The sequence below is a fragment of the Spinacia oleracea genome, chromosome 2, assembly GCF_020520425.1.
Source record: "Spinacia oleracea cultivar Varoflay chromosome 2, BTI_SOV_V1, whole genome shotgun sequence".
NCBI classification, from domain to species: Eukaryota; Viridiplantae; Streptophyta; class Magnoliopsida; order Caryophyllales; family Amaranthaceae; genus Spinacia; species Spinacia oleracea.
Window position 1 is genome coordinate 104,145,682 of NC_079488.1, and position 143,654 is coordinate 104,289,335.

The following is a 143,654-nucleotide window of genomic DNA, read 5'->3' on the forward strand; positions in this document are numbered from 1 at the left end:
CCACCAAAAACAAATCAAATTTAAGTAAAATTACCTGTTATTTAAGAGGTTTTTGACAGCAATTTGAGTATTATCCTGCAATATACCATGATAAACAATACCATAACCACCTTCACCAATAACATTTTCATCCGCCAAGCAATTCGTAGCCAATTCTAATTCTCTCAAAGTATACCATCTTCCCCAACCCAAGTGTGAAACCTCTGGACCTCCATACGACGTCGTATTATGCTGATTCCCACTGTTATTATTATCACTCCCATAATTATAATGATTAACATTATTAGACCTTAAGCTTTCCCCACTTGAGGGAGCCTTGTCGGAGAACACAACACGGTGTTCGGATTTTCCGATGTCGATCTGGATCTCAGGGGCGGCGTTAATTGGACGGTGGTGGTGATGGTTGTGATGAGCGGCCGGGATTATTTCCTGGATTTCCTTTGAAATTGGTGGAGTGACATCAGCAGCAACGGCATTATTACTGTGATGATTATTAGAGGAGTGAGAAAGCTTGCCGTTGTTGGTGTTGTTGTGAGAGCGGCGGGAAGTGATGCATAGTGAGAGAAGGAAGAGGAGGAGGACGATGGTGGACCCCACGAAGATTCCGATGACAACCCATAATCGAAGGCCGAAGATTGAAGTGGGTTTTGAGAGCTCTGAGTTCACAAACGCGGCGTCGTATATTGACATTAAAATTAAAGTTGCTGGCCAAGCCAATCAGAAGAGGAGATAGAAAAAGAGAAAGGATGGTTGATTAACAGGGAATAGACGGCATATTGGAGTTTAACCGAAAATTCGCCGGGAAATGGAGGTTATTACGGCGGAGGAGAATGGCGGTGGGAAAGAGGGAGGTGAGTGGTGAGCTGGATAGAGAGAGAGAAAGTAGACAAGGGGAATCGGGGGTTGAAAAGATATTTGGTTGTATAACTATGAGAGTTATGAATGAGTGCCTCGAATAATGAACCTTTTATTAAAAAAAGTAAAAAAAAAAAAAAAAAAAAAAAAAAAGGTGTAGTTGTACTCCAAAGTCAGTAAAGAATTAAAAATACAGTGAACAGTCCAAGGAGATAGAGTGGACTACAGATTATGGAGGTGTAATTGTAATTTTATGTATGAATGTGATATTTTTTTCATGGGTGGTGCCTAAAAGTCTACCATACCGTTTTTTTTTTAATTGGTGCGGATGAGCCACAAATGCGGGGATGAGAATTGATCTCAGGATCACCTGGATCCGTGATGAAAGTTTTAACCAACTGAGCTATCCACCACTCTCTACCATACCGTTATAAACGTATAGGATAATTCGAAGATTATCAACATTGTCAATTTGTCATACCTTCAGTCCTTCACCACGATTTCTCCTCATTCTTGATATGAACTACGGATTATAACGTTTGTATGTGTAGAGACTTTTCAGAGTATTCATATTTTGTAAGTTTATATTGTTTCTTTTCAAATTAAGATAGTTTATCGTTTATTGGTATTGAAAGAATGGGAATATTGTCTAATTAGACAATAATCTCATAAAAATGATTAGAGAACAATTATAAGTCATTATAGTATCAACTACTTCATAAAAGATACTTTCGTTTCTTTTTAGTTGCAACAATTAATAATTAATCTATAATTACCGTTAAGTAAAAATCATTAAAAAAAAAAAAAAAGATTTTTCGCAAAATATATTTTAAGACGAATATAACAAGATCTTACACGAATATGTTTTTCCTAAAGTATAGATCATCAAAAATAAACAAAGTAGATTAAGTGAATAGTACAAAAAGTAAAGTGTTGCAACTATTTTGAAACGGATTGAGTATTTAGAAAGATAAAACTGAGGTTCGTTTTACTTCATACGAAGTACTTCGTACTACATATGTATTTACCAATTACCATTGCTTTAGTGCGTTATTATTTTAAAACCGAAAAAATATTTGTGTGTGTTTGTCTTTGAAGATAATGTCTAGAAATGAACATGGAGTGCCGAGCTCCAAGTCTCCAAACAAGTCATGTTATGTTGATGTGACAAAGTTGTAGTGTTACAAGCTAGTATTCCATGCCATTAAACCCTTTAATTTGCTCTATCTCAAAAACAAACAAACAAAAAAACCCAAAAAAAGAAGTCAACTGGCCTTTATCATCAATAGCAAGTGGAGTTATATTGTAAAATGCAATCCAATGTTATCATAACTGAATGTGAATAATTTCTTTATTTTCTTCTTTTTGTTAACTTAGTCATGGTATTGAAAGAAGATGTGATTAATTTTATTATTTTTTAAAAAAAAGCCTAAATTAGAGTAAATTCTTTTGGTGCAAATCTAAATATAAATGTAATTTGGACAAGAACAAAGTTTTTTAAAAAAGACAAAGTTAGTAATGATGGGAGTATATCAAAGATGATACAAAGGCAATAATGCCATCTTTTGTTTTTGACTACCAATCTTCAAAAAGAAGCTACCACCACTATCTGAATTATTGCCGCTATTAAACAAAACCCCTCTTAATTAATCTTTGCTTTATGTATTGAATAGTGCATTAATCAGTGATCACTCTCCCCCCTCTTTTCTCCCCTTAATGCATGTTGATAATTCCCCCCTATTTTGAAGTTTTTATTTTTTTATATATATTTTTTTTAAAGATAAGATAAAGTGCCCTATCGGGTTAGAACTCTATATGGGTCAACATGTTCGGGTTAACAAGCTAGACACTTTGAGAAGTGAGGGGATTGGTAAGGAGAACTCTCCCTTAAAGTGCCCCGAGTGGGGATTGAACCCCGGCACCTTTTGGTTGGAAGGTGGAATCATTTCCACTAGGCCAAGGCATTTCTTGGCTATTTTAACTCCGTATATTACTAATGCTCCATATTTTGTATCTTATAATAGTTTTCAAGTATTTTTCTGGCATTTGATTAACCGTGATAATCAGACTCGCCATTTTCTCCTCCATTTTGAATCGTCTAACAATATTTACAACATTTATTGTTACCGGAAATTCGAGTTATACTAAATAATACCGTACTTAGGTTAGAAAAATATTTTAGACGGATAGTTTTTGTAGCCCAAGACATCTATAAAAGCTAATTAACAGTATTTTCCTCTCTTCCTCCTTCAAACCCCTAATTTTATGGGGTTACCACCAACCATTAGGTTAATGGTAAACCTCATTTTCTTACTTTTTACTAACTTTTGATTTCATGTTCGGATTAACAACTCCACTCTCTCCTTATTGGAGAGTTTCTCTACCCAATTATCGGGTTATATCTACCCATTTATTGGGTTTTATCTCTCTTCTTGTGAGAGTTTGAAAAAAGTTGATTTATTGATTGAGCTTTGTGCGATGTTACAACAGATGTCAGATCAACGTATATAATCAATTGTATTAGTTTAATTCAATCTCAAAACCACAATAGATCGAAAAACCCCCTCATAGAAAGATGCATCAAACAACAATGTGAAAAGAGAGTATTCATCACAATTTGATTGATCCAAATTGTTTTGTATTTTTTAGTTTTGATTTTTATTATAGATGTCATATGACTATTTTATTAATGAATAAATTTTACTTTCTAAAAAAAAATTATTTAGACGGATACATCTTAGATCATCATAGAATCAGCTTCCAATAACAATCCGAAAGCATTTCTAAAAACAAACTTAGTGATTAAGGTAACTTAACAAAGAATACAGAAGGTTTCTCCACTTTGGTTTCTTTTGATTTGTAGAAAATAAAATGAACTTTTGTATTTGATATTAGTTAGATACAATTAAGCATCTAATAATGTGATATGTTATCACATGAGAAAGAAAATTTACGATCTAAGCAAATGTTACTTTCTATCTAAATCCAAATATGGAGACGGAAGAAAAAGGCAGCAATGAACTATGAGCATTAAATTGAAAACTATGACAAAATTCATACATGTAATTCCGAAAACCACCCCATTTTTTTCCCGATCAACCCTATAAATAGCAACTCTCTGGAGCGTAGAGCCGTAGATACAAGTCTAAGTTAGTGGTAGTCTGGTAAACAGACTAACAGTGCAAATATTGTGGTAAAAGGTGTGCTACATGATAAATACACCCGAGTACATCTCCGGCCGAATCACTCCTCTTTCTTGTCAGTTACATCAAGTGCTGCCAATCTTTCAACTAAGGGCGGGTGAGAATAGTGATATGCCGAGTACCATGGATCTGTATTCATAGCTGACAAGTTCTCCTCCTGTTATACCAGCAAATATTCATTCATCAAACCCAGGCTTCTCTCAAACAACACATGAACATATAAATGGAGGATATAATATAAACTGACATGAACTCAAAGCAAGAATATCATTCAATACATTACCTGCAATTTCACAAGACCGGCCTTGAGCTCATTTGAATATCCTAGGTTCTTCGCAAAAGCATCAGCCTGTGAAAGAGCAAACAATTTAATCAGAAGACGAACTAGTGATTCTAGTAGAAGAGAGACATTATGGAGTCTAAGATATCACCTGAAATTCAAAAGATCGGCTCACAAGATTCAGGGCAAAGTTTACAAGGTGTTGGAGAGGTATCACGGTATGCTGAATTCAAGAGAGGAAATTAAAGTGTTACTAAATGCCCTGGAAGCAAACATTTTATTTAAAAGGGAGCAAAAAAAAAATTTGAAAAATACAGTTTCTTGCCAGTTGCCACATCTAAATCTATGTATCCTTTGTGAAAGCACAAAGGTATATCTTGTGGCAGAGCAGAGCATTAGTTATGCTCAACTTGTGAAAGGCGATTCCCACTTAGATTAACGTGTTTAGCTCCAACTTGTGCCATACTATGTTCACAATTTATTTATACATAGCTTGATATTGCGGTCATGGTGTGAAGTGTATAAAGGGAAGGAAGGGGATTTCCCATATCATAGCAAATCATGCATTATTCTCTATCTATCAAGATAAGCTATAGTCATTTTTTTTTTTAACTTGACATTAACCCACCATTTAGAAAAGAAAAAACACCTTCCAGTATAAATCTCACCAAACGTAGGATTTGGAGAGTCAAACAATATGCAGTGTCAACAGTGCACTAAAAGATTTGTAGAATAACTTGTCTTTGGAAATAGGTGACTATGCAATGCAAAAAAACTCATTAATCATTATTCAACCCATCCCAGAATAAAGTTCCAATCCCCTTTAGAGTAGGCATTTCTCCGCTTGTTAAATTGAAATTGGACCCACACATTAACAATTTTCTCTATCTTTAAAAATCTGTGCCAAAGGTGAATCAGGGTTAATATTGGGACGGAAGGAGTTGAACATATTGTAAACGATAATCAATCAAAATACCCAAAAAGAGCAATCTCACAATTGTAGGGGAAGTAGTAGCAGTTGTACTAGTAACAAATTAGTGGAAATCGTGGCAATGAAACTAGTAATGAAATAGGAGATGCAGTAAACGTAGCAATCAAAAACAATAAATAGAAAATGACGATTAATCATTTAATCCCACTGTAGGGAAAAAGAGGAAGGGGAAGTTCATTTAGGTACTAAATTCTGAAGGGCGAGAAGGGGCAAAGAGTGGGGAAGTCACGCCAAGTCTAAAACCTAGAGTGGAGGAGTAAAAGAACTTGGTAAAAGGAACTCTATTACGGGAGGAAATTTATTTCAGCAATAGTGAAGAAAGGCTCAAGAAGCATTGACAGTTGAGTTTCCTCAACACATCCATGGAAAAAGATGCATGGCTCATTGGAATTGACCCAAACCTGAAAGATGATGAGACCGATGAGCACAGGTTGTACGTCATGAAATCCAAAACTCTCAAACAGGTCCGTTGAATTTCTCACAAGAGTATATCCTCCAAATTGCAATAAAGTAAGAATCTGCAGAAGTTCAAATACACGGAAGTATCAAAAAACCATTACCAGACTGTTAAGGAGAAGCTCAATCAGAAGAACATATATTTGGCCGAGTAACACAAGAAAACATCAATTTAAGGTATCTATCAACCACAAAAAAAACATCAATTTAACGAGGTCACTGTTTATCCACAAAGAAATTCTAGAACAAATCCCAATAAATATTGGCAATTCCATTTCAATTCTAAAGCTCACAAAATTCTAATAAAAACTTAAAGAAGAATTTATCAGATATTTACAGCTTCCAGTCACACTTTTATACAGCCCACAACACATCAGATTTTAGAACATATCAATACACTAGTCACTAAGCTAAGTTGCACTCAGACGGATAACTTCATTACACTCACATTACTCCTATAAGGGCGTGTTCAGCGTAGCGTTTGAGGTAGCGGGTAGCGTTTTGACCTAGTCAAGACTTTACTTGTAAAATTTGTAAGTGTTTGGTAAGGTAGCGGTTTAGGTTGCGGTAGAGGTTAGGTAGCTTTTATCAAACGTTAAAATTAGTAGCATTTAAGGTAGCGGGAAGCTTTTGACAAATTTATCGTAAAGTTTTAAAAACTATTCTAGCTTTTATTTTATTTTAGAATATCAACCGTTACTTTGACAGCTAACTGTTACCCGCTAATATTCACCGCTACCTACTATCGCTAATTTTGCCGACCAGGGCATAAGCCCTATTAGGTTGGAAAGTTGTATCAATTAAGAAACAGCATGATAATATGTTGTACGAAGACACTTCTACAATAAGAGGCTCAGCTGCCAGCCAAATTTTATTACATGATAGTTTAGTCTGCAACAACAATGTCTAATTCCAGTTTCTAAAATAATGCGAGTGGCTAGAGTAATAAAACCTGGTAATACGAAAAATCAAACATATCAATCTCCATATATTGGTCCTTTATTCACTAGTAATTTCATTTCTCTTCAAGTGAAACAAATCTTTAAGGACATCATGCATGACGCAGTAGCATCTAAAGGTCCAGATAATATTTTCCAATTATGCAGCTAGACAAGGAGACAGACAAGACAGGCATGCGGCCTGTCTAGGACAAATAAACCAAAGAGAAATTGGGCAAAGGAACTTAAGTTATACCTGCACAGCAATGAAAGAATACATGGTATGGTTGAGTTTCCAGTGCCCTAGTTCATGTGCGATAACCGCGACAACCTCCTTATCATCCTTGCACTGCAAAACCATCAATAACCCAACATCAATTCCTAAAACTGTGATAGTGGAGCTGCATTCTTTTACATTTTAAAAGAAAATTTCCAAGAGTAAAAATGATATTATAAAATCATACGGTAACAAGCAACCTTCAAGGACACTCCCAGAAGATAAAAACACAGTTGAGCATTTTGAGCTAGTCTTTAGCAACTGTATATGCATCTTTCAATGCAAAAAATACATGAAAATGGACAATATTGTAAAATCCTTTGTCCAGATTTAATACCTATAATCCCCGTCAAAAAAAAAAAAAAAAACCCTATAATCAAGCATCTTCTCGATGAGCAGTAAAGAACAAAAAACGAAAGCATGCAGAAATACGAAGTGGATACTTTTGGTTGCATCAACTATTACAGAAGCAGATGAAGTTCAGGTGACCATAACATTAGCTTCCACAGGATACAAGAGAAGAATAGAATACCTTAAGGCCAAAAATCATAAACATTATCCCATCTATAAAAAGCCAACAGCATAATTATAAAGTAGAAAAGAATACTGGGAACCTAGTCAAAGAAGATGATGCAGGAGTTACAAAAGAAAACAGACAGACGCGGAAGCAAATATCGAGGTGAGTTTGAATGCAACCTTCATGATTATGAACAATTTCCTTTATGAAGCTTTCAGGCCTAAAGAAATACACTCACCTCCCCGTTATACCCAAGATATTATATAACATCGTGATTTCAACCAACAACCAGTCAACCACATACACGTCATATCACAATTCACAGTGATGTATATGAAGAAAAGGCAGAAGGAGGAATCCTAACAAAACCTAGTAAAACATACAATGAACAACTCAATGGGATGGGCTTACATTCAGGGACAAAGGGAGTATTATTTTAGACCATATACGGAGTGTATATTAGAACAAAATACAAATTGCACAAGAACTTTGTTAAAGCAGTCCGTGGAAAAAACTTGGCGCAATTACTAATAAGAATATTGTGTTCATCTGAGAGATAAGACGAGTACTAAGCATACAAAAAAGGTAAAATATAAGTCTAGTACTGAGCCTACCTGCTGAATCAGAGTGTCGTAGAGGACTATACGCTTGTTATTGAAGAAACCATACATGTAAGCCTGCAGATTATTAGGCAAACAAATAAATTACTACGAAAAATTTCACGGCATATCAAGAAGATAAATACATTTTTCCCAATCATATATTCCAATGACTGAGATCTCACATTGCTATGGCTTGACCTAGTCGATCCATCCACCACAAAGAGTTTCTTTAACGGGAATTTCAGTGAAGAGGCGAGGTCCTCGATTTTTGTCCTTAGCTCTCCATCAGGGAGCTATATTTCACCACATCCACACAAAATAAAAAATAAATAAGACTACAAACAAATTATAATGGTAAAAAATAAAGAAAGAGTGACATTAAACATACCGGGGTGAACTTGTTAAATAGAGGAGCAATCAGAACAGGATAGAGGGTCATCATCACAATAGACAGAATAAACATGAATCCCCATAGGTAGATAGCTAAGTATGGGCCACCTTTCTGAAACCATGCATTGAGTAAATTAGTACCCTCATTACAGAAAATAGGTTGATATGCTTATTTTTGCAATAAGAAGAAGGAAACGAAACCTTCATAGAATTGGAGGCAAACAATAATAAAAGGATACCAGCCATGCAAAAACAAAGTAAGCAGCCGTAAGTACCTGTACAATGACAATCATTGCAGACACAATAGGAGGTCCAATCACAACTGCAAGAACAATACTCTTCACCATATCTTTAAAAAATAGCCACATAGTTTGCTGCACAGCAACATTAATAACAGTCAAGAAAATAAAATTAATAAGACGAAATGTTAATGAAATATCAAAGAAAATTTGAGTTATAGATAATAAATAAAACACAGACGATAAATAAAATAGAAAGAAACATATGAGAGCTGATCTACCTTATTAAACCCATGACGAGCTTCGATCACAAAAGTTGAGTAAAGAGAAAATGGCAAATCAGTGATCTGCATCAGAACATGCCTTAAATTGTAAGCTTCAAACGAGACATGAGTGTTATATTATTCTAAAAGCAACAATACATTTTTGACATCAAAATATCCTTCAGTATTAGTGTATTACACAAGTGGACATAGACGGACATGTAGAGAGAGAGTTTTATGAACATTTATACATCACACAACAACAAAAATTTATTTTCCATAAAAAAAATTATCTGCAACATATATCTCCGAAAAGAAGGCCTTTTAGTTCATCACCAAAATTTGGTAAATGGCTTAGGTATGTAGTTGTGTTAGTAGTTTATCTATTTTTTCCTCAATAAGTAAAAGAATGTATCAATAATATACTCTTTCAAACCAACTTATCAAGCATGTGTCTCTATATCAGTTTCAGGTTGTTCCCAAAGAATCTAGCCTCCAGTCCTCCACTAAGATATTTACAATCTTCTACAACCTTCCCATACTATCCTTGATTGAATATTCACACATAACTACACTCCAAAAGAAAGCAATAATTTAAATGCAGGAGTTTTACAAAATAAAGCACAAGTTCTGCATAACTAGCTTTTGGGAGAGACTTGCACTATATGTAACTTTACAAAAAATATAATAATAAACTGAGAGAAATATTGAGTTGAACTCCATTGTAGAAAAAATTCTGACATCTATAACTGCACTCTCTTCCACTCTTTCCTAATCCACAAAGAAACTTAATGAAAATGACTTATTAATGTTCCCATAAAAAACAGAAGTATCATCAACAGTAAATTGAGGGGGGGGGGGGGGGGATAACCAATGAAAAGACCAAAACGCATAATCAGGGCCAACCGACCAACAGCTCCTGTGTGTGTGCGCGCGCTCAGTCACTTAACTAATTGATAGACCTAACTGTTTGGAATACTATATATTACGGATAATGTTTTTCAGTCAAGCAGTGGAAAAGCTAAATTGAACACATGTTGACGAGTCCAAGAACAAAGTATCTTCGGTTTCTTAACACCAAGCATAAATCTAACTGTTTGAGATAAAATAGATTAGGGATAAGTTCTTCAGTAAAACAGTGGAGAAGCTACATTGAGCAAGCGTTATAGAGTCCAAGAACAAAGTATATTCAGTTTCTAGACACCAAGCGTAAATTTGATTTGGCAAAGAGATTCCCATCAGAAAACAGAAGGGGGGGAGGAGGGTTATGTCAGAAGTGAACTTCAAAGTACATAGGCAAGTTCTAGAAAATACCTGTGACCAAATCATAACACCAGCTAGGAAAGCCAAGGTGTGCAGTATTTCATTTTCAGCATTAAGGCCTGCATACACTAAAAAGTCTCCTGCTTTCTGTATCCAAGAAAGAGGAAAGACCGCAGTCAAAGAAAAAGGCTCTGTCAGCAAAAAAAACATTTCACTGCAGGATCACTAATAAACAACAGTACAGGATTCAGCCACTCACATTCCAGAACCATGGGAGTATCCCAAAGTATAAAATTCCAGAATCTAACACTATAGTTACAAACTCATGAACAAAATGGAAGGCGCTGCATTAAATAAAAAAGAAGTCATTATCTGCAGTTGGGAAAGAAAAAGAAGAAAGAATGATAACTCATCGTAACACAATCAGAAGATTTGAACAGCAAAAACTAGCAGAGAACCTTTTATCAAGACTGTAAGCCCGGGATTTTTCAAATTTCTCTTGACTAATCACTTCTACCAAAGGTTTTGGGAGTGTTGGTAACTTGTGGGCAGCATGTTGACGCAAATCCAGATAGGTTTCAAAGAAGTACATCAGTATCATGAAACCTGAAGTTGGATTGTAACAAGGAAATGTTATCAAGAGAGTAGTTAAGCAAATGGCCCCACAAGCCACTACTAAACTATTAGACAAGACAAAACAAGACAGGTGACCAAGAAACAAAAACAAGCAGATGCAGTTGCACAATTAACCTCAATTCCTTTTCACAGTGGTTGCTGAAAAATTAGAAAGATTTACCATTGTTTAAAACATGAATAACATTGATCGACACAGTTTTGTCAAAATTCCTAAAAGAAAAATAATTCAGAAAATATATTTAATGCTTATAGTTAGCCACTTAGCCCTAAGGGTAGCTTATGTCAAAACCGATAAATTTTTTAATATAGGATAGATATTCAGCTTAGGCTTTCAGACATTCCTCTATTCCCTTTCCTCAATCTAATATTGCATTTTCTATTTTTCTTTTTTGCAAAGGATTGTATGGCGTCCAGATGAACCACTTTTTGAGTCCTTGTCTATTGTTGGCAGAAACAACACTTTTTAGAAAGTCGTTATATTTCATGCTTTCAAAGTGGATACTTCGAGCATGGATGGTCTAATAAATGCAATACAATTCTCTCTGCTTTCCCCACATTTTTCCACATGCTTCTATCCTTAGCTTCATGAGTGATTGGATAACCTTTAATAAAGTCTTGAAATGAGGAACTGAAATGTAAAATCTATAAGAGAAAACTGAGCAAGGGATAAACTCCATCCTCATTATATGCTCAAACTCATCCCAACTCTTGTGCTTAACATCAAGTTTAACAAGCCTTGCAGGGATAAACTCTATGTTCCAATTCCAAATCTTTCCTAATCCCTATTCTAAAGTTTCCTGAAATAAGTAAAAATAAGGAAAACAAAACAGGCTCTTGTGCTTAACATCAACAGTAACCAGTCTTACAGTGGTAAATTACCTCAAATTACAATAAAACCTTACAGATTAAACTTTTCTTTACCTTCAGTACTACTTTTCCTAATTTAGATTATAAACATCTGAACTATTTTTTAAATCCCTCTCTATTCAGTTTTGCAGCTACCTCCACTTAGAAAGATCAACCCTCACAATCTTACCATTTTTCTAACAAAGTTCGCCCATTTATCATCACAGATTTCTTAATTCACCGGAACCACCAAATATTAACAACCGTACACCCTAAAAACAGCAATTGATAACAAACCGAATGCACGAAATAAAAAATGGTAATTTCGGCACACAATTGAATGCATGCAGCACATCAATCAAACCCCAGCGCACAATAAAATGAACTTTAACACACAAACACAAAAATCAATCCTAGAAAATAGGAATCAAGGGCTTAAACCCAAAAACCACATTAAAATTTGGATTGTAATTTACAGTAAATTGCATCAAAAGCAAATTAAAACAAACAGATACAAAACTGGGTAATGAAGAAAAACAAGAAACAAAGTACACAACTTTAAGATATGAAGAAAAAAATGCAAAAAATAAAACGATGAGAGATAATAAAATTGAAAACGCAACAGAATGTAATCACTGAATTGGATAGATAAGAAACAGGGAAACATACCGACGACGGCTTCCAGATAAGGAAACGTCATGGCTGAATCGAACAAGATTTGGGGGAGAGAGAAAGAGGAAGAGGAAGACGAAGAAGAGAGTGTTAAGAGAACCCGGATGAAGAATGAGCGGGTATTCCTATTCATACGAGTACTTGTTTGTGAATTGTGGAAATGACCCGGGCACCCGGCTAATGTTGTTTTGGTGGGTCAAACCGTAGGCTTGGATTTTGGGACTTGAGAAAAATCACAAGTCTGGAACGATTTTCTGAAACAACGCTATAACTAGTTTGTGGACATGCTAAGGTAGGGGACTAGGGATAACTATTTTTTTGGGTAGAGGGACACAAAGTGCAAGGCGATAATTAGTGTATATAGAATTTGATCCTATGTTTTGGGTATAACCCTCAAGACTTTACCAACTAAGCTAATTGATATATACAATATACGGGATAACTATAAAAGTATAGCTATATAGTTTGGTTAGGGTTTTCGTCCTAAATTGTGTTCACCCTAAAAAAAAGATGCATTTTGGACTCACCTTTCATTCTTTCATCATTTAGGAACTCACCTTTTACCTTTTCATCATTTAGGTTATGTTCTATCAATAAATGATATACTTAAAATCAGGGTGCAAACGAGCAGTACTACCATGTTCATGTTCATTTAACTTATACGAGCACAGGCTCTTTCATCCGAACTCAAAAATCTCTTCAAGCTTGGTTCGTTTAAGAGATTTGTGTTTGCGAATTGTTCGTGAACGACTCATTTATTAATCGAGTCGAGTTTATAAACGAGCTTTAGAGTTTAAACTTTAATCACTTGGAAATCTCACAAGTTATATATATATATATATATATATATATATATATATATATATATATATATATATATATATATATATATATATATATATATATATATATATATATATATATATATATATATATGAGAACACCTCCTTTATGTGAGAACACATCCTATGTGAGAATAGATCTTAACCCTTGAATCATCTCTAATCTAACAGCCTGAAATGAAGGATTATTAATGGCAATTTGGTAAATTCTTTTAAGTATAATCAGCCCATAAAATTCAGTTTTCACGTAATTAATTTCTCTCTCTAATCTCTGCTTTCTCTCTCTGTTTTCTCGCCTTTCTCTTTGATGTTGCTGCCGCCATTAGAGCACCTTAATCAAGGTCCAATTCGTCTCCAAATTCGCTTCAGAATTCAATTCAATTCTCGAATACATTCATCTACTTGATTATTTCAAGGTATTTTTTTATCAATTTTCGCAATTTTGATTTGTGTATTTTGCTTGATAATTTTCCAATTTCTGACCTAGTTTTGATTATCGATTCCAATTCTATTAGTATTGAATTGAAATTATTAATTGTTGATTATCGAATTGTTTATTTGCTGAATTTCGTGAGCTTCTTTTATAATTTGAATTGCCGAATTGCACTCATATTTGGTGAGTTGTTTTTGTTTTGTTTTTTATTTTCTGATTTGTTTTTTATTTTGATTTTTGATTTGTATTTGTTATATATTTTAGATTTTTGATTATCTATTTGTTCCTTTGAATTTTGTTTTTAATTTATGTGTTCAAATTTGTATTCAATCATGTATGTGTTTCATGTTTTTGATTTATAGATCAGTATTCTTTCGAGCAATGGCATCAGAATTTCATCATAGTTCGTCCTCATCATTGACGGAATCAAGTGAGTTTTCTTATTATTGTGTCTAATTTGTTAACGTTCTGAATAATCGCTATAAATGTTCTGAATTTGTAACCCAATGTTCTATGTACATATTATACACGTTCTGAATTGTTTTTAAATTCGTTTTTTGATCATGTTGTGAATAATGATCACCTCTAATGAACTCCAAGTTGTAAATTATTTTTGATGATGTGAATGATTGCATTATATCTTCGGCATAGTCGTTTAAAATGTTTTGAGTAATACTTGCTTCTAGGATTTTGTATAGTTCTCTATTTTCCTGTCTCATTCTTTCTGATGTTCTGAATTATTCTTACATTGTTCTCCACTTTTAACCCAATGTTCTATGTAAACTTTATACATGTTCTGAATTATTTTTTTGTTATTTTTTTCTAGATTCTGTTGTGGATAATGAACAATATGCAAGTTGTTCTAATTCAAATGTGGCTGTTACTCCTGAAGTAATTCCTATATTAAGTCCAGGGGGAACGAGAGAATGGATTCCATGTTGTTCTGATGAGTTAAAACCTGTTGTAGGGATGAAATTTATGAGTGTCGAAGAGGGTATTTCATTTTATAAAGCATATTCAAAAGCTGCTGGTTTTGTGATGAGGAAATCTACTGCTACAAAAAGGAAGGCACTAGACGTTATTGCTTTTCAGTATTGTTTATGCAACAAGGCTGGTTTCAAAGAAAAAGCAATAGTTAAGGTTGGAGGCATGCCAAATGTTAAAAAAGGGGAAGGTAATGAAGATAAAGTACCTATACCTCGAAGAAGGCTAGTTACTCGTGTTGGTTGCAAGGCTCGGATGGTTATGAAGTATAAAAATGAAGGTTTTTATGTGGTGACTGAATTCCGAGAGCCACATGTTCATGCTCTTTACACCCCGGGTTGTCTAAAATTTTAGAAAGCGGGTAGGAAAATGAATATTCTTCATAAGAAGATGATTATTGATAATTCGAAGGTGAACATTGGTCCGGTTAAGACTTTTAGATTGATGAAGGAGTTAGTTGGATCGTATGATAACGTTGGTGCATCCAAGCAAGATTTCAAAAATTTTCATAGAGATTTGAAGGCTTACATTGAAGGATCGGATGCCCAAATGTTTGTGAATAACTTTCAGAACAAGAAGTTGTTATGGAGTGCATTTTTCTTTGACTATGAGGTGGATGAAGACGAGCAACTTTGTAAAGCTTTTTGGGCAGATCCAATATGTAGAAAGAATTATGCACTCTTTGGTGATATGGTTTCTTTTGACACCACATTTCAAACAAATAGGTAATTTCTTGTCATGTTCTGAATTCATCTAAATTTTGTTCTACATAATATTCATGATGTTCTAAGTTAAAATCTGCATGTTTTAAACATTACTCATCAAGTTCTGAATGCATGGTTATCTTGTTCTAATAACTGTACATATGTTCTAAATATTATTCAGCATGTTCTATATAACTATTCATATGTTCTGAACATTATACTGAATGTTCTGAAATTTGTTTTTAGGTATAATATGATATTTGGCCCATTTACTGGAGTTGATCACCACAAGAAGTGTGTTACTTTTGGTGCTGCTTTAATAGCCCATGAGGACATCGTGTCTTTTGAGTGGGTTTTTAGAACTTTCCTCAAGGCAATGGGAGGTAATGAGCCAGCTTGTTTGATTACGGATGAAGATCCGGCAATGAAAATAGCTATTCCTAAAGTGTTTCAGACCGCTGAGCATAGGTTTTGTATGTGGCATATAATGAAAAAAATGCCTGAGAAAGTCGGCCGTCAGATTACGCAAGATACCCTGTTTCTTAATAAAATTTGCAAATGTGTTTGGAGTGAAGAGATTGAGCCAACAGAATTTGAAGAGAAATGGGGAAAGGTTCTTGCTGAGTTCAAGCTTCAAGACCATGAGTGGTTGAAGCAGTTGTATGAGAAGCGTCAAATGTGGATCCCAGCATACTTTAGAGATTCGTTTCTATGTGGTATCATGAGGACTACATCAAGGTCAGAGAGTGAGAACAATTTTTATACAAAGTTTACCAATCCCCATCTCACTCTAGTAGAGTTTTACATGAGATTTGAGAGTGCATTGGATGCTCAAAGACATACTCAAGGTCAATTTGACAATGATTCTAAACACAAGCATCCAGAATGTAAGACTTCCTTTGCATTAGAGAAACATGCTTCTAAAATCTACACTGTTTCAGTCTTTTATGATTTTCAAGAGGAGCTCGAGATTGGTTGCTTTCACTGTGGACTTGAGGAGTACAAGAAAGAAAATGGGTTTGAAATCTTTACCATTAGAGAAGGATGTAGAATAAGAAAGTTCGATGTTAGTTTTAACCCGGCTAACCTAGATAGTAAGTGTATGTGCAAGATGTTTGAGAGGTTAGGGATTCCTTGTAGGCACATGGTTTGGGTGTGGAAGGCAAAGATGATTGAGTATATTCCTGATGCTTATGTGCTAAATAGGTGGACTAGTTTGGCAACTAAAACATTAACGAAAAACGTCAAATGGTAGTGTTATTCAAACAACCCAAAGTTATAAGGTAGTAAAATATAATTTTCTTTTTAAAAGGTAGCAATTCACAAAACCACCAAACTTAAAGGTAGTGTTTCACCAAATTTTCTACTTTTTATTATTATTCCAGATTGTTATTTCTGTTGATTTTGGTTAAGATATTTATTATTACATTTTTTTCATTTCATTTTTTCATTTTTTTTATGAGGAAAGAAACCAGGTTAGGCCCTTGGGGAGGGCTAATTTCATTTCTTTGTTAACATAATTACTTTCCTTGTTTTTATCTAGTTTATTCATGAAATGCCTTTGAGGTTTAACGAAATGCACGAAATACCCTCAACTTTTCAAAAATGCACTAAATGCCCCACGAGGTTTATAAAAATACACATTATACCCTCAATGACTATTTTCCGTCACATTAACTTTTCCCTTAAATCAACTCTAATTTTTTTTTTCACTTTTATTTTCTCTTTCCCTTTTAGTTTTTTCTTTTTCTTTTCTTTTGACCCTGAGATTACAAAACCTGGAATCCTTTCATATCCTCCCCTCCGAGGAACTCTAAATCTCAACGGGTTTGTGTCCATATGGACACAAGTGGTCTCGTATTAGTGCTCATTAATTTAGTCTTAGTACTGAGACTAGTATGATATTAACATACCAATATATTGCTACGAAGTATCCCCTCCGTATTTAATTAAAAGATACACTTCCCATAATCAACTGTATTTAATTAAAAGATTGCATGTCATTAAACCCAAAATCGTTTCTAAACAAGATCCAAGTTTAAATCCAAATTATCATACACGGGTCGGATTAGATCCGAATAATAGTTAGGGTATCCACAAAAAAGAAATCGTTTGCACTCTTTCTTCTATTCAAACTCACAATTAAAAATCCACAAAAGTGTCCAGTAAATAAAATTAATTATCACAAATGTGGGAAGAGAAATAGGAATGTAAGTGGATTGAGAAAAGTCCAAAGTTTAATCCAATCCAGTCCAAATTTGTCAGACTGGATTCGACTTGTAATATTTCAGATTGGACTCGAACTCAACATTTTCAAGTCCAATTAATTTTGGACTGGACTTGGTCCCAACCTTTTGTAGTCCGAAACTCCAATTGAAGTCCTATTTAGCAGTAGCGTTTTAAATAGCGGGTAGCGTGTTGACTAGATCAAAACACCAAAGTTGTGAAAATTAGGAGAGTGGGTTAGGCAGAGGGTAGTGGTACAAGTAACGTTTGACAAACTTTTGCCAAATGTTAGAAAGTTTAGCATTTGAAATCATGAATAGCGGTGGAAAGCCAAAACATTTTTCAATTAATTTCTACACTTAAAAAATTAAAAAAAAAAATTTCATAAAAATAAATCAGATCGAATTGGACCGAATTCGAACTTAAGAAAATTTATATGTTTCGGATAGGATCGGACTCGGGAAAAAATTGAATCGAACTCGGACTCAAATATCCATGTGCAAAATTTTTGCATTCGTTGGGTTAACTTCGCAAAGTCCAGTTAATGCATTTTCTTGTATTCACAAAATTACAATGCCTTCTCTGTACCTACTAGACTAGCATCAATCGCATAATCCTTCTACCAAAGGAGAGGATAAAGAGACATAAGCATCACGATTTACAAAACTCTCATTCCTGTGGTTTATAATTTCAAAACTAATGCTCCTCGAACACCGCCTATTGATTAACCTGCCGGCTAGGCTTCAAAATTTGCTTCAACAGAGCTATTTTTGGGACATTCCAGTGCTCCACATGCCTGCCATACACAACAAGAGGGTAATTGAATTCAAACAGGAACTTTTCCTGAAGTACAAGAGACTATATTGTACTTTAGTTGTTTGCAACTTACCGGCAAACTTTACCAGATTCTGGATCAAAATAGTACTCTGTATAACCTGTAGCTACAACATACGAGTAGATACTTAATTGTTAGCACCCTCGTAATGATTCTACTAGCGTTTGAACCTTCACCACAACGACCAAATTTTTTAAATGGTAGTAAGTATTAGAAGAAACCCTTTCGGTAAAGGGTTGTACACACATGAAATTCAAAACTCTTTACTACTGAGCAGAATCAGTGATGTATTCAGGATATGCAAGTACATAGAGTATATAGTACTACCTAGTTATTGAATTCATAGGGACTAATGGATGGTTGTACATAAATCAAATTAGTTTGTGGATTAAATTTCAGTTGATATTCTATTTTTCTCTATTTTCCTAGGCATTGCAAGAAAAATAAGATTCACGTATGAACAAACACCTACCAGAAAGGATAGGCTTCCAAGGGAAAGACAAGATACAATTAAAACGCCAATGTCCAATACCCTTGTCCTGCAGTTGCACCAAATTTATCAGGAAAAACATGAAAAACCAAATACTAGTACTGAGTAGGAGTAGGAGTTAAAGGTACCTAAATGAAGTTACCTCAAAGTCTTCCCATTTCATGAGTTTCATGTCAGACTTTTTGATAAGGGAACCAAAGTTGGTACAATTCCTCTTAAATCGTCTAAGCCCTTTAAAAGACCCTGCCGGATCAGCAAATTCACAGTCGTCTTCATACGCACCAAGTGTCACATTTCCTGAATTTAACCACCAGTTACACCATCCAACCTATGACATATATACTGAAAGTATGATTCTAAAGCATAAGAAATTTTGGACAATTCATTTTTTCTGTAGATATTGAACTAAAGTCTCAACTGGTCAGCTAGTTTTGATATCCACACTTTGGACAAGAATTTAAGTAATTTTGTGACAAACTTATTTACATATTTATACTCCTTCAGTCCCTAAATACTACGTAAGTAATACGGAGTACTTGGTACTTCAATACGGAGTACTTCATAGTTCATACATCACATTCTAATTTAGATAGTCCAAAAATAGATGGGTAACTTTCAGATTTTAGCAAGTTAAATCGTAACCTTTCAAGTATCATTTACCCCTATGACATCTTTGACTATAAATTCTAAAGGAACTACATCGGTGTGGTGGATATGCAAAACTTTAAACAGTAAATCCTTAAAGGATAATTATGATGCTTTAAGCTTTTAACCCTCATAAGTAAAATCATTTTCAAATAACCAACCATAACCAGAGAATTGTTGCTGAATCATGACTGCATACCTGTAACAAAGTAAGATCTTTGGAAGTCTTGTTTGATTGTCTCCACAACATCAGCTCGATCAACGGCTCCTGACTCGTCACAAGGAAGCTCGGTGGTATATTCGCCGATCGCATCGGAGGGCGGTGGTCGAAAAGCAGAAGCAGCTATGCCAAGCAGTTCAGAAGCATACCATGCTACTTTAAGCACCACATTTTCAGGTTCTCCCCCATCTTTTTTCTGAGCTGTAACTGAAGAATTGTTGCTCCTTGTTGCTGGGTTCTCCTTATTAAGTCCACAGCATTTGAGCCTGTCAAATTTCGGGAAAACATGATGAAGCTTAAAGCAAGTCGCATACCTGTAATCTTTGTTCAAGTGAGGAGCTGCGAAAGCATGTGAAAGAAAAGCAGCCATCTTGTTTTGGGGTCTCTTACCATACACAGATATTTGTTTCTCTCTCTGTCTACGTGGACAGGAAATAAGATTGTGGCCAACAAAATTTAGAAATTATAGACCAGTAATTTTCTACTCCGTAATACCGTGCCCAACATGGAGTATAAGGCCTCATATATGCTGATTTTGAAGCGTTAAAAATTAAATATGAAGAGAAACTCCTATTGCAAAGTAAATTTCAAGATTCATACAGCCAAAATATTTTCAAATACTTATCAATATTTCACCGGGTTAAAAGAGAGAGAAAAAAGGTATTCAAATCAGAATGGAAAAAAACAACAGGAGTTGAAAAAATAGGGTTAAAAAAAACAATTAAAGAAGTAAACCCGTCAAGGAACTTGTTACATGTGAGATGATATGAATCAAATAAACAGGCTACAAGGAACTCCCGAGAGTCCAAGATGACATATATTGACTAGTATTGAATTATTTTGTTCGGCGAACAACAGAAACATCTAATCTGAACAGCTGCAGTTACCAGCAACTGATATCAAACAACTCCGACAGTGTCTCCAGCCTTTTTTTAATTATTATCCAACTACTCAACACCATCAGCTAAGTAAGGAACTGCCGCGTGCTCTTACGCGCATGCTTGCATCAGGTCATCAACCATCCAATTAAAAAGCAGGCGGCTTTGAAATGCTTAAGAAGTTCTAAACTTCCAATTACTGTCAAAATAGACTGGTGAGATGGGAGCCACGGGTTCAGAAAAACGCACAAACGGACATGCCTATCCGAGCAATCCCTAGTGGTAAATCATCACAGTTGTACAGTGAAACGGCATACAGAAGTTCATAGGAATATTATGTCAGCATCTCGATAGCACCAGGTATGATGCGTAGTTTCCTGGGAAGGAAGCCTAAATGTTCTCCATCCGACTGGATGTAAATGGCGTCACCTTCATCAATTTGCTCCACTTCAATGGAACGTACACTGCAAATAAGTAAAAGGAGGTTTATTCAAACAATCACACTAGATGGAACTCTTATCACCCAAAATTCGGAAAGCACAACATGATCTAGTGAGACGGTTGATTAAGAAAACAAAAGTGAAAAATACGATCAACGTTCAAGAAAAAAGCATATAATTTGGCAGAGAAGTCAGAAGATCTCCCTCGGTACCTGGATGCCAAAGGTCATACTCCGTAAACCCAGTTAAGGCATGAATGCGTGATACACAAGTGTCTTGAGATGTCAAACCAACAAGATTTTAATTTTTTAACGGCTAAAGCCACCAATTCTTACACTGTAAAGAAAATTGTCATGAGAACTGATTTTACATAACATGGTGGGCAGGGCAGGGCAGACCAGGCAGCTAATTCCATTTACATTAACAAACGAGCATATTGGTCGATATTGTGTTAAAATTCCAGATTATCAATTTATAAACTTGACTTTTCTGAACTAGTTGTCAAATGAGTTCAAGGACCTTATATTGATTAGGGGTGAGCATAACAGGTACCCTATTAAAATTCGCGGAACCAAACCTGTTGCAACAGGTTCCTTAAAATGGGAACCGGAACCGGTTGCAGGTTCCTAAAAATGAGAACCATAACCATAACCTGTTGCAACATGTTCCGATTCAATTTACAAATTTATATAAATTATTTATATTTTATTGAAAAACTATCTACTTTATGGTTTGGGCTTTGATTGTTTTATAGTTTGGGGTTAAGTTGTAATTCTATATTCATATTTTCCAAAAATTAACTTGGATTGTTTTTATATTTTGAGCATATGAAGCATTTTTATATGGTCCGATTCCTTATGTTGGGTACTCCATGTTAGAACATTGTTACCTAATTCTCTAATCACCCTACGAACTGCGAACCGGAAAAGCGAAATATAACATGAAAATGGTACAATTTTGGTCTAATTTAGCACGTTGCGTAGCGAATTGAAAACCCGTACCCAATCTCATACTAGCGAAACAGGTAACATTGTGTTAGAATTACCCAACAGGGTACCCGTTCCAAAAAATTGAGAACGGGAACCGGAACCTTTTGTAACAGGTTCCCAAATTTGTTACCCGTAACCTGCACAACAGTGATCCGGAACCGCAGGTTCCTAACGGGTTCCGGTTCCGATTCAAAGTACCATGACTTTTTGCTCACCCTTTTGCTCACCCTAATCAATATGGAAGATGAGGTACAATGAGACTTGAACAATCACAATCAAGTTTTTGAGTGCTTCCTGCATATTTGGCATGCTAATGGTTTGGGCTAAAATTGATCTTTTGTAGACAAACGAAAAACTCCATCAGAATGGGAGCTAGTTATTGCAGAACACTCCAAGTCATCAAGATACAGAAAAAAAAGGAATAAATGAGCATTGTGCAGGATGCATCAAGCAAAGCAGATTTTAATAAATAGGTGGGTCGTTTTGACCTTACATCAAGAATATACCTTTTTGATGATACATTCCTTACTGATAGATGTGTCCCATTATACAGCTTGTGCAATTTCAAAATGAAGTCATACCACTTGAAATCCTGAAGGACCACAACCTGCACAGAGAGATTGTCATGAAGCCGCAGCGCAAGTGCACAACGAATCATTCTAGAACACAAGGTATTCCTAATTTCCTATTCATAAAAGGTTTCTGTAACTACGAAGGATGGACTCATTCTCTGGCTTGCACAGTTGCACCCTTTCCTTGATAGAATAACAGAACTGCATTCGGTTTTCTTACTGTATATATTCATTGGTTGACTGAAACAGCAACAGGAGAATACTGTTGAAAAAATGGCACGCAAGAAAAATTAACATTTTTGGTACTGAACTTCCGAGAAGCAAAAGTTGTGTTTTTTTCTTGTTCTTGCAAACTAGAAACCCATTACTTACGAAAATACTTTTAGAGGAACACAGGACTCAGAACATGCGGGAGGGGGGTTTTGCACCGTTTGGATCCAGAAAACTGAAAGTTAGGTTACCTCAAGGTTTCCATTAGAAGGATAAGCATTGGGGGTGATCTTCATGCCACCACCAAAGTATTTAGCATTTCCGATGCAGAGAGCTGTAACTTGAGAGTAATTCATCCAGTCACTGTCATCAATCTAAAGCATAAAACAAATCAATTTTAATAACAATACCAATTAGAGCTTTACCTGAGATGGTAAAGCTGTAATTAACAAAACCTGACAGGAGTTGCGAGTCCATGCAACTCACCTTTACCCTGAGATCTACATTTTTGTGTCCCATGAAAGCTTGCAAAGCCCCAATTACATAGCATAACTTTCCAAACTTTTTATATCTCGCAGCATAGTAACCTGCCTTTGCACTCCTAACACCCCCCACATAAACAAAAGAATCACGAACTGTGCTTTATGAAAATGCAAATACCAGAAGCTTTTAAAGAAGTTAAATTTATAAATTAGGGGTAGGGGGGGGGGGGGGGAATAAAGCTACACTCACAAATGAATATCAGCAACATTTATGAAATAATGAGGTTCTTTATCCTCCGCAGTTATGAGACCAACATCCACACGCGATCTCAGCCCTTCAAAGCAACTTTATTAGCAAAAATATGAATGAGACGTGAAAATTACACACGAAGGGAAACTACATTTTGTCCTGGCTGTTCACCTTTAACTATGCGCTCAACAGCTTCATAGGGGTCATTTTTCCTGAAAAAACAATAGGTCTCAGATATACGATTTCTTCTCTAGGCATATATTGGCAATTGGTAATTCTAGCAAGAGATGCCAAACAACTAACCAGCCAAATGTTCTGGAAAAATCAGAACCTGTGCCTAAAGGAATAAGCTGCAGACAGAAACAGCAAGTGACTCAGCATTGAGCTGCAAAAATTCAAACACAATACACTCTGAAAATTGCAACAACTACAAGAGATTTGTAACTCGTTCTGGGGTCAGTAATTCCTTACTCCAAGTGCGGTTGTATGAGCGGACTTTTCACTTTGGCTAGAGACAGGTTCCCCTTGCCAAAAGAAGCCATTCACGACCTATTGCAAGTCAAAACCCCTAAATAATGTTAACAATGAAGAAGTACTAAGAGTCTAAGACTACTAACATATACTCTATTATATACAAGAATACAAGAGTGACATCAATGCCCTTACAGGCTCTACTCAGAAGGACAAAAAAAAATCCTCTGTCCTTTGGGGTTTATGTGTTTAATTAAACAAAAATAAAAAATTCAATACAAGTGTTGTTCTACAATCCAGTATAAACCTTTAATCAAACCATCTAATATCCTTTCCATATTTAATGTATCAATTAGGTTTTGTTCCAATCTTCCCAGGATATTTATCTTTTCAAATCACATTTATCGTTCCAATAACATTTAATGATTCAAATAGGGGTGATTTGTTACTAATCTCATTTCTGCCAGTCACCTTTCACATGGTTTTCTTACAAAATTTCCCCTTACCGTTATCCCTTTTCAGTTAAAAGGCACTTGGAAAGGAATGGAACGAATGCACAAGTAAACACGTCAAAGCCTAGCAGTCTACTCATTCATAGGGTGTTTTTTTAATTATTATTTTGAAGATGCAATAGAATTAGAAGTTCAATGTTCCCTCAGTGTCCTGAACTCCTAAAACTATAAAAGCAGTTATCTGATATGTGGATCATTCAGCTCCCATATCTTAGCCAACAAGCCTCAGTAGGCTAAGGCCCTGTTCGGCAAAACTAGCGGTAGCGGGTAGCTTTTAGCGGTTCAGTAGCGGGTAGCGGTCAGAGTAGCGGGTAGTGGTCAGAGTAGCGGGTAGCGGTCGGCTAGTAGAGGGTAGAGGTTAGGTGTAAAGGTAGCGGTTGATAGTATGAGTGTTTGGTAAAAGTAGTTGTTCAAATTACATGACATAATAAAAAATAATATATTTAGTTAGAAAATTAATTAAATTGATTTTTTTTTAACCATGCTTAAATATTAAAGAGATGTATGGAATTAATAACTTCATGCACATAAAAGTAAAAGTACGTGGATCCTCCTAGTATATCAATAATGTCAAAATGATCGTGTCAAATGTAGTTTATTATAATTAAAAGTTTCTTCTAGCTTTTCATAAATCATCAGCAATACGGTCACGTATAACCTTCATTTCAGTACGACTTTCAATTCCATTTTCCCAATGTGAAACAACATGAACATCAGGAGTCTCAAATGAGCGTATAAAATTTGACCTTTAACACCCGAAAAAGGGATCATCTAGAGAATTTAAAAAAAAAAAATTCAAAGAAAAACATACTCTCTCTCATTAATATGCGGCGGTTTATAATTCATACATCATAAATATGGTATTCTAACTAAACTCCATATTACGTAATCTTATTTCTATTCATATTAGGATATTAGTACTAGTAGACTAGTAGTATAGTATAACTCTAACTACTCTGATTCTATCTTAACACCTCCTCTGGCGAGTCCATCTGATGGTTTATTCGACTCTTCATCATCGTCTTTCCCATCTCAAAAACTCGAACTTACGTTTGATGTATTTTGCGGAAAAAAAATACAAATCTTTAATCGGCTCTTGATACCATGTTACATAAAACTCAAAAACATACTCTTTCTCATTGATATGCATGCGGGTGTTCATATATACACCATAATCTCCTAATTAACTCAACTCTATATTACATAATATTAGTACTACTGGTATATAGTACTTCCTCCGTCTTTTAATACTCGCAACGTTTGTTAGTTTCACGCATGCCAATGCACAACTTTGATCATTTATATTTTAAATTCTCTTTATGCAAAAATTATAAAAAGTTGATATTTTGAAAATACACATTGAGACAAATCTAACAAGATCCCACATGACTATGTTTTATCTTATATAAAGAACACTACGAATAGTCAAAGTAGATTATATGACTAGTGGCAAAAGTCCAAACGTTGCGAGTATTAAAAGACGGAGGAAGTATAACTCTTACTACTCTAATTTTATCTTTCCAAGATCAAATCTATAAATCCTAAAACAAAGTAATACGTATGAATTTATGAAATAATTAAAATCAAGTTAAATATATATGGACAAAGAAAAAAAAAAGAGAACACATATCTTAAGAGGAGATTAGAGAGATTGATAGACTGTGGAACAATTTTAATGGAGATGATGGGGGAATTTTAGAGGAGGTGGAGAGACGTGCATGGGATGACAGAAATTTGCAACGCTACTGATCAAATGAAACGTTAATATTTCTAACGTTTTTCAAAAGCTCCTCAAACTCTACCTCTACCTCTAACCTCTACCTAAAACACTACCTCGCCAAACACTCTTTTTTTTTAACTAGCATTTTGATTAGGTCAAAACACTACCCGCTACTCAAAAAGCTACAGCCGAACAGGGCCTAACATGTTTTTGTTCATTGTTGTGCCAGCATACTCAAACCCTCGCATGTAATTCTTATAACTAGATCAGAGAGCTCAATATTGCCACGATCTAGACACTAAAATCAAACTTCCACCCTAGGTAATTAGGGAGTGATCAAAATATTGAGTCGTTAACCCCCTTGACTATATTTGGATCAAGAAATGCAAAAGCGAAAAATTTAGATCACAAATCATAACTACGAAATCACTCTCTCCTTTATCCCTTCTTTTACTACACGAAATGGGGGCGCAGTTATGAATTTCATTACATTTGCATCAATACAACTGTAACCCAAGAGGCCAAGAGTGCAAATAGTTCCATTCAGTAAAAATGTAACTGGTCTAGATAGAGTTAGGGAGCAGGATGGAGAGGAAAAGCCCCCTCTTATGTACTTCGTATGTTTCTTTTATTGAGTATAAGGAAGCACACCTCATGAAGCGTTCCATCACCACCAACAGCAATTACAGCATTTGCCCCCTCCCTGATAGCCTATTCAAACAAGACCGGTAAAATGAAAGAATAAAAAATCACAGCAGCCAAAGAGAAACATCGCAAATTTAAAAAAAATGTAACAAAAAAAAACTATACCTCTCTCGTTATATCAGTTGCATGGCATGGACCTGATGTAAAAGATTCACATATCTGGTAAAAATGCAAGTAACTTTCATAACCAGCAACAGTAGAATAAACTATAAAGCAGTAATATGAATGATATACCCAATAATGATAGAAATCTTAGATTGACAAATGAAGCAATCCAAACTATAAAGTCAGTAACTCAGTAAACTGCACAATCCAATAACAAATGGCCGATTTCAATAGCAATTTAGTGTAAAGCATTTTTCTTCTAGCAAAAACAGCAAGCACTATTTTCTAAATTGTTAGAAAAGAGAGCAAGGCAAGCAAGACATCTCAACTGCAATCATTCCAGCTCCTCGGCATTGGAAGAAGGTTTATGAAACAACTTTGAATCTCATAAGCAATCAAGAAATACTCCCTCCATCCTGAAGTAATTGTCTCATTGATAGTATGATATGAATTACAATAGAGATAACTAAAAGCAAAATGATACAATCTAGAATCCTCTAAAAAGAATAGTAGTTCTCGTTTAAGCAATAATACATCAAAATTACATAATAGTGATAATACTCCAAGTCGAACTTGCTAACATCTACTTAAAAAATTCACTTCATTCATTTCAATTCCATAAAGAATTTGGATAAAGTGACGATACATTATGCAAGAAAACTAATACAAACACAAATAAGCGAACATTCATGCAACTCTCGCCAGCAAAACGAATAAAAACAAAAAATTAAGGAAAAACTTACATTGCAATCAGAAGAAAGGCGAGACCTCAAAAACGGCAAAAGTTTCTTCCACTCCTTTCCTGTTGTACCATTTGCTCCTGCCGACAAACAATTTTACAACAAAATCAGCATCTCATAACATATTCGATTACCTAAACAAATTGAGAGAAAAACACATACATAGATAGAGAGAGAACCTCGGGGATTGACGACGAAGACGAGATCGGAGCGGCGGGATTGAAGGTTAGTGGAGGAGAGAGAAAAATCGAGCGCCATTGATGGAGGGAGATTTTGAGCTGTAATAAACCCCATCCGTACTGCTATTCCATAAACCATTTCAGCTCTTTTTCCCACCGCTTCCACTAGGCGGTTGATTTCTAGATCACACTAATGTCCGCTTAATTTCTAATGAGAAATTGCAATCTTCTTACAAAAAAATTAGAAGTGTAACAAAATGGTCAACATTTCTTCCGCATCCCGTAACTCAATTTGCCTCCATGACAAACATTTTAATGTCCTATATTTTAAAGCATGTGATTAATATCGTAATTATTGATTTATGACAAGAACGTAATTGAAATATAGAATTGAAAATATTATGGGCAGAAGTAATAAACTATTATTTTAATCTTGTTGTTTTGAGCTTTACTTGACTGAATCAAACTAAACTGAATAAAGTTGAATTGATTTTGTTGGGACCTAAGCTGAACTAAATAATAATAATAATAATAATAATAATAATAATAATAATAATAATAATAATAATAACAACAACGATGATTAATATTATAATATAGTAATGATTTTTATAATAATAAACAAAATATGTAAATAAAAATGAACATAACCCTGTTCTTTCTGGATTGAATGAAACGAAACTGAATCGACTGGAAGTGTGGAAGTGAGCTGAACTAATTACTAAACTGAAGTTGAATGAAACTAAAATAAAGTCTACAAGCACAGGGTCTTAATGAAGCTTTCGAATTCCCAAATCTAGAGCCAAAAGACTTTCGTTTGGTAAATCAATGGTTGAAGAGACAACTCTCATTTTACGGAGGACAGTAATAGCCTGATAGGTGGAGCTGAATGTGAGTTGAACAGAATCATCAAAGAAAGTAAGAAACCTGTCAATGTTACTCTGAAACAACAAGAAACACTCAGAACCATTGATACTACAACTATTTTGTGTATATGGATTGTTAATTTTATGCCGTAATATATGAAATCACACTAGAATGATCAATTCATCATCAGTACTATTTGCTTGTCAAACTATGTAATGAACTACTCAAGGACTTGTACCAAAAGAGAACAGGCTCTGTAGAAAATTGATTGATTAGCACAAGCTATTACATATATTGTTCATACAACATCAGTGTTTTGTTACACGGAATGCCAGAAAAGTAGATACATAAGAAATACTCACAAAAAAGAATGTTCAAGAGTGACCCTAGCTTAGTATCTCCTCCCCTTTTTGGCATCAAAGTGGTGAGACTTCAACTTCTTCTTGCGCACGAGAGTAGACGGTCCACTGCCCTCTCTAAACGGCATTCCCATAAGGGACAGTAGCTTGTAGGCTTCCTTATCAGTTTTTGCTGTTGTTGTTATGCAAACATCCATTCCCCTAGCCTTGCCAACAATCTCAGGTTTAATTTCTGGAAAAACACTTTGTTCACGGAAACCAACGCTGTAGTTCCCATGCCCATCAAAGCTATTTGGGTTTACACCTTGGAAATCCCTTGTTCGAGGAAGTGCCAAGTTGATAAGACGGTCCAAAAATGAATACATAAGCTGGAGCACATCAATAAGCATAAAAATCAGAACATTTTGAAGTATATCTTGGGGAGGTACTTCATTGCTATATGCCAAAAAGTGAAATAAATTACAGAATCAAACGTATATGACAGTATATATGTATGAAAATCCAAGAAGTGGCCAAAAGTTCTTCTCATCTAACTACAATCAACACAAGAAAACAGAAAAAAGATAGTATGACACTAAAGAACCATGCACAAACAGGTCTTTTACGAATCTGACCAGAAACCTGTTATGTCAATATCACTGTTTCATTTTCCACCATCAGTCCAGTGAAATGCCCTTGGCTGAGCCATAGAGTAGAATAGTCAACTTCTAGCCCTAAACACATACCAATTTCAATGAGTTTGAACAAAACCAGAAAGAAAGAAGTTCGACATTCGCACAATCACACTTCCCTTATCACCTGTTATTTCTAATCAAGTCCTTGAACAGCATGCTATTTAAACGAACCAAAATGCATCAATATCACATAAGAACATGGTTACACCTTAGGTGAGACAAAAAAGGGATGCAGCATCAAACTTATCAAACATTTGACTGATGAAAAACACGAATCAAGTCAAAAACCAAAATCAAAACCAGGAATTACAAGAAACAATGTAGACTTACATTTCCTCGTAGTGTGACTGCAATCCCAAGCGTCATACCTTCTCTGACCTTAAACCCTGCAATGGATGTTTTGGCTTTTGTCTTTACTGGCCTTTGCCCAGTAATCAGTGCCAACTCATTGATTGCAGCATCCAAACCCTTGGCATTCTGTGAAGCATCCCCAATCCCGCAATTCACCACAATCTTCACCACTTTGGGAACCTGTCCACATCATACCAAGAAATCTGAATTCAGAAAATCCTGCTACAATTTCAAGAAACACAATCTCTTTATCAAAACCCACTCCCTATGACTCCCCTTAAGATAATGAATCGTAACATGAAAACAATGTTGCTATCACTGTACCAGAAAGTATTTCTGTTATCTTTGCTGATTTTACCAATACATTTGAAAGAAATCCCATCAGACAATTAAGTAACTAAACTCATCCATTGAAATTGAGTACTTCTATACTAGAACTAAACTTAAATCCATAAAGAAATTCCATAGAATGCTCTAAAACTTCCCTTAAAACAGAACTCCAATTTCTACTAATACTTTAGGCCAGCTCTTTGTGAAAGGGAAAATACCTTATAAACAACCCCAGGCCGAGCTGAATAGATTACTGGCAGAGTTGGTAAAGTTCCTAATCTTCCCTCGTCTATAATTTCCACATTTACACTTATGATCATTAGTATTTCATTCCTTCCGAAAAGCGGAAAAAAAAGGCTTAATTGGACCAAATTAACAGATGAACTGCAGGATTTAAGTTCCAGGTTCGTTTTTCTATGTTTCAAATTAAACAGATACACTGCAGGATTCAACTTCCAGGCACATATATAATACTCTTATACTCCCTTCCCTAATTATATGCTCTCACAAAAATTAGTCAAACAGAGCAAGTAAAATGAGATGGAGGGAGTACTAACAAATTAAAAAGATAAACTGCAGGATTCAAGTTCATAAGTTCATATATGGAGTAACAAATTGCAACAAATTTAAACTGCAGGATTCAAGTTCATAAGTATGGAGTAACAAATTGCAACAACCACATACATTTATCTTCAATACAAAATGTAAAAGAAAAACCAATCTTTTTCGCTACAAGACTACAACTTCAAAAGATAAACCTAAACATGAAATTCAACTCAACAATCTCATCCAATAAACTCCGCAAAAATTGAAAATACATTTCGCAAATTCAGGACAATTTTGCTGAATCAATTCATAGAAAACATGAAAAACCTATGAATTATAATATTAAACACAAAAATGCCAAAGTTTCACTCCAATTTTTTGTGATGAAATTATGAAACAGGAGAGAGAGAAAGAGACCTCGAGAATGTTGGAGTAGGAGAACTCTTCCTTCAGAAGAGGAACCATTTTCTCGATATAGTTGGTCTTTAGACGATTAATCGTCTCCGCTTCGGCCTTGTCGACGAAAACCGCCGTACCTGCAGCCGCTTTGACTGTAAACGACGATAACCCGACACGAGGAGCGGCGGAGGTCCGGCAATGAAGTCTAACGCCGGCGAAAGAAGAGGAAGTTGATTGCAGTAGCGAAGTAGAAGCCATGACTGAGCAAGAACGAGATAGAGATTGAGGAGAGAGAACTAAAAATAGCTAAGATTACTGTTGGGTGCAGAGCTTCAAGCCTTCAATTGTTTCGAGGATTAGCCTTAGCCATTTATTTGCAGAGCTGGAAATGAAATATCATATTTATTATTTGAAGTGACGAAATTGACAAAACCGTCTGGGTGGTGTAGTCGGTTATCACGCTAGTCTCACACACTAGAGGTCCCCGGTTCGAACCCGGGCTCAGACACATTCTTTTGCAAATTTTTTGGTTAATTTTTTCCCCTTATCAACCATGACTTAGGCCCTGTTTAGTTCACCTTATTTCTCCTGGTCTAATTTGATCTGAACTTATTTTTTCTGGTCTGATCTGATTCTTCATAATTAAGTTTAAACAAAAATCTACATTTATTAATATTAAACGATTTACGTGTAAAATAAATGTTACACAAATTTATAATATTGTTATTATTTATTTGACTTTGTTCATGATTTAACTATTCCTTATATTAGATAGACCTATACATGATCTAGATGGATCGGTTACGATCTAGACATATAGTATATAATCTGTACAGATCGGTTCTGATCTAGACATGATTTGTACATATCAGTTCTGATCTAGACATGATTTGTACATATCAGTTCTGATCTGGACATGATCTGTACAGTTCAGTTCTGATCTGGACATAATCTGGACATGATCTGTACAGTTCTGTTCTGATCTGGACATGATCTGGACATGATATGTACAGGTCAGTTCTGATCTGGACATGATCTGGACAGATCAGTTCTGATCTGGACATGATCTGTACAGATCAGTTCTGATCTGGTCATGATATGTACAGATCAATTCTGATCCGAACATAATCTGTATAGAGTCGATATCTAGACTAGTTATGATTTGGACATATCGATTCTGATCTGGACATGATCTGTACAAATCGATTTTGATATGAACATATTGGTTCTGTAAAGATCGGTTCTGATGTAGACAAGATCATTGCATATTTGAACATGATCTGGACATGATCTGTACAGATCAATTGTGATCTGGATATTATCTGATCCTATCAGTTCTGGTCTAGATATATAACGGTTCTGGTCTATAAAAATCAGTTCTAATATGGACATATCGTTTCTATGGTTTTAAGTTGGACATGATGAATTTGAATGTTTTGTAAATGTTCTTTTATGCCTTAAATAATAGATTTTAATTGCACCGACAACAACATTATTTTTTATTAAAGCAATAATAGTAATAAAATATTAAATATAGTAACAATGATATAAACATATACCAAAAATAATAATAATAATAAAAATAAAATAAAAATAATAATAATAATAATAATAATAATAATAATAATAATAATAATAATAATAATAATAATAATAATAATAATAATAATAATAATAATCTTATCTGATCTGGTCTGGTCTGGTCTGATCTGAACTTATTTTTTCTGATCTATCTGATCTGAACTTATTTTTTCTGATCTGATCTGATCTGGTCTGGTCTGATCTGATCTGATTAAATCTGAAATAAGTAATAAGGTCCTGAAATAAGGTGAACTAAACAGGGCCTTATTTTTTAATATAAAATCACCTTCGTAAATTCTCCAAGACACTTGTCAAATTCTCCACTACACTTGTCAAAACATTGGCTAGATTATCCCATTTTCAATAATGCTAGCTTCAATCCTTTAAGAATTTATAATAAAGCTTCAGCAGCGTTCCACGAATGACAGGTAAAACTGCTGCTTGACTCGCACCAACTCAAGGGTTCACCTTTCACTTCACACACCCCTACTATTTCAACTGATACCTCCCCCCCTATCCAGGTTCGTTGGTTCCTGATGAATCATATTTATATAGGGTATTCTAGGCTCATTTAGGTTGCATTTCTAGGCATTCGTCTCATTTTAGTTGCATTTAGAGTCATAATTGCATAAGTCGTCGTTATTGTACTCTATTACGCTCCGTTTGTGTTTTCTTTGATATTTCAGGTGATTTTACAATCATTTGGGTGCTTTCGGAGTGTTTGGAGGTGGAACGAATGATCACCGGATGGTTTGAGTCGGAGACGAAGTGTTTGATCGGAGAATTGAGTTTTCCGGGGATGATTAACTCGATGTATCGCTTGTGCATAGCTCGCAAGATCCCTCGTTGGCTCGCAAGATCCCTCGTTGGCTCGCAAGACATTTATCGTAGGCTCGCTACATCTATCGTCGTGCCTCATCGCTTCATAGTTGCTTGCTTCACTAGGCCAGCGAGGGATGGCTCGCTAGCTCCCTCGCTGCCTCGTTGCTCGTCGCCTTGGCCTGCTATGCATCTCACTAGGCCAGCGAGGGATGGCTCGCTAGCTCCCTCGCTGCCTCGTTGCTCGTCGCCTTGGCCTGCTATGCATCTCACTAGGCCAGCGAGGGATGGCTCGCTAGCTCCCTCGCTGCCTCGTTGCTCGTCGTCTTTTCTTGCTGCACTTCACTAGGCCAGCGAGGGATGGCTCGCTAGCTCCCTCGCTGCCTATAGCTTCGTCGCTTAGCTTGCTACACACACGCGCAGGGCAGCGAGGGATGGCTCGCTAGCTCCCTCGCTGCCTATAGCTTCGTCGCTTAGCTTGCTACACACACGCGCAGGGCAGCGAGGGATGGCTCGCTAGCTCCCTCGCTGCTCTACCTTCTTGCTAGTCGCTCATCATGATGCCAGCGAGGGATGGTGCGCGAGATCCCTCGCTGCCCATGCCTCGCCATCTATCTTCCCGTGTGCGCGGCTCGTGCTCGGGTTTGGCTGCCACATCATCGCTCCATCGACCAATCATCGACGACTTTTATTTTTTATTTTCACATTTATTTATTTATTTTATTTTAGAAAAGAGAAACTATAAATACTTAAGGGAATTAATTTATTTCCCTCATGCTTTATTTTTCCTTTAGGTTTCAATTCTCCTAGATTTCTAATTCACGTTCTTTTTTCTCTCTTTTCTTTTTCATGAACTATAGTTTTTCTACAAACTCCATTAATGTAATTCTTTGAGGTATTATTGATTTTCCTTTTTATTTTATTTATTGCTTTTAATTATGTTTTCATTCTTAGATTTGATTTTCATTGTTCGTTTCATGATTGAGTAGTTTGCTTTCTAGGGTTTGGGAATCCATGTTTATATTATGAATCCTTATTATTATTGTTGATGGTTTGATTATTCGTTGATATTTCTAGTTGATTAGGTTTATATTGTTAATCTTTGCAATCTGATCAATTGTTTGATTAAATCATGCTAATAGAATTTAGAATCGAAAGATCGAATTTTAGAGGCTTACCTACAAGTAGCAATTCTGATTATGTTAGCGATCGTACTGCATATGTTGAATTGAGAGTGTTAAGACCCGACCGTAGGATTAACTTGTGCTCTAGATAATTTGAATATTTGAGTTGTTGATGATGTTTTGATTGATTTTGAACTATGAACATGGTGAACCGTTGCCCTAGATCTTTTAGTTTATTTTTCTATTTATTTTAGTTTAAACATTCAATCCTAAATTTCGTGACATTGTTAGTTTCGCCATACCTTGAAAGCTAGATTTAAATAGCCATCTCTTTGTGGATTCGACCCTGCTTACCCTACTGCATTGTTAGGAGGTTTCGCTAGGATTTTATTTTTGACGGGTGTACGACAGCCTATCAGTTCCCACCCCCTTTGGATACCTACAAACTCAACTTCGACGGATCTTGTAACACTAGTAGAAAATTATTAATTTGCTGCCATGACTTAGCGGCGTTAATTTGAGAACGCCTCTAACTAAATGACAAAATAGATGAATTAGGTGAAAAAAGCTTCCTTTGCGGCGTTATCTTGAATTATGACGCCTCAAACCATTTTAGTTTGCCGCGTCATCACGTTTAACGCCGCAAAGTGTTGTCCCAACAAACTTATTCACCAACCGTTTAGCTTCTTTCTTTTGCTTCTCGTCCTTTCACAAAACCACATTCTTCTTCCTTCAACCTCATCTCCACCATCGTCGTCTGTCCTTCGCCTCATCTCCACCACCGAATTCACCGGGAAAGTGAAGCTTCAGATTCATCTACACCATCACTGTCCTTCGACCTCATCTCCACCCCTACCGTTCTTCCTTAAGGTAAATTATGCTTCCTCTGACTCCTCCTCATCCTTGCCGTTTTTTCGGTTCAATTACTCTATTCCCCTCGTTTCAGTCTCTCAATTAACATGAATTGTGTATGAGTTATCGAATCTCTCTTGCTCTCTCCTCTCCTATCCTCTCTCCACCGAAAATGTAAACCCTAATTATCAAATTAAATTTTTGGCTTAGAAGAACCTTAAAATTGCTTCAAATTTGAGGTAAGGTAATTTCGTATGTCTAATTTCTTTTGCAAATTTGATGTTTAGTTGAGGTGCTTCGAAGAAAGAAGATCACAAATTTGAGAAAAACACAAGTTTTATTCAAGTAAGACATAATTTTTCTTGCTGAAATTCTACTAATTTTGTTAATTTTACTTTAATTGTTGAATTGTTTATTTATATTTTCTGGGTTTGATTTGAAATTAGTGCAGAAATGATGGAGGCTGTTGCAACCTCAAGTGCTAGAAGATAATTCAGGAGGTGAATTTTTGAATTAAATTTATTGATTTGTTGTGGTCTAAAAAAACATGGAGGTTGTTGCAACCTCATATTCTTTCTGTTTGATATGTTCTGCTATCTTTAGTCTCATTTTCAGAAACAATATTACTGCCTGAAATTAAATTCGTGTCATTCTAGGTCAGTTTAGGGTTGAATTAGATGCGTGTCATGCTAGGTAGTGTGTCCACATGGACTGAATTTGTTCTTGGGTTACATTTGGCTATGACTTAGTTTTAGACTTCACTATAAATGCAGTGGTTATTGAGAGCAAAATAGAACATTAACTGTACCTTCTAATTAACTGGGCAAATGGATGGAAGCAAACAAAGAACCAAATAAGGTGGTAAATAAGTTAAACATTTCTTCTAAAATTCAAACAACAAAACAAATACTCTGCCTATTACTCTATATAAACTACCATTAAGCAATAAAAGACTGAAAGAATCAGGTTAGAATAAATTGAAGAGTATCAGTGCAGCTGGTCTTTCCAACTAATTAATGGATATGGTGAAAATCGTATATGTATAATCCAGACATACCATATTTTTTTACCTATATCTCATTGTACAGCAAAATATCACAGTTCTGTACTGTTCTAAATTTATAACAGTATTTGCGTCGTCTTGATGTGTATGAGTAGATGTCTGATGCTGCTGCCCTTCTCAGAGTTATCTGTTGAGCTGGTTTTTCTGGTTTATTTTCAACATGGATGTCGTTGGAGAAGGCTTGTGTTTCTTTTTCGAGGTTTCGTTTATTTTTCTTCTCCAATCGCTTAATTTAGGAGATTGGTAACACCTCTATGGAACAAACAAATCTTTTATATACGTATTAGGTAACCCGAAATTAGCTACTGGTTAACTTTAACAGATGGGATGATCCTCTGTGGTAGAAAAAATTGGGATGGAACTGGTGGCAACAACCATGCTGTCGAGCATTACAATGAGACAAAATAGCCACTTCCTGTGAAGCTTGGAACATTAACTGCTGATCTAGAAGCTGCAGGTAGTGTTCCTGTTAGTTATTAAGTGTCTCATACAACAGCATGATATTTTATTTTATTTATTTTCTGCACTTATGTTTCAAAATTGTCATCTACTTTTGTCCTTTGTCTGTCCTTTCTTCGTGTGAGTAGTATCATCTTCCAGAATAAAGAACTAAGGATGCCATATTTATGATTCATTGCCTTTTCTGATTGCCATTTGTTTTTTCATTTGATTGCATAGTGTATGATGGTTGGTGTGCACTACAACTTATATATGTCAGGGAATGTTTCTCAAGTGCAAACTTGAGTTTGAAGCTGAAAGTCTTATTCATATTGATTGCTAATAATACTACAATTACATTTAAGAACATTGAAGTTATATTTCCGGAAGTCCGGAACCATGATCAACTCCATAATGAATCCCAACTTTAGAATTAGATACCAATTATTTTGGATCAGCATTAGATACCATTTTTCTTCGTCTTCATTGTTATGCAACTCCATTTGGAAAAATCCGTTTCATCATTCTTAATTTTCTGCTGTGTATTTGTATATGTCGTAAACCTGTTTCTTTAGAAAACTTGTAAAGTGAGGTAAATTGGTTGGTTGCTGATTAAATTTGACACAAGGCCTAGAAATGAAGGAATTTACTTGCTCATAGTTTGTAAGATGCCATTTTGACTCTTGCTCACTTTCAAGTCTTTTAACCCCCTCATTTCCAAGCTATCTTTAATTTTATCTCGCATGTGTTTCAAGCATGGTATTTGGAGCTTTCTTATTCCAAGGAGGGAAGAATTTGGTGCAGTGTTGGGACTAGAAACATGTTAGCATGAACCTTGGAATTTTGATACAGAGCAAGTAGAATAATCTTGGAAGTTGTGGATTGATATCCTAAAGGAGCAATTCAGTTTAAAAAGAATTTATGCCTTTGTAGAAGCTGAGCTAAAGGAATTCAGACTGCTTTTTTTTTTTTTTTGATTTCAAATACTGAAGCTATTGGCACTGCTGAGGTAGTGTATGATAACGTTTGATCTCTCATGTGGGCAAATTTTTCTATCACAAATCTGTTTAAACTGATATTCACACCATGTTATATGTGTATGCATATGCATGCAATCGTACTCTAGATCTCCTATCTGCTACCTAAGTGTTTTGGTGATCTTTACTCATCCCCCCCCCTGCTGGAAACAAGTGACAAACTACAGTATAGCTTATTGACTATTGCCACTTTTGTTTCTTTTAATGACCAACAGTCCAACATCCAATATGACAACTTCATATGTTAACTTTTATCCGGCTGGTCATGGTCTAATTGCTCTTATTTTGTGAAACTTTCATGTTGTTAATAATATATGGCTTGAGCCCTTACTTGGGAGGTTAGTTATTTTGTAACCTTATTTTCTTTTGCTGATATATTTTCCACTTTTTACGGGAAAGCTTGCAAAGTTGCAATTTTTTAAAGAATATGATTTAACAATGACGATAGTTAGAACTCAGACGTTAATTTCCAAAAAAAAAAGACACATTTGTCTCTTTGAATAAAAACTCATCTATAGCTTGTGAGTTTCTATCGGTGCAAATCAACTTATCTTATCTACTACGAAGTCTTTTCTTACAAACTTGTCCTGCTATTTATACAACTGTAATTACTTTTGAAATTTGTCAATTCATGGTGGGTGTCCCGGAGCCATGTAAGTTTGAACGGACAATATTATAAGGAATTAGTTGTTTAATATCTAAATTTAATTTGGAACTCTCGACTCTTTTTGGTTACACCATTCATCAATTTTGATTCTTAGTTTTAATATTTTTACAGAGAAGCATCAATCTGGTGAAAATTCATGGTTATGGTTAGTATTGTCATATACTGGAGTTCACATTATTATGCATCAATAATTCTTTGATTTCCAATGAACCTAAGAGAAAAGGTCTTGCATAAAATTAAAAATAGTTGTCTGTTTAAGCATGAAACGGAAAATTTGAATCTCAAATGTTAAAGATAAGAAGGAATGACAAAGTTTCCTGGGAGAATATTCATATCGGCGCAGTTGAAAGAAACAAAACACAAGCTTTGTTCTGATCAGACTTTCAGTTCTGATCAGTTTCAGACTTTCAGTTCTGATCAGTTCAAGCTTTGTTCTGATCAGACTTTCAGTTCTGATCAGTTTCAGACTTTCAGTTCTGATCAACTCAAGCTTTGTTCTGATTAGACTTTCAGTTCTGATCAGTTTTAGACTTTTAGTTCTGATCAGATGCAAGCTTCTATTTTTGTTTTGAGCTATGTGTATGTTTATCTGACACAACACAGCAGAACACACACACACACACCTGAAATACACACAACACACTCAAACACACAGCACAGGTAACACAGACAGCAGAACACACACACAACAGAACACACGCAGCCATTCTATTGCATGTTAGTTCTGGTCAAAGTTGTACAACAGAGGAAGGAGACATTCCTTTTGGAATTTAGGACTTGCTATATTATGTAAAAAAGGCTGAAGAAGATAAGTTCCATCTAGATTTTGGAGCCCTTAAAGAGTATTTTCCTCTTGTCTTTGATTTGAGCTCTTCTGAACTTATGGGCTATGCGTACTTCGATCTCTACTCCAGGTTCTGCAACTATCTCTCTTTCTGCTGACCTTATCCTAATTGTACTTAACAAACTGTCTGACAACAATGTCATTAATCCAGGAAAGGAAAATATGGCCAGACTTGTGTTTCGCCTCTCCAAAATGGTTCATTATCAGCAAATGTTGCTAGACAGGTGATATGCATAGGTCTTCTCATTTAAAAATTTGATATATGCGTGTTATCCGAATTCCACATTCTTTACTGGATTTTCACCGTGCATCATCATTCTATACTCAGGTTCCAGTTGTTCTACTGATGTCTGATATTTTAAAGGGGGATGTTAACTGTCCTGCATTACTGCGATTCTCTGAAGTTGTTAGTCTTTTCCATGAATTTGGCCATGTGGTAAGTTCTAAATGTTTTTTTAGCCCAAAGGTACGACTTGTTGAGTTTTTCTTTGTAATATCATCTTCTTGTGTTGTATAGTCATTGGCTCGCATGAACAAGAAGGACTCGTGGCTGTTTTGGTGGAGCCTTTATCTTACCGTGAGTGAAGTTACTTTTTTTTCCTTTTCCGTCTCCTTTAAAAACCATGTACTCCCTCCTTGCACATAAGTAACACTTATACTTTAGGGCATTGTAAATTAACTGTCACGTGGTACTTTCTTAAATATAACTTCCGGTTCCTGAATTTCTGTGAGGTCTTGTTTTGGTACTATATATTATGTTACAAGCTGGATGAAGATGACAACCGCACTTTTATCTTCTATAATTTGTGATTCTTGTTTTGGTACGTTTCTATTTTCCTAGCTGTTTTTAGATCATCTAACAGAAGATAACTTATTTTATGATATATATATTATTTTGTTAGGTTTTCCCGTCACTAAGTGGAGATCCTTTCACCAATGAGCAAATTGATGAAATACGAGACAAATGGGCATCATACTTCACCGAACATTTTTTGTAGATAATTAACAATTCATCGATCGGTCTCTTTTTTTGGATGTTTCCTGCTATTGAAATTATATATAATTGTTTTATTATATTTTTGGTGTGAATTTGTAACGTACGAAGTGTAAAAGATATAGTTATGATCAACTTGAAACTATTTAGGTGGTTTATTTTTGTAAACATATGATGGTGGTATTATATGTAAAAATCAAAGTTTCTTGGAAGTTATTGGTGGTTGATGATACTTTTGGACATTGTATAAATGTGGCGTGAGTACAGGTTCTACATTTTGGGTTTGTTGAATACAGAAAAGAAATTATTTATAAAAAAATATTACACATTATTCGCGGCGTTTTATCTCCAGCCATTTTACAATGTTTGAGGCGTTTAGGTAGAAAACGCCGCTTAACAATACTATTAATTTGAGGCGTTTTTCTACATATACGCCGCAAATCAATTATTCATTTGAGGCGTTTTTAAACGCCGCAAATCAATCCTATTCATTTGCTGCCACTCTATTTGCTGCTACGCCAAAAACGCCGCTAATGAATATAAAAGTGACGCCTCAAATGAATGTTTTTCTACTAGTGTAAGCACTCTTCAGCAACAGCATGCATTATCATAAGGGACAGTCAAGGAGAAGCAATTTATGTTTGCACCTACAATTTGGGTCACTCTCAAGCCTTTATGGCAAGCATGTGCTCTACACAAAGGTCTTCAAGAGGCTAGAAACAAGAATATTAGACAACTTCTCATAGAAGGCGACAATCTACTAGTCATCAACGCCACTAAAGGATCTTGGTCAATTCCTTGGAAGCTCCATAATGTAATCAAAGACATCAAAGCTCTCTTGCAGCAGTTCGATCATTGGGAAATCAAGAACATATACCGGGAAGCTAACGGAGCGGCAAATTGGATTGCAAATGTTGGTCACTTAATTAGCGATACCATGTATATTGAACCTTGTGATAGTCCTCAATTACTATCTTTTCTTCATGATGATTACGTAGGAGTATCCCTCGAGCGGAAGGGCTCCTAATGTAAATTCTTCTTACTTTAAAAAAAAAAAAAAAAACAAAAAAAAAAATTTGTAGAATGTATATACGCTGATGTGGTTATTGGAATTTCTATTGGATCGTGACTTCGTGAGCAAAACAATACACCAAATCACCAATAATGAGTAAAGCACTAAAGCTTGCTTAGTTGCTCCTCCTCAAAGAAGTTCCTACACGTTGAGAGCTATATAGCAATAAACTTGACTTTTCTGAACTAGTTGTGGTTGTCAAATGAGTTCAAGGACCTTATATTGATCATGAACTTAAATTCACTTACTTTATTGGACTTGAACTTTTTAGAAAAATTAATAGCCCTAAACTTATCTAAGATTCTTTTCTTGAATGTCAAGTAAGGCAACGAGAGCAAAGCCTTATAGATCATACAGGAAAAAAGATAGTGTTGACGGCTCTTTGCCACTTAACAGAAGAAGATGTAAGCCTGTAACAAGCCAACGATCATCTGCAAATGGAAAGCACAGCCCAACTAGTAACAATCTCAAAGAGTTGAAACAAATTCAAGTTTCATTTCACCCTTTTTAAAGCCAATTCCCCCGTGTAGAAAACAAAGAGCACGTAAAATAACCTCTATGCTAGACTTTGGAAGTTGGAACAAGAAAGGGAAAAAACACTACACTATTAACAGTTTACAGTGAGCACATACAACCCATCCTGCAAAAGTCGTCTGGGATGAAGATGATCATATGTTTTCCTTTCAGAATACATCCACAATCACAATACACTACCTATACCTAAAACCCGTGTCAAGCTCATGCCCGTACATTCCTCGGCTAGGACTTCCAGCTGCAAAAGGGGGCATTGGTTTTTGATTTGCCCGAAGTTCCATCTCCATGAGTCTTTGAAATGCCTCGGGGGGGTTGTTAGCAGCACCAAGCTCCGGACCTAAATTGCAAAACCAATGTAACCACAATCTAAGTTATCCGATGCTCAAAAACCAACAATAAACAAACAAACAAAAATATTAACAGCTGGTGAGCCAAAAGGAATTCCCTCAGTTCTGCACTTCTGCGTATTAACACCCAACCATGCCCATACCCATACCCATACCCAAATAGAAATGGAAATTCAATCATTGCTTAAACTAACACCCCACCCCCAAGGCCCCAACGACCAACCCCCCCTAATTTATACATTTTGGTTCTTCTTAATTCCGAGACTAGGTCAATTGCCTATTTATTATGCCAAGGGCTGCAAACTTCTGGTGAAGGTGCCCTACTTAGAGACACTAATTGACATTGATCCGTGCATTACATTCATCATTATCATTACCCCATTGCCTCAAAGAGGCTCCCGCAAGAAGCGGGGTAAGGGGGGGTCGGACGTACGCAACCTTACCCCTGCAATTGCTGAGAGGTTGTTTCCAATTGACCCAAAAGCGATAACGGGACAACAACGGGACGACCATCTTCTACTTCATGGAAAGGAAGCGAAGAGGTATTAAGAGTCATTTTGATTTAGTCCATCACATCCCACAGCCAAAAGAACAAATGAATCTTTGGCTCCATCGGAAATGGACAATGATCTGTGCATTACCTTTTCTAAAAATCTCTCCCTTCCACCAGCAGCTGTATTGGTCTTTTGCTGAAAAGGCAAAGTCCACTTGCAGTTTGCACTATGTTTGTTAGGTGGGAGGTAATACATTTTGCACTATGTTAGCTTATGTAGGAGAGGTGATGGTCAAGTAGGAATGAAAACACTTTGTATGTCATGTTGTACTTTGTATATATTAGCTTAATACGGAGTAGTGTTTTTATTAAGAACGGACACCAGTAAAGTCTTCCATTGGTTATCAAACTGGGATCAGATATAGCTACAGGCCTACAGCCTTTCGCTGGCTGATTGGTTCATTGGTTCTGATGGGTATTGGCAAGTTGAAACAGATTACGAACTACAAGCCTACAACTCCAACTCCCACTCTTTATTACAGTCTTACCAGATATGCCTCAAGATTAAAGAATAATAACTCTGACCCCGCCAAAAAGCTATAAACAATGCATGGCATTACGAACTGTAAAGCGAGAGTAAAAAACCAAAGGCTTGAGGTGAAGCTTTACGCCTTTACCTGTTGCGCCCATTCCAGGACCACCGAAATGTGATTGCCGTTGACCAAATGGGAAATTTTGCATTGGGTTAGGCTCCTGAATGTAACCAGCAGAACTGTGACTGGGATGAGGAGGCATAGGTGCAGCACTGGAAAATCCCCTAGCCAATTGAGGCGGAGGAAGATTGCCGGCCATGTGCATCTGCTGCAAGATAGCCGAAGGAATGGGATTATCAAACCCTGATCGACCAGCACCGGGATGTTGGAAAGAGGGGTGGCCCATGTTTGCAGGAAACTGATGATGTGTTGGAGCATCACGATGAATATTAGCCTCGGGAGGCATGAAGTTTAACTGTGGATCCAAATGTGGATGAGAGTCTAAACCATGAAACAACGGTCTATTGTGGTTCATTTGAGAGGTATGGAGCTGTTGAGAAGATGTATGTGGATACAAATTTTGATATGGGGGTTCAGGCTTCGGCATATCACGAGGACCATGCAATAAACGTGGGTCATGGCCCCGAACCATGTATCTTTCATCATTAGGAGCCCCACCTAGTGCTGCTAGTTTCTCAAAAACATCAACTGGCATACGTGATGAAGGGGGCAGGAAGTCTGAGTTAAATGATCCTGAATTGCGCATCAGCATGGAGTTCTCGGCGTTGATAGGATCAATGAGATTAATTAAGCTATCTTCTTCAGGAAGTGTAACTTCAATTCCCCCATCAAAGTAACCAAATTTGGAACCACCTTCAGCTGGTTGCTTAGAGTGTTCCATTTCCTTTAGAGCATCATTAAACCCTAACCACTCCCCTACTTTATCCATCTTGGAAATTCTATCATCTGGTGCAAAATGATTAATTCCATTTTCGTTCATTGCAGAAGGAAAGAGCAACCCATCTGGAACATCATTTCTTGCAGAACTAGTTCCACTTCTTTGGGCAGAGTGCAATTCTTTCATGAAAGCTGTCCCAAAAAGTGACTCAAGGGTCAATGACGACTTGCCTGGACTGTTTAGTCCATCAGCATCATTTTCATTGACAAGAACTCTTTCTTCAACAACTGGAAATGATGCCGCATCTTGTGATCCTACTCCTTTCTGCAGCAAAGAAAGAAGATGATGTGACGCTTGATTGTTAATATCAGGTCCAACTTTCATTCCTAAAGCAGGATGTTCATTCCCAGAAAACTGAGAATTTGAACTATCTCCGCCAATCTCTGAAAGAATTGACTGTTCAAGATCTTCACAGGTCAGCACAGCAGGCTTTGCTTCTGCAACATAATTATTAGAGAACTGCTCTGATATCTCAGCTGGAGAAGATGATGTATTAGACGTTTTGCACCCCAGCAGAGTCTCAGGTGTAAAAATTGATCCCGTAGCTGAAACGTCCGGAACATTAGATTCACTTTTTTCACCACCAACAATTAGTGACAGCAAATTATTTGGCTTCTGAGACGACAGATCTCCTGCAGGTTTTCAGAAGAGCGAATAAGTATGCTTCCAAATTGTTATCAATTACTAGACATTTGAATAGAGCTTACCTTCTTCGGGAAACCAATGAGAAAACTTGGATTGCAACGTGTTAGAGCTCCAAATATCATCTGTTTTAGCAGCATCCTAATAACATCATGCACAAAACGTCACAGTTAAATATCATCCAAAACAAAGATAGAATTCAATGTTGGGAGTAGCTAAATAAAGACCACAATTTTTTTCCTCAAAACTTTTCAAAATAAAGACATATATCATCACATTATGTCAAATCTCAAACTTATCCAGCATAAGCAGAATCATTAATGAAAAGTAACAAATCTATTTTGTGCGCACCAGGAAAATATTTCACCTCCACCCCAGCCATATATATTAGGTACAAGTATAGAAAACAAGGTATGACTTGCCCAGGGAGGGGAGGGGGTAAGAATCGAAAACCATTGGGTTCAAACGAAAATATGAAGAATCCTCAGACAAAAGTTTTAGGCCTCCGCAATTACAAGCAAGTATATCAAAATATCACACAGGAGTACGATCATATAAAAAGAAAAGGCATAACGAAAAATGCAAGTAAGAGGAATTGCTACCTCCACAAATTTGGATGTGCTTCCATTGCCGACCATCAACGGATCGCTTTCCGTTGAAGCATTGCCAAATAGCTTGTCTAAAATGGATGTTGAACGAGCAGGTTCACCCAGTAACTTAGGCCCAGTGACCTCAAAATCGAGCCCCATAATTTCACCATTCGCAAGGACCTCGCTAGCATCAGGAAGTCTTGGAGCCTTTGCATGATCAGCACCTTGAACAAGTGTAGGTACGTCAGGCGCTTTCTCAGCCTTAATATCTGATGTGCTACTCGTCTGACTGTGAAGGTCATTAGAATATCTTCCTTGAGCTTTGTTTTTCACATCTTGATGACCGTCTTCTGGTTCTAATTTTCCTATCTACAACAGGAAAAGATGTATGCATAAGCATTGAGAAGGAAGGAAAAAAAATCTCAGCCAAGAGTTAAACCCGGGAATATTAATTTACTGAATTTCTCACAATATTAAACCCGGGACCTGAGAATTATTTGCATGTAATTATCAAAAAATTCCTGCACAAAGTTTCCACCTATGTCATCACCAAAAGGCACAAAATTCTACTACTTATTACCCCAACGGTGTGGATTGTGGTTGGGGTAGGGGTAGGGGTAGTAAGGAGAATAATGGAAAGACAGAAAAGGGAGCAAAACAAAGCTCGAGCCAAGCTGCAAAAAAAGGTGAAACTCCAAAAACGGTTTGGGGGATTGGTGGCATAGAGATGCACAATCATTTTCTTATCATCATACAGAGAATAAAAGGGTCAAGTGTAAAGAATAAAAAAATGTAGGGCTAGCTAAGGAGGTTCTTTACACCAAAGTAACCAAACAAAGCAAAAAAACCACGGTAATTGGAAGGAAATATATAGGCTTGTGACAGCTTTTTCGCAATTAACACATTTTTGACAAGCTCGTTCTCCAGTCTCCGTGCTTTTCTTACAGAAATCGAATCTCCCAGCAAGTATCAAAATTTATTAACTTTTTAAGCCTAGGTGCAAGACTTTTGCATATAAAATATGTATAAGCTCCTTCTCCTTGCAGGTCTTGAACAAATGGACTGTCCTAGAAAGTACCAAACTTGCTTCTTTTTTTTGTATAGCCTACGGTCCAAATCAGCTAGAGGGAACAAAAAATCTGACTTAACCATCATAATTCATACACAAGGCAGGGAATGGAAGCATCGACCAGTTACCAGTATGATTTTACATTAGTTTCATAAGAAAACCTACTACTCCATATTTGGTTTAATCCCAAAGCCGGAAAAATTAACTATACCTCCATTGGTTCAGCATGCACAAGAGACTTGGCCATGGAGCTCTTTTCAACAACACTGCTTACAAAACCTGGGGGAACAAGTGGTCTAGATGGAGGTACTTGTGAGGAAACAGAAAGCTTGCTCGAATCATCTTGTGGAGTTTGTTTCAATACTTTTTCCAAGTCACTGGACGTTTTACCAGCACTGGTATTGTCAAGCAATGCCTTCTCTGAAAAGGAGTCCCCAGTCTTGCCTTGATTCGATTTCTGTTTCTCTTGAAGAGTCTTCTGCTGCTCCTTCCTCATGAGTTCAAACTCAACTGGAAAAGGGTAATTCTGTTAAGCTTAAGTTTGATGCAGACGAAAACTTGAATCACATCGATTATACTTCCTCCGTTTTTATTTACTTGCGTCATTTGCAATTTTACACTATTCATACACTCTCTTTTATCAAAAAATTTGTGATATATACATCATGAATTATAGTCATGTGGGATCTTGTAGATTAGTCTCGGTATAAATTTTCAAAATATCAACTTTTTATAATTTTAGCTAATGTATAATTAGAAACATTAATGGCTAAAGATTTGCATAACGCGTGAAACATCAAATGGTGCAAGTAAAGAAAACAAAGGAAGTATTGGAACATCAAGAAAGTGAAGAAAATTTAGATAAACCAACCAAACATCCAAAACTGGAAGTGAAGAAGAGTGAGAAGATACCTCTACGTTTTTTCTCTTCTTCAACTCTATCTTCATTGGTATCATCAGCTGAACCAAATGTCTCATCATTAAAAGAGTCATTAGCTTCTCTCCGAGTATGAGGTCCTGCCTGGAGGGAAGGGGAAAAAGTTGGTCAACAATACACGTGGAACATGCCCATAGCTTTAGCACTCAGTTGCAAGAAGATAAAAGAGCTAATATTTATATTCAAGATCTACTGATGAACAAATAAACTAAGCACTCACATCCTTCAGTTCTTTTTTCTCTTTATGAAGTACTCCGTATACACACACTCGGAATTCATACTAACATCAAAAAGAGAGTACCAAGACACATATAAAAATTCTCAACTAGTGATAATTCAAAATACAATGACATAGCATAAAATAAATTCTTAACCTTATATGGACGAGGAGGTTGATATGGTTCGTTACTCCTGTTAAGATGGGTGTTCTCATTAGGAGGACGAAACCTTGGAACTGGTGAACCTGCTGCATATCCAGTAGGTCTTGGAAATGAACCACTTCCAAGAAGACCATCATGTTCAGGGGGGCTCTGCCATGACCTCCTTGCCTGGCTTCCATAACGCCTTCCTGACTCTACACGTCATATGGTTTGTCAAGTATTATTCCAGAACTGAATACTGATAAATAGTCAATATGTAGCTCGGATTCACTAAGGTACTTCAACAAAATCCAAATTAAAAAACACTCAACCCCACTCCTGTAACAATTCCATAGCATCTTAAACTGACCATTGAAATCATCAGAAAGAATGAAAATCTTTTGACAACATTAACAGCCCCACTTACTCAAATTGCTGAGCTATGAAAATTGACAGTTAGATATAGTTCTGTAACAGAAAACAACTAAAATGGATATTCCATATATTATCCTCCACAAAGGAATTGACAGACCAAGTTAACATAAAAAAAACTGTCTTCTTTTGAAGCAATTGGAAAAGTTCTAGGATTACCTTCTCTTTCAAGACCAAGATAGATAGTAACTAAATTATATGGCAAGCCAGTTTATCAGCATTCAAGGACAGGCTTTGTTTTCAATTTCTTATCATTTAAACCCCAGTGTATCTGACCAGAGTGATCACACATGTTTTTGATTTCCTACAACATACAGTCATCCGTCCATCCTTCCCTCAAAAAAAAAAAAAACATCTGTCCATCCCTGTATTGCAGGGAACAAAATCATCCACTTATCTAACCATCATGTTTTTTATCCTCAACCTATTTGCTATTTTCCTCTAAAACTAGAACCTGTTGCAGAAGACTAGGTTTGGGAAAAGGGGGGGGGGGGGGGGGGGGGGGGGGGGGGGGGGGGGGGTTGTTCTCCTTAGCATCAAACTATTCTTCTATATCTCGCAGTATAGGCATCATTCATTATACATCAGATCACTACCACGACTAAGTGACTAACACAAAAGATATGAATAGAACTATTCAGGGAAGAAAATGTCCTATGTACACTACACAAGAACGAGTTACGAAGGTAGAGTAACAAAAACTTCAATTTATCAAGGAACACATGTTTAAAGGAAAAACAGAAACCAAACTGATCGGCAAAAATAACAAGTAAACTTAAAAAAACTGATAGCAACAAAAATGAGTCTAAAAAAAGATACCTGAATCCGAATCTGTATCGTTTCGCACACTTGAACGACTATCCCACCTGTTCGGTCCTCTAGGAAAATTACCCGAATCCCCTTTCGCTGGCACGGATGATCCATACTCAGTTCGCTTGAAACCTTGCAATAATGAACTTCCTGGGAATCGCTGACGGTCATGGATGCCATTGGAAGCATCATCAAAATCACTGATCAATTATCATCCCCATTATTAATGCCACAAGGATGAAAACCTACTCGACAGCGGAAAGATGTCTAAGAAATAGTGTTTGCAAGTCTTAAAAAGAACCTAATACCTCAGAAGTGATTCATCAAAACCCCTGGGTAGCTTTTTACAAACTTCCAACTCACTCAATGACAAAAGGAACTCCCTCGTATATGACATGCTCGGTTTCCTGTGGTAGTAAAACAAACTCATCACCAGATTAACACCAACAAAAGACAGAAAATTGACTATGATAATCAATAAGTAATAACTGAGGTGATCATGTACTTTGAGGATGTTGCGCTTGAGTCCTCCAGCTGCACCACCGAGAGTCGTTCCTCGACTTCAGAACTCGCGTCCGACATGACAGACATAAACAAGAATACACTTCCACGCAATCACAACCAAATGCACCACTCTTCAGACTAAAGTATTTCAGGATATCAGCAATCAAAATCTAATATACCATCATCCGCACCGAGACCCTTGATTCTCTTGAGAAATAAACATTCCAGCCAAAAGCAATCAATTATAACCAATCAACAAACCCTATAGAGGTCAAATTAAGCTCATCCCACTTCGTGATCTAGTCAAATTAATATACAATCAATCAATATTACTTGAGAAGATATTCTTTAAATTAAAATCACAATCCACAATCTCCGAAATTCAAGCTCAAAATAAACACATATACACAGTTGTACTCATCTCTTTGACATCAAAGCCATTTCAAAATTGAAATTCAACATCTAAATCGAGAAATTCCTACCTTAAAACCGCATTGAATTCCAATAATAGCAACCTCAGATAAGCATTTCGATTACTTTTGCCCCTTTTTATGCTCCTCTTGCCTTCGATAGAAATCAAACAGTGTGCTCTTTGCAACAAATTAGGGTTTTTTTTTAAAAAAAAATGCCTAATTTCTAGGTTGACTATTACGATTGTAAGATTACAAAGGGGGAAGAACCACCTGAGATAGGATTCATAGGAGAGAGAAATTCAATCAAACTTTATGAATTTGATGGGTTTTTCCTCCTAATTTTCTTACCTTTGTAAAAATGGATCGTTTTTTAAGAGAGAGAAAAGAAGAAGGGTTCTCAGAAGAAGAAAGGAGGGAAGAAAAGATATTGACGTTAGCCCACTCGCGCTTAACTTGTCGTGCAGAATACGCTCTTGAGTGTAGAACAAGTGTGTTCAGATCCGACCAAGTGAACACGATGGGTATGTCCGACCGTTTAGAATCCAAACCGTTTAGAACCCGTGAGCTAAAATCTGAAATCTGTTATGGTCCGATTATATTCAACTCAAATCCGACCCAACCCGTTAATATTGATCTGATCAATACCTAGTATTTAAAAGCATAACCATCATCATTTCAATGACACATAAGCAATACTATTTTGATGACACGTGTCTCAATCTTAGTAATCTTTCTATTTACTTTTTGTTATAAAATAATAATAATGGTCATTCATTATTCTACTTTATCGTCATAAGTTATTACGTAGTTATTAAGATCTGAATCCGATAACAGCCCGATCCGTGACAATCCGAATCCGTTTAATCCGAACCGAAGTGATCCGAAACTCGTTTATGATCCGATCCGTTTGAACTCGAATTTGTTCCAACCAGAGGAAAATTCGTATAAGTCAATCCGTTTGTAATCCGTGACCCTTTTAATCTGAATCGTTTCAACCATGACTCGTTTAATCCGAACCGTTTCAACTCATGACCAGTTTAATCCCAAACCAGTTTCGATCAGAACCCGTTTAACCCAAACTGTATCACGACCCATAAGAGAACATTAATTATGTTGCACTACCAATTAAGCGTATGACTATTAGTTATACAGTGTACTTGTACTTCATGTCTCTCTTTATATACTCTACTCAAATGAAACTTGTAATTGAGGTGATTAAGGGGTAAATGAATCTGCTTTAGTTCAACTACTTAAGAGTTTACTTGTAAAATTAATCATAAGTTGTAAATATTTTGACTCATGGATATGCCATTTCATCATAAGTTGTAAATATTTTGACTCATGGTTATCATCATCAATCCATAAGTTATTATTAGTTTGTTAAAGTAATAACATGTGGACGTATACTTTTTATTTAGTTACAATTTATACTCGTTAACTATAACTTTGTTAGTTAATTAATAAATGTTTCGTTAATACGAAGTAATAAATTTTACTCCGTATTAGTTATTAGTTCATCGTTGTCGATTGCTACCTCCGTTCCCTAAAGTTATTTTCGCTCACTATTTTGCACAGAATCTAATGCAATATTTAACCACTAAGACATCAATTTCCGTATATGAAAAAATTATAAAAAGTTAATATTCTGAAAATACATATCGAGACCAATCTAACAAGATCTTACATGATAACATTTTCATGTATATAATATTGAGAATCTACGGTCAAAGTTTTCATACTTTTGACACATATTCCAAGGCGTAAAGAACTTTCAGGAACGGAGGTAGTATACTAAGTTATATACTATATACTCAATAACTTATATTATTGATCTTAAATTCTTATTACTTTTAAAATTTGGTTATCGTCTTTGTCCCCTAATTAAGTCATCGATATTATTAACTATATAATTTGGAACCAAATGGACCCTGATTCGGATTCCAACCCGCTACCGAATAATCTGATCTGATAATAACCCAAACCGATATAAAACTGAATCTGATTTAATCCGGCTAAATCCGTTTCAATCTGACCTGTGTTAGTTTGTTACTCGGTTAATCCGATCCGATATGAATCCGACCCAGTATGAACCCGAACTCATTATACTCCGGTTAAACCCGTTAAAAATCCGTCATGTCCAAATCCGATTCGATCCGACCCAACCCGACTACAATCTGACCCGTTTACAACCCGATCCGATATGAACCCGTGCATAAAAAAATCAGACCCGATAAGATCCGTTAAGTTTTCAATCCGATCTGACCCGTTAGCCAAATTAATCTGTTTCAACCCAAATCCGATGAGTCCGATCCAAACCCGATCCGTTGATCCGATGTGACACCCCTAGTTACATTACATCTACATATTTTACTCTTTGTCAAATACTGTTGGAAGTTAAAAATGGAAAAGTGTACGGAAAACCTCGAGTGCAAGTGAAAATCGGTTTGAAAAGGCCTTGTGAAGTGCACCGAAAACTTGTCGGGTTTTCAAAACCCAACTGGTTTTGAAATCGAAGTTGGAAAGGCTTTGTGTAATGCACCGAATACTTGTCGGGTTTTGAAAACCCGACCGGTTTTGAAGTCGTCGTAATTCATGAATGTTTATGAATTCACTCGCGCTCGATCGGTTTTGAAAAACCGGTCTGACCGGTTTTGAAAATATTGTTTCGATTTTTTCGGTTTTTTATTATCTCTTTGAATTCCTCTTTTATAACGGCCTTTTAATTATGGTTTATGAATAATTATAATTATGATTATGGTAATTAAGTTGGTCCAATATTTCTCTTGGTTATGTGAGTTATTAACCATTCATTATATTATCATGGGTTAAATTGGTTGGTTAATAACATTGGATTCCTTTCAGTCTTTTGATTTATTTGGGTTATTTTGTCTCCTCCACAAATCATATATATACTCTTCATTTTCTGAGTTTGTGATACACAATATATTATCTCTTCCTCTCCTCCTTGTTTTCTCTTGGTTTGGATGAATAACTTTTAGTTCATGATTATTCATATCTCACCTTTTTCCTTCTTATTCATCTTTTGAGCATAAGCTTATGTGGCTCTATCTCATCACCCAAAAATGTCTTTGTGTGTTGAGAGTTGTGCATACCTTATGGAACGAATCGTTGAATACAAGTTTGCACCCCGGTAACACCGAATCTCATTTTCAAGGCAGTGGTTTGGTTACCACGCGCAACGATTTCCTAAACACGTTTTTATTCTTACTAGTTGTTGGCCCGTGCGCTAGCACGCACGGTCCCCCAAGATATAAAAATATCTTATATAAATAGCTTTACGTAAAAAATTGTTGTGTTAATAACTTTACGGTGAATGCAAACAAATCATCAATGATGCTGAAGAACTTACTTTTGGACATCGATTCTAACAATCCCCAAGTTACAAAAATTTGTTTCGTGCTAAATAGAAGAGATGCGATAAATGTTTAAAAGCACCATAATTGTTGGAAACACTATGTTAATGTTAGATTTTGCACATGATATGTAAGACGAAACCATTTAGAACTACATAATGAAGGTGTCACAGACGAATCGGGAACACATTAACAAGCCAAAAGGTATATACATGTTGAGCATGCTGGACAAAACACGGGAGATGTATGAAATCACTCATTCTTCGACGACATCAGCTGCAAGAAATTGCACTCGGAGAGAGATCTTGTCCAAGCTTGATAAGAACATGTTTGGTGCGGAGAATGCTTTTCCCTGGAGGAGTTTTGAGACTTTCCATCCTTCCTTCACGTCCGTGTTAATGTTGGAAATCTTAGTAGTGGTACACAATAATGCGCATTAAAAAATAATAAAAATAATAATCAAGGACACATTATATTGAGAAGAAGCCAAGAATGACCAAAATATGCTAACAATAGTAAGAACTTCAATAATCAATGACCAACAAAAGATATTTAAACAATCACAACACATTCAATCATAAAGATATATACCAATTTATCAAACTTTCAACTCCAATAAAAATCAGGCTTGGGATCTTTTGCCTTCACTAACAACTGTTTAAGAGACGCTTGGTATATAATAATTATCAAAACTGCCATAACTCAAACCAAAATGGAAACAACGATCATAGCACAAACCTACAACATAATTAACAACCAAAAGCAACAAATTTAAATAATGAAATTGCACTATCCTTCATCCCTCCCCACGTCCTCGCCACCTCTCTCCTCTACTTCCCCATCTCGCTCCATCATCCTCTTTCAACATGTACCCCCCAACACATCAAAAGTGGAAAAGAGATTTAACCAGTTCAACATGTACAATTTTTTTGAGAGACGGTTGAACATGTACATACATAAATTGGAGGGAATTTGACAAAAAATGGAATAAGAAATATAGGATGTGGTTCTACTTCTAAGAGATTTAATGAAGAATGATACTGTATGATACAAAATTGGCGTACATATTTTAAGATGCCTCTTGACCTGCCTACTTCTTATTTAATCCGTCTAAACACATTGCCTTACACAATTTTGTTTTAGCAAAATTAACAATAAGATATTCATGAAAGTTATGAAAAGCATTTAATTTTATGTTAATTAAATCCTCAGTTGAAGCATCCCGACCTCAAACATGTCGAAAGCTTGAAACAATAGGAGAGAATGAACTCTGGAAGAACCTTTAAATATAGTACAGACCTCTGCTAGTCTGTTAAGAAAAAACTACAAAAATCATAAACAAATTAAAACCCTAGATAGCATCTTGCAATCTTTAACTAAACACTAAATAATATCTAGAATAAAAAAAAGCCACAGTGCATATGCACTTCAACTCATATATACCTCACCTAATTCAAATCCTTCCATATTATATGGTGTACTTTTCAAGATTTCAATATTCCCTCTCATTTTCCATGATTAATTCACAAAAAAGGCATTATATCAAGATTAACAGACACGAACACGGACTCACTAATACAATATCCTATTCCTAAAAAAAATGGTTTATTGATAGAGGAAAATGGAATACCTTGAATTGGAAAACTCAACGAGCTTGCCAATAGAAGAGAAGACAATAGGGCCAATTACAACATCACATAGAGTTGAAAGTTCCTGAGCTTTCTTGATTAACCCTCTCCTTCTCTTTGAGAAAGACACTTGTCATGCAGTTACATAAGCAATCTTCTTGAGTCGGATTCTTTATCTCACATTTTCCATCCCCCGTTCTTCAACCAGGAATTACATAAATTAGCACTTGACTCAAAACTCGCATAAAATAATAAAAATCACCCAAACTTTTGTACTCAATTTAAATCACCCAATTTAATACCAGAAGAAGACAACATAGCAACTGAAGAAGCTAATCACACATTTATTTGTAAATTTGTAATTGATTATGTACGTAATTATCTTATATGTAATAATACTAATAGCATAACCAAGATGTCCAATATTGCCAATGCATCGAAGGCAAGTTTTTTCTTTCCGTTTTTGTTTTTTAAAAAAAATCTCAATCTATCCAAGGCAAGTATTTCAAAATAGAGGGGTTAAAAGGAAGACCCTTCTAAATTTGGCTGCTTGAGCGGTTGCACGGTTGCACCACATTGAGAGCAGCCGCCAAAACCCCCACCCATGGCCACCTCAACCTAGCTCCTAAGATGCCCACTATCTTATCCGCTACCTTATTTAAGGACTCTCAATCTCCTTCATACCCGTCGTCTTGAGACTCTTGAGTCTTGACCTCCTTGATAGCCACCATCTTCCACATATATCTTAATACCACTGAGAATTATCTAGACGTACGGAATATGCACTATTAAGTAGTATCCAGCCACATTTAACAATATATGCATGTAAGGAGGCAAATATTTCACTCCTCGAGGTAAATTAAACAAACTATATATAAATCAACAATTACTTTTGTCAATCAAAAATAGATGACAGACCTGAATAAAGAAAAACTCAACCAAAAGTAGATGATTGCCTGAATATCATAAAAATTTTCAATAAAAAAATCTGCTAAATTATGAACTGCACCAACACAATCACATACAAAATTTATTAAAGCACCCAAAATCAATAATTAAAAGAAGAGGACATGAAGTTTAAGGGAAACAAAAGCTCCTTTCGGAAAATGACACTAACGTTCCTCGTACTTTTGTTAAGTTATTTCTAATCTATTACTTTTTGGCTACGCAAATTTTTGGATTTGTCATTTTACAACTACACTTAATAAAGTTAACCTAAGAGAAAGTAATACTAAAATAAGGACAAAGTATTAACGAATAAAATTACAACATATCTAAGTATTAACGAAGTATATAAGTATTCATTCTACAACATATCTTCCTGTTTCAATTTAGAGTGGCTCTAGTTTATTAAAAACCGTGGTAGAGCAACTATACCATGTAATACATAATACATTAACACCACCTTCTCAGATTTCGGCAGCTTCAACTTCATCAATATTTTTTGTGATAGTGAGTTTCACAAATTATCATAGGAGAAAGTTGAGTTATGTGATACCTTACACTACAAAATAATCATTTTATAGAGACGAGGAATTTCGTCTCTATATAGTCCAAATCCGTCTCAAAATGATGCTTAGAGACGGATTTGAGACGAAAATAGGGCGTCACTATAGAGGGCGTCTCAAAAAAATTTGAGACGGAATTCTCCCAAATCCGTTACATATTTGAGACGGAATTTTTGAAACTCCATGTAAAATTCCATCTCAATTTTAATTTAGAGACGAAAATTTAGTAACCCGTCTCAAGTTTGAGACGTTTATTGTATCCGTCTCAAAATCCGTCTCTAATTGATGCATAATTTTGTAGTGTTATTAGCTAAATATGAATGCATCATTTTATGTGTGATCACTACCAATTTTACCGAGGACGCAAATCAATGTTTTAGATAAGTCATACCTTATATGACTGAAGTCCAGAGAAATAAAAGTCCCCATCAATTATTGCCTTTACTGAAAGATTCTGAAAACTAATTATTGAATATATCTGGTCCATTCCTTACCTCCTACATTGCAGGGGACAACTAATCAAGAAAATAGATATTTCATGGTATACTTGCCACTGAAATCTCAGAAACAACCTCGATGTGGTAACTACAACTTCCATACACTCACAAACAATAATATCTAAACTATCGTTGAACCCTTACAACAATGAAAGACAAAAAGTAGCCTCAAGCAATTCTTCAGAACACATCCCTCAAATTCGAAAACATCAATAATGAAGGAGACAACCAATCAATGTTCTCCGTAATTCATACCTTTATCAGACAAAATTCCAGAAAGATAAAATTCTGGCAATTATCCAACAATACTAAGAAATTGGGTACCCTCCTAAACCTCTAGGAATGAAATTAAGTACAAGCGTGGGGAAGGGAGGACAGGTTCATCTACCACTGAAGCTTCAAAACCGAATTCGATACTATATGAACAACTTCCAAAACAAAACAAAATAAAAAAAAAATCACTAAACACTTCCAACAACCAAAACAAAATCAAATAGCAGCAACACATCATACAATCAAATAAAAATCAAGAACAATAGCCGGCCTCAAGCAACTCAACATAGAACAATCCACATATTCAAAATCTAAATACCAATAAACTAAAAATTCAGACCCATAAAAAAGAGGGGAGTACGTAATAAACCTCAGGGATAGATAGAGTTTTCTTCTGAGTCATATCAGCCTACACTTCTCCAAAGTAATAGCACCAAAAGATCTAAAATTCCCCTTCATAGATGGAAAGTACCTGCATATGCCTTTATCAGCTACTACAAGAAGAAAAATAGGCCTAATAGTTCCTGTATTCCAAAGATTTCAATGTTGTTCATCTTGAAGCTCGTGCATCTTCCAAAATTCGAAATTTACAGGCTTAGAAATTTGAAAATAGTTCAGGGATTGAGGGGAGAAAGGAAGAAAAGTACCTGAAATTCCTTTGAACTCAAACGAATGAGATAGCTTGGATAGGATAAGATGATCGAAATTGTAAACTCTAATCTAAACACCAAAAAAACCCAAAAATCGAAATTTAATAGACATAGAAAATTCCAAAAAATCTAAAATTGAGGGAAGATAAGAAATAAATACCTGAAATTTCTTTCAAGTCGAAGGAATGAGATGACTTAGATAGGATCCAATGTCGAAATTGTTGAAGAGAAAATCAATATGATTTGATCTCATCACCAAATTAATAAACTCGTACAAAAAAAATACCATATCAATTAAAACAACCCTAATTCACCAAAATCAACAATTAAAAGCGAAAAAAATCCTAATTTACCAGAGAAAAGAGGACGAATTGGAAGTAAGGAGATATGGAAGGAGTGTAGTGACAAACAAGCAAACATTCGTGAGAGGTGGTGAAAAATCCCGCCATGGAAGATCGGTGGAAAGATCTTGGAAAACAGAAGTAAAAGAAAAAATAAAAGAGAAAAGTGAAAGGCAAAGAAAGGATTGGTGAAGAAATCCTGAAAAACAGAAGTAAAAGAAAAAAAGGAAAGGGAAGACGTGAAAGTGATCAGAAGGAAACAGCTAGGTTGTGATGAACACGTGGCAGCATCAAGAAGAGAGGGTAAAAATGTAATTACACTGTCTGTAAGCAAAATGACAAAAAAATTTGTGAAGGAAAGTGGGGGTATTTAGGTAATTCCACTATTATGGGAATAGTAATCCTAACTCCTTGCTTTTATAAGTGTTAGGATTCTAAGTAGTTTGCCTTGAACACCCAATAAATACAACAAGTACTCCGTATAAAATTGTTTCTTTCGCATCCTTCTCCTTCTTCCATCTCATTTTGCACAATGAATTTAATTAGTTAAAATCATCATTTGACACAAATTTTGATAGAATATAAAAGCACTTATACTAATATAAAAGGAAATGTAAAGAACATTTTGAGACACCCAAAAAGGAAAACGTAAAGAACAAAAAGAAACGGAGGGAGTAACTTTTAAATTTTTTGTCCAACAAAGTTGTATTAAATTTTGGACCCCTATTTTATAATTTATGGGTCAGCCCCTGACATCATCATCCAATCTATTTTCCTACATAATAGTTCCAAAAAAATGTTGTCCTATTTATGCAAAAAAATGTACATTAAAAAGCCCCGAGACATAAAAAATCCACAGATGTTATATTACAAGTGTAATCCTTAACTATTTTATGTGGTGCAAAGGAATTGTTCAACAACAAAATCAACAACACCAGGAGCAACAAAGCAACATGTGGTATGAGGGAATATCGGAAGACAACAACAATATTAGTGACGAACTCAAGAAACTGAAGAAGATAGTGAAAGAGCTGAAAAAATCTCAAGCTGCAACAATTAAAATAGGAATTGTAATGTTTTTGTTTCTAATGTTTGTAATTAAGAAGTAATGAAGACAAACAATGATGGTTGTAATGGCACGAGCACATAATTTTCATTTATCAGTAAAATGCAAGTCTTTGAACTCGTAGAGTAAATGAAAGAGTTTGTTTCCAAAATAAACCAAACATCAAGTTGTCGGTAGTTTTACAAAAAAGGCCAAAATGTGCCGCAACCTAAGCTTGTTTCCAAAATAAAACGAACATTAAAAACAGAAATACTAAACTAAAACCTAAGCATACTGACAGTTATGCAACTTTGGACTTCTTCCCTTTCGATGCAGTAGATGTTGGACCCTTCCTCTTTCTAGCACCAAATGTTGATGCACCAGCAGACCCAACAGCTAGGGGTGTGCAGAATTTGACCGGGTCAAGAATACGGTCCGGATCCAAACCGGAATTATCCGGTCCGGTCCGGACTGGTGGATTCAGGACCGGACACCGGTCCTAAAGAATTTACGATTCCGGATTTATGACCGGACCGGATAAAAACCGGAAAAATCCGATCTGGACCCGGAATCCGGATTTTTGACAAAAAATGATATGAAATAGGTTTGAGAAGTAAAAACCCTAACAAATAGTTAGCCGCCACCCATCCATTATCACCTAGGTACTCCTCTTTTCTCTCTCCTCCCCTATTCTCTTACCCAGTAATTCATCTTACTTCTCTTTTCTCTCTCTTTCTCCAGCGTCCACCGTCCACCACCAGTCACTACCTTCACAGAGACCCATAAGATCGTCGATCTACTTCTACTCCCTCTTTGAAGCTTCACGCATTGATGCTAATTGTTTGGTAAATTGAGAGAAAGTATTAAGTTTTGAGTTTTAAACTTCATAAATCATGCTTCTTGAGTTCTTGTTATACTCTTTTTTAGTATTGATCTTGTTATAGGTAATATGAAAATATGAAATTATGGTTTTGAAGTTTTGGATCTCGGTTAGATCTTTGGTTTGGTGTTCTAGATCTTTTACAAATTATATTTTTTGAAAAAGTTTCACAACTGTTGTGAAGTATTAATGGAATTCATTTAACTTGTGATTTTGGATCTTGTTATACTCAGTACGGAATATGATTGTTTGATCTCTATATTGTTTAGTGCAAGGTGAGATTATTGATTAACTCATCTTAATTTTCCGGATTTGAAGTTTGCATTAGTCTACTTTTGAAGTGGTTTTTTTCACTAAAAAATAAATTTGTAATACGCAGTTGAATATTTTCCGATCCACCGGACTAAAACCCGGATCGAACCGGAATTACCAGGTACGGACCGAACATGACCGGGATTATTCCGGTCCGGTCTCCGCACGCAGAAAATTCGACATTCTGGATCCGGACCATTCGGGTTCCGGTCCGGACCGTCCCGGTTCTAGACCGGTGCACAGTCCTACCAGCACCAGCAACAACAACTTCGATTCCTTCCTCTGTTTTACAGTGGAACCTCCTTTACAAGTTCTTGAGTTCTGGCCAACTTGCTTACACTTCACAATGGTGTTTCTTCCCCCCCTTTTCTTCTCATGAGCACCCATTCTTCTCTGCTTGGCTGGTCTGCCAGCTGCTCTTCTCATTAGTGGGGGGAGAATCATAGGTAGGTCAAATGTGGGCCACTGTGTTGAGTCAGGCATGGGGTGAATATGTTCTGAGTATGTGAGCTTATAGGTTGCCCCTTTGAAGTATGGAGAAACAAAGTCAGTAGGCTTGAGTCTTTGATGGTATATGACCTTAAGAGCATGCTTGCAAGGTATATCACACCCTTGCCATTTACCACAACCACACACTCCAACATCTAGTTGATATGTTCATATTTTGTAGTGTTTTTACCCCCGTCCCTTAGTACTTTTTGATCTCAAATGAGCTCTTCGGAGCGATTTTTAGTACTAATGTGCTCCTTGTAGTGTGTTTGTAGTTTCAGGTTCATCATTGTAGGAATTAGCATATTTTTGTGCATTTCCTACTCATTGGAATCAATACAAGAGATTATGTACTTTCGAGAGCACAAACATTAAGTTGGAAGAGTTTTGAAGCAAAGCGAATAACGAAAGAAGTAGAAAAATGACTATAGTCCACTATTATAATCATAACTCAAGTTCTACAACTCCAAATGAAGTAATTCCAATTGGGTTGGATTCTAGACTTCAATAGCTTTCCAAAAAGTGGTTACTCGCCTAATTCCGACGAATAACGAAGGAGATATGGCGTTTTGAAGATTGAGGATCGTGCAGTTTCGACACGCGCCCGATCGGGCGGTCATTCTGGGCGCTGTTCTGGGCATTTCGCAACCGCCCGATCGGGCGAAATTTCGCCCGATCTGGCCGACTATCGAGCAGTTTGCCCTATCGGGCGAAGCGCCGCCCGATCGGGTGACGCCAACCCTGATGCTTTTTCGCGTTTTTTCTTTCCGGTTTTTGGCTTGTATTTTGGGCAAACTATAAATACTAGCCCTTTATTTTTAGTAGACACTTTATATTCTAGTATTGAACCTTAGTATTATTTTCCTTAGCCTAGTTTTCTCTCTAATTTATGCAAAAACACTTAGTTTAATTCTCAATAAAAATTCAAGCTTTCAATTCCCTTTGTTCTTCAAATAGGTATTATTTCTTATTTCAATTCATTGTCTTGCTTTAATAATGCTTTCAATTATGATTATTGCTTTGTTTATTGTCAACATGCTTGAGTAGTTTAATTTCTAGGGTTGGGGATCCATGAATAATATGAAGGGATGATTGAATGATTATGATTGTTGGCATTGTAATTGATTCCTATTGATTGGTTTATTCCACTATACAATTAGATTTGCGCAGATTTAATTGTGGTAGTTATGCAATATCAAATTAAGATTCGAGAGATGCAATTTGATGTTTAGGCTTGTGTCAATAGGTGGAATTGGAGTTAATACGTAGCGAGAGCCCGTTAATTCTAAGTCTATGATTAGTATCGACTTGAGAAAGCATGCTAGTCTAATTAATTACTTTGTTGATTATCGTGATTGTTCAATGTCCTGAATTATTATTTGTTGGCGAACCTATACCCTAGATTCCTTAACATATTGATTCATTCTTGTTTAATTATCGTTCGTAGTCTTAGCATACAAACCATCAACCAACTTTTGTTCACAATAGTCTAGATTAATTAATTGATAGTAGAAAGAACGTCTATTTCCCTGTGGATTCGATCCTGACTTCCCTTGCTACCTAGCTAGTGGACCTTAGGTTATTTTTTATTAGGTGATACGACTTAAGCCTGTCACTAGCCTAATTGGAAACTTCACATGACCATCCAAAACCCCAAATTCACCCCCGCGGCATTAGTTGCATAACAGAACTTTGAGTCAGCACTCCTCTCTTCTAGTTCCTTAATAGCATATGGTGTCAATTGATCGGGTCCAATGTCAACAGCTTTATCAAATATGACCCCTATTTTTGCCATGCACCAAAACCTTATTTCTAACATTTAAAATAGAACAACTGACATCAGACACTTGAATGCAAAACAAAACCGTACTCGGACACTTGTACACAAACCCGACTCGGACACTTAACACAAACTCGACTCGAACACTTGAACACAAACCCAAGTAAATAAGTTCCAGTGACACTAAATAAGGATAAAATGAACAGGATCACCTTCAAGAAGTGACATAATAGGAAAATCCCTAAAGGGTTTGGTACAAGCGTTGAAGGATCCCACAAAGTTGGGGGTGTTGTGATCACAACGTGTGTCCTCAACATCAAACTTGTGTCTAGACCAATGCTCAAGCACTTTGTCAAGATATCCCAATGCTTATGTCATGATTTTGGAAATCTTTTCCATGGATTTGTTGTACACATACGAATTGTATGCATCAGCAGCAACTCAGAACAAGTCATGGAAGGTTGTGCCACTGTATCCAGTTTGTCTGCAGTTAATATACAGATGTTGAGCACAGACCCTCCTGGCTACTCTGGGGAAAACATCATACAAAGCAGCTTCAACACCCTGCAAAACACAATTGTGTTTCAGTGACTAGGGAATTAAATCAGGAAACTGAATTTTTTTTGCAAAAAAACCAAAAAAGGGAGGAGTAATTACCCTCAGTCTGTCACTAATAAAAGTCCAGTCATCCCTCTGGCATCCATGTTGAACAAATAAAGCCCTCAAATTTATGAGAAAATAGGACCATGTGTCCATACTATCCGTACTCACAATGATATACACACATGGAAAAATCTCATTATTTCCATCAATAGCAACTGCGGTGAGAATAATCCCCTTATAGTATCCAGTCAAATGTGCACCATCAATGCATATGATAGGCCTACAACCTCTTAGGAAACCCCTAACTTGTGCATCAAAGGAGAAAAAACAAGTCTTGAAAAGGGGTGTCGCATTACCAGAATCTGTAGTCCAAGTGACCAAGGCATAGCTCCCGGGATTGGTAGACTTGCACAAATAGGACAACATTTGTTTGGAACTATTACGTAGGAAAATAGATTGGATGATGATGTATTGGATGAAGAACTCGTGCTTAATGTGTGTCTGTGGGAGGGGGGGGGGAGTGTTGTTGTTTGGTGTGTGGTTGTTGTTGTTGCTGCTATTTGGTTGTTGTTGTTGCTGCTGTCTGGTTGTTGTTGTCTGGTTGTTGGTTGTTGTTTGTGCAGGGGGGGGGGATGGGGTGTACTGTTTATGCAGTTAGGGGATGAGGATTTAGGGTTGTGTGGTGGATGTTGTTGCTGTTGTGCAAGGGGGGAATGGGTTATGGGTGGTATGGGAGGTATATGTAAGAGAAATCAGGAATTGCAACGCCTATATTATTCAAATACAACGGCTAGTTTTGTGAAAAAATTAAAGTAAAAAATAGGGTATTTCGTGCATTATATCAATCCTAAGAGGTATCAAGCGCAATATATTTTAACTAATTAACTGACTAACAGAGGTTTAACATCCGTTAGGAGTGTTTGGTGCGTTATGGAAAGTTTAGGGGTAGTTGGTGCATTAAGCAAAACCCAAGGTCATTTCATGAAAAATCCAAAAATAATAAAATAATAAAATAATTTATAATAATACTAATAAATAATAAACAACAAATAATAAATAATAATACAACAATAGTAACAATAATACTAATAGTAATAATAATAATAATAATAATAATAATAATAATAATATAATAATAATAGTAAATGAAGATGAACATTACAATATACGGAGTAATTAATAATAATATTTAACACTATAAATAATAAATAAGAGCATTAAAGAATAAGATAAACACAATGCCGTTCTTTTGAACTGAACTGAATGAAGATGAGTTGAGCTGTAAGTGGAACTGAACTGAACTGAATAGAACTGAACTAAATAGAACTGAACTAAATAGAACTGCAATTAAGTCCAAAATAATAGGGCCTGTATCTGCAGTTTAACTCGTAGTTTGGTGAACATTGCATTTGAGCTTGATAATGACATATGCGGAGTACTTGTATAAGCGTCATTGTATGTGCGTGTGACCTCAAACCATACCAACTTTCATTACAATGATGAACGCGTTACATGCGAGCCGAAAAAAATGAGACTCTGCCAAGTCTAACTTTGCAAAGAGCTTGGAGCAATCAGAGAAGGCTTTCCCCCAAACAAATATGGATATAACAAGTTGCAAACGCATTCAAGTAATTGTAGATGCAGCTAGTAAAGCTACTCTCAAGAGCACAGGACTTTATGTACACAACATTCTTTCTCAATTTCTTTTTCGTTTTGGTAATTTCATAACATTCTCAGGTTCAATATATACAAACTGTTCTCATTCGCAGATACCGAAAAGTTACAAAAAAAACTACTTCCCAGCAACAGCAGCATCAACATTGTGACTAGTAGATATTACAAGAAGATCAGTAGAGGATCAAAAAACACTTTAAAGCCAACACTTTCGGACATCTTTAACACTACAAAGATTATATTACAAACCCAGACTAATGTCTCAAGCAACCTACTTGGCTGCAGTAGAACATAACTCCAGTAAAGAAGGCAGGAAGCAAGGTACGAGGAGGTATACCACTTTGTTACCCCACAAAGCTCCACTCTGCTAACCAAACTCTCGGAGAACATGCACATCACACACAGAAAGACAACTATAAGGAACATCTAGTTTGCCAAATTTGTATTCAGCTAATTTCCCTGTAAATATCATAGTCTCAGTGATAATGAAAAAAAGGAAAGGGAAAATAAAGAAAGAGAAGAAAAATATGTTAACCGATTGAATACCTTCTTATTAGTAAACAGCAGGAATCACAGTCTTTGAGTTATTTGGAGCTGGTAAGAGATGACTACATGACCTGGTTTTACCAGACTCCACATCGTATGATGAAAATAACTTCCTCTGCGACCATAGAATATACGTAACATCAAGACCAGACCAAGCAATAAAAAATCAGCTGAAGTTTAAGAACAGTCATTTAAGATCTTAATAGTAAAGGATCAGTTTCATGCAAATACTAGATAATTCATGTGAAATGCAGGCCTGACAACAGCACCAGAACTGAATATCTCAAATACCATACAGGCGATACAGTACCACAATAAACAGTAACTAACGTTTGACAAAATACACTTACATATTCCTCAAATTCAGGGCTAAGCAAATTGACCGAAAGGTTTTTCATCAACAGCAATACCTGGTCATTTCAAAGGAAACATCATTAAATTACACAAGAAAGTGTGGATCATAGACATATGAAAAGCTCTGAGGAAATGCTGAAACTATCCAACACATCTGGATCATGCAAGATGTTTCAAGAACAGCAACAAGAATACACAGAGCTCAAAGAATTCAAACAACAGTTTGGTCTGATTTCCCAGATAATTATAGAGAAGGCAACGTACTGTCTCAACATTAATTGGGTCCATCATCTTTAACCTCTGCAGGTGATCACGCGCATTGGGGTCGAAGACGCTTCCAATGAAACTGTAAACCTGAGCAAAATCTGGCACTGCTGCAAGCAGAAAAGAAATCAGCATGTTAGTACAAATTCAGGGCTATGCCTACAGTAAGCAGATTCCAGTTTCTAAGTTAACATCGTGGTAATTTTCAAAAAAGAAAAAAAGCCGTTATCATCTTGGTATACCCATAGTTGGGGAAGTGTTTAACTGGATAGACTAGATTGGACTTTGCCAAGTCTAAAACCAATCCACATTTTTTTGTAACAGATATTTGAGTCCAAGTCTGGTCCATACCAGACCCAAAAAAATGACGACATTAATTAGTTTTTACCCCAATAAATCTTACTTCTATTAAGAAAATAAAACCCGTATGGTCCAGACCACCAACATTGTCACTGTCTTACACATCAAAGTACTTAAGTTTTTAAAAGTTAGTAGTGGCCACTAAGAAAGAAAATGAGGGCAACTGTCGAGACTCGAGAGAGAGGGAAAGAGAAAGAGGGTCTTTAGGAAAGGGCTTAGAGGTTTTATATGAGAAATAACATCCTGTGACTTAGAGACCATTATGAGTGAAATCCCAACCTTTAGTGTGTTTCTGGTCCATAGTACCAACTGTAGGCCAAGTGCTTCCACTCTCATTGCTGCTGCTGCTACAACCAGTGGGAGTCATCGACATTGCTAATGCTGCATCATCTGCGGAAAAGACACACCAGAATACAGTTTCATTTCAGGTAAAATTTCCAACAAAATCCTAATTTTTCATGATGTACAAGAACACGGGCCAGCATTTACGATAATTTACAAGATCAATAATACTCATCTATCCTAGATTCTTACTACATTATGTCCATTTCTTAATGAAGTCCAGTCACAACCAATTTTCTTTGCTAGATACTCGTGTTCTTAAATAGCTAGTCCCTATGTTCTTTTTCCTATACAAGGGGTTCGGTTCTAGAAAACTACCTCTTCTCATAGAACCAAAGGTCCAGGGCGATGTTGAACCACTGCCACTTTGATTAGTGAGTACTGATGATGGGTCATGGTGGTAAACATACCCCGGTTCCAAAGCACAAACAGGTGACTCCTGATACTGTCCTGTAGATTGACTAGTCGTTGAAGCTGCAACAAAAAATTCAGGTGTATAAGAATTACAATTTCTCAAATAAGGTCACCAGTAAGAAGTAGACGCAAGAAAGTGGCATCCCAACCAATCTTGGAAGCTTTTTGCGGGTATGGATGAGCTGCTTTCCTCTTCGGTCGAGGAGGCGGCACACGTTCATTAGACCCATTCTTCTGAACCTTAAGAAAGTACTTTTGAGCATGACTACGAATCTGCAAGAATCACAAATTCATGATCCACCAGCTCACATCAGAGAAATAGAAGGCCTAGATTAAGCACATTAGCTAGAGTAATACTGGCTCACCAACATCATAGACAATTCAATCCAAGCTGCTCCAATGAGCAGCAATGTAATTGCTTATTGCTTTTCAACTCCAAAATCTAACAAGTTGTTACTTAATCATTAGTCATAAACAGTGAAAAAATAAAGTCCACGAGCAGGACGGTTCCAATTTGCATTACTAAGAAAATTCATTATGAATTTATGATGACCATCTATAATCCATAACAACCAAATCTTCAAACTCAGAGTGAGTGGGAATAAAAGTTGAACCACGCATGCTGAGAAATGAACACCAAACTTACAGAGTGGATCGAGAACTAGTAAAGCTGAAAACTATTTATCCTTTTCCCACCCCATAAAGAACTAGAGCAGAATATAAAATAGTCATATATGTTACATTGGACCACGATACATCGATACTCACAAGCTTGCTACTGATGGTGGTTGTAGGTACAACTAAATATATAAATCCGAGACAAAGCGTATTGTCAAGTTATTATTGCAGAAAACATAAGATGTGCCACAACGATACCATTCAATACAAATGGTAATAGCAGATACGGCCTTCACATTGGCTACTGTAAACACAACTACAGGAGTTCATCAAATCATTCACTTAGCCGCTAATCCTACATCAGATTATGAGCTGTGAAACAACAGAATAAAATACAAAGTAATGCAAGTCGCCAGATGGTCCTTTAATCTCAGGTATATATCTTAGATTCTAGAACAAAACAACCTATAACCACCACCACGCAGGTCGGTTATTAAACTAAAATTAAACTAGCCCACAATTGTGTACACACAGACGTATTGAACTTAAAACACCTTATTGTGAACCTTAACTTATGTCCAGAAGGTTAATCATAGATGTCAAACAGCACATGGCAATAATTTCTGACAAGTTCCAGACCCATCATCAGAATATCTGAAAATAGAAGATCTCAAATCGGTACCTGAATAACAGTCTTGGAGCCAATAAATGCTTCGATTTTCTTCCAGTCACGATCGAATCTGAGGCATAAAAAGAATTTAACAAATTAGGACACGTTCAATTGACTTGTCACAAACACTCTTATAACTTGCCAATTACAAATTGCAAAATAATTAAAAAATCCTAAGGACCCCGCTTCCAACCTGCTCCATTAGACAACTGCAAGATGAAGATGAAGAAACAGGCCTATATGCTATGTTACTTCGACACCTTGGTTGGCCGGGGTGTCGGGTGTCGACCCGACACTTTACAAGTGTCCGAGGAAGTGTCAACACCCGTGTCGGCAAAGGATTTGAAATCAAGTGTTGAGATTGGAGAACATAAAAAGAGAACAATAATGTCCAATTTTTGGCATCCAAGATGAAGATGAAGCATCATCGGTGACTAAATTAGTCGTATCACAGGTTACCTAGTGCCCTCCTCCTCCTCCTCCTCCTCCTCTTTTTCTTTTTACATACTAAAATAATATGGAGAGGGAGCTTCTCTGACAATTTATATGATAGCCATGTCTAAAGAACTAGTCAGGACACTCCATTGACCGTGTCGCCATGTCTGCAAAATTTTGGTCGGAGTGTCGGATCCTCCCACACGGTATCGGACATGACACTTAAATCCGTGTTTGAGCAACATAGCCTATATACCAATGAAAACAGGGTAATATTCTTGAAGTAATCTACAGTTAACTGTTTAAGGAAAAAATCAATCCGCTACATTGAAATCCTTAGTTGCTCCCAATAATGTTACTGATCTCCCGTATTTAAAAAATGAGAAAGCCATCCATCAATCTTCAAGTCCAATTCCCAATCCCAATTTAGCATTTCAACTTCCAAGTACCACCTTTTAGCATTTCAACTTCCAAGTACCACCTTTTAGATCCCACGTCAGTCTTCTACATACGAATGGTCTAAAATTTGACAGTGACAGCTCCAACTACCACCATAAGTAACACAGGAAGATTGCCACACAGAACTGAAGATTGCGTAACCAAGACTCTTATTACTAGATAAGAAACAAACATAAAATCTAGGTCATGTGTAAGAGTAAAATCTCTAAAGTTCTAATGAGAATTGAGAACTCCCACAATTTAGCAATACAGTGTTTATTGAACACTATGACCATTAACAGATTGTGATTATAACTACAACTCTTACACTTCGGTTGGCAAGATCCAAAAGTAAGATGACTCATTGTCCTAACTTCCACCAACCCTTCAAATATCAAAACAAGGCCAAGCGATACTCATGCAACACAGCCTTTCTGGTTCTTGATTTACATATCTATTTTCATCATACAATCTTCCACAAATATAAAACATCAAAAGCACAGTGAAGATACTAATAGCCTTTCCAGATTCTAGTTCTTGGCTTACATTTTTATTTCATAAAACCACACATGTATAAACAAGGATTTCATTTCATGAAAGCAACCACATCCACCATCACACGATTCACACCTTCCTATTCATCAAGGACCAACTCTTACAGGAGCATCCGATCCTCACATTCGAGCTTTTCCTCTTCATCTAAAAGAATGGCAAAGATCAATAACATCCGCATAAATCGCCATCTACTACCACCCCAAATTCACCGAGACGTTGATATCGACTACATACATCCCCAAGTTCACATAACAACTTGTCTAGGTTTTACATCATGTAACTCTAGGTTTTCACATAACAATTCATTCATTCATTGTTCCGAATCACCAAAACTTATCATCACAATTTAACAACAAACAACACCAATACCATGTTTAACTAGCCTGATTGCAATTTTAACCAATTTAACTACAATATCAATAAAATAAATTCAAAACTTATAACAATTAAACATGGTGTAATTAAGAACACAGCTCAAACAACAAAATTAAGAGCATAGTCATAACCAAATTACTCAAATACAATGAATTGACAAAAAGAGAACTCACAATTGAAGAGCTTCGAGAAACTTGTCGTGCTCCTGTTCAGTCCAGTTCTCTCTGGACTTGGTGATTGTATACGGCTTCCTCACTTTCTTACAGTGATCCTCTGTCGCCGGAACAACATAACCACTGGAAACCGGCGAATTTACCGGCGGAAGAGAGTTGACTCCGGTAAGAGGCATGTCGGAATTAAATTCTAAGTTATATCCTTGCGGTTGCAGGGGATTTGGATTTACTGACACCATTTGCAAACCTTCAAAATCAATTAATTGAAAAATCGATTGATTGAAAGATAATTGAATTGTTCGTGTTGTATGTTGATGAATTTTCTGGAAAACGAGAAGTCAGCTAAAGTAAAGAACAATTTCTTGTGGTTTAAATAGGGAAAGATGGGTAACCGGTTAAGCAATTAACCGCTTCTATTTTTGTTTTTTTGTTTTTATTTTTAAAAAGGGAAATTTATGTCTGTGGTGGAGGGAAAAAGGATAGAGGGTAAAATTGTCATTTAATGATAGGTAGTAATTAAAAAAAAGTAGCAACGTGGCAGTAGCATGGGGTGCTGGTGTAAAGTGTAAGGAATGTGTTGTCGAGTGCGTAGTTGGGATTGGGGATTGGGATTGGGATTGGGATGGTTCTGTATCTTCTCATGCATTGGGAATTTGGGATTGGGCACATGGGTGGTCTTTGCTGATAGTTTTGGTCCTATTGGCTGGTGTTATGGCCAAAAAAATTGGCGCCGACATAAAATTTTAACCAGCTACGGTCTACGGAGTAAGTTTATTAAGATCTAGAGGATATTGACCAATATAGATTTGGTAAGAATTTATTTTGATTTTAGCAATATCTAAAGAAATTATTAGGAGATTATATAATTAACTGGCCACCCCTCATTTCAAATTACAAATACAAGATTATCAATAGAATGACATAAAACTCAAAAAACAAACTAGACATTTGAGCTTAGACTTTAAACTCGCCATTTTCAAACATATTCAAACAAAATAAAAAGGCATTCTCAAGTTTTCCTTAAACAAAAGTACCGCTGAGACTAGAGGTAAAGAAGCATTAACATTGACAACAAAAATGCGTTAAAAGTTAAATCCAAGATTCAAACGTGTGACCAACAAATATTGAATAATAAGTATTATCAACTTAGCCAAGTGTTTGTTACGGAGTATGATTTATTATTCCATACAAATGTACTTATATACTTAACTTAAAATATGAGTGATTAATTTTACTTTTCTTATCACAATGCAATAATTACACGAGAGACTTGTTAAAGGAATAACTTAGCAACTTTAATTTTGTTAAAATTTTTCCATTTGCGACATATAAAAATAAACGGATTTTTCATGAAATACCCCTCAATTTTCACGAAATTCACCAAATGCCCCTCAACTTTCAGAAATTCACCAAATGCCCCTCACCTTTAATATAATACCCAAACTACCCTTACTAATGACGCGCCGTTAGTCCGCCGTTAGTCCGCCGTTAGCCTACTTTTCTAATTCACCAAATGCCCCTACAATGTAACTTATTTCACCAAATACCCCTATTTTAAAATATAATTTACCAAATGCCCAAATGTAAAAATTACCTTTTTAAAGCCCAATGGCTAGTTTTTTGGGATTGAAAAATAGCCGTAGCTTATTGTTTTAGTCACCAAAACTTTCCAGTCATTTGAGAGTTGAGACTATGGAAGATATAAGGCAGTGTGATGATAGATACTGTGGCAATGGTATGTTATATTTTAGAACTATTCGGCCCGAGTTAATAAGTAAGCCCCTTGAGTATAAGAGGATACTCAAGGGAAGGGAATCCTCACCCCCAAAATACAACTTTGAGGTTGTAAGATACAATCTCAACAACTAGGTTAGGCCAAGTACTACTTGGTACTTTGTATATGCAAGCAATACACTTGATACAAATATATAATGCCTCAATTTACTTATTTACATTTCTTATAGAGTGGCATATGAAAAGAGCGATACAATTAAGAGAATGTCTCTAAAATAAAAGACCAACCAAATGAAACTCTACTCAAAAGACTAACACCACTTAATGAGTTTGATGCGTGTTTGGTTCACGGTTATTTGAGGCCACGAAACGAAATTAAGAACATGACTTTCTTCCCACTTATGTGCTTGGATAACAGGAATATGATACTCCATTACTAGAGGTAATAGAGTGTAATATCAATTGGTTATCTGCAATATGGAGGCCCTTTTTTCCTTTCCTTTCCTTTCCTTTCCTTGAGTAGTGATTTTAACTTATATTCATGCAAAACAAGAGGTAATAGACTCATTATGTGTGGATGATGATTTTGAATGATAATTCATGACACAAAACTGAGATGAAACTACAACAAAACAATTTGGTGACTAAATAAACACTCAGAACAGGGTTATTTATACTAAAACAATAAGCTACGGCTATTTTTCAATCCCAAAAAACTAGCCGTTGGGCTTTAAAAAGGTAATTTTTACATTTGGGAATTTGGTGAATTATATTTTAAAATAGGGGTATTTGGTGAAATAAGTTACATTGTAGGGGCATTTGGTGAATTAGAAAAGTAGGCTAACGGCGGACTAACGGCGTGTCATTAGTAAGGGTAGTTTGGGTATTATATTAAAGGTGAGGGGTATTTGGTGAATTTCTGAAAGTTGAGGGGCATTTGGTGAATTTCGTGAAAATTGAGGGGTATTTCATGAAAAATCCGAAAAATAAAATTTTTTAGGCAAGTCTTTTTTAAAGGTCGAACACACTTATATTATTCAAAGTAGCAACCCGATACATCGTTCGGGCAACAAACTAGTATCAACGTCCTTCTCCATCTCAACGGTACAACTAAAAATCATCGTTGACCACCATCCATTTAAGTATCCATGTTTCATGCCTGCGCTAATATCCGCGTAATTTTTTATTTAACAAATACATTACAACTAAAATTAACAATACTACGTATAATGGGTTGTTAACGCCTATATAAACAAGCTTGATTTTTTCAAGTACAAATTAATACACTTTGCACATATTATTCCAAAGGATAAAACATAAGTAGGTGGGGTAAAAATCAATATATTTCGTACATTATTATTCCGGGAATCAAACATAAGTGGGTGGGATAAACGAGTGCAATGCATGGCGGGTTCAACATAAAATCAACACCCGCCCCGTCAACCATGACCTATACAAATTTTATACCCATCTACATCACAAAATCCGCCAAACCTTTCCCTATCTCACCTACGTGGGCGGGTATGGGATGGGTCTCCAACAAAACCACCCACATACATCCGTAGGTTATGCTTTTTGCTTAAACCAAATTGTTCCAACTGACATAACGTATAAGATGATTCAGCCACAACAGACTACTACAGAGTACCAAGTATTGTTTTTTCATACAAAACCTCATCTTACATTGCCTCAACACCTCTTACAAACTGATTCAATTGGATAAACATAATTAGAAAATGGAAGATATATTCCAAGACAAAATTGGATCAACCCAACGTCGGCGGTATACTGACCAGAGCGAATGTTCAACATAAACTCAACAAATTTCTCCAAGACACGACACTAACAACGGATTACATGGTACTGAAAGATTTACAAAGTTACAAGCCGTGGTGAAATGTAAGCAACCTAAGAAATGAGGGGGTTTGACAAACAAGTATTTCACCAGCTCTGCAATCTAATCATGCCAGCGTAAAACTCCATCTTCTCCTACAGAAGCCAGAACTTCAATCCGTACATCCAGAACAGCCTGCAAACACCAAATGATGAAATTGAGACTGACAGACCACGACTAAGCAGCAAGGGTAAAGTCGAGCTTTGTTGCTCGGATCATTCACCTACATTGTCCTACTCGCATCATACCCGTATCAGACATGGGTGTGAATACTATTTTTTTTTCTTAAGGTAAGATGAAGTGCCCTACCGGGTCGGAATCTGGCACGGGCCAACCTGCCCGGGTTAGTAGGCTAGACACTTTGAGAGTGGGGGGGCAGGTAAGGGGAACCCTCCCTCAAAGTGTTCCTAATGGGGATTAAACCCCCAACCTTTTGGTTGGAAGGTGGAATCCTTTCCACTAGGCCAAGGCATTACTTGGTCATGGGTGTGAATATGTGAACCCTCAAAATAGAAAGAAAAAAATCCAAAGGGAAACCATAGGTGTCCAACTATCCAAGTCTAACGTGAGTAACATAGGAGACGGCTCAGAGGAGTAGCAGTAAATCACTGTGCTAAGAATTCCATGTTACAATTATCACCAGTTCACCACTGTAGATGAAGACAATCCCGGTATTCCGATATGGTAGTATTACTAAATAGCACTGTACAATGCATTTAGCTTTGATGTTCATGGCTAAGCAGTTGCACATTAACCAACGTATGACCTGTAAGCACGTACAGCAAGATCAAGAAGCAAGGCTTCTGGCTTCACTACTGGGTGGCAGAGACCTCTACAAATAACATCTACCCTGTGTAATTACGTTACAAATCTAGCAGTTTGCAAAGCAATGTCTCTACAAGTTTTAGACCTCAGCTTAACAAGGAAAACAAATATACATATATCACAGAAGACCAAAGTATGTAACCAATATGTGAAGTTAAAAAAAGTTACCTGTGTATTTCTACAATTAACCAGTCTACACTCTTCCAAGGGGCCTTCTAGTGACCAACTCTCCCATACATCGAAGCTGTGACTGGCAAATACAAATTCCATCTTTCTATTTATCTGCACCATCAAAATTTCTGGATGAATTATAACTTTGTAAAGAAGTGAACCTCAATCAAAATACCAACAATTCATCATCACTAAACCCCAAACCCTTGATACCAAGAGTGAGCTATAAGAAAGGGTTTATATCAATTCATTTAATTAGAAGAGAAATTATGGATCGTCTGATATAGGACATTTGCAAGTGAAAAGGGGATAACAATGAGCAACAAATCAGAGGCTGACGCGGGGGATCAAATGAAGAAACAAAAGAAAAATCATAAGAGATGCAAAGTGAGGCACTGATAAGCCTAGCAGACACCAAGATGAACTTTAACTAATAACAAGTACTGCAATTAGACATTGATATCTACTATCTAGTGCCATGAATCTCTTAAAGAAAAATGAATTTACAATCAGTAGTATGTTCAAATACTTTCAAATACTGATAGTCAATATTTTCTTTTATATTTGTCTGATCCGTCTCATAATGACAGATACACTTCTTCTCATAATAGCATGGCCAATGGAATAAGAAAGCAAGTAATGTAGCACTTAGTGACAAAGAACCTAAAGGTCTTTCAGAAATGAGGATACCTGCAACAATTTCCCACCAGCTGCAAGAGATCGCAATCCAATTGTGTCCTACAATACACAACATGCAATCTCGTCAGTCAAAAAAACAATAAAAAATCGGAATCTCTTTTCAGGATAAATCAATCCAACGATATCCAAGCACAAATGTCCACAACTGAACTGACCTTGCTTCCAAAAACAACAAGGAACTGAGCTCCAGGGTCTCTTTTGGTAACACTGTGCATTATATCAAGGAACCAACCACCCCCCTTCACCCTTTGTCTTGAGACATGCAGCACAGAGCGCTCCCTTGCATGTAAAGCTATAACACAACCATCTTTAAGTAATTCCCCAGATTTCCTACTAGTGCTCTTGCCTGGTTTCTGAAACAAGTCGGAAGATGATTCTTGCACCAATTCTATCGATGTTTTCCTACTTCTTGAGTCTTCAGGTGAAGCACAACGGGAACCAGAACTTTGCACCTGCTCAGTACCACTCATAGCAGTCTCATCTTCCTGCTGCGAATTACTTTCTTTCTCTAAGATATCCCCGGATTTAAGTTGGGACTTTTGGCGAGCATGTCTCTTTTTAGCCTTTTTACTTGATCTACTACGTTTTGTTTCAGATCGGGCGGAACTATTTGGAGACAAACCTGAAACCTGATGCTGATTAGGAGAATCTAATTGTATAGACGATTTCCTATTGGAGCTTTCGGGAGCCGTTGAGTTATCAATTGACAGGTGCCCAGGAACTGGACTCTGTGGCACTCTTTCTCTATCTTGTTTATCAGAATGCTCATTTTCAAAGGTTATTTCACTTTCCTCTTCCTCATCATCAGAGACAGCACTACTCGGAACAACACCTTCAATGAAGTAAGATTGCAATAAAGAAATTGCCTTTTCTCTTATCTCCATCCATACTTCTTCGCTGTAATCTGCACTTCGTGGAAGTACCAACACATTAGGCATCTCCCTGATCTGAAAAACATCATGAACCAACTATATTAGAGGAAAAAGGCACAAGTGGTTATGTCAAATACAAATGCACTTCCCCTGACTCAAAACATCACCACCAAATAAATAATAACACTACTAGTTATTTCAAAGCAAAAAGGTTACTGGCTAGAATACAAAAAACACACTCTCCTCTCATGGTCACTGATAATAAGGTGTTACACATGACTGATTTCACATCAGCATTATACGAAATATATAAAAGAAAAGATATCTCAAGATTTTGCTAAAGATGTATACACATACAGAGAGAAATGTTTTCACAAAACTAGCTAAAAGACAGTAGCATATGTACATGAAATATACAACGGCCATGCAGTCCTTTACGAGTTTCATAACCGGGAGTGCAAGCTGTGTGTGGATGCACCGATGCATAATTATACATGTAATTTCTATTTCATACTAGTGAACTTACCCATGCTTCCATCCACTGTGGCCCTTCTGCACCATCCAGAGCACAGCCAGCAAGGGTCCCATCAATCAATAGCTGCTTCACAGCACAATCATCCAAAAGCTGACTGCTTCCAGTGTTCACCAGATATGCCCCTGAATAGAAAGTACATATTCACATCAAAAAGGGAAACCAGGTGAAAGGCAATTGCTTTTAGCATGCAATAATTAAGATTACCAGGCTTGATATGCTGCAAGCATTCAGCATTTATAATCTGGACAGTCTCATCTGTCAAAGCGCAATGGAGAGAGATCACATCACTTGCAGCCAGTAAATCGTTAAGTGTCTCCATTTTCCTGGCAGCAGGGGGGAATATTATCGACCTGCTTACTTGTGCCTGAAAAAAATGTAAGGGGTAACTCAGAGATACAAATTCCCAAAGAGCTTCCAACACAAAGCTGAGAATTCAGATATATTAAGAGCTTCAAGTCACTCAAACTCTTTCGCATGCATTCATCATACTGGTCATCAAAGCACCTAAAACGAATTCGGGAATTATATACTCCACTAACCTCTTACATGTTGCTACAAGAGCAGATAGCCAGATACTATCTAGAATCACAACATGTTCATATTAATATGTGACTCTTACCCACTTACCCTTTATGGAGAGAACGAGTAGGTGGAAGCTGAGATTGGCAAACTAAACGGATTTCCAACAGAAGTTGAGTACTCCTCCTCGTGTCAAAATGTATCTCAAAATTCAGCAATAAATGCAACAAAACTAAGAATCATCAACTCCCCAAGCATTTCATTCCCAAAAGAAAAGATCAAAAATTGTACGCAAGCCAGCCAACCAATATTTCTGGCAATGATTGTGACTTTAGTTGTCATTTTGGCACTATAAAGATCTGATTACAAAGCTAAAACAGAAGTGAATATGTTTAAACGGACTGCCTCTGTTTCACACGTCTGCACACTCCTTTGAGCTTCCTTTTGGACAATTCTACTCTCTTCATAAGCTAAAATAGACCAGAAATAATCAAGATCACTACTTTTTCCTCGATAACCAGGCATACACAGATACAGAATTAACCTAGATTCAATGTCAAACTAACTATAGAAATCATTCCCCCAAACTCTCCTCCCCCACCTAAAAAGTAGTATGGACAAATCGCTCTCTTCGTTATCTAAAAACCAGAGCTCAAACAATCAAAATTATTTTATTCATCACAAAACCCAGCTTTTTGCAAGAACCATTCCTCAATTACTTACAATTAACCACAACATTCTAACAACCCAACTCGCCACGGTAAAGATCAAAATTTTCGTTCTCAAGAGTCGATCTTTCGCAAGTAACATTCATCATTTCCATACAATTGAACCAAATTTTCGTAATTAAACAAAAGTGTGAAACAATCAAAACCTTACAATTACCTGGGAGACATCAAAGTAGAGCACGTTCATCTTAAATGACAAACTCCTGGTAGCCAAAGACCTAGCAGACGCAGATCTCCCAACAATTCCAAGCACTAACCCCCGACACCGTCGCATCCCCCTACAAAGCGGTTGCACAGACCCTAACCACCCAGAAGAAGAGAGAGAATGCCGCGACAACAGATGCGTCCGTCGCAGTAGACCGAGAATAAGAGCCATCACGGTGTCCGCGATCTCCTCGGAACGAGAGACGTCCACGTGAACAAGCCGGAGTCCTAGATCGGCGGCTAAAGCGGAGTCTACGGCGCGGTCGGATGAGCCGAGACAAAGGACAAGCTGCCATGGGCGAAGACGGCGTTGGGCAGCTCGCGGGAGGAAAGCGAGCGAGTGGAGGAGAACAGCGGCGGCTGACTCAATTCTTCCGTCGGCTAATCGATTCAAGCCGACGTGTTCGATGGCGGCGATTCCGGAAAGGGAGTCCTGTTCCAAAACATTGTCTTCGATGCAGTTTAGGGTTACGACTAAGGGTATGGGTGACGTGGGCTTGTTGTGGTTACCCATTGATTTCTGCCCTTTTCCACTACTCGTGGTGGTGGTGATCGACATTTAATGAGCAACACCGGTTTCGGTGGGCGGTGGCGGTTGTGGTGGTGAATTGAGAGCTGTTTTTAGGGGTTCATTTCATTTGGAATTCAGCAACTGTAATTTCAAAATGCAGGGACTACTTTCTCTCTCCTCTGTCGGATAGTAAATTTGAGAAGCGATAGAGGGCGAAAGCGGGAGAAAGGAGAGAGAGAGAAAAAAGAAAAATGAAAAAAGGGGGGAAGAGCCGAAGAGGAACTGAGCTCAAACTAAAATTGAGATGTCGGAATCCTGTTTTCAAATTTCAGATGTATCAAATTGAAACCATGTTCACTTTTTCCTTTGAATTTGTTTTTGGAGTTTTATGTCATTTTATTCATAATCTTGTGATTGTAATTTGAAATGAGGGATGACCGGTTAATTATATAATCTCCTTAATTCCGAACAATTTCTCTAGATATTGCTAAAATTAAAATAAATTTTCCTTTTGCATTGGTTTAAAAATCAGTAGTATGGTTCATATAGAATTGAATAAAATCGTATAAGGTCATTTGTTTAATTTTGGTCCACCATAGAACATTTAACGACAATAACGGTCTTATTTATAATATCGCTAACACCATTAGCGGTTTTACAGGGTTGGAAATTCTCTAGTACCTTATGAATTATGATGTTTTATTCCTTCTAAATAAAAATCGCTAATACGATAGCATAAATCCGCTATGGGTGATACCGGTTTTACTATTCAAACCTCAAATTATGATAACGGTTTATTGCTCTAAAAGATGAATGGAGTTATTAGATGATCCTATCCATGAGAATTAGTTTTTAAATCTATGTAAATGGGGAAATCATTTGGTTTTAATAATATCTCGGAAAATCGTTCATTAATTCCTTATGGAGAAACGAACATGTCAACTTGTCAAGTGACTTTATAATACTCCCTTTGTCCCATAATAGTTTTGCAGTTATTGGGCACACATTTTTAGGAGATAAGTTGTTGTTTTGTCATCAAATAATCCCCTTTGTTTTGACATAATACAGTTGTTGTTTTGTCATCAAATAATCCCCTTTGTTTTGACATAATACGGACATTTTGACTTTTGACACTATTCATAAATTTTAATTTTACTATCATTTGTGATTTATGGGTAAGGAAAAAATATAGTCGCGTGGAGTCTTGTTTGATTCGACGTGATATATACCTTCGGAATATCAACTTTTTATAATTTTACGAATACAAAATTAGAGATAATAATGGTCAAACATTTACATTGGCAAGCGTGAAAAAATAAACAATAGTGAGGAAAATAGAAGTGTGAAAGCTAATCTACGACAGATGAAAATGGAAAGTTAACAAAAACGCAATGCAAATTAATAATGAGTAGGTCTCGTCTGAGACCTCATACGCGTAAGACCAGTGATGTCAGTATTATAAAGTATAACTATTTGATTGAAGAGTACAATTAATAATTGTACAATATAACTATTCAATCAATTGGGTAACTTTTTTTTTGACGGGAATTTGGGTAACTGTTTAATTAAAAATTACTCTGTATAATTATTTGCTAAAAACTTTGTATGATATATAAGACCGTCATATATAAGATTTTGTATTTAACAGTACACTTGTAAGTAATTATTATGTGAAATTGCAATGATAAATCGATCCAATGCAACAGGAAATGTTATGGAAATTAACGTTCTTCTCAAATTATTGGCATCGTACTGCCTTCTTTTTTTCCCAGAGGTAAACATTTTATACTAATATAAACTATGGAGTATGACTAGAATTGTCATATTACAAATGTTCGATACTATAAATCTATCTCTAAGGGAAACTGGTTGCAACATATACGTATGCTCTTGGAGACACTAAAAGTGGTGTTACCGAAATGTCCCTCTCCTCTTGGCTTATATAATAGAGATTACATAATGTCCTTTTACGAACAATTTCATAATCATACACAATATCCGTCAACCTTTATAATTGTCATCCCCATGGTGTGATGAGAAATTAGTTTTGTGGATAAGAATAACAAACCATTTGCGTTCATGGCATGTATCTAATGTAAGAGATAGAGTTTATTTCTCAGAGTTTGTATTTATGGGCAAATGTACTAATTTTGTGTTAATTGTCATGTTATGCGTAATGAGAAATAGTTTTGTTGGTAGGTTATTTTTCCTTGTTGGAGAGTTATTCCTACAAGGGAAAGGAATTGTGATCAAATGGTCTCATAGAAACAATTTCTATTAATACTATGCTTGATCAACATAACATTATTGTCTTTTCTTTTTATTGAAGGAGTAAGGCCCTGTTTAGTTTACCTTATTTTTCTTGATCTGATTTGATCTGATTTGGTCTGGTCTGGTCTGGTCTGATCTGATCTGAACTTATTTTTTCTGATCTGATCTGAACTTATTTTTTCTGATATGGTCTGTTCTGATCTGATTTGGTCTGATATGATCTGATCTGATTCTTCATAATTAAGTTTAAACAAAAATCTACATTTATTAATATTAAACGACTTACGTGTAAAATAAATGTTACACAAATTTATAATATTGATATTATTTATTTGACTTTGCTCATGATTTAACTATTCCTTATGTTAGATAGACCTACACATGATCTAGATAGATCGGTTATGATCTAGACATATAAGTTCAGTTCTGGATATGATCTGTACAGATCGATTCTGATCTGGACATGATCTGTACAGATCGATTCTGATCTGGACATGATTTGTACAGATCGATTCTGATCTGGACATGATTTGTACAGATCTGTTATGTTTGGACATGATCAGTTCTGATCTGGACATGATCTGTACAATTCAGTTCAAGTTCTGATCTGAAATTGATCTGTTCAGTTCAATTCTGATCTGAACATGATCTGTACATATCAGTTCATATCAGTTCTGATCTGGACATGATCTGTACAGATCAGGTTTGATCTGGATAGATCAGTTCTGCTCTGGACATGATCTTTACAGATCATTTCTGATCTAGACATCATCCGTACATATCAGTTCTGATATGTACAGACCAGTTCTGATCAGGTCATGATCAGTATAAATCAATTCTGATATGGACATGATCTTTGCCGATCAATTCTGATCTGAACATAATCTGTACAGAGTCGATATCTAGACCAGTTATAATCTGGACATATCGATTCTGATCTGGATAATGGATATGATCTGTACAAATCGGTTTTGATCTGAACATATTGGTTATATAAGGATTGGTTCTGGTGTAGAAAAGATCTTTGCAGATTTGAACATGATCTGTATTGATCAGTTATGATCTAGATATTATCTGATTCTATCAGTTCTGGTCTAGATATATAATGGTTTTGATTTATAAAAATCGGTTTTGATATGAACATGACTTGATCATATCTTTTCTGATCTGGACTTAATGGTTTTAATTTGGACATGATGAATTTGAATGTTTCGTTAATGTATTTTTATGCCTTAAGTAATAGATTTTAATTGCACCGACAACAACATTCTTTTTTATTAAAGCAATAATAGTAATAAATATTAAATATTATAACAATGATATAAATATATAATAATAATCATCATCGTAATAATCTGGTATGATCTGAGCTTATTTTTTCTGATCTGATCTGATCTGAACTTATTTTTTCTGATATGATCTGATCTGGTCTGATCTGATCTGATCTAATCTGAAATAAGTAATAAGGTCCTGAAATAAGGTGAACTAAACAGGGCCTAACATAATTTTTCAATGAATAAACAAATTTATTTTTGCAAATATTTTAAAGATAGTCGTCCTCGAACAATATTTACTACGTTAAACTGAGTTCAGAATTTTAGTAAGTTAATATGTATCATAAATTCGCAAATACCAGAAGCATCCCCAACAACCGGACCAAACCTTGCTTGATATGGAGTAAATCAAGCCCTTCTTTCTTGAAATGGGGTCGAAGGTAGTCGTAGAGGCCATACCATTTCAATATTTCACATGGGGCTTGGGGCCGTGGGGGGTAGAGGCCATGCTAAGTCATGTGACATTGCTGATTCTAATTACCAAGTAATCCGCATCTAACAATCTTAACAATTGGTAAAAGTCTCATCAATTTGGTAAAACTCGTTCAAGTGGGTCATTTCACAAGGATTCTGGTTACCAATTCCCGATAATTAACTAATTTAATTGCTCAAATTAGCTTATCAACCACCATCATAAACATCACCACCCAACTACATTAACATCAACATCATCAGATAAGGCCACCATGAACAAAACAACATTGTGACCAAGTCTAACGTTGGCCTACAACGTGTATCGGCTTGTATAACAACCTCTCATTTCCCTAAGAAATCAGCCTCTCATTTCTTTATGAAATCAATTTCCAAACGAACAAACAACTACGGAAATCAGTATCACATAATCAAGAAAATTTCAGTGCAACAAATCCTGATCACAGAAATCATCCACAACACAAGGAGTCGCCAAAATGGAACATATATATCCAAGCTAAATATTCTGGTGAAAATAGGTCACTCACATTACATTTTAACCAACAGAGATGTTAACTTAACAAATTCAGTGAGAAAGAATATACACTCAACAACGGGCATGCCAAAATTGCTTCTCTACAAAATGAAACAATATATGCAGAAAGCTAACACACTTGCTTAGATACATTAACGCAATTTCTACACCACCTTTCCTGGATAATGCTTTAACATCATCTCATGGTCCCAATATTTAGGTTACATACTGCAAAGTGCAAACCACTCTAACGACTATCTAACACTAATGTGAAATGCAACTTCCGAATTTCACTCAAACCAATCATACCTTTGCTACATGGGAAATTCTGAAAGTACTCCATGGCTGCCTTGATTGCTTCATATTATTAGCTATACACTGACTGCAGTTTTGTACAGATTCTAGCCTTTACCGAGGAGAAAACACGGTTATTAGTGTTGTGAGTTTCTAATCCACCATCATGGAATCTTGCAGCAGTTGCAATATAATTCCTTTTTTTCCCCATAAGAGTCCTTTCTTATAGATCAAGGAAGTGTTCGTTGTAGAATTAGAAGAATCTCCTCCTGAAGTTCCTGGTGGTGGTTTGATATGATCGCATAAGTAATCCAACACCAATACCAACTCCTAGACACATACCAAGACCAATACCAACACCAACTCTAACTCCAGCATTGAACCAAGTGAGCTGCCCATCCTCTCCTTCATAAACCTCATCTGGATACCAATTGTGCATTAACTTTCCTTCTGCTTCATACTCATCTTCAGCCTCAGTAATCTGCATTAAACAAAAATTGAATTTCAAAAATTGTATAAAAAGAAAATCATGCACTGGAGTATCTGTTAAGAACAAACAAGTGGAAAGCACTAGAAGGTTTGGTACAGATGGAGTGGCATCGAAATTGCAATATTTTTTATTTACTTTTATTAAAGAAAAACACAGGACAGAGTGAAGCAGCTGCCATATATCGACATATACCTTGGCCGGATGCAAGCAAGGAAAATGCAAACCCCACACCAGGTCTCCACTCAGCTTGAGGAAACTAAATCCCCCTAGGAATTATTATAGGTATTGGTTCTCGTTCTTCTCAACCATTAAATTTGGGCAGTGGCTGAGAATGGAGGCCTTGGAGAAACAGGCTTTGTTAGCTGAAGGGAATTGAGACTTTGTGAGGGGCCATTTACTCATTTTTACAGATTGCTTCAACAAAATAGCTTTCGTTATAAGGAGTAAGGTGGATACAGTTGCTAATGCTTGGTAAAATATGTGAGAAAGTGAATGAAGGCTCCGTTTGGTTTGGTGTAAAACGTTTTCATTGTAAAATGATTTTCCATGGAAAACATTTTTCAAGGGAAAACACAATTCCAAACTAGTTTTTCTTTGTTTGGTTCTTTAAAAGAAAATGGGAGAAGTTGGTGATGATTGAGGGGAAGAAAGGGAGGGAGGAAATGAGGAAAAGTAGTTTCCCTGCCTTTTAAATGGAAAAGATTTTTCCACCTTCGAGTGAGTTATGGAAAATAGTTCTTCATCCCTTGCTCAACCAAACAACGTAAAATGATTGAAAAGGGAAAAATCGTACGTTTTACACCTTACCAAACGGAGCCGAAGTGTATGAAAATGTTTGCACTCCTAGCCAATGTGGCAAATGTGAGCCGGTAGACCCTCTATATTTCCTATTCTAAAGTCCTCCGAAAAAACATCTGAGAACCTTAAGCTTATAATCAAATCTACAATATGAGTCCAGTTGGACAAAGTATCTAAAAATATCCGGGGATGTCTGGCGTTGGTTATATCCTACTAGAAGTTACCAAGCACTCAGCACACTGAGTATTTACCTCAAAATAATCTAAAATAAAGAACCCAAAAGCCTCCATATAAACCATAGGTAAAAAAGCTATTCATGCTGGTATACCTGATGTCGTGCAAATGTAACTATTGATTCAATACCCAGATACAGAAAATTAATTAGAATAGCACACACGATCAGCTCACTAAAATGATTTAATTTCAACTGTTAGGTATATGAAGCATGGATGCCTTCTTAAAGCTTAAAGGAGCATTCACTCATCTAAGAAGATCTCATTAGATATGTTTCCATGTTCCTGCTAGGCTGCTATTAGCAGGCATCTCCATGATAAGTTTATTCCCCAGATAATAGTTTGTTTGTTTGTTTGTTTCGCTTCAACTTGTGAGAGCTCTGTTCTCTACGTCACACCTCCCGCAGCTAACTTCTTAGGGGTAAAGAAGATAAGAAGGACTAGACTAAGCTTGAGATGAGAAATTATGGCATGGTCTAGGACCACCAGGTCATTCACGGTCCCGGTCCAGTTCAAATGTAAAGAGTCGCTTTAGATCATTCCAAGCATCCTCAAAACAGTACTTGTTTAGAATATCAGCGCCCTTTGCCATTAGTCGGAACCATAAATAACTTGGTGGCCCTCGAACATCTAATTTTTCTCATACAGCGTGATATTACGTAATCCCTCTGTTCTTTTAATATTCCTCATCACATATTCAATATGCTCAACTAAGCGTTCAATATGCTCAACTAAGCGTCTAAGCATGTGTGGCGGTGCCAGGTGTTTCGACTTTCTAATTTATGTAGCAGTGGTGGTGTTGGTATATCACAAATTATCAGTCTTTTTGTTAATACTAGTATCATTGCCAATTCCAAAATCTACCTTTACAATAACATAATTACTAAATTACTAAGACATCTCCTTACATTAAGGATCACCAAAATTCTAACAGTTCATGAAGATCAAAACAATATTAACAAAAAATATAAATCAGAAGTAAAATTTGAAAAATTATGAATTGAATTAGTTACCTGTAATTTCCGGTGAATCAAACCGTTGGCACCAACAACCTTTTGATCTTTCTCAGACTCGTCGGAAACCTCGGGAATCGCATCCAAATTACTATACCTTGGTGATTTCCTCCGAGGACTAACATTAATCATCTTCGTTAATATAACTGGTGTATCCGACCATCTTCCGGCGACGTAAACCTCAATGGAAGGCGACGAAATCCCTAATTTCGGCTGAAAAAACGCTGACGATGACGTTGACGACGAACCGCCGGCGTAACAATCCATACTCCAATCGTTTTCATACCTCCCAAGGGACCCACACAGAAGCAAATTATCCTTCTCACAAACCTCGAATTCCACACCACCGGAAATCTTAACGCTGTCGGTGCTAACATAGGTAACCTCGGAGGAATCTCTGTCAACGCGATCCCTGCGAAGCGTAGACGACGCCGTTTCGGAAGCAGGGATACGAGTGCCATTAATTTCAAGCGAAACGCCGAGTTCCTCCCGGATGTGTCGGAGGGTGAGGTGATCTGGCGCAGCGTCAATAGCGCAAGGTGCTATGCGGACGTAGAATAGCCGGATTTCGAACCAGATTGATGGAGGTGATTTCGGGGGCCCGCCACCTCCTCCGCCGTTCATCATGCGGTAGACTTTCGGTTTCGAGATTACTGAAAGGGTTGTTGATCCGGTGTTTGATTGATAATCCATTGCGAATAATAGGGGAGAAGAGGAAGAAATTATGATTTTTTCGGAAAAAATGATGAATTGGTGAGAGGATTTAGGGGCATAATTAGGGTTTTGTCGGGAGTTAATAGGAAATTTGTTGAGGTAAATAAGGGAAAAGTCGGAAGTGGGAAGAAGAGGATAGAAAGAGAGGGGAGAAAAGGGTGGAAAGGAAGAAGACGGAAGATTGTTGGAGTGAGAGTTTTTGTAGGAAAAGATTACTGTATTGCATTGGAGTTGACGATATTTATTTTAATTTTATTCTTATGTTAAGTTGGATGCAGGTTGTCTATCTTACACACGGATGCACCTAGTATTAGAGTTGACGAGACCAGATAGGAATTATCGTGTTATTAGGTGTTTTTTTTTATTTACTAATATTACTTCGTATTATTTATTAGCTTTACATTCATCATTCCCTACTTATCCTCATTACATGACAAATAAAGTATCAATATTTCATCCAATTTCTTTAGCTATACCAACTTTGACTTTGATACTATTAATATGATCAAATTTGACATATGTTAGCATGATTTTTATGGTAATTCCTTGAATCGTTATATACGGAGTACGTATTTCGAAGATTTTACAATGTACTTGTAATTTATAACTCTTTTAAGGGTCATTATTCTGTTCAGTTGACTTGCTTGTGGTTAATTTTGCATCCTTGTGGATAGACATGTACTATATCTAGTTCAAATTAAATCAGGTTCACATTTTGACTTTAAAATTATTGATATGCTAACTTCGACTTGATTTTTTTATTATGTATTTTCAAAAATATTGTTGTGTAATATGTTGTTGGATTAGTTACAACTATTTTTATATGCACGCGGTGCATGCGGGGGTATATATAACTAGTATTTTATGCACGCGATGCGTGCGGAATTAACAAATATTAGGCACTAAAAATCATTTGCAAAGTCCATATTTTGCGATATTGAGCTCACCCCAAATACTTTTCCATATTTTGCGATATTTATATAATAGAGATATATAAATTAAAATTGTGTTATTATAACTAATCACCCCAAATACTTTTCCATATTTTGCGATATTTATATAATAGAGATATATAAATTAAAATTGTGTTATTATAACTAATCACCCCAAATAACAGGCAAGAAGAATTATTCACATGATTAATCTAAATAAAAATTAGACATATATCACTGATCTCAACATAAACAAATATCTAAATAATACTCATGTCCTTACCTGACAAACAAACTAAATTGTAGTATCAATGTCAAAAAGAGTAAACATATAAAACACTGTGTTTCACTTATTTTTTGTTTTTTTGCTCGCAATATATTGCTTAACCACGTGCAATTCTTCGTCTAATCGATTTGAAGCACATAACTTACACTATAAGAATGTTATGGATTAGAACTTTCAATTAGTGTGGGTAGCAAGCATGAGAAAACTTTGGTGGCAAAGGTTAGATTCTTTTTTTATGAACGGCTTACGTCTATTCGGCTATATAAACGTAAACAATTTTTTTAAAAAAATTTAAGCTCAATATGAGGTAATTAAAATCAGAAAAATAATTAGTTATAGTAGATTGAAATCTATTGAAATATTTATTTTATTTCAATAATTAAGCAACCTAATTAAAATGTGTTGTGCAAGGTCGCAACAATAACCTACTAAAACTAAATTAGATATTGATTTCTTTTAAAAGATCACATACTCTGGATTAGTTTTGACCTTCGATTTTACGTATCTTGATCTTCGTTTTCGTCCAATATAGAACTATATTTACCAATAGCATTAATTAATCATCCTTATTACTATATTTTATATTTTACCAATAGAATTAATTTTTCAACCTTATTACGTCTCTGTAGGTCCTAAATTTTTAGTTTATAATTATACGAAGCATGATTTACTGTTTGTTGTACTTTATAATGAACATTAATCTTTTACCGAGTAAAACATATTTTTTTCCTACATCTCTTGTGCATAATTAATACTCATATTGTCTGATACTAATCTTGAAAGTGAATACCACATTTTAGTGTACAATTTGATGCATTTAAGTACTTTTTTTTTTTTGAGGGAATGCTTTTAAGTACTTTGTATTTACTCCTAATCTTAAAAAGTGAATATTACATGTATTTGCATCTTTTACCGAATAATTATTGTCACTAAAATAATCTTATTTTGACTTCTTCTCAATCAGATTGCTTCCCTTAGGAAAATAACATAGGTTGCAAATTTGCATTATACTTTTCCTAAATATTGGCATTAATCATATATTTAATACAATTTGATTAATTCAATTTCTTAATGAGGGTACCACAGACTATTTCACAAGGGAACACCAGAAAGTCATTTACTAAAATGATCTCAAGAGTTACCTTATAAAATAGAGATATACTTCGTATATATTTTCATAATATCAAACTATTATAAATAAACAACTAGTTTATATATCGTGTGATGCACGTGTTTTAATTTAAAATCCGGTTATGTTGTTTATGTAATGTAGAGGAGGATATGAATTTTTTTAAATATTGAAATATTGTGCATTTGAAGTATAGTGAAAATGAAATTAGAATGTGAAACACATAAAATTAATTTTAAGTGAAAAAAACATCTAATTAAATTTAAAGTGAAAAGAACATCTAATTAATTAGGAGGAGAAGTGAAAAGATGAATATAAATGATGGTTTCCGGAAAAAAAAATGACACGTGGCATCATGGTATGTAAAATATTATTAATATGGATAGATTAAAGATAATATTGGTTAAAATTGTGCAGAGACACATGTATCGATCAAAGTGACTAACACTACAAGAAATTGTACTATTAACTACAGGAAATCCCGTCGCGAAAGGCCAATAATCGTTGATTAACGACGAATTTCCTGTCGCGAACCCGTCATAAAAGGGGGCCGTCGTTAATAGAAATCCCGTCGTAAATCCGTCGTAAACCCGTCGTAAAAGACATTTGCGACGGTTATTCCTGTCATTGTTTGGTTGTTAGCCCCGTCGCAAAAGGCTTTTGCGACGAAATTTTTAACCCGTCGTAATTAGGTTGTCGTTAAAGATACAAATTATTGTAGTGTAAGTGAGACCATAATTCCCTTTATTTTAAAACCCCTTTTTCTCTTTAAACAAAAGTACAAAAACATTGGAGAATTATTAGCTCATTATACCGTACAACTTAGTAACTTACTCATAATATTGGAGGAAAATAAATAAACAAAATTTTCATAAATGACTATGAATTCCTTACACCTAAAACAATTAAAGGACAACAAACCAACGTCAATTTTATGAAAAGCCTCATTCAAATCCAAACCCAAAGGGATTAAATAAAATCCAACTATTAATCCAAAGAGATTAAATAAAATCCAACTATTAATCCAAAGGACATAAAGATTATAAATGAAATCACTTAGAATCCCCGAAATACAATGATCTCCCAAACCTGCAAAAGCCAATTGCTATTGATTTTGTGACTGCTCCCCAAACAATATAATTATAATGATAGATCGTCACATGGTCAATATAAATTAGGTAACTTCTTATCTTTCCGATGTGGAACTTTAAATGTATACTAACTGGAGTACATTAGTATGGGATCCTTTGGAAAGGAGTCCAAAACACATCAGTGCGTGCTTACCCAAAGCGGACAATATCATATATAATTATATACTAATGTTGGAGTGGAGCCGTGGAGTTATAGGTGAACTCGTGGGCCCTACAAACGGGTATCAGTACTGACCTATTTAACTTGTTTAAGTTAAAATTTTAAGAAAAAAAAACAAATTGTAGTACTTTCATTTTACCTATTATTTTTTACTAAAAATGGTTAACATAATATTTTATGGGTTTATTACTTTATATACACGAATCATATAAAATTTGGTATGGTGATGATAAAGGCCGCAACCTGCGATAAGCTTTGATTGTCGCAATCCTACATGTCGTATTTATTCTTATTGGTGTTATATGGGCGCCATATAGATCATGAGTCATCAAACTACTTTTACTATCAATGCTAAACTTTTACTATGTATGTAATTAAGGTAGTATATACAAAAAAGAAAACAAATATTTAATATATTTGTAGCAAATATGTATTTCCTTTGATCTTATAAATTATAAATTACAAATTAAAAAATAGAATTATAATCTAATAATATTTTTTTTCTGTAATTAAACAAATACATTAATTTATAATCTAGTATTATACTTTATACTACATTAAAAATTGCATTAATTTATAGTACATTAATTTATAATATTAACAATTGAAGAAAAAATTACTTTATAGAAAATTATATTATTCAATTTGTAAATTAGGATATTAAAATTTTCCGTCTATTTTTCATACCATGTAAAATATGGTATAGAATAATCCCACTGTTTCGAAATGATAGAGACACTTTGACTTTTGACACTATTCACAAATTTCAATTTGACTATCATTTGTGATTTATGGGTAAGGGAAGATATAGTCGTGTGAAGTTTTGTTTGATTCGTCTCGCTATGTAATTTCGTAATATCAACTTTTTATAAGTTTTACGAATACAAAATTAGAGATGTCCAAACATTTACATTGACAAACGTGTGAAGGTATATTATCCCATTATTTTAAAACGGAGGGAATATAAGTTAAATACGAAATATTTATATACTTTTCAATTTAAAATATGACACTTAACGAGTTAACGTGTTATATTACCCTTATAGCGTGTCTTAAGGATCGCAAGTTACGACGTTTATCACTTTGGAATTCGGTATAATGGTATTGACACACCTGTATAGGAATTAACTCAAATTAAGGAATAGAGTGAAGTTTTCTCAAGTCTCATATAGTCACATTGATGTGCAAAAATCACTTGATGAAATTAACCATGACCTGGCATATGCTCCAGCTATATACCGCATATTCTGGTCCATGTGTGTTTTATTAACGTCTAGTGAGTTTTGTCGTTTTGGGGGAAGGTGGTGTCTGTATTTTGGAGGGTATAGCGCAAAGGAGAAGAACACGTAGACAATACACACACTGTAGTAGTGTACTGTACTTGAGTGTCTCAGTGTACGGTGGTATGTCTGGTTTGTGGGTACGTGCTCATTTCTCAAATAACTCCTCGATTTCAGTGCTTCCTATTTTGGCTTTATTCATCTTTCAATTGCTACCTCACGCTTTTACAACTTGCAATTGAGAAATCCGAATCTTTTTGGAAGTACTCCGTAGTCCGTACGCCGTATCATGAATCATGAATCATTTTCCTCTACTCTCGGGTATTTTACATCAAGATGCCTATATAGTATATACTCGTTCATTCCACCAAAGCATGCAAGTATGCAACCAATACCTTGACCTAGTAGGAAAAAAAAACAAAACATTCTAACAAAAAAGTTGGGGTTTAATTCCTATTAGACACATTTCAAGGGAGGATTTCCTTTATCATCCTCCAATCTCAAAGTGTCTAGTTCATTAACCCGTATTGGATTGACCGATTTTTCAATAAAGAATTTTCCGCCAGATAAAGTATTTCATCTTAACTTTTCAAAAAAAAAAAAATATATATATATATATATATATATATATATATATATATATATATATATATATACACTGATACATGCATTTCTATTATTGTATATTTGTATGTTCTTTTTAAATAAACATCTTAAATAAAAGAACGTGAACTCAATATAATTAGAACTGAGCAAAATTATCCGAAAAACCAAAACTCCGAAAGCAGATTCGAAAAGTGGTTAGTCGAGCCAAATACTTATCGGTACGAATAGCCGATCCAAAATTCAGGTATCGTGCATGGTTATAGTCTTATAGATATCATTTTACAAAATAAGGGTGCCCATAACAATCCGACAACCCTTCTTTTTTCAGTTGTTCCCAATAGTTTAAAATTTTAAATGTTAATAATCAATTCATAATTTGAATAAATTTTAGTTTTATTAGTAATATATAGTCAAAATCATGTGCTAATGTTAGTATTTACTGTTGAATAAGATTACATTAACCTAGTTATAAAATCTATCTTTTCCAATTTGATGTCATATTCGGTAAACGGTATCTGATGCGAAAGTTTGAGTACCCGAAGTCTAGATACTCAACCTTATCAGTTCTGTTCACGGATATTAATTTTAGCATTATTGATTATCGGTTACCATATCCAATAATGCTATTGGTTCAGATACCCGAACTGTGCTCACCCCTAATTTAAAAATAAATAAGTCAGTCCATATAAAAGAAAACGCAATTAGGTCTCATCTTATAGCAGTAGAGATTAACATTAACATGGTGCCCGAATGCAAAACACAGGCTCCTTTTTTGTGTTTTCTGGATCTGGACTGAGAGATGTACAAAATAATGTGAAAATTACAGGGTGGGAACTCTTTCAGCAGCTCCACCAATGACAGTGAGCAAGTTGTTACCGAATGGGTCGCTAAGATGAGCAGACAGATTCTCAACTGGGCCTTGGCCCGTCACGTAAGCTTGGATAAAGAATGCAAACATTGAGAACATTGCAAGCCTACCATTCTTGATCTCCTTCACCTTCAACAAGGCTGCTTGGTCTGGGTCTTTTGCTAAGCCCAATGGGTCAAATGGGCCTCCTGGGTGAAGCTTGTCCTCAAAGTCCTGTCAACCATTTTGTGTAGTATTTCTCAAAAAATATTCTTAGTTTTGATAATGAAACTTCATACAATTAGATAATTGAGAACCTCCACAGGTTTCATCTTGTACTTGGTTATACAAAGAGCTAGAAATTTATCCCATGTGTTACTCTTTTTTTTTCTTTTTTTTTTTTAATTTATTATTTGATCAACTCTACTCTTTTTGAGTTTTAAAAAGGAGGAAAAACAAGATAGATTTTATACAATGAGACGACATTGTTTGGTATCGTTTTTTGTTTCTATTTTCCAGTTTTTTACAAAATTAAAAACCAAAATATGCAAACAACAAACGGGCTCGTTCGGTATCTTTTTTTGTTTCCAGTTTCTTGCTTTTTACAAAATTAAAAACCAAAATATGAAAACCATAAAAAGTAGTTTCCAGTTTTTTATTGTCAGTTTTCATTATTAACATGATAACAATATGTAGTAATGACTATTTTGTGGTTCATAATTCAATCCAAATCTTATGACTTATAAAACCAAAAAACCAAAAACTGAAAACTTACAGTGATACCGAGCGGGCCCTAGTTTCCATTTTTTGTTGTGTGATTATGAAAACTATAAGTATGACTATTTTTTAAGTTAATAATTCAATCTAAATCACATAGCCTTTTAAAACCAAAAAGCCAAAAACCAAAATAGACAGTATTTTTTTTTACGGAGTAAAAGTTTGGAAATTTCTAAATTTGTTAGTATAGCCCTAACAACAATCTCCTCCTGTTTTACCCATTATTACTTCTTGCATTTAGAAGTAAAAAAAACATGTTAGATAGTTTAATCTGAACTGGTAATGCGACAACTGAAAACAAAAGGAGAGAATATAGTTTGCTCGCAGTACTAGAAATGTGTATACATACCAAGCCATTAGTGATTCTGTAGTACTCAGCACCACCAAGAAGAACAACCTCAGCAACAACAGCAAGAACAAGGTTGATTGGAATGTTCTTTCCAAAGTAGTTTAAGGTGTTTCCATCTAGCAACAAGGCACCAGTCTGTACAATAACAAAATTAACACCAATAATTAAACATATGGACTAATTAATTAGAAACATTAATCTGGGTACTTAGATTAATTAATTGAAAATAAGACCTTGAACCAAACAGCTTCAGGACCACAGTTAGCACCAAATTTGTTGAAGGCTTCTGGGATAACACACCCAGCTGCTCCAAGCATTGCCCATCTGGCGTGGATCAACTCAAATGCTTGGTATCTGAATATGTACATTTTTCATTAATATCTTTATCATTATTACACATTTAGGTATTATGAACTTATAAGATAATTCAGTTGAAAAGTGTTCTTACTTGGCAAAGTCCTCGGGCTTCTTGCCAAGACCAAAAGGGTCGTAACCATAGCTGCAACAAATCAACCGTATGTATGTCAAGCAATGCAACATTTTATTTCTCACGGTTTCTAAGACAAATCTTTTACTATTATTAATGTCCTTCATTATAATTGAAAATTTAATAATTTGAAATACACATTTGGACAAATCAAACAACATACCACGCAATAATGGTTAGTTTTAAGTGTATTACTCCGTAGTAATATTAGTTCGATCGTAGATTTTGATCTATACAAAGACAATGATAATTTCACGAATGATACTTTATGCTAGTGTAAAATAACCGTTTAGATGTTTGAATAGAAGTTAAGAAGTCTAATAATTCTACTCAAAACACAAGGCTAACTAGTAACTATATTGTTAAAAATCATGATACCGAACCTTCTAACATTATCAAAGTCTACCACGAGGTCCACAATGCATAGTCACACATATACATTGAACTTTTTGTTACTTTTAGTTGCTATTTCAGTACTCCTTACAAGGATTGTCAATGCATAATTCTAATAAATCATTAACCTTAAAGTAAAACATGCAAAAATCCCAAAACCCAAAGGTTATATACTTATATATAGACATGGTAAGTGTCAAGGGACCAACTCAACCAAAAGCTTAAGCTGATAGTTGAAACCCCAAGATTAGTTTTATACTCTAAAACGCCCCCTCACATGAAAGCCCTTTGGGCTTGAAGTGTGGATGCAGCATAGGCCTCCTCATACCTAGCGCGAAATATTCCACTTTTAAAGAAGGGGTGGATGAGATTCGAACCCGTGACCTTTGCGTCACGTTGGCTCTGATACCATGTCAAAGGACCAACTCAACCAAAAGCTTAAGCTGATAGTTGAAACCCCAAGATTAGTTTTATACTCTATCAGTAAGATATAAATCATATGCATGGAAAAAAAAAGAGTCTTACTCTCCGGGAACTTCTCCGTTGAGGTACTCAGGGATATCATCACGGTCCAAAAGACCATCAGGCAAGAAGATCCTACGGTCAGGACCATACCACTTAGCGAGCTCGTCATCAGCAGGCGAAGCGACAGCAACCTTAGCCTTAGACTTAGCAGGAGGAGTAGCCGCCTTCTTACCAAAATTAAAAAGAGCAACAATCTTACATGGACCAACACTTGGTGTGCTACATGGGGCGGAAGTTGCACTTCTTAAGTTGAGTGAATTCCCCAACAATTCTGACTTTCCTAGACACGCCGCCGCTGTCGATGCCGCCACCGAAGCCATGACTGCCGCCCCCGAAGCCGGTGGATAAGATTAATTAAATTTAAAAGTTTTTTTTTTTTTTTTTGTTGGTGATGGGGTTTGCAAGAGTGAGTGTGTGAATGTTGTACAAGTTTGAGCTAAATGCATAATTTGGTGGATATCAGGGTGACACGTAGGAATCATAAGCTGGTGTTTTCATTGGATGAATAATCTATTACCCTTCTTTTGATAGGTCAGATGTGATTACGTGTCAGATAATGGCAGGGTGACGTGGCATTGCTGATAATGAAACTGCATTTGTGGATAGCAGGTGGTTTGTGCTCCCTTTGTTATGGATAACATAACATCTTCTTGTCTGATAATCCTGATATCAGTATCCACAATTCCACATAACGAACCTAAAACTCTATTGGGCTTCATATTTATTTGGACCACCTAAATTGAATGGAATGGGCTTAAGATGGTTATATATAGAGCTGATCATGGGCGGGATAACCCGCTAGACCCGGCCCGCTCGGCCCGTTAAAGTAGCGGGCTTGGACAACGTTTTTTTTAAAAAAATCGAAAGTTGGGAGGGCCAAGCCCGGCCCGTTAATAAAAATGGGCGGGTTACGGCACACAAAATTTATTACGGTTTTTTCATGAAATGCCCCTGAGGTTTCACGGAATGCACCAAATACACCTGCGTGTTTCAAATTACATAATATACCCCTATTTAAACTTATTTGCACCAGATGCCCCTAGACTTAACAGATGTCTAACGCCGTTAGTATTTAGTTTGAATTAGCCCTTAATTATCCTAATTAACCCTTAATTAACCTAATTAACCCTAAATTTAACCATTTTTTAATTATCTAATTACTTTTCATTAACTTTTTTCCCCTTTTTTTTTCTTTTTTTCTCATCTCTGACCTCTACTCTTCTTTGTTTTATCTCTCCTCTGGCCATCCACATTATTGCACTTCCCCGACCCAACCACCACCCTGACGCCGCCTCCTCTTCCTTCTTCTTCGGTCTTCTTGTTTTTGAGAAGCCATTAATGCCCATATTTTAACAACAACCGACATCATCCCCGTTCACATCCATCCTCGAATCTCATAGAAAATGGAGTATTTAATCTTGAGTATTTCAGTAATTCAGTTGGTGAGATTCAATTGGGCACTTCCTTCCGGTGAGATTCAATTGGGAGTATTTAATCTTGAGTATTTCAATTGGTGCAATTCAATTGAGATTCACTTCCTTCTTCTTCGTTTTGCTGCAACTCCTCTAATCTCATCCATAATTCGTCCGATCTCCCATGAATTCACTCAAATATTACCAACAAAACTGACTAAATAAATCACACAATTTGATCAAAAATCAAGTATTAAAACACCACCCTTGTCAACTCCTCGCCCCCGCCGCTACTACTTCTCCGCCTCAAAATTTTTTTGTCCCCTTCATTAATACTCCGAATTGTAGAAATTGTAGAAATTGGGGTTTTAATTGGGGAGCAGTGGTGGTAATGTAATGTTGGAGGTAGGCAATCTGATCTGATATTGGGTTTGGAGGATGGAGTTGAAGGAAGAATGGAGAACAATGGAGTGTTGTTCTTGGTGAAGGGCACTGGAGAAGATGAATCATGAAAAGAGAAGGGATCGAAAGATTAGAAATAATCGAAGAAAAGAGAAAGGAAAAAAGAAAAAAGAAAATATTAGTTATATTTCATTGGAATTGATATAGGGTTAATTATATGTAGTTAATAAGGTTAATTAAGGCTGATTATCGGCTAATCACTAACGGCGTTAGTCTTCCGTTAAATCCAAGGGTATTTGGTGCATTTTTTTAAAAATAGGGGTATATTATGTAATTTGAAACACGCAGGTGTATTTGGTGCATTCCGTGAAACCTCGAGGGCATTTCATGAAAAAACCGAATTTATTAACGGGCAGGCCCGCCCAGCCCGCTAAATTTAAATAAACTTACTTTTTGTAATACCGGTAGTCTGATTATAGAACATTTTGGTCTTCTAGAGTATGTATCTAATTAATTAATTAATAATTATCTTTTTTTTTTTAGAGCATTAATAATTATCTATTGCCTAAAAGAAAGTAAGAAACCCTAGAGCCAACCTAACACTTTCATTTCACAAAAGAGTCGCCACCCACCCTTAGTCTCCTACTCTCTTATGTTCTTCTTCTTGCTCACTACATCTTCATTCTTCTTCATTCCTTGTCCATCTACGAAGTAACTTACCAGTAGGTACAACAGGGTTAATTTATATTTTATTCTATGACAACTTTTCCTTGAAAAAAATTATTTTACACTTTCATAAGCCCGTTGGCCCGCTGGCAGCCCGCATTTTATGTACAGGGCGGGTAAGGGCAATAAATATATTATTTAGCGGACGGATAAGGGCAGCATTTTTAAGCCCGTTGGACAGATTTTTGGAAAGGTTGCCCGTCCATTACCCGTCCAAACCCGCAAATGATTAGCTCTAGTTATATCTTGCTTAACTGCCCAAATCCAAATATTAGTAAATTTTCACTTATTCTTGTTCTTCTTAATTTCAATATGAGCATGATTTTAGATGTGTCATGTGTGTACTTCTATATTCATTATTGTGCTTTAAGTATAGGAAAATTTGCTAAAGGACTTTTTATAATCCAAATTTGCGAGAAAGGACCTTATATAATTTTTTTTTGTAAAATTACACCTTAATGTAATTTTTTTTTTTGCGAGAAAGGACCTTATATATTTTTTTTTTGTGAAATCACACATTAACGTAACTTTTTATTTTTGCGAAATACAACCAAAAGTGAGTTTCCGGCCATTGACTCGCATGTGAGAAGCACATGTGGCTTTATTTTGTTAACCACGCCCAATTTTCCTCAAAAATTCTAAGCTTTAAAACCTAAAGTAGAAAAACAAAACTCAAAATAAATTCAAGACTCAGGAAAATCAGTAACTTTAGCCAACTTAAGCCACACGTGCTGCTCACATACAAGTCAATGGCCGGAAAAGCTCAGTCAATGCCGGAAACTTCTCTTATGTCCTTTCTCGCAAAAAAAATTCATTAAAGTGTGATTTCACAAAAAAAATTATATAAGGGTGTAAACACAAATTTCAGAGTCTGCAAAATAATAAACTCAAAATAATGTGAACAAAATATATTTTATTGATTTTTGAAGTTTCTGGGTACAATCTCTAATATTTGCTCCTCTGATTCGATCTCCACTTAGAATTTGACTTGGTTCACGGACTGATTTGATTTGTACTTGAATGAGGGCCTTCGGGCTTGATCTCGCTGAAGAATGTTGTTGTAGAAATAGAACGGCACGTCAATTTTGTATGCTTGTTGTTCTTCTTCCACCGGGATTATTCGATGTTGATTTGGTGTTGCTCACGAACTGGTTTGATCTTCTTGAATAAGGGTCTCCGGGCTTGATCTCGTCCAAGGTTGATCTTATAGAATGGAACGGCACGTCGATTTGAATGTATTTGAATGTTTGATGTTCTTCTTCTAGGGAGAGAGTTGTGACTTGACTGGCAGAGATGGATTTGAGAGTTTTAGGTTTGCCGTCTGTTTCTCCCCCCTCTTCAAATTAAGCAAAGAGCTCTATTTATAGTGGGTGAGCCTCTTAGGGTTTTGTACATTGGGCCTTTGATTTGACTTGATAGTCATAACCCGTTTACATAGTTTAACCCATTTTGTCAGGTTTACCATTAAAAATATCCGGGTTTGATTAAAATAACTAATGGGCTAATTTCATTTATGCACCCAAATTAATTAATATCATTGACCGTCAAATAATTACCGAGTCAATGTTTTGATTGTTTGACCCGAATAAAATCCAACGTGGCACATTAACGAATTTTCCGTGCCTACAAAAGGGTCTCGCAAAATTTGAGTTATAAAAATGTCCTTTTTAGCAAATATGCCTTAAGTATATTAGAAGCAAAAACTAAGATTATGATCTATATCAAACAAAATTTAGGAGTAATATCTTGCATTCTTTATGATTGATGTCAAATGTTGGAAGTTGAAGATTCAATGAATGAACTTCTACTCCCACATGAATCCTTTTAGAACCGTTTCCCACTCTAAAATTGAAATTTCGCACTTTGTTGTACAAACATACAAACAAGTTTCTAGTTGCACCACTTGTATGACCTTATGTATGAAATATATACATTTCCGTACCCAGTGAAGTTGTAACTGCCACAAAAGACAAGTTTTGACGTAGCTTTAACCACTATGATCGACTATACAGAGTGACTTTTAAAGGATTACATATATACAGAGTACAAGATATATAGTACAATTGTACAATACTTGAAGTCGCATGATAATTACTAGAGACCATAGTTTTATTTCTTTAGACCTAAATGTTCAAACTAGAAGTTGAATTATAGACCCTTTTCTCTTAGATTTTATTTTTCAGTTTATTTTTAAAATTTTGTTCATTCCAAATAATTTACAATCACAAGTTCATATTGGTTCAGCCAAATTCAATAAAATAATCGGAGTATATAGGTTCGTAGACCTATAAACACATAAATTTGGGAATATGAAAATCATAGTGCTAATTATGTATGATATGACATTAGGGACAATATGATTAATATTTTGATAGGAAGGTGGCAAAAATACAAATCTAGTAGTTAGGGGCATGCCTCTTGGGCTAGCTAAGCTATCAAACAATAGGTTGGTATATCCGTATATATAGGGTGGTGAGTGACTACACAAATGTCTCTCCCAATCCAATTTGATTGAAAGGCCTTTTGACAGATACCAGATTTGAGATATGCCTTGCTTTTCCAGCCCATCTATGGTTAGCACCCTCTTTTTTTTTTCCTCTTTTTTTTTTTTGAGAGCTTAAGATTAAACTGAACTAAAAAAATTGAATTGAGCTAAACTGAACTGAACTGAATTGAACTTAATGGAACTGAATAAATTAAATAATAAATAATAGATATGGAGTAATAATAATAATAATAATAATAATAATAATAACTTTGTGTTATTATTAACTTTGTGTAATCGCTTCTTTTTAATAATAATAATAATAATAATAATAATAATAATAATAATAATAGAATCACTGCTTGGCTTTGTGCGGTCCCCATATCAGGTTTGGGAAAGACGATGAATGGTAAGGCTTACCGATGTGTGTTGTGTTACCGGTTGGGGGTTCCTTTGTCTCTGTTACAGCGCCATGTTCTGGTTGCTGCAGGGTCTTTGCGGCAGATATCTCTGTTGTTCATGCGGTGTCATGTGCTGGCATTGTGGTTATTAAACATCGGCATAATGTGGTTCGGGATACCCTTGTTGATGTTTGTTATCGGTCTGGGATTTAGGCACGGAAAGAGGTTGATATTGGTCTATCTTGAGGGAATGATGAAGCTCTCTGACCTGCAGACGTGTTGCTCTACTCTTGGGACCGGGGCTGTGATGTGTGTGTTGACTTGACGGGATCTTTTCCTTTGACACAATCTGGGTTGTCTGACTTTGTCCTGGGCCGGGTTGTGACTGGTGCGGCTATATATTCGGAAGCGGGTCAAGTACGAAGCACGTTGCCTGACAATTGGTTATGGCTTTCTTCCGTTCTCTTTCTCTTCTTTGGGGAAGCTGGATAAAGGTGTTGTTGTGTTGCTGAAGCGGGTTCAGAAGTTCTCTATGACTTAGTACATTGGGGCTCCTGCTGTTGCTCATATTTTCACCATGATAGGCTTTGCTAAAACCAGAGTAGTGGGGACCCAAATTGTATCTCGGCTTCCCACTAATTACTTGTAAATTGTTTGACTTTGTTAGCATAGTAATAATAATAATAATAATAATAATAATAATAATAATAATGATGATGATGATGATGATGATGATGATGATCGTGATGATGAAGAGGAGGAGGAGGAGGTGGTTTAATTTGGATATGTTTTCACTTATCAACTCCTCTCTATTACTCACTCTAGGAGTGGTGCATTTATATTTCACAATTTGAGGTTTTGCATTCAAAAGGGGGTGAGAGTACAATTTGTTTCTAGACTCTCGTCCAACTTTATGTAAAATGTTTACACGTTTATAATAATAATAATACTAAATAAAGATAAAAATTATAATAATAGTAATCATAAATAAATAAAGATGAACAGAGTTTTTTTTTCCAAGGAAATAGAGATGAACATAATAATATAATAATACTAACTTTTAACATTATAATAATAAACAGAATAATAAAATGAGATTATTGAAAACAAAGATGAACACAACACCGCCGTTCTTTTGAATTAAACTGAATGCAGCTGAGTTGAAATGAAGTGAATGAGTGGATGGAGCTAAACTGAACTGAATGAAGTTGAATTGAACTAAACTGAATTAAAGTCCAAAAGAACAGGGCTTAAGTCGTCCCTCATTTTCGCCCATGTCTGTGTCTGTCTACATGCAATCTAGCGGTAATAACTTAGGTAATTAGTAATTTAAAATGTACGTTATCGATCTGTTTGTTTAATACCCCTATATCCATAATTATTTTCCCATTTGTCGTTTTACGTGTTTAATAAGGAGAAAGAAACACTACAAAATTAAGCATAATTGTTGTACTTTTATGGGAAATTTTTGTTTTTTGATATTTTTTTCCACAAGAAAACAAATAGTTGCACGAGTTGTGAGCCGATAGAATTTATGGAATAAATATGTCAACTCATTAATCCATCCAAACTTAAATCAACCAATGAGATTACAAGGTTTTTTTATTGATAAAACAATAGAATTACAAGGATATAAACACACTGATTACAAAGGGGGGGTTGAAAAGGTAAGAAAAGAAATGAAAAGATAATTTTGCGACACGGAAAAAACATTTAGGGATGGAGGGAATAGATGCGTTGTACTGACTTTTCGCACTATTTATTTACTAACCTTGACCATATTTATTATACTTCGATACGTAAGAAATTTTGTATTTTTAAATTATTATTAGGTTAATCTCAATATAATCCGTATATTTTAAATATATACAACTTTACAATTTTTATAACTCCGTAATACGTAGTACGTAATTACAAATATTGATGGTCTAAGTTATTATATACATAGTACGTGTAGAAAGTCAAATGATACATCTCTTGTGAAACGGAGGAACAAATACGTACTCCCTCCGTTATTTTTAATTGCATTACTTGGACTATGACACTATTCATGTACTAAGTTTGACTTGAATTTTTCCAAATACCAGGTGTCGGGTCGCATGTCATCGCGCACGCATGTTCGCTGAAAAAATGATAAATTAAGTTTTTCACCACATTGCAAGTAGATTAGCCTATTATTGATAGATGACAACCTATGGTTTGTTCTCAAATAAGAATGCAAAAAGATCAAATCTTGAACAACGAAATTGTTTTTTGGGGTATTGGGTTAACTCTTATACAAAAATAAAACACATTAGTGAAGAAGGTACGCATAACAATAAAATATTTGTGTAGCTGGTGGGCTCATGGTCATAACACAAACATATACTTCTTCTGTTCTTATTTACATGACACATTTGAGTTTTTGACACTATTCACACAAGCTTCTTTGACTTCCTTTTATGATTTATAAATAAGAAAGGACATAGTCGTGTTGGTTTTATTAGATTCGTATCAATAATATTTTTTAAATACCAACTTTTTATAATTTTTTCTTATCCATAATGGAATATATTAATGTTTGAAATTGTGCATTGACAAATGTGCCTAAATAATTATGTAATTTTAAAAAGAACAGAGGAAGTATTATTCTGAACTTCATAATTTATTTTTGATAAAAAATACACATTTACAGTGTAAATTGTGTAACCAATTGGACACAAATGTTTGCATATGCTTGTTAGGGGGTAGACCTCGAATTGAAGCTGTTAAAATCAAACGATTAGGTTACCAATCATACATAAATTTGGTAAAAAATTACAACAAATCAACTCATGCATGTACGAATAATTTCATGAGAAAAATACTTGGCATACAATCTCACCCATGTAGAATACTAATCTATTTGGTTTTACATCAAACTCAAACTCAAACTCACAACTCACAACTCTCCTCCGGCCTCAAATAATTTCGAAAGCACAATCATAATTTCTCAACAACCCAATTTTCTATGTTATCAATCATGCATCAACACCAACCATGAAAACAACTAACCAGATGGACTTCATGCCCATATTAAAGCTTAGCTCGAGATTTACTATCATTGTGGGTTGAAAGGTTCCAGACAGATTGAGCATGAAAGATTGAAAGAGAATTTAAGACAAAAAGATTTTTTTCATGGAAAAATTTAGAGTGATTGTTTAAGCGAATGAAGAGAACTAAGTGTGTCGTCAAAGAAGCCTAACAGGTAAGACACATGTGATAAAAAGTAACATTTAAAAAAAATAGGAAAAGAGAAGGACAAAATTGTCCAAAAAAATTACGCAAAAACTTCATTCTTCCGGCTTTTAAATAGAAGATATAATAATCAAAACTTATTAGGTAAAATGTTGTTGGATTAATTACAAATTTCATAATTTCAACTTTTTATAATTATTACAGATATAAAATACTGATATAAACTAGTGTGTGGCCTGGGCGATGTCCCGATTGCTACATTGAATAGTTAAAATTTTATATTTTTCTTAAACTCAATATTTGACCAACATACTTGTATTCCATATATAGAGTGAAAAACATCTATTAAGTCTGCCAACTACACAGACACACTATGCCATTTATCATGCTTAATCATTTTTCAATTAGATCATCTTATAATTTGTATAATTTGTTTTCTCGTGGAACTAAGCGTCAAATTAATAAACACCAACTTTTAGATATATATGCATCTATGCAAGACAATTAATCCTACAATTGATGCTTATGAAACTTATGACATCGTGTTTTTTTCGTGGTTGTCATAATGCTTTAATTATTATTATTTTTCCAAAATAGTACATAGAAGTTAAAAAGTCATATAAAAAAATCAGTTGTTTTAAACTTCATGTTAATATTTATTTATAAATTAATGTGAAGAGATAAACCACAATTGGTGGTTGGTTAATATGATAATGAGAGTTATCATCAACACTTGAGGTCTGGTGTTCGACCTCATTGTATTGATCTTTGGTTGTCCATGTCATGTCATGACATGACATGACTCTTGGTGAGTGAATGATGTTGCGTAATGGCGAGAGTATTACGTGACACATATACGTTTTTCACAATGCCTTTTAATATATTAGTATAGATAATGCCTTGGCAAGTATGCCGGTTCAAATAAGGCAAATAGAAAAAAAAAAGAAAAAAAAGAAAAAGGGAGTATTGCGTAGTGCTCTGTAGTTGGTATAGCCGTACAACACTAACGACCAAGTTACTATTAGAGCAACTCCAATAATGAGCTATAAGGTGGTGTAACTATGTTTTCCGCATCAAATTTCTAGTTACAATTGATTTAAGATACAAATTTTCACATTGGTTGGCTACAATACCTTGTAGCACCCCGTAATATTTAATATAAACAATTTATTTCTTTTCTTTTTTTTTTCATTTACCTGCTCAAAATAACTACTCTCTGTTCGTAAATATGTGTCACTTGTCCTAAAGTGGTGTTACCTTATACGTGTCCACTTTCCATTTTTGAACATACACTTTTCTCACTTTTCTATACATCTTTCTCATTTTTCTATAAATCATGATTATTTTTTCTTACACATTCTACACTTTTCTCACTTTTCAATCTCCACATCCACTTTTATATGTACTTTATCAATAAGTAATTATCTACTACTCCCTCCGTCCCGGAATACTTGACCTGTTTTCCTTATCGGGCCGTCCCTTAATACTTGACCTGTTTCTAAAAATGGAAATATTCTAACAATATTATATTATTTCTCACTCCACCCCTATTAACCCACCTACCCCTACTCCATACAAAAAATAATTAAAAATTCAACCCCTACTCTCCCCCAACCCCACCCCTTCACACATTTCCCACTAACTATATTAAAATAATACCTCACTATCAACTACTACCTATTAAATTAAATAAGTCAATTCAAGTCCCTTAAACTCTGTGCCGGTCAAACCGGGTCGAGTATTCCGGGACGGAGGGAGTATATATTTTCCCCAAAAAACACTCCCAATCATTGTTTTTCTTACACACTTTTCATTTTTATTAATTACCGGACAATCCTCCATAAGTGACACGTATTTAAGAACGAAGGGAGTACAAGATTTTAATACTTATGTTGTTGTCTGTTGATGTACAAATGGTTAACTACTTGTTCACATATTTTTATATTTTGTGAGCAAATACCTTTTTTTAACCATTGAAGTTGCTTTTAGCAAACCAAATTTGACTACTCCGTATATCACAGTAAACTGACTGTGGGCCCGGCTGGCCTAAAGCCCCACCCGACTCGAGACGAAAAAACTCCGGCCCGACCCGAGCACGAAAAAAACCCGATCTGGCTTGGGCACGAAGTCGTGGGCCTTGGGCCTTAATTTTTTGGAAAAAGCACGACAAAGCACGACACGACTCGACAAATCACGCTAAATTTAGTAAAATTAGCCTTAGACACGACGGCCCGACCTGGCCGAAAGCCACTTGGCTCGGGCCGGGCATGAGCCTTGTTTTGAAGTTTTTGGCCCGACCTGATACAATGTGGTATGTTGTGGGCCCGTTATGATTTGGCCCACGACCCGAAGCCCGGCCAAATCCGACCCACGACCATCTTTATATCACAGTATCATCATGTAACAAGATACTCCATATATCTTTATATCACAGTATCATCATGTAACAAGATACTCCATATATAGAAGATCAACTCACCAGACATTCAAGTTAGCATATCGTTGGTCAAATTTTACTCCCGATCCATAATGCCGAGTATTGTCAAACATTCTACAGTTAAAGTTTGAAAGTCCAATTTTTTTTTGAGGGAATTGAAAGTCCAAATTTTGGTACTCCATACTTTTTATCGTCTGGTAACTTTAATGGTTGGGTTAGCTTGACTCATTTAAATAAATGGGTTGAAAATCACTCAACTCTTTAATATTGGATTGGGTGAATGGGTGGGTTGAAACAGCTTTTGCACGCTTTAGTTTAGGCTTTGTTCTTTTCACCTGGTATGGAATAATCTGATTGCTTTATTGTTTTTTGCTCTTTTTTTTTGTGTGTGTGGTTTTGTCTGATCTGATATGATCTGATTTGATTTTTATAGTCTGATCTAATAAACAATAAGTATAATGTGAGAGAACAAAGTCGTATTTGGCTGAACTGGGCTGAACGGAAATGAACTGAATTGAATTAAATTTAACTAAACTAATTAATTAAACTAAACTGAATGAAGCTGAACAAAATAAACTGAACATGAAATGGATTGGAAAAAAAATACTCATTCCGTATTAATTTAAAAAATACACTTTGACCGACACTTAGTTTTAAGAGGATGAATTGAATTTATTAAAATAAAATAAAGTGGAGTACTGAGTTATTATTTATTGCAAGAAAGTGATAGTGTGTGAATTATTTACTGTAGTAAAAAGAGTATATGAGTAAGTGTGAGTACCATAAAATAAGAAAGATCAACATAATTGAAAATGAGGACCATGAAATGCCAAAAATAGAAAATGTATTTTTTGACCAACTAAAAAAAATTTATCTTTTAAATAAATACGAAGGGAATAGAGGTGAATAAATTGACTGAAACTGAACTAAATAGAATTAAAATCTCTACTATATAAGCCAAGAGGAGAGGGTTATTTTCGTAATCACGCTTTTGGTGTCCCTCAAGGATTTTACTAAACTACCCTCTATGTTATTTAAGCATAACAATTAATGAAAATACCCCATTAATATGACCATTAATGTAAATATGTGAGGATTTGTAATCCTTCCATATCTCATGTAATTAGATATGTGATTAGCCGTTACCTAAGTTATAGCCTATAATTACGTAATTAGTTTGTATATATGTTGATTTATGTCATTCTCATCAATCAAGGAATATCGTCCTATAACATATATGGCTAAATATGATATAGAGAATACTATACAAAATATACATATAATCTATCAGTCAAATTTAAATTGAAAAGGGCCGGAAGACAAATATTCGAAAAATTAAAGCTTCATACATGATTTTGCACAATTTTATTTTACAATCCCCATTTGATATTTTGAGAGCTTCTAATATTGTACTTCGTATTCGGTTGTCAAACAAAAAGAACGTTAAAATTCTAGATGGTTCATTTTTTTATATATTGGTTGATCACATTTAATATCGCTGTTAATTTTTCTTTCATTTCGATGGTAGCCGTCCCCCGAGTCTTTCATAATCAAAACATACAAATCAGAAAGAGAAAGTTTATTTTCTAATAAAGGTACACTAGAGGTGATACGAAGTAAGAGGGATACGTAATACTATTGTACTCCCTCTGTCTCTTTTTGTTTTTTACGTTTCCTTTTTGGGTGTTTCAAAATGTTCTTTACATTTCTTTTTATATTATGACATAAATGATTTAATATTCTATCAAAATTTGTGTCCAATTATTATTTAACCAATTAAATCCATGGATCATTTAATCTTTCACGCTTTTCCATTATGACATTAACTTTTTCTCATTTTTCCAATATCAGAATTTTGATAAGAGTGAAAACATTATAAATAAACGTAATTTTTCTCGTTTACATAAAAATTAAGAAGAGTCTCAATGCACATTAAATAGTCGTTAAAACGCGTGCAAAATACCAAACGTAAAAAACAAAAAGAGATGGAGGGAGTATTATATAATAGAGATAATATGTAATATTGGACGCATCGCATGCATATAAGACTAGTAAGTTAAAAAAGAACACACGGCCTTATTACCAATAAAATACTCCGTACTTATTGAATTTCATCCTTGTTATAAAGGCAGCAGGAACCACATGCAAACTCAAGAGAAAAAAATGACTACTACTAGTACTCCATATCTTGGAAAAATCAGATCACAAATTCAGATTCTCGCTAAGAAAATGGTGGACCGACACATATTTACCTTTTTACTAGCGTCCAACAGTAAAAGTTGTATTGTTAGAAAACCCTCTGACAAAATGACAATTACTCCCCTGTTTGGGTACGTTGAAATGCGTGCAGTTAAGTGCTTACGTGGAAAGGACAAGTCATCAATTATATTAATTTTATTTTTAGAGTTGGATGACTCATCTTGAGAGAATGATGACTCATCAATTTGATCACGTACTACTTCTGTGCAGTGTATTCTGCATACTTAAACCGCCCATTTGGGTGGGGTTTTGGCCGGTTTGAGGGGTATGCTGGGTTTGTATTTGACCATTAATGTATTATCTGTACTATAGGGCTAATTCTGTTTATTTTTTAAACATTAGTAGTAGGATTGATCTCGCATTCGTGTTTATTAGCATTTCTTAAGATGAAAAGAACATAGGACATATTTCAAATTTATTTGTAGTTCATAATTTAAAGTGTGTTTAAAATTTTATGTCTTACCCACCTCCAAGAGATGGGTAGCTGTTTTAACTCAGTCTATGATGATTCAGAAAACTTTATGTGTTAAGTATCTTGATAAGCTATGATAAAATTATTTGGACTAATAATTTTTCTCTAATATAGAGTAATGTTTAGGTGTTATTCTTTCTCAAAAGATCAACTTAAGACCAATGAAGTTTTAACCCGATATGATTTATCTAATTCAATTTTTAACCAAATCTTTATAATTTACTTTTAATCTCATAAAGGAAATTGTGATCTCAACGTGCTTAGAAGAGATGAGAGAATCTCCACTAGGTTAATTTTTAGATTCACCTACTAGCGGCTGTGGATTTTTTTATAGAGGGGCCAGTAAAAAAAGTTAAAATACTTATATCATATGCAATTTATACAATTAAACACAAATTTTAAGGGACCGTAACTGAAAATACATTATGAAATTTTCCGTCCGGGATACGGGCCCACCCGAACCATTTAGAACATCCACCACTAGTGAAAAGCAGCATCCTTAGCGCTCCCACCGCATCACAATTCACAATGATCACACCTCTCCGTCCCGAAAGCAATGCTTCTTTAAAGCAGAGTCATCCAAAGAACTAATGGACTGAATTAACAAACAGAGGAAGTTTCCAAATTCCAAATTCCAAATTCCAAATACGAGAGAGTTTCAGCTTCCCCACTTGTTTGTATTTCCAAACATTTTCTCTTTATTTTTTTCCTTCATTTATTATTACGTCTTTTAAGTCCAAATGTCACTCATATCCTTAATAAAATAAATCCAACATTATTCGATTTCGTATCCTCCCTTCTCTTTACCTCTCTAAAAAGCCATCAACTTTATTTCTTCTCTCTCTCTATCTCCTTTCTTCCTCTTTATTCAGAGTTCATTTTCTCTGTCTCTGCTTCATTCTATTTCAGATCCAGAAGATTTAAAGAATCAATCTTTATATAAAATGAAGGTATTCAAATTCCTCACTTACCCATTTTGATTCCGATTCTCAGAATTTCTGGGTTTTGCGTAAAAACGTTTTTAATATTCTCTTTACTTTAATAAAACAAATTCTCTTTTTAAGCTTTGATCAAAAGGGTTTTTTCTTTTAGATTTGTTTAATTTTATGATCAGCCCCTTTTAATTTCAACCTTTTACAGCCCTTTTTTTAGTACTAAATTCAGCAGTCAAGTTAATTAGCTTTACAAAAAGAAAATTATGAAAATAAATGGTCTGTTAGGCTCTGTTTTTGTTCTTCTTGTTGTTGTTGGATTTGTGTAGTCCTCTGATCAAGAACGATTATTTCCGAAATGATGTAAGATGAATCGAAGTTTTTAAAGGTGTTTATTTTAGAAATTTTAGAAAAAGAAATTAAAAATTTGGGTGAGTTATAATCTCACAGGCCTGTCTTGCTCTGTTTTATGATTTTTGGAAGTGACAAATTAAATTAAGTTTGAAATAATATTAATTTGGATGGGTTTTATTATGACAGAAAATAGTGTTGAAATTGGATTTGCATGATGACAAGGCGAAGCAAAAAGCTCTTAAGACAGTTTCTACTCTTCCAGGTACTCAAACCATAAAACAATTAACACTTTGAATTATTCTAGTTGGATGATTAATCAAAACATTCTTATTTGATTTTTTTAAAATTTAAGTTGTTCTATCTGGAATGTTTTTTCTGATGCAAGTTTGAAGCTGATTGATCACTAATTGCTTAATTAGTGTTCGTAATTTGTGGTCCCACACTCCTAATTTAATTAATATGAACTTTGTTTAGTAACTTGGAATGTTATATTTGGAAATTACATCTTAATTAATTAATGGAATACACATATATATTTGATAAATAAAGAGATTTGATGACTAAAAATGACTCCTTTTCGGATTCATCGATCATGATTCTGAAATTGAAAGGATCGAATACACCTCTTGTAGAGTTGTAGTTGGTAGGACTTGATAACTCGTTTTTTGTACCTTTAAAAATGCATGTTTTGGAGTTGATTATCCATCCATAATTGAAATGAAGAACTATGCTTAATTTTTCGTAACACTATACACGATCTTGTAAAATTTGATTTACCCATCTTGTCATTAAGCATCTTTCTACAAGGATGATTGTCACCAAGCTCTTAACTCTTAAGGGTTCGGTACCCTTATAAATGGTTAAAAAGTAAAAACCAATGTTATACGGATTTTTTTTTTTGGTTCTATTGTGAAGAGTTCCCACATCCTTCAGCGAATGGACTAATCTATGGCGGGAGTTTGCATGGTTAACTCGATGGGCAGATCCCTCCCGGTTGAGGGTTTTTTCCATATCCTAGGGTCGAACCTGAAACCTTGGTCAATGAGCAGAGACCCTTAACCAATCACGACAACCTCAATTGGTGTATTATTTATTTGCTTTGAATACCAAGACCATTATATAAGTCGTCTTTCATCACCCTAGGAATGATAAGAAGTTTAACCAACATTGTTAGTTAGTACCCTAAACAAATTTCCACGACCAGCCAAATTTGAGAAATGAGATGGACATTAGTAACAAAACATTTAAGGTTTTTAGGAACCTTTTTGTTACCTACATTATGGATTTATGCCAATTTTGAATGGTGTCCACTAACCAAGAACATTAGATTTTACCCATCATTCCTATGTACTATTGGACTTTTTGTCCATTAATTAATGCATTAGCTTCGCTTTTCACTCAAAATAAAAAATCTAATGATGCAAAGTTGAATATGTAGGAATCGATTCTATTGCGATGGACATGAAGGAGAAGAAATTAACTGTTATAGGCGCGGTGGATCCAGTAAGCATAGTAAGTAAATTGCGCAAGTATTGGCCAACTACGGATATAGTTCTTGTTGGGCCAGCAAAAGAGCCGGAGAAGGAGAAGAAGGAAGAACCAAAGAAAGAAGAGGAGAAGAAAGAAGAAGCGAAGAAGGAAGAGGCGAAGAAGGAAGAGGAGAAGAAAGAGGAACCAAAGAAGGAAGAACCTAAAAAGGAAGAAGGGGAAAAGAAAGAAGAGGCAAAGAAAGAAGAGGGTAAAAAAGAAGAAGAGAAGAAGCCCGACCCGGTGTTAGACCTTGTGAAAGCTTATAAGCAATACAACCCTCAAATGACAACATATTACTATGTCCAAAGCATGGAAGAAAACCCAAATGCTTGTACTATATGCTGAGATCGAATTGAAGATGCTCTTTAATTAATTTATGGAGGCAAATGGATCTCTAGAACGAAGAACGTAATTTGTATAGTAAGCTGATGGATGCTGAATGCTTCTCTTATCTATCTCTTGTTCAGAAGTGGGTTATGTGATCAATTGTATGTATAGCACCACCTTAAATAAAAATTTTGGTAGCGAGCTAAGCTTGTTAGTTTTTGTGTTTTGATCGTTATAATCTCCTATTCGGACGGACTATCTTTGTAAATAATTTTTCTTTGAAAAATTAAGTGTTATTTGATTTTTGAGGGTAAGATACGATAGTAGAGTGTGATGTTCAATTTTAGAGAGTGTCTTCTAGTTGAATGACATACGGTTGGTGTGATTGTTGCTGATATTGAAGATTTTGCACATGTTTTTTTGGTTCTACTACGAGGAGTTTTCACCGCCTTCGGTGAGTGAACTAATCTCCCACGGGAGTTTGCATGGGTACTTCGATGGGCAGCATCCCTCGCAGTTGAGATTTTTTTCATTCCCAAGGCTCGAACCTGAGACCTTGGTTAAGAAGCAAGAGGACCTTAACCACTTATGCCAACCTCAATTGGTAGATTTTGCACAGGTTAAGTGTGGTGTGAGTAGATTTTACTACTCCATATTTTGTAAGGTTATGCGTGTAGATGATGTGATTTTAGGCCGCCTCAGTCCTACTATAAGTTCCATTTGACTCGAACTTGAAATCAAGTTGAAATCTTGGTATATTGTTTTGAGTAATCTATATTCGATGAATTTGTGATCCCTTATATTGCATGAATTGAAGTTGAGGCTTCTACTCTTCCTCATGGGCTCATGGGTAATGGGGACACATAAAATACACAAATTATAAAATACTACGTGTGGTGAAAAATGAAAATGTGATTTTGAAGGCTGAAAGCCTAAAAGGTTCGATGACGAGTGGGGCACAGCCACAGCCACAGCCCACAGGCCACAGGTAACGATGCCCACAAGTCCACAGCTTACGCCGCCCAAATTACATGTGAATGCGACGTTTGTGGCCTTGTGGGACAGTTCATGCATTATTTACTTTATACACTACTCCATAATTATCTCATCTTGACATTTTAGGAGCACCCTACTATTTGGTCTATTAATATACCCCATTTCGAAATAATGAAGACAGTTTTATAAGTAGGAGTTTCGAATTAACTGGGACGTTCTATTTTATTATATATTTTGATAGATAACCCATCATATTTAAATATTTAATACATTCATAATCTTCTTTTTCCTACTTTACCTACAACCTTTCGCTCAATCTATTTTTATATTCTATTTTAACTCTTAACTTTCCACCCATCCTATTTTTTTATGCTTATTTTCTTACACCATTCCATCCAACCTACACTACTACAAAAATGTTCAAAGAGATCCCTAAAAACATACCCATTACATTAGGTAACGGGTCTCTTTATTTAAAAAGACCTAATATTACAAATAACGGGTCTCTTATATTAACCTGGACCCACTCATTAGACAATAAAATATAAACAAGAGACCCGCTATAATAAATAGGAGGTCTCTTATGTGTGGAGGGGTCCACTAGGCGGAAAAAAAGAGACCCGTTAAGTCTCATAAAAGGTCTGCTCCCTATTTTTATTTAATTAATACGGATGTAGATGGTCATAGGAACTGGAATCATTTCGTCCAAAAAAAAAAAAAGGGTACCTAAACCTAAATTCCTTTCCCCCTTCCTTCCTACCAGCGAAACCAGGAAACCAATCCTGACTCCTCCTCTCAGATCTACCCATTCCAAAATTCTCATTCCTTTGTTCACAACCAAAACCCAGATTTATGTTCCTCAATCAATCTATATATCCCTAATTCACTAAATTCAGCACCTCACCGGAATTTAACAACAAACCCTACTTGCCGAAATCTGAATTTGATTCAATAATGCGTATTTCGTCATCTAATCATCTCTGCTCTCCTTCTCTGGTTCGCCGCTGCTTGGGGTTATGGTGGTTGTTAACGCTATCGTTGCTACTCATTCATGAACTGGTAATCTCTCTACTAAATTATTCCATTAAAAAATTGAATTAAACCCCCAATTTATGAAACCCTAACTTTCCCTTCTAGATTCCCTACTAAATTCCGGCGAGAAGTGCTCCAACCCCGTTGATGTTTCGCCGTCGCTGAATGCTGCTGATCTCTACTTTCCCCTGCTCTGCTTCACTCGTTTCACTCCTCTGCTTCCTCTCACCTCCGGCGGACTCGTCGAAGTCACTATGTGGCCTCGCTGGAGCTGCTCTTACCGTTCTTTGGTGTTGTTGTCAGATTTAACGTAACATAAAATGTATGAATCTAAATCTCAAAGAGAAGTTGAAGAAACTTTCGGTAACAAATCTTTTAAGCTCATTTTCCTTCTCTCCATTTTCAATTTTATTGTTTGATTTGGTGTTCCTTTTAATTGAATGTTTGAGAATTTGCAATGCTTTTTCTGTGAAAATGAACCTGCAAAGCTGTTGCCTCTGGACAGATTTCTTTTACACTTTAAGTATGTTTTGCTCCAATTGTTTTGAACAATGTGATCTGTTTGGATTAATTGGGTATGTTGTGAATGTTTATTTGGAAATAAGTTGATTTGTTGTGTTTATGAAAGTAGCAGTTACTTTTTTTGCCTCCAAATCATGGGGAATCATCTAGTGATGTAGTCATAAAATTATGTTTGTCCACACTGCAAACTAGCAAGTTTCATTTTCAAAACAATAATTTGACAATCACAACCAACCAATTTCTTAACTTGAATGTAAACATTGTTGAAATGAGAAGCAACTTTAGAAAAAGTAATCGAACTTTAACGCCCATCATTGCCCACTGGTAGTTTGATGAGATTATCTGCTAACTCCGCAAATAAGCTAGCTAAGACTTGAATTTGTTTTTTAGAACATGTCAGTCAAGCCGAACCTATTTGAAATATTCTGGTTCAATAAATTCATAAACAGCAAATTTCCAAAAGAGAGTATGGAGAAAGATGAACCTTGGACCACAAGAGCTCGTTGAATTGATCAGGGTTAGTTCCAGAAGGAACAATAACAACAACTTTAGAAGTTAATAGATCATAAGTGTTCTTGTTTATTGCTTTAGAAAAGTTATGAATTGGTTAACATTGAGATGGAAGGTATATTTCTTATGTGGCGGATGGGTTGACATGTTTTAGGTTTTACTCCGTAGGTTACAGGTTTCTACACTCAAGCGGAAAATTGTCCTAAAGTCTGTCTATACTTCGTAAGCTAATGTTCATTTTTTTTCATCTCTGGATTTTAAAAGCATGGAGATATCCATGTTGTTAATCAACAACAGGACTTAAGTAAAAAGGCACAATTTTCGATTTGGTGCCATCAAGAAAAAAAAAGAGGTTGGGGGTTGCTTTAGCGATTTAGGTCTGCATAATCATTAAGGTTTTTCTACAATTTGTTGGGCACTTGGGTTCCACTATGTAAGATTAATCAGAGTAAGACTTGAAATATACATCTTAAACTGTTTAGGTAATCTTAAACTATGCATTAATGGATCACAAGTTATACAAATAGCTACCTAGATCTGTGTTTGGTACTGATCTGTTGGAGTGGCAGTGGGTTATTACTATTAGTTACTATTTTGCAGATTCTCTCATGCTCACAGTTTTGTTTAATTATTTAATCGAGCAATAGTCTAAACTGATATGTGCATTGTCTTGGATGATTGAAAGAGTGTCTCACTCTAAAAAATAAAACTGTCTTTGATCTCGACTTGATGATGATATGTTTTGATGCCTATACAGATAATGTAATGCTTGTCAAAGTTTAACTACCTAAAGAGTTGGTAAATGGAGAAATAATATGTTAAGACTTTGATTGCTTAGTTTAATTGTCAATTACTGAGATGCATTTTATTTTGGTTCTCCACCATTGTCAGCTTTGAGAATATTTCGAGCATGCAAAGGAAGGAAGCTGGAGTTTCAAGACTGATGACTGCACACAAGTGGAACAATGGGAGAACCAAAGGGGATGATTTTAACAAGTGAAGCTTCACAAAAGAGGTTTATTCAGTACAATAGGATAGAAAAATTTCCCTCGTTTTTGAGACTTCACAAGTTGGATATATAATTTCTAATGTTCTCACAAGTAATACAGATTTATATTGTTAAGCTTAAATTTTTAGATTTATGGATGTGATCAATCGTGAATAAATTATCTGTATTTGAGTGTAATATTTTGTTTTTCTTAAATTTAAAAGGGGGTAAATATGTCAGCATAAATAATTTTTTTTAAATCCAAAATTATCAAAGAGACCCGTTAGGTGAGATAGTGGGTCTCTAGTAAATCATCTTTTTTTAATAAAAACATGACAAAGAGACCCGTTAGGTGAAATAGGGGATCTGAATTTGTTGAATAAAAAAATATTAAAAATATCAAAGAGACCCATTTTCTTAAATATGGGGTCTGAATTTTAGTTACAAAAGACCCCATATCTCTAATAGGGGGTCTCTTCCCCTTCTATATTATTTTTTATATGGTTGACACAAGAGACCCCTTTTCTTAAATAACGGGTCTCTTGTTTTTAACAAACAGACCCCCTCTTGATGAGGGGGTCTCTTTATAAAAGAGACCCCCCTATCTAGAGACCCCCCCATATGGGGTCTCTTAGGCCATTTTGGATGGGTCTCTTTGCCCATTTTTGTAGTAGTGCTAATTTTTTATTATTCTTTTCTTACTACATTTCACTTTTCCATACGTATTTCTTATTTTCCAATTATTTATTTTGGTTGTTGTGACTTGTGAAATATGTAAATGTGCATATTATTTCGAAATGGATGGAGTATCTTATTTTCGGTGTAAAACTAGAGGTAGGCATACCCATTATTTTATACTCCGTTCCGTTCCTAAAAGATTACCCCATTTGACTTTTCACGGTATACAAGACACAACATAAAACGTAAATAACTTTAACTTTACATCTGTAAAAATAATAAAAAGTTGATTTTCCGAAAATATATATGAAACGAATCTAACAAGATCCCACATGACTATATTATTTCTTATAGGCTAATGAAAATTCATGGTCAAAGTTTTTAAAATTTGACAAAAAAAATTACAATATCACAATCTCTTAGCTAGGGACGGAAGAAGCCTGCATGACACTGAAAAAGTTTTTATTTTTTTTTTGACACTGAAAAAGTTGATTAACAGGACAAAGATATGAAAATTGTCATCAATTGCATATTGGTGGGTCAGTCAGATTCTTATCAGCCACAAAAACTTACAAGTATCATAAGAGTACTTGTTAAGAGAATTTAACCCTTAAATAACATGTCATTTTTGCTCTCGTATGTCCAACCACAACCACAACTACCACCACCGATATGTCTAGCTCACACATACTTTCTTTTATATGAAAGTCAATTGAGGTATGATGTTGTCAAATACCAAGTATATATATAAATTTTTTACAACGACAAACAACTATTGCAACCAGAGCAACTAATAAGGGAAATTAAAATATAAAAATTTAAAATTCAAACATTGTTAATAAAATATATGCTTTTGTTGCACAACAAAACCGAAAGAGGACATGCCACCATCACACATTATTTAATTTGAAATGTGCGAGATAAATCCCGCTAGCACTTACTTGACTTTTTCTCCTAATTTACTCTGAATATAACACTGCTTGTCGAGACAATTTAAAAACAAAGTCAACTTACTCCATAATTATTATAAGATAGATTAGTTGGTAAGTTCAGGTAACTTTTTAATTTGACCATTTTCGACATGTTATATGAAGGAATTTGTAGTTTTATCTCCATAATTATTATAAGATAGATTAGTTGGTAAGTTCAGGTAACCTTTTAATTTGACCATTTTCCACATGTTATATGAAGGAATTTGTAGTTTTGTCTTTGGTTTGATTTGTAAAAAAAAAATCAGCAATTTTATTCTATTAACAACTAAAAAATACAACTTGTAATAATAATAATAAAAAAAGATACGTATACCGCATGACTATCTGAGAAACGGACCATTGATGACGAGAAGAGAATGTAGTTTGTGGCTGCTAGAACTACACAAGGGATGTTTGACGGTTGATCATCCAAATCACTTCATCTAACAAGTATTTAATTTGGCCTTAGAATGATTATAATTCCATTATCTTTTATTTTAGTTGAATCGTTCCAAAAGTTGTGACGATTAATGAATGAAGCGACCAATTAACTACTCTAAAGTTAATGTAACTGTAGTCTTATATATATACGAAGTAGTTCGTATAATACAAAAGAGATAGTCATGATCTTATCAGCAAAATGTCAAAATCGTAGGCCAATATATGTGCCTTTCTGATGTAAGGATGGTGTATATCTTGCCAATCTTGCTCTCCTTCTCTATGGACTATGTAGCATGTAGCATACCAATGATTATTCGAGTTTTTCATGAAATGCCACTAAATTTTACCAAAATGCACGATTTTTTTTTTTTTTTTTTCTTCCAGTAATTAATGCATCAAATACTCATGAGATTTGTAAAAATGCACAACATGCCCGTTCTTAATGATTAACTGACACTAACATTGTTAACTTATTATCTAATAAACTTCCCATTAACTTAGGCCATGTTCTTTAGAGCTGAGCTGAACTGAACTGAACTGAACTAAACTTAACTTAAAATAATAAATAATAAATAATAAATAATAAATAATAAATAATAAATAATAAATAATAAATAATAAATAATAAATAATAAATAATAAATAATAAATAATAAATAATAAATAATAAATAATAAATAATAAATAATAAATAATAATAATAATAAATAATAAATAATAAATAATAAATAATAAATAATAAATAATAAATAATAAATAATAAATAATAAATAATAAATAATAAATAATAAATAATAAATAATAAATAATAAATAATAAATAATAAATAATAAATAATAAATAATAAATAATAAATAATAAATAATAAATAATAAATAATAAATAATAAATAATAAATAATAATAATAAATAATAAATAATAAATAATAAATAATAAATAATAAATAATAAATAATAAATAATAAATAATAAATAATAAATAATAAATAATAAATAATAAATAATAAATAATAAATAATAAATAATAAATAATAAATAATAAATAATGAATAATAAATAATGAACAATAAATAATGAACAATAAACAATAAACAATAAACAATAAATAATAAATAATAAATAATAAATAATAAATAATAAATAATAAATAATAAATAATAAATAATAAGTAATAAGTAATAAGTAATAAATAATAAATAATAAATAATAAATAATAAATAATAAATAATAAATAATAAATAATAAATAATAAATAATAAATAATAAATAATAAATAATAAACAATAAATAATAAACAATAAACAATAAACAATAAATAATAAACAATAAACAACAAATAATAAACAACAAATAATAAATAATAAATAATAAATAATAAATAATAAATAATAAATAATAAATAATAAATAATAAATAATAAATAATAAATAATAAATAATAAATAATAAATAATAAATAATAAATAATAAATAATAAATAATAAATAATAAATAATAAATAATAAATAATAAATAATAAATAATAAATAATAAATAATAAATAATAAATAATAAATAATAAATAATAAATAATAAATAATAAATAATAAATAATAAATAATAAATAATAAATAATAAATAATAAATAATAAATAATAAATAATAAATAATAAATAGAAATCTCTAGTTAATTACAAAATACAGAGTAATAATAAAAATGTTAATTAATAACTAAATAATAATAATTAAATAATTAATAATTAATAGTCCGTAATTAATTACTAAAAATAATAAATAATAAATTATAGTCAAATGATCATAATCACAAACTTCAATATATGTGTTGTAAAAATAACGTAATCACAACAGCCAAAATATTGACATAAGAGCATAGCGAAATCATGTTCATAATATGAGTGAGATATGTTCGAAATCATAAAAAAACAAATCTGGAGAATGTTCAAAATCATAAAAGACGATTAACAATTGTTCGAACTAAAACCTAATAAAACAATGAACATAAAAAAATCAAATCTAATATTAACAACAATTGAATTAAAAACGCAAATACCATGATCAAAAATAATTTTTTTTAAAGAAATAAGAGAGTCAGAATCGCAAATAACAAAATTAAAAATAAAACTAAACAAACAATTGAATCAAAACACACATTCTTCATCAACGCAGAGAGTAGTGAAGATTTAATAGCATTAATTTCATTAAGTATAGCATCAATGGAAACTTTGCTAGTAAAATCAGTAACAGAGCATAATGCAGAAACAGAGGAAGCCATGGCTGATATTTTGATCAACGAAATCGCAAGCTAAACCCTGCGTGAGGGCGAAAAGAAGAGGAGAGAGAATAGTTTTTGAATTGATTCAGCGTGATCAGTAAGCAAAAAGAAAGATGGAAAAAAGGAAAGAATTTTGGCGCTAAGGAAAGAAGGTGAAATTGGAGTTGAAACAAGCAAAACGGCGTCGTATTAGGTCCTATGCACGCTGAGTTGCGTGCATAGCTATCCAGCCAAAAATCTGGATCCAATTCACCAAATTTGTCTATAATCTTACTTAGGCCCGTCAATATAATCCTACTTAGGCCCATCAAATTTGCTGATGATCGACCATATTGTTTATTTAGTACTATATTTTCCATGTTTTATGTTTTCTATTTCTCATATATGTAGAATTTCATTCTATCATATCCTCTTTATTAGTGAATTTTCACTTATAAGACTCGTAGAATTTCAATCAGTATTACTTCAGTACTATACAACAAGTACATATAAAATGAGCAAAAGGATTCAACAAATTGTGTATCGTACGGGTGCTAATCTACTATAACTATGTAACTATGGCCTTTCTTTTAAGTTTCATCCCCCCATGTATCCCTCACCCAACAATAAATCGTTTGAAATTATGACAGGTGTTCTGGGATTGAGTAGGAGAAATTGGAAAAGGCATTTGATTTGCTTTGGGGAATTAAGGTGAAGATTGAGATATTGAACAAGTTTGAGGATTAGGGCGTGTCCCAGATTTCAGGTTCGTGACTCCGTATGACTTTCGATAACTGATTTTAACCCTACGTTGTATGACCCGAACCCGAATTGACACCCGACCGAAAGATAACCGATAATCGAACTAACCCGACTGAATAATGATCCGAATCCGATTCGATACCCGACAATGACCTTAACCCGATTTTTACCACATAACCTTTTACGACTTGACCTGATGAGTAAATATTTTACGCTTGAAAGGTTCGAGATGACTGAATCAGATATTGACTTGATCTTAACCCGTGTCCGGTAGTGAATTCGACATGAATTTTAACCGACCCAAAAATTATCCGATCCGAACTTGACCCCAACCCGAGATTAATCGATTCAAACCCGATTATATAAGACCCAAGCCCGAAATTGAACCCGACCCAAACCGAAATTATACCCAAAATGGGAAAAAACCCGACATGACCCGACCAAAACCAACCCGACCGAACATGACCTGCACCTGCGTGATAAAGTGATCCGACACAACTCCACCTGATCATGACCTGAGAACCGAGATGACCCGACACAAACCTGACCCGATGACCTATTTTAACAGCTCTACTCGCCACTGTTCCAAGACCCTCCCAGCCTTCGACAGCCAAAGAAGCATCACGCTCCTTTGAGAAGGCCCACGTCAAACCGTAGTGGACTTTGATAGCTGCATTCGCCAAAATTTAATTCTTACCATCTCCGCTTCTAAATAGTTTCCCATACAAACTCCCCATAAAAATTGTCGCACCTTTGCAAAATCAAAGAATTCGAAAATTAAATGATCAAATACATTTCTCAAATATAAATTCCTATTTATTTATATAAAAGATTTGTGAATAAATATCAAGCACTTGTCAATAACTTGATCACTAGCTGGTCATAAGCACCCACAAAACAGGTACTACATGCATGAAAAAGGCAATTAAACACCCTAACTAGCTAGCTAGCTATCTATTACACATATATAAACCCCAAAGAATTAAATAGTTTGGGGAAAAAAATAGCCTATCTGAATATATGATCAGATTAAACTACAAAAACCATTATATGAATCTTAATTAGTAGCTAGCTTAACTTCTAAGTTATTTAAGATAAACAAGCTAGCTTAGGCACACACACACACACAACTACAATATATTTATACATAATATTATTTGATTGATGTTTTAAGTTCTGGCTTTAACGAGTGGAGACTGTGGAATGGTTGAATCAGGTGATAACAAACTTTCCTCAAATCTTCGATTATTAAAGCTAAGTCGACCAAGTTGCATCTGTTCCTTCCTCTTCCTAAAGCTGGCTTTTGGTTTCACTTCCATTTTACCGCGACTTACAAAGGATCTTATCCTTTGGAGTGCTACTTCCACTGTCTCATTATCCATGTTTGCGAAGCATACCCTAAACCATCCTGGCTCTGCGCAATGGAAAGATGAGCCTGGTGATACATTTATCTTCACATCATTTATTATTACTCTCCATAGCTTTAGTTCCCCTTCCTTTGTTACCTCTTCTAGAAGGTGTCGCAAGTCCATCCATACAAATAGCCCTGCGTTGCTCTTTAGACACTCTATCCCTACACGTGACAACTCCCCTGTGAAATGTTGATGCCTGCATATAACGAACATTTTAAGTCAGTACTACATCTGTTTTATAATAACTAGATTAGGTCTCGTGCATGTACCAATATTTGAAAAATACTATTTGACCATATTATTTATAAAATATTTTTAACTGGAATATTTATCACTTAAATCTATTGCGTAATTAATAAATCTCGAACGTACTCATTTTATCATGTACTCCGTACAATTTATGTCCTTCTACGTATTATTCGAAGTATATATTTTATATGCTTAATATGCTAATTTTGACAAAAATATTGAGTAAGAATATTTTCTCTTATTGATATTACTATTTGACTAAAAAATTACTAAAATTGTCTAATAATGTCACATTTCATATTCCTATAATCTTTTCCACATATACACATTTATGTAAAGGAGAGAAAATAAAAAAGAATATGCTAAAGTAGATATGTATTTTTTAGGAAAGATTTTTTGACAGGAAAATTTTGCACCAGAAAATGACATGTGTCATTCCTGGTGTCTGTTTTAATATAATGTAATAGATTTTTCCAGTTAATTACTATTTAAACAAATATTAAAATAAAAGTGAGAGATTGAGTGATATAATAAAATATGGATAAAGTATACCTGCGCGATAGTCTTTGCTTGCTCGTATCAAGGAACCTTTGAACAAAAACATCATCAGATAAAAGGGCGGCCAACATGTGTTGCGTTTGTGAAGAAACGAGTCCAAAGCTAGACATCCTACGAGCAGTGGTCACAACTCGGTCATTGTATGAGTAAACGATCCCTACTCGGAACCCTGGCATGCCCATGTCCTTGGACAAGCTATAGATTATGTGAATAAGGTCACTATTAATGTGAGGCATGTCCTTAATAACCTCACCTACACTAGTGAATCTTGGCAAGCTAAACACTGTTGCAGCATATATCTCATCACACACTAAGTGAATACTTTTGTCATTAACAAAGTTAACCAACATTTTTAGGGTATCCTTATCTTGGACTAATCCTAAGGGATTAGAAGGGTTAGTGATAATTACTCCTTTAACCCTGATGTTATTCTTTTGTGCAACTTCATATGCTGCATTTAAGGCTTGTTTGGTAATTTTGAAACCATTCCAACTTTCACAAGTGATTGGAATTAGCTTCACGCCAGTTCTCCACCCCAAATCACGATTAAATCTGCATGAAAATGACAAATCAATAATTAGTCACTAAATCATTTTCAATGTTCCCTACACGTACAAGTCATGTTGGTTTGTTGTAAGACACAAGGAACTTCTTTGTCTAGTAGTAGTAATATTCTTTTTTACAAATAGACTCTATAATTCAACTTTGTCGATGTGTATACGATTAATGGCTTATTCTTTTGGAAAAATATTCAAATTAAGACCACCCAAAAATAGAAAACTTTGAATAATTAAGGAGTGCTTAAAAAGAACATTAAGATTTTGTTCGTTGGTAGCTGTTATTCACCACGTTTAGTTATTAGATCATGTTCAAATTTGCAACATCCATATCTTTGACACAAGTACGAGACACGAATATAAGATGGACTATTGGACTTATTGTTTGAATTGAATGGAATTTATATACGTAGTTGAAATTTGACTTAAAATATGTCGGCACTATTTATATTGGAACGTACTCCGTACATAATATACGCACGTCCATGTAGTCAAGTACGTAGTATATGGAGTATAATATTGAGGTATTGCCTACTGTTCGTACATACTCCGTATAAACTTTGCCTAATATAGAATTATACAGTAGATTACTAGTACCTTAGTCAAATGCAAATTATACACCTAACGCCATATATATATAGTCCAACATGAAAACATGCCTATGTATAGATTGACCTATCTAACATAATCCTTTGCAATATACCATTATCCACTTAAGATCAACTTTATATATGACCCCAATTATTAATTGTACCTAAAGCATTTTAAGGTAAAGTTTAGTGACTTTTAAAAAGGGTCTACGAAAATCATATATACTTTCTTCGTTTTTTAAAAGTTTTTACACTTTGAAAAATGTGTCCAAGGTATGAAAACTTTGATCGTAAATTCTCACTATTATATATATCAAAATATTACATATAAGATCTTATTAGATTGGTCTCGATATGCATTTTCATAATATCAACTTTTTATAGTTTTTTCACATATAAATTTGGATTTATTAGTAGTTAAATATTACATTAGAGTCCGCATAAATAGTAACGGTAAAGAACTTTATGAAACGGAGATAGTAATACGTACGCTGGATAATAAGGAGAGGGAACCAAAAATGCGTCTCCTGGATCAGCTAAGCAAAACAAGATGGTCTCATTTGCTCCGGTGGCTCCTCCACTCATTACTATTCTTTCCGGGTCGAAGGTCACTCTATCACCTCTCACTTTCCCCATGAACTTTGCTACAGCCTGTAAAAATAACTCCTCTTATTTAAACTTTAAAAAAAGATATATACTTCGTAGTTCGTAGTACGTACTATTCAACCATGTCGATCGACTGAATTGAAGTGTGTGTAAAAAAGAAACTTACAGATCGGAACTCGGGCAAGCCATGGTAATCCTGGTATATAGCAATATCCGTAAACTTATTGACACCGTCTGGAGTACAAATGGACGCTTGTGGGTTGTTAATCATCCATTCTTTAACCAAATCAAAGCTAAGCTGCACGTACGGAATGATCCAACATGTACATGTTAGTGATTAAACCTTACTACTCCCTCCGTCCTTAATACTCGCACCGGTTTGACCGGTGCGGAGTTTAAGACATTTGAATTGACTTATTAATTTAATGGGTGTTTGTTGATAGTGTGGTATTTTTTTAATATAGTTAGTGGGAAATGTGTAAGGGGTGGGGAGTGATGAGTGAGGGGTGTTGATTTTTAAATGATTTTTTGTAGGGAATATGGGTGTAGGTGGGGTAGTAGGTAAGTGTGAGAAATAATATAATATTGGTAAAGATTTCCATTTATAGAAGCGGTGCAAGTATTAAGGGACGGCCCGAAAAGGAAAACGATGCAAGTATTAAGGGACGGAGGGAGTATATGGATAGAGATATAATTACATTATACGTAGAATAATAATGCATGTTTGAAGCTAAAAACAAAACATAAAGTTAATTACCTGATTTTCTGCAAGTCCCATTTGAATTACACCATTAGGATTTTTGGTAGGGTGGTAAGGATCATTGTCATAAGCCTTCCACCCATCAAAATACTCAACATCCTCGCCGTGCCCGTTGTTGGTTGCAACCTTGGACAAAAGTTGATGACTATCGTATGCACCCTTGCTCATTGATGACTGCATATATTGTTTTAGTTAAAACTAACAAGAATGTTAGGGTACGTTGGTAGTTGGGTGTTTGTTTGGGTATAAGGAAACTAATTAACTAGCTAGAGGATAAAATTAAAATATGTTTGAAGAAGAAGAAATATTATATTCTTGTTAAGAACAAAGACCAAAGAATTAAAAGAAAATTTAGAGAGATAAGGGAGAAGGAATTATGTGGGCAAATATTTATAGGGATATGAAGGTTATGAAAAATGAAAAGTCGATTTCAAAGCGTTGGAAAGGTATAAATTTGCCAACCAAAAAGTTAAAAGAAAATAAATAAATAAATAAATAATCTTAAGGAAGTTGCCTGGCCTAACAAAAAGCTGTGAAAAGGAAGTAACATAAGAGATGAATGGACCCTTTAATACCACCTCAATTAAAATGTTGTCACATTTAGCCGGTTTACTTCCGTAATTGCTTGCGTAACTCATTTGCATCCCTTAAAGCACGTGAGGAAGACAAAATACTACAGTATATATAATCTGCTTTTTATAAAAAATAAATAAATTGAATACTCATTAGTCGATAGTCAATTGCCAATACTAGTATTTATTGAAAATTATTAGGCAAATTCAGGTGCACCGTGCACTCAAAGTTATTTTTATGTTCATTGGTGGTTTATATCACATTTTCTCTTTATATGTAAGAAAAAAATGTAAGAGGATGTACCGTGTACCCGGGTGTATGTAATATGCTCTAAGTGTTTATAGGTATGTGATGCGTGTGAAACAATTTTTTTTTTATTTGAAATTTTTAAATGTTGAAGATGATTTTGTATGGATTTTTTTTTTAGGAATATTAATAGAAAAAGGAAAATGTGAGAATATGTGTGAAGATTTGGAGATAGAAATGTGCTTTCCTTCCTTTCAAATGGAAAATATTTTTAAATATTTGAGAGAATTATGGATTTTTTTTATTCTGTTAAGAAATAAACACAATTTAGTTAAACCGATGAAGGCTCGTGTCAGAGTTTGGGGTCAAAACGTAAGTTCAGTCGTGCCTGAAGTCAAGCAAACTAACAAGAGTGAGTCTCAGACACTTGTTGGAGGCCTTTGAAGTATAATGAGATTGCATTGTTGCACTTGGTAATTAATGCAACAATGTTAGGTGGCAAAGACATCATCAACCCTCAAATAGTTGGAGCTTCAACAAGCTCTGTAATTGTTAGTTTGTTATTTAGTTTCCGAGCTTAATACAAATGGTAATTAGGAAACTACTACCTCCGTTTCAATAAAAAAATTACGATTACTATTTGTACAAATATTAAGATAAAAATGGAAAAGTTGATTGAATATAATAAAATATAGATAAAGTAAGAAAAATGTGTTAAAAGGTGGGTGGGTGTAAAAAATAATAAATAAAGTTAGAGAAAGAGAGTGAAAAGTTGTAAATGTTGTGGGGATAAAAAAGATAAGGTAGTAAATTTTCATGTCCAAAAATATAATAAAAATCAAAGTGTAAGAACATTATGAAACGCATTAAAACGAAAATTATAAAGATCATTTTAAAACAGATGTAGTAGATAGTATTTTGGTATGTAACAATCTCTGAAATTATTATAACTTGGGAAGCAAGTATAACTTTAGTAGATAAGGGTATCTAATTTAGAGTATAAAATGGGTTAGGCCTAGCTAGAAAAGAAGAGGGAAGATACATTGGTGACATGAATCATCCACTGAGACCTATTGTATTATTTTAGAAAAACTTAATAATACGATAATTAATATTTGAGAGGAGGAAATCATAAATTTTTTAATAATTTGTTCTTAAACGTTTGTGACACGTGTTTGGTTATAACATATTTTTTGTCAAACCAAACAACGTAAAATAATTGAAATGAAAAATCGTATATTCATGAAAATATTTTATCCGCTGCCAAACAGAGCCAAGAGAATGGAGTGACTATAAAGTGCAAAGGCGTTTGGTGTTGAGTCACTGCGAGCAAGCTAACCGCGGACAAACACGCACACGCTTGTGGACCATTTGTTTTGCTTTCGGTTGATATGGAATTGGGACTCTAGCTGTCTCCGGAAGTAGTAGTTTTTATGGATTCGCATACTATAATAATCAGAGTAATTGACAAATGCATCGTGTTGGGTACTGGTTGTATCATGTTAAATTTGTATGTGGAAAATAGATTGATTGGAAAACCTCAATGCTAACCTAACATGTTTAATTGAACATCCCTTGTTTTGTTTACGCACTTAACTAATTGAGTCAGAAATCCTTTACGCTAAACTGCTTTGTTCTTGTCGTATCTCGTAATGCAATTGTCTTCGTTCTTATCGGTTACTAGTATTGTATATTAAATTTTCGGTTATTTACTTTTACGTTGGTTGATTCGGGTCAATTTGTATTGAGAATCTCAATGCAAAATAACTTGGTTAATTAGTCATAAACGAAGATGGTTTTGGACTAGGTCGGGACGTGCTTCGTGCCGATCCAAACGTACCATCGGCCTGAATAGGCTGGGCCCATGGCAAACCCACTTATATATATAGTGTCAGGCCGGGCTGGCCGATTTTTTTTTTATAAAGGTGACCTAGGCACGACACAAGCCCACGTACCCTCGTGTCGGACATTCGTGCCTAATCCTAATTTCACTCAATTTAACATTGTTTTGTCGTACTTGGATCGTGTATATATGTCACTACAAAAAAATTGTACCGTTAACGACGGGAAATACCGTCGTTAAAGGCCAATAATTGTTGATTAATGACGGGATTTCCTGTCGCGAACCCGTCATAAAAGGAGGCCGTCGTTAATGAAAAATCCCGTCGTTAATCCGTCGTAAAAGACATTTGCGACGGTTGTTCTCGTCTTTGTTTGGCTGTTAGCCCGTCGCAAAAGGGTTTTTGCGACGGGATTTGCGACCCGTCGTAATTAGGTTGTCGTTAAAGATACAAATTCTTGTAGTGTGTCATGCTTTTTCCAAAACAATACAGTCCGAGCCCAACCCACGACATCATACTCATATCGGGCCATGTTTTTTTTCATATTGGGTTGTACGTACCGTACCTCGGTCCAACCCAGAGTAATCTCTCATCTTTAGTCTTAAATCCTTAATGCTAGTCCTTTTTTCGTGGGATTATTCTTGCGTGGACCTGGTCCACAATAATATTAGTGTGGACTTAAAATTAATAGTTTTCTCTAGACCTGTTTTTACACTCATAATGACCTTTATTGTTCATATAGTAACTATAATAAATTAAACACCAAAAATCTTAAACATAGTAACCATTTTTTGAAGCATAGTAACCCTATGTTTCTAAACGCGAATTGTGACTTAAAATTAAATTATTCAAGCACAACATGTATCAACGCCACTAATTTGATATTTTTTTTCATTATAATCTTAATAAAATGCCAAAATAAAATAAGAACAAGTTGTTGAATTTATTTTAAGGCATGGTCCACAATAAATTTAGTGTGGACCAAGTCCATTTAAGAATTTATGTTTTTCGTGTTGGAATCGTGTTGCTTCGTTGTCAACTTCTGGCAGGTTCAAGCTCAAGCTAGCTGCTACTTAAAATTACGAGTAACACTAATTTAGTCATTCAAGTCAAATGCCAAATTAATAGCCATGTGTCCTTGAGTTGGATTTTGCCTGTTGTAGAAAACGACTTCTCCGATTTTCTGAACTCGAGTTGGACGGTAACTCTTTTTTTGCGATATATAGAATTTGAATTTGCATAGAGCACTAAACATTTATGAATGAAAGAAGAATTGATTAGAGTTCCAGTATTATTTCAAGATCTACATATCTAATATTCACACTTATATACACACATGACACATTCTATCAAGTTAAACTTGCATTAAAAAAGAGTTCACGAAATACAAAACTAATACCTACACTAACTAAACTTTGGAGGTCATTCAAGACTGTTACACTTCCAAAGCTACTAAATTGAGCTCTACGTACTAAGTCGTCTTGTTTATTGTCCTTTAATTGTTCGTGACATCTTGCGCACACCCGGCCCATTCACTTTTCCGTTTGACTTTTAGCCAGGGAAATTAACACCAGGGAGAGCTCCTATATACAAACTTGTGGATTTTCAAATTAATGACAAAGAAAGAAACAAAAGATCAATGGATTCACGACTCGTACATGTGAAGAAATGTTTGATACTCATATACACACATGATGATTATGGTTTAAATCGTCTAGTTAATAATGTGGATCTAACCAGTCTGCTCTAAATATGTGTATTCTACATAAACTTTTATTTATAATCGATCCCTTAATACCTCTAAATTTCTATTGTAACAATATTTTCAAAACTTCTTACATCAAGGTCAACACGTCATGATAATGAGAGTCACGTAATATGAACTAGTCCCTCCGTCCATTCTTATTTGGCCCCCATACTAAATATTTACTTTATTAAGAATTACGTAGTAGGTGTAAAATATCTTTTCAACCGATTTGATAATAATATGACAATAAATTACGACGTAAAACCTAAAATTGAGTGTAAGTAACAAAAGCAGAGGAGAATTATTGTAAATAATACAGCACTACGAATTAATAATAAGGTTCGTAGGCTCCGTTTGGTAAGACGTAAAACTTTTTCAATGTAAAATGATTTTCCATGGAAAACAATTTTCAAAGGAAAATACAATTCCAAACTAGTTTTCTTTTGTTTGGTAACTTAAAGGAAAATGGGAGAAGATGGTGAAGATTGAGGGGAAGAAAGGAGAATGGAGTAGGGAGGAAAGAAGGAAAAGTGGTTTCCCTCCCTTTCAAATGGAAAAGGGTTTTCCACATTTGAGGGAGTCATGTAAAATTGTTTTACATCCCTTACCCAACCAAACAACGTAAAATGATTGAAAAGGGGAAAATCATTTTCCATGAAAACGTTTTACGCCCTACCAAACGGAGCCGTAATCGATATTTTCACTACGTCACGTGTATTTTGATATTCAACTCATGCCTAATGCCCTAGTGTATGGAAGAAATTACTCCGTAACAAATTGACGTTAGATCTGAATTACTACGTATAAATCGACACCAAGTCCTAGGTGGCTAGGTAGAATGTGAATTCGGATATCACCAACACTGACTTATTTACAAAAAAAATGAAGCGTATAAAAAATAAAGTAAGACAAAAATGAGTGTTTAAGACAAAAGTCAACAATAATGCATGCTGATTTGTCGCAAAGACTTTAGAAGCATAGTGAATGGACTTTGCCTACTACTATTTGACTCGCTCAATACTCAATACTCAATACTCAATACTCAATACTCAATAGCCAATCCTACCTACCTACTTATTTATTTCGCCACACGTACGTCCTAAATTAATGTGGACACATCATTGCACGCTCGTACACTAATGTCCCGATTTAATTAAGCACTAATTAATCACATCATTATTGTACTTTTCATTTTTGTACTTCCATCTTTAATCTTTTTGTTCACATAATAATCACTTCCTTGTCAAAATCACTTAAATTCCCACCAAGTGTCGATTCCAAATTTCAAATGATTTAGCGATTACATTACCTCGTGTGAACTTCTTTTTCGTCTAAGAGACATTTCTCCAACATCCTATCCACAGCAAGCTAAGTTCAACCGTGTGAAAAACAACTATGTCAAAGATATCCTTAAATGAATCGGCAATATATACGTCTATTAGGAGACATCCCAACATATAAAATATTGTATTGAATTGAATCTAGCTAGATTTAAATTTAAGTTTAATTAATTTCATGCTTTTAATTCAATCCTAATACTGCATGTAGTGAATATACGTAATTCCAGTCTCTGGGTAACAAATTTTCCACCTTAATAGTGGGATTTCTCCTATTGCGAGTACGTAGTAATTGGGATGGTAGCTTATCAAAATAAATCTCATAAATTAAACGCATGCAAAATGAGGAATATAGAATATTAGAATTTGATTTTGCTTATCAGCGAAAAAGATTACGATATGATCGAGCATATATTACTGATTGTCATAAGAGTATCGCTTACGTCTAAACCGAAGAACACAATCATATGCGGTCTACGTGGCTGTGATATCCACTCCGTTGAAAATGAGAGAGAACTGTACCGTACCGTTGTTTACTTCTTTCTTTTACCTATACATAACTACGTACAAGTACAAAAAAAAAAAAAAAAAAGTATCAATTGAGGTTGGCATGAGTGGTTAAGGGCCTCTTGCTCCTTAACCAAGGTCTCGGGTTCGAGCCTTGAGAATGGAAAAAATCGGCGGTGGGAACTCCTTGTAGTAGAACCAAAAAAAAACAAAAAAAAGTCCCAGTCCACTCTCCAAAACATATCATATATACCATTCCGTATGTATTATATATATACTTCCTCCGTTTCGGAAATATCGCACCATTTATTTTTTACAATATTCACACTACGATTTTGGAATTTGCATACTTTGTCGTGGATTACTTGGGGTGGAAGTAGGGATGGCAGCGGGTCCAGGACCCTATCCGGACCCTGTCGGACCCTATCCTAAAATTAGGATATGGGTCTTTATTTTTTAGACCCTATAGGGTAAGGGTAGGGTATGGGCATATGCTGTTTTTTTTAGGGTAGGGTAAGGGTCTTATTTTTTCAGACCCGTACCCTACCCATACCCTACCCGCGGACCCTTAAGACCCATACCCTACCCATACCCTATATTTAGACCCGCTTAAATTTTGTTATTTTTATGTACTTCACTTTTTTTGTAGGATCTTGATGATGAAGTAGATGATGATATGGACGATAACTACTCTAAAGTACTGAATGGATGTCTATTTATTAACATTAATGTTGTGTAGTTAAGAATGTGGGATTTTGTAACTTATGAGCTTCGTACTTTAAAATGTATTGCATGTGTTTAAGGAAAGACAAGGGTAATTTTTGAAGACTAGCTATTTATTTGTTTTCAATGCCTTACTAATCGTTGTTCTTGTATTATTTTTGCATATTACATATAATTGCATACAAAAAAGAAAATAAAAGTTATAGTTTAACGCGGACCCGCATAAGACCCTAGACCCTACCCATACCCTGTCGGACCCATAGGGTCCGGGTAAGGGTCTTATAATTTTAGACCCTATAGGGTAAGGGTAGGGTATGGGTATATGTCAAAAAGTTAGGGTCCGGGTATTACTAGACCCTACCCAGACCCTACCCATTGTCATCCCTAGGTGGAAGGCAGGAACTCTTTGGCCCATTACTTTATGCGGGAGTACAAAGTCCCATTTTTCTTTTTCTTTTTTTAAATATACAAATTAACTTAAAGTATAGTGTTCAAATGAAACTACAATGGACTTAAGTTATTATTAAGCACGAATTGAACATGTAAAAGTATTGAAAAGAATAGGACGTGTGTATTATGATGAGCATACTTAATTGCGTATATACGGAGAATGTACGTTCGGGAAATGGTGTATTCTTGGTAGGATCTTTACAGCCTATAAGCGTATATTTGGGGTGGGTAGGTTAACATAAATATAGTCAATTGAGTTAGAAGTTAAATCTATTGGCTTGTATAGTACAAGAAGTCACCTAATGTGTTCGTACGTTCCATAATCAATGGGCTACAATGGCCAAAGATTCAAATAAGAACTTCTATTTTACTTTAATTTCTTTTACTTTGCTATTTTTATTTACTTTTCTATATTCCTAGAATCATAGAACTTGTATTTGCAAAGAAGCTACATACATAGATTCGTTAGATGTGAATATTACTCACATGCAAGGAAACTTATGAGCATCTAGAAAAGGTCGTGATTTACTTTTTTTTATTTTTTATTTTTAGGGAAGCATCTCATTCATTAAGTTATACTTACTCTGTAATTTATTTTTCTTATTTTATTATTCAGTTATTCTGACCTCGATAAGCCATTTATTACTAATGAAATATGGAGGAAAAGTTCTTCAAAGGCTGCAGTACACCAGCAGGGTATCAATACTGATTGGTGGCTTTCACTCACCTACTTTTTTCCTTTGTGGTGAAGGCTAATTGTAAATATCACATAATCGTCATATGTAGCAATTCTTAGGTTTTAGTGAGTATATATATCTTGTACATTATTGTAACAATCAATTAAGCTTTGTTGAATGAAATAGAATTAGTCGCATTAACTATTAACCCAAACTTCTCTTATTATAATTCATTGTTTGCTTGATTGTAGTATTTAGAATCATAAAATTCTTTATGGTAGAGCAAGGTTGCGTGTAATCAAGCAGTGAGTGAGAAATACTTTGAGCAAGATTAAACCCTTCTAAGCCAAACACTTTTCCATTCTTTTCTTCTCTTTTAAATCTGCTAAAGTTTGAATCTTGGAATATTTCTGCTTGAATGTCTAAGATAACTTTATTTGATATGCAAGACCCCTTTATCTGCACCCTTATGATGGTCAACATTATGTGGTTGTTGACAAACGCACTGGAGCTAACAATTACAGGGAATGGTGTAGATCCATGGAGGTAATCTTGGCCTCTAAGAGAAAATTGGGGTTTGCCACTGGTTTAACCAAGAAGGACAACACCGACAATGCTAAGAAGGAGCAGTGGGAGACTTGGAACATCATGGTGATAGCATAGTTCACTAGCTCCATGACTCCTGAAGTCAAGAAGTTTCTGATGTTTTTGAACTCTGCTAGTGAGATATGGAAGTAGCTAGGGAAGAGATACTTGCAAACAAGTGGAGCAAGAAAATAAAGACTGAATAGAGAGGTGTATGAGATTAAACAAAGAGGCCAACCCATCTCTGAGTAATACACTCGGATTGGATCTCTGTGAGGATGGGGAGAGATTGAGAGCCTAAACCTCTACCCTCCTATTACTGAAATGACTCCTGAAGTCAATGATTTTGTTCAAGCCTTGAACAAACAACAGAAAGACCATCACTTGTTTTAGTTCCTGAATGGATTGGATGAGGATTGTGCTGCTCAAAGAAGTCGGATCCTCATGCAATCTCCCTTGCCAATGGTGGAAGAAGCATGTGGAATGCTGCAGCAAGAAGAATCCCTGAGAGAAACCCTCCTTGAACTCAAAAGTTAGGGGGAGTCATCTTCTATGTATGGCAAGGGTCAAGAGTACGGTTGCACTATGTGTGGAGGCAAGAATCGCTCTTCTGAGAAGTGTTGGAAGGTCTCTGGATATCCCAAGTGGCACCCCCAATACAAGAAACAACAAAGAGACAAGGAGAAGGAAGGTGCGATTAGGAACAAGCTAGTGGAACAAAAACAAAACTGGACAAGGTCACAAGGTCACAAGGTGGCTGCAAATGGTCAAGTTGTGCAGGATAGTGGTGCATTCACTGCAGAGAAACTGGAGCAACTGATCAAGATTCTCCCATCAATGTGAACCACGAGAAATTCGGCTATGACACAGATGAGGAAATGGACAATAGCTTTGCAGGTATGATATCATGTTTCAATGCTTTTAGTGTTTTAAAAGGCTAGATCATAGACTAAGGAGATTCCGATCATATGATTGGAGATCACAACACATTAGAACATGATGTTAAAGTTTATGGGCCTCCAAAAACTAACTTGCCTAATGGAAAAACAACTAGCATAACTTACATAGGGACTGTCACTCTATGAAATGATTTAAATTTGAAAAATGTGTTTTTTGTACCTGAGTTTAAACACAATCTGATCTTTGTGGGTAAGTTAATACAAGATAATAAGTGGGAATTTTAAAATTCTATCCTAAGATTATTCGAAAATTCCATTGTTTTATTAGAGTAATCGGTAAATAAAAAATATTATATTATGTAGATTAGTAGTGATAGAAATGTTGAAATATATTCACAATAAATTAGATGAAAAATAAGCGATGGAGAATATGTCCAATATATCTAAAATCCATCATAATCACCTTATTATACAAGACAGATACGTAGAATAATTTATCTCTGTCACCCAAACACTTTTCGCCTTTCCTGGCCTCCCACTTGGCCAACACGGATTGGGTGGGGGAGACGTCTCCCAAAAAACTTGCCCCATTGATCATCTGATATCCCTTTATTTGGTTAAAATCGACCTTACCCGTGCAATGATAAATATTAGTAGTCAGACTTTTAATTTTAGGGAAAAATAACATAGATAGATTTTAACATAGTATATAAATCTTTAAGAATGAAAATATGTTGGTAGTTTACATTATTACGTAATATTGTTAGGATATTTATTATCTACAAAATCTTTAAGAAAATCAATAATATTTTCATGGTGCATATTTTTCCTCAAATAAGATTTCGTTCTATTCGACTTATTTTGTCTGAACTTATATTATCTGAAATTATATGAGCTTAACTGAACTTATCTTAACTTATTTTATTTGGGAAAAAAAAAATTATTTTGTCTGAAATAAACTTACTTATATGTGAAAATCTTTGAGAAAAAACTTAATTTTTATGAACTTATATTATTAGAACTTAACTGGACTTAACTAAACTTATCTGAGCTTATTTGTCTGAAATTAGTTAAAATAAGTCGAACATAACTGATCGAGCCTAAGACTACTTATTTTTTTTAAAAAAATATCATAAGAGAGGCGAATCATAGAGTGACATTTGTCATCACCACATTGATTTTCTCTCTTTTAATATAACTATATTAGATCTCGTGCATACACGATTATTCGAAAATTATTATTTGACCATTATAAAATACTGAAATATTAATTATTTAAAGCTAACGTGTAATTAATAAATCTTAAACGTGCTCATTTAATCATTTAATATGCAATTTTTTCCATATTACGTTAGTATATATTTATATGTTTAATATGATAGTTTGACCAAAATATTCGATATGTTTAATATGTTAATTTGTCCAAAGTATTGAGTGAATATATTTTATATTACTAATATGACGATTTGATTGAAATATTAAAAAAAATTGTCTAATAACTGTCTTATTCTATAATCCAATATTTTTTTATCCACAAATAAACAGTTTATACAAAAGAAAAGAAAACAAATAAAAAAAGTGGAGCGTTAAAAGCCGCTCCATATTACTCAAAACCGCCCCACTTTTTCCCCTTATTTTCCATTAGTACCCTTACTTCATCTCACTTTTCAATTCTCTCCCACCACCGCCAGCCACCACCTCCGGCCACCATCGTCGTCCACTATCTCCGGCCACCATCGTCGTCCACTACCTCCGGCCACCACCATCACGTCGTAGGTTACAAAATGCCCGAGTCTTCACAAGAGTTTTTTTTTTTGTCCGAATTTTTTTTTTAGAAACTGGCCGAGTCTTATGAATTTTAAGCTTATACCATGGTACAGACTTATGAGTTTTTAGCTTCGACCATGGTATTGACTTATGCAATTTAAGCTTGTACCATGGAAGGAGCTACAAATTCGTAAGTCTCTATTTTTTTTCCCGATTACATTACATCAAATGCAACAACAAATCAAAATCATAAATAATATACACCTATGAATATTTAGCTTGTATCATGGTACAGGCTTATGAATTTTTAGCTCCTTCCATGGTACAAGCTTAAACTGCATAAGTCAACACCACAATTGAAGCTAAAAACTCATAAGTTTGTACATGGTACAAGCTTAAAATTCATAAGCTTGTACCATGGTACAAGTTACAAATGCATAAGTTTCTAAAATAAATTCCGGACAAAAAAACTCTTGTGAAGACTCGGCCATTTTGTCGCCTACGACGTGATGGTAGTGGCCGGCGATGGCGGCCGAAGGTGGTGGCCGGCGGGTATTTGGGTAAATGTTGAATGAGGGGGTAATAAATAAGGGTATATGGGTAAATGAATGAGGCAGTTTTGAGTAATATGGCGCGATAAATAGTAAGCCCCTAATAAAAAAAGTAGATACGTTTTTTTTAGGGAAGGAGTTTTGACGGGAAAATTTTCCACTAGAAAATGATTGTCATTCCTGATGTCTGCTTTAGTACTATATAATAACAAGGATTTTTTGTCATTTAACACCTTAAAAAAACTAATTTTTGTAATTTAACACCTTACTTATTTTTTATTGTTTTTAAACACCTTAAAAAACAAAAAAATTTAGAAATCAACACCACTTGACAATTTTTGTTAGAAAAAACATTAGTTTTTAACTATGCTAAAGTTCCCAAGGCATGATATGGTGGTAACAACTCCTTCTACCATCAAATTATGCTTTGGAAGTTATAGTATGATTAAAAATCAACGTTTTTTTTCTTATGGAAATCGTTAAGCGTTGTTGATTTATAAATTTTTAGATTTTTAAGGTGTTTAAATATAATAAAAAATAAGTAAGGTGTTTAATTACAAAAACTAATTTTTTTAAGGTGTTAAATGACAAAAAATCCTAATAACGATACATATGGATAGATAAATAGATATATACGAAGTGCTAGATTTTATACGGAGTATTAATTTTCAGATATCTAAAATAGCTTAATTATGGTTCCACAATTTTCCCCCTAATTTATGCCGGAACGCAATTATGTAAAATCTTTTTGCACAAAGATGAATGCAGAGGGACTACGTTACTACGTTAGAGCATTAGTCAATTGCTATGTACATACAAAATCGCAAGATTCCCACCAAAAGTAAGACACCCAACTCCAATGGAAGCATAACAAGACAACAGTTTATCACCTTCCACCACCCCACCCCTTTGGAACATTTAGGCTGCACCTACGAATTTGGCTAAACAAAAAACGGTTACTAATCACAATAACTAATCTGTCTGGTATACATCAATGACCTAACACCACATCTGCGCGCCCTAGCTTTTCTTTTTGGTTTGATTCTTTGAATTACGTCGTATCACACAAGGATGAGATTGGTTGAGCCTCCCTCGCGGTTTGATGTCTACAGATTGTATTCATTTCCCAGTACAGAAAGAAAATTTGTATGACTTAGCTGTTTGCCTTCCTAAAGAAATGGTCTATCTGAAGACACCCTTGAGACTGCAAGCCGTTTGATTTCGTTCCGGACTTGAATCTCTTTGCTGAAACAATGTTGTCCCTTGCATCCTGCATTCACATGGTAAATTGAAATTTTAAAAGTGAAGTCAAGCTGTGGATCTGGGGAAATGAAAGAGTAATAAATGGCATTGAAATGACTCGAAATTCAATTGAACTCAAATGATCAGCTATGAACACCAAATTGCATTATCTTCTGAAGAAGGAATACAATCAGCAATAATTAACTACAGAGGGGAAGGGACACCCAATGAATTTTGTTTATGTTCTCGTATAGTACTTTTAGATATTCGGATTCAATTTCTCATCCTAAAGTAGCTTTACAGTTCAGATCATGCTTAGTTTTCCAAACACACACCTACGAGGATGAATAGAAGGCAACTACTTAAGACTATAGAGGGCTGAGATAATGTGACTACTTTTATTCATGACAACAGGGTGCAAGGGGATCTACTAATGATTTAGATTTGTGCATAAGTATTTGTGTAAACGAAAGTAGGATACATGCAGGAAGTTCTCTGTAGCAATCTCATCTCCACTAATCTAAAAGGTGTAAATTTTGCACACATTGCAAAGTACTCCAGAGGTAAAAGTTATCATACTACCTACACCTCCTCACTCTTATGTAATTCATGATAAAGCCAACAAGAGGATTTAAGAACAAAACCCAGTCCCTCAATAAAAGGAGATAGGGAAGTTGTCGGCACCCATTCCATGTATAAACAAGTAGAGTAACTATAAAAGGAACCAAGCATAAAGGAAGGAATCCTACCGTAGTAGCCAGGTTAAGAGATCTCAGAACCTTAACCCTACCACCCCTTCCATCTGCTCCCTCAGCAATCAAAGTATCAGTATCACTACATGATCCCAGTGGTTTCTTGTTCTGTGGCCGCTTGCACCATTTTCCCAGGTACCTGTTAGCTCCATCCGGTCCAAGCAACCCTCCGGTAAAACATCGATCTCCTGGAGATTTGAAGGGAAGATCATATTTACTAATATAATATATAATTTGACAGTAGTCTCTTGGAGAATTAATAAAACATTGAGACTAAATTGCCTATGGATTAATAATTTGCAACAAAAAAGAACTTGTATTACATACCTGGCTCAGCAAGAGGAATTGGAGAAGAGGTTTCTGCATTGGACGTAAATGAAGGTTGAACTTGTTTGATGTCCCGAAGAAGCAACCCAGAAGCTTCTTTTGTAGCAAGATGATCATTGAGCATTTCATTCCTTATGCCAGCTGAACCAAACAATCCAAATTGGTTATCTGGTTGATGCATCCAGTCCTCCTTATTAGCACAATTGACAGGCTCTGATGATTTACACTTCTGATCATATCTATCCTTGCTACTATCAGCCTTCTGTGGCTCATCCTCGTCATGAATTAAGTAGTCATAATGTCTCACTTCCTTGTGTGGAAGTGTTCCACCATGACCTATGAAATTCACAGTGTCATCTTTTATATTTGTTCCCTTAACCACAAAAGGATTTACACTATCCTCTTCATCCAAATCAATCACTGAAGTTGGGGATTTTCCCTTTTGCTCAACAGTTGAATGTTTGAAAACAGATGACGGCTCTGTGCTTTTATTGACGCTTGGCAAGGTTACATCATCACTATGTTTTTTCTTGGACGGTTTTATGGACCTTAATAATTCATTGTCTTTTGTTTCGACAGCAATCTCCAGTTCCTGAACTCTTGTCTAGTGACAGTAGATTAATGGCACAAAATTAGTGGTAGTCAACCATTTGCTGATGGTAACAAAGCACCAAAAGGAATAACTGAATTACCTTGAGCTTTACAATTTTTTCTTTTGCCTTTTCAAGCTTTCTCAGTGAACGAGCTTCTCCCCTCCCCAGAGAATTGCACTTAGCCATCAGTTCTTTGTAGCTCCTAGGAGAAAAGGAATTCAAATTTCATTCTAGTTTTCCAGAATGCTGGATAAAGCATTATTTATAAATTCAAACAAGTGGTAGAGGATAGGAATAACACCTAAATATAAGGCTCTTAATATTTGGATTCTAAATAGAAACATAGCAAAAGTTTCTGATTTATCTTTTCTAGCAGGGGAAGATACAGACTAAGGAAATGCCATATCTTTATTTAGTAGCAAATATAATTGTCAGTTTTGTCTAGCATACCTCCAGAAAAATATTCACATTTTAAGATTGTAGAGTTGTACATAAGCAAATATTTAGTTGATTCGTATATGAGATGGAAAGAACTCAGACACAAAAATAAATGTCAGTTTCATTGTATTCCCTTATGATAGGTTGTTAACTAGTTATTCTGCATTTGCTTGCCTAACTACACAAGGAGAAACAAAAGAAAGCTTTACTTCAACAAAAGTCGAAACCGCGGCCCTGGAAACCTCTTGCCCATAGGAAAGGAGCAGGGCCGCAGGCAACTAATATGAAACAATACTGTGAAATGCAAACCACTAGGTCAATGGCTTAAAGTAGTGGTAAAAATTTTATAGATTAGACAGCTCAAAATTCAGAATATTTGCAGTGCAGGAAGGGGGATATTCACCCAAGCATATCCAACTATAAACAAATCCTCAATAAATTACGGCAGTATAGAACAGACGAACTACAAATACTCTACAAAAGTCAAAAGGTAAGAAGGTTTGTGACAACTCAGAACATCCCCTAGCAGATATATAATGTTCAGTATCCGAAATTCAAGAT

General features: G+C 35.1%; 14 protein-coding genes, 2 long non-coding RNA genes and 1 other non-coding gene across 21 annotated transcripts in view; 5 read left to right on the forward strand and 12 right to left on the reverse strand.

The window, feature by feature from the left end:
• Positions 1–939, reverse strand: part of LOC110789942 (probable serine/threonine-protein kinase At1g01540) — a 3,640-nt gene extending 2,701 nt beyond the window's left edge. Inside the window, exon 1 of the mRNA XM_021994668.2 lies at positions 35–939. Coding sequence (XP_021850360.1) covers positions 35–690 — 656 coding nt within the window. The 5' untranslated portion in view covers positions 691–939. The remainder of the gene's footprint in view (positions 1–34) is intronic.
• A 2,916-nt stretch (positions 940–3,855) lies between these two features.
• On the reverse strand, positions 3,856–12,582 carry LOC110789952 (CAAX prenyl protease 1 homolog). Its single transcript, XM_021994676.2, has 14 exons — positions 12,426–12,582; positions 10,733–10,880; positions 10,534–10,618; positions 10,326–10,421; positions 9,030–9,095; positions 8,785–8,883; positions 8,508–8,621; positions 8,302–8,412; positions 8,132–8,194; positions 6,980–7,072; positions 5,731–5,847; positions 4,490–4,561; positions 4,342–4,407; positions 3,856–4,215 (listed from the first exon to the last, which is right to left on the reverse strand). Exons 1-14 carry the CDS (start codon positions 12,559–12,561, stop codon positions 4,099–4,101), a joined length of 1,383 nt encoding a protein of 460 aa, XP_021850368.1. The 5' UTR covers positions 12,562–12,582; the 3' UTR covers positions 3,856–4,098.
• Positions 12,583–14,063: 1,481 nt separating this feature from the next.
• On the forward strand, positions 14,064–15,041 carry LOC130467692 (protein FAR1-RELATED SEQUENCE 5-like). The gene is made up of 2 exons (XM_056836281.1): positions 14,064–14,133; positions 14,530–15,041. The coding sequence occupies exons 1-2, from the start codon at positions 14,085–14,087 to the stop codon at positions 15,039–15,041; spliced, it is 561 nt and encodes a 186-aa protein (XP_056692259.1). The 5' UTR covers positions 14,064–14,084.
• A 15-nt stretch (positions 15,042–15,056) lies between these two features.
• On the forward strand, positions 15,057–16,646 carry LOC130467693 (protein FAR1-RELATED SEQUENCE 5-like). Its single transcript, XM_056836282.1, has 2 exons — positions 15,057–15,412; positions 15,638–16,646. Exons 1-2 carry the CDS (start codon positions 15,057–15,059, stop codon positions 16,644–16,646), a joined length of 1,365 nt encoding a protein of 454 aa, XP_056692260.1.
• A 1,463-nt stretch (positions 16,647–18,109) lies between these two features.
• On the reverse strand, positions 18,110–20,250 carry LOC110789964 (uncharacterized). 2 transcript variants are annotated; one of them, XM_021994703.2, is made up of 5 exons: positions 19,787–20,250; positions 19,085–19,239; positions 18,925–18,991; positions 18,507–18,552; positions 18,110–18,413 (listed from the first exon to the last, which is right to left on the reverse strand). In XM_021994703.2, the coding sequence occupies exons 1-5, from the start codon at positions 20,175–20,177 to the stop codon at positions 18,335–18,337; spliced, it is 738 nt and encodes a 245-aa protein (XP_021850395.1). In that variant the 5' UTR covers positions 20,178–20,250; the 3' UTR covers positions 18,110–18,334. The 2 variants fall into 2 exon arrangements, with proteins under 2 accessions (XP_021850395.1, XP_021850388.1); XM_021994696.2 differs by having other exon boundaries at positions 18,507–18,558; positions 19,787–20,244.
• A 197-nt stretch (positions 20,251–20,447) lies between these two features.
• Positions 20,448–28,412, reverse strand: LOC110789958 (sphingoid long-chain bases kinase 2, mitochondrial). Its single transcript, XM_021994684.2, has 12 exons — positions 28,061–28,412; positions 27,885–27,961; positions 27,142–27,195; positions 26,983–27,042; positions 24,100–24,177; positions 23,932–23,978; positions 23,800–23,840; positions 23,629–23,713; positions 23,383–23,497; positions 23,148–23,270; positions 22,621–22,721; positions 20,448–21,149 (listed from the first exon to the last, which is right to left on the reverse strand). Exons 1-12 carry the CDS (start codon positions 28,197–28,199, stop codon positions 21,020–21,022), a joined length of 1,050 nt encoding a protein of 349 aa, XP_021850376.1. The 5' UTR covers positions 28,200–28,412; the 3' UTR covers positions 20,448–21,019.
• A 747-nt stretch (positions 28,413–29,159) lies between these two features.
• On the reverse strand, positions 29,160–31,933 carry LOC110789978 (50S ribosomal protein L5, chloroplastic-like). The gene is made up of 3 exons (NM_001426408.1): positions 31,605–31,933; positions 30,291–30,491; positions 29,160–29,654 (listed from the first exon to the last, which is right to left on the reverse strand). The coding sequence occupies exons 1-3, from the start codon at positions 31,842–31,844 to the stop codon at positions 29,319–29,321; spliced, it is 777 nt and encodes a 258-aa protein (NP_001413337.1). The 5' UTR covers positions 31,845–31,933; the 3' UTR covers positions 29,160–29,318.
• Positions 31,934–32,020: 87 nt separating this feature from the next.
• Positions 32,021–32,094, forward strand: TRNAV-CAC (transfer RNA valine (anticodon CAC)). The gene has a single exon. It is a non-coding gene; the product is annotated as a tRNA-Val (tRNA).
• A 10,510-nt stretch (positions 32,095–42,604) lies between these two features.
• Positions 42,605–51,092, reverse strand: LOC110789987 (uncharacterized). Of its 3 annotated transcripts, none has more exons than XM_021994726.2 (11): positions 50,768–51,092; positions 50,287–50,492; positions 50,090–50,188; positions 49,791–49,981; positions 48,555–48,754; positions 48,156–48,264; positions 47,455–47,753; positions 46,187–46,543; positions 45,650–45,725; positions 44,129–45,574; positions 42,605–42,948 (listed from the first exon to the last, which is right to left on the reverse strand). In XM_021994726.2, exons 2-11 carry the CDS (start codon positions 50,370–50,372, stop codon positions 42,788–42,790), a joined length of 3,024 nt encoding a protein of 1,007 aa, XP_021850418.2. In that variant the 5' UTR covers positions 50,373–50,492; positions 50,768–51,092; the 3' UTR covers positions 42,605–42,787. The 3 variants fall into 3 exon arrangements, with proteins under 3 accessions (XP_021850418.2, XP_021850412.2, XP_021850424.2); XM_021994720.2 differs by having other exon boundaries at positions 50,287–50,584; XM_021994732.2 differs by having other exon boundaries at positions 50,287–50,423; positions 50,768–51,091.
• Positions 51,093–54,029: 2,937 nt separating this feature from the next.
• On the reverse strand, positions 54,030–59,169 carry LOC130468063 (uncharacterized). Its single transcript, XR_008928422.1, has 5 exons — positions 58,789–59,169; positions 58,626–58,698; positions 58,349–58,450; positions 55,703–55,898; positions 54,030–54,481 (listed from the first exon to the last, which is right to left on the reverse strand). It is a non-coding gene; the product is annotated as an uncharacterized lncRNA (long non-coding RNA).
• A 1,038-nt stretch (positions 59,170–60,207) lies between these two features.
• Positions 60,208–62,634, forward strand: LOC130468064 (uncharacterized). Its single transcript, XR_008928423.1, has 2 exons — positions 60,208–60,676; positions 60,756–62,634. It is a non-coding gene; the product is annotated as an uncharacterized lncRNA (long non-coding RNA).
• Positions 62,635–65,767: 3,133 nt separating this feature from the next.
• Positions 65,768–71,677, reverse strand: LOC110790007 (protein REVEILLE 5). Of its 2 annotated transcripts, none has more exons than XM_021994749.2 (9): positions 71,297–71,677; positions 69,333–69,390; positions 68,182–68,305; positions 67,937–68,092; positions 67,556–67,666; positions 66,917–67,023; positions 66,649–66,708; positions 66,299–66,413; positions 65,768–66,211 (listed from the first exon to the last, which is right to left on the reverse strand). In XM_021994749.2, the coding sequence occupies exons 1-8, from the start codon at positions 71,533–71,535 to the stop codon at positions 66,306–66,308; spliced, it is 963 nt and encodes a 320-aa protein (XP_021850441.1). In that variant the 5' UTR covers positions 71,536–71,677; the 3' UTR covers positions 65,768–66,211; positions 66,299–66,305. The 2 variants fall into 2 exon arrangements, with proteins under 2 accessions (XP_021850441.1, XP_021850430.1); XM_021994738.2 differs by having other exon boundaries at positions 66,917–67,026; positions 71,297–71,674.
• A 2,985-nt stretch (positions 71,678–74,662) lies between these two features.
• On the reverse strand, positions 74,663–88,289 carry LOC110790019 (C-terminal binding protein AN). The gene is made up of 9 exons (XM_021994765.2): positions 87,368–88,289; positions 85,097–85,314; positions 79,431–80,019; positions 78,231–78,390; positions 78,018–78,148; positions 76,775–77,566; positions 76,611–76,658; positions 75,918–76,031; positions 74,663–75,059 (listed from the first exon to the last, which is right to left on the reverse strand). Exons 1-9 carry the CDS (start codon positions 88,058–88,060, stop codon positions 74,988–74,990), a joined length of 2,817 nt encoding a protein of 938 aa, XP_021850457.1. The 5' UTR covers positions 88,061–88,289; the 3' UTR covers positions 74,663–74,987.
• Positions 88,290–94,311: 6,022 nt separating this feature from the next.
• Positions 94,312–97,421, reverse strand: LOC110790014 (chlorophyll a-b binding protein CP26, chloroplastic). The gene is made up of 5 exons (XM_021994760.2): positions 97,004–97,421; positions 96,047–96,097; positions 95,832–95,952; positions 95,599–95,733; positions 94,312–94,706 (listed from the first exon to the last, which is right to left on the reverse strand). Exons 1-5 carry the CDS (start codon positions 97,321–97,323, stop codon positions 94,446–94,448), a joined length of 888 nt encoding a protein of 295 aa, XP_021850452.1. The 5' UTR covers positions 97,324–97,421; the 3' UTR covers positions 94,312–94,445.
• A 14,080-nt stretch (positions 97,422–111,501) lies between these two features.
• Positions 111,502–114,270, forward strand: LOC110790029 (heavy metal-associated isoprenylated plant protein 39). Its single transcript, XM_021994776.2, has 3 exons — positions 111,502–111,763; positions 112,286–112,361; positions 113,538–114,270. Exons 1-3 carry the CDS (start codon positions 111,758–111,760, stop codon positions 113,972–113,974), a joined length of 519 nt encoding a protein of 172 aa, XP_021850468.1. The 5' UTR covers positions 111,502–111,757; the 3' UTR covers positions 113,975–114,270.
• Positions 114,271–123,883: 9,613 nt separating this feature from the next.
• LOC110779500 (1-aminocyclopropane-1-carboxylate synthase) lies at positions 123,884–128,207 on the reverse strand. The gene is made up of 5 exons (XM_021984010.2): positions 127,836–128,207; positions 127,245–127,376; positions 126,963–127,123; positions 125,320–125,877; positions 123,884–124,714 (listed from the first exon to the last, which is right to left on the reverse strand). The coding sequence occupies exons 1-5, from the start codon at positions 128,016–128,018 to the stop codon at positions 124,276–124,278; spliced, it is 1,473 nt and encodes a 490-aa protein (XP_021839702.1). The 5' UTR covers positions 128,019–128,207; the 3' UTR covers positions 123,884–124,275.
• Positions 128,208–140,500: 12,293 nt separating this feature from the next.
• The window catches only part of LOC110790038 (uncharacterized), a 5,651-nt gene continuing 2,497 nt past the window's right edge, over positions 140,501–143,654 (reverse strand). The window contains exons 6-9 of the mRNA XM_021994781.2: positions 142,755–142,857; positions 142,063–142,666; positions 141,733–141,923; positions 140,501–141,011 (exon numbers count right to left, since the gene is read on the reverse strand). Coding sequence (XP_021850473.1) covers positions 140,895–141,011; positions 141,733–141,923; positions 142,063–142,666; positions 142,755–142,857 — 1,015 coding nt within the window. The 3' untranslated portion in view covers positions 140,501–140,894. The remainder of the gene's footprint in view (positions 141,012–141,732; positions 141,924–142,062; positions 142,667–142,754; positions 142,858–143,654) is intronic.

Coding starts and splice junctions, on each gene's coding strand:
- LOC110789952 (XM_021994676.2), bottom strand. CDS start 12,561: ATGAATAGGAATACCCGCTCATTCTTCATCCGGGTTCTCTTAACACTC. Junction 8,413..8,507: donor TATTTAACAAGTTCACCCCG/GTATGTTTAATG, acceptor GGTGAAATATAG/CTCCCTGATGGAGAGCTAAG. Junction 8,195..8,301: donor CTAGGTCAAGCCATAGCAAT/GTGAGATCTCAG, acceptor AATAATCTGCAG/GCTTACATGTATGGTTTCTT.
- LOC130467692 (XM_056836281.1), top strand. CDS start 14,085: ATGGCATCAGAATTTCATCATAGTTCGTCCTCATCATTGACGGAATCA. Junction 14,134..14,529: donor CTCATCATTGACGGAATCAA/GTGAGTTTTCTT, acceptor ATTTTTTTCTAG/ATTCTGTTGTGGATAATGAA.
- LOC130467693 (XM_056836282.1), top strand. CDS start 15,057: ATGAATATTCTTCATAAGAAGATGATTATTGATAATTCGAAGGTGAAC. Junction 15,413..15,637: donor ACCACATTTCAAACAAATAG/GTAATTTCTTGT, acceptor ATTTGTTTTTAG/GTATAATATGATATTTGGCC.
- LOC110789964 (XM_021994696.2), bottom strand. CDS start 20,177: ATGGCTGCTTTTCTTTCACATGCTTTCGCAGCTCCTCACTTGAACAAA. Junction 19,240..19,786: donor AAGATCTTACTTTGTTACAG/GTATGCAGTCAT, acceptor GGTTAAATTCAG/GAAATGTGACACTTGGTGCG. Junction 18,559..18,924: donor TTGGAAGCCTATCCTTTCTG/GTAGGTGTTTGT, acceptor CGTATGTTGTAG/CTACAGGTTATACAGAGTAC.
- LOC110789958 (XM_021994684.2), bottom strand. CDS start 28,199: ATGGTTTATGGAATAGCAGTACGGATGGGGTTTATTACAGCTCAAAAT. Junction 27,196..27,884: donor GCCTTTCTTCTGATTGCAAT/GTAAGTTTTTCC, acceptor CATTTTTACCAG/ATATGTGAATCTTTTACATC. Junction 23,841..23,931: donor TTTTCCAGAACATTTGGCTG/GTTAGTTGTTTG, acceptor TTGTTTTTTCAG/GAAAAATGACCCCTATGAAG.
- LOC110789978 (NM_001426408.1), bottom strand. CDS start 31,844: ATGGCTTCTACTTCGCTACTGCAATCAACTTCCTCTTCTTTCGCCGGC. Junction 30,492..31,604: donor CCTACTCCAACATTCTCGAG/GTCTCTTTCTCT, acceptor TGATGTGGACAG/GTTCCCAAAGTGGTGAAGAT. Junction 29,655..30,290: donor CAGTCACACTACGAGGAAAT/GTAAGTCTACAT, acceptor GATGTGCTCCAG/CTTATGTATTCATTTTTGGA.
- LOC110789987 (XM_021994726.2), bottom strand. CDS start 50,372: ATGTCTGTCATGTCGGACGCGAGTTCTGAAGTCGAGGAACGACTCTCG. Junction 49,982..50,089: donor TTTGATGAATCACTTCTGAG/GTATTAGGTTCT, acceptor ATAATTGATCAG/TGATTTTGATGATGCTTCCA. Junction 42,949..44,128: donor TCCTGGAATGGGCGCAACAG/GTAAAGGCGTAA, acceptor TTTGCAATTTAG/GTCCGGAGCTTGGTGCTGCT.
- LOC110790007 (XM_021994738.2), bottom strand. CDS start 71,535: ATGGTGTCAGTAAATCCAAATCCCCTGCAACCGCAAGGATATAACTTA. Junction 68,093..68,181: donor GCAAAAAGCTTCCAAGATTG/GTTGGGATGCCA, acceptor TTTTTGTTGCAG/CTTCAACGACTAGTCAATCT. Junction 66,414..66,648: donor GCCCTGAATTTGAGGAATAT/GTAAGTGTATTT, acceptor CTATGGTCGCAG/AGGAAGTTATTTTCATCATA.
- LOC110790019 (XM_021994765.2), bottom strand. CDS start 88,060: ATGGATTATCAATCAAACACCGGATCAACAACCCTTTCAGTAATCTCG. Junction 85,315..87,367: donor TGATTCACCGGAAATTACAG/GTAACTAATTCA, acceptor TGTTTAATGCAG/ATTACTGAGGCTGAAGATGA. Junction 76,032..76,610: donor CTGGTGGGAAATTGTTGCAG/GTATCCTCATTT, acceptor TTGATGGTGCAG/ATAAATAGAAAGATGGAATT.
- LOC110790014 (XM_021994760.2), bottom strand. CDS start 97,323: ATGGCTTCGGTGGCGGCATCGACAGCGGCGGCGTGTCTAGGAAAGTCA. Junction 96,098..97,003: donor AACGGAGAAGTTCCCGGAGA/GTAAGACTCTTT, acceptor GATTTGTTGCAG/CTATGGTTACGACCCTTTTG. Junction 95,734..95,831: donor CTGAAGCTGTTTGGTTCAAG/GTCTTATTTTCA, acceptor GTTATTGTACAG/ACTGGTGCCTTGTTGCTAGA.
- LOC110790029 (XM_021994776.2), top strand. Junction 112,362..113,537: donor GACAGTTTCTACTCTTCCAG/GTACTCAAACCA, acceptor TTGAATATGTAG/GAATCGATTCTATTGCGATG.
- LOC110779500 (XM_021984010.2), bottom strand. CDS start 128,018: ATGCAGTCATCAATGAGCAAGGGTGCATACGATAGTCATCAACTTTTG. Junction 125,878..126,962: donor CCCTCTCCTTATTATCCAGC/GTACGTATTACT, acceptor ATTTTCATGCAG/ATTTAATCGTGATTTGGGGT. Junction 124,715..125,319: donor AAGCAAAGACTATCGCGCAG/GTATACTTTATC, acceptor CGTTATATGCAG/GCATCAACATTTCACAGGGG.